This window comes from Cinclus cinclus, chromosome 1 (genome assembly GCF_963662255.1).
Source record: "Cinclus cinclus chromosome 1, bCinCin1.1, whole genome shotgun sequence".
Taxonomy (NCBI): domain Eukaryota; kingdom Metazoa; phylum Chordata; class Aves; order Passeriformes; family Cinclidae; genus Cinclus; species Cinclus cinclus.
In genome coordinates this window covers 41,949,382-42,071,277 of record NC_085046.1, presented here as the reverse complement: position 1 = coordinate 42,071,277, position 121,896 = coordinate 41,949,382, and the positions used below count along the sequence as shown (strand labels likewise).

The 121,896-nt window shown below is 41.3% G+C and overlaps 3 protein-coding genes across 3 annotated transcripts; 1 reads left to right on the top strand and 2 right to left on the bottom strand.

Annotated features, from left to right (window-relative positions):
* The first annotated feature begins 2,652 nt into the window (after positions 1 to 2,652).
* Positions 2,653 to 53,236, top strand: ZNRF2 (zinc and ring finger 2). Its single transcript, XM_062496699.1, has 4 exons — positions 2,653 to 3,121; positions 32,602 to 32,697; positions 52,341 to 52,446; positions 53,179 to 53,236. Exons 1-4 carry the CDS (start codon positions 2,653 to 2,655, stop codon positions 53,234 to 53,236), a joined length of 729 nt encoding a protein of 242 aa, XP_062352683.1.
* Positions 53,237 to 68,044: 14,808 nt separating this feature from the next.
* On the bottom strand, positions 68,045 to 85,939 carry NOD1 (nucleotide binding oligomerization domain containing 1). The gene is made up of 11 exons (XM_062496686.1): positions 85,724 to 85,939; positions 83,715 to 83,889; positions 80,931 to 82,734; positions 78,826 to 78,909; positions 77,749 to 77,832; positions 76,129 to 76,212; positions 74,469 to 74,552; positions 72,367 to 72,450; positions 71,675 to 71,758; positions 69,519 to 69,602; positions 68,045 to 68,117 (listed from the first exon to the last, which is right to left on the bottom strand). The coding sequence occupies exons 1-11, from the start codon at positions 85,937 to 85,939 to the stop codon at positions 68,045 to 68,047; spliced, it is 2,856 nt and encodes a 951-aa protein (XP_062352670.1).
* An 8,366-nt stretch (positions 85,940 to 94,305) lies between these two features.
* Positions 94,306 to 103,175, bottom strand: GGCT (gamma-glutamylcyclotransferase). Its single transcript, XM_062496673.1, has 4 exons — positions 103,053 to 103,175; positions 99,809 to 99,954; positions 96,619 to 96,754; positions 94,306 to 94,722 (listed from the first exon to the last, which is right to left on the bottom strand). The coding sequence occupies exons 1-4, from the start codon at positions 103,173 to 103,175 to the stop codon at positions 94,573 to 94,575; spliced, it is 555 nt and encodes a 184-aa protein (XP_062352657.1). The 3' UTR covers positions 94,306 to 94,572.
* Between the last annotated feature and the right edge of the window lie 18,721 nt (positions 103,176 to 121,896).

Sequence of the window (121,896 nt, the reverse complement as noted above, 5' to 3'; positions counted from 1 at the left end):
TTCACAGTCAAATATGATCTGTATTTAATACCTGCTGAATTCTAAAATCCACTGTAAAAAAATACAGGAACTGCTGTTACACTGTGTAGCAATGTACTATTTTCAAAATGCTGTTTATTCTAGCAGCTGAACGGCTCTACTCACACTCACTAGTGGAAATTTTAAAAACTCCATAAAACTCTGAGCATGCTCCCTCTAACCCTGCTCCAATAGGGCTCAACATGCCACAGGCAGTCTGTGAGCAGCAGAAATTATGAGTCATGTTTGCAACATCCTTTGCCCAAGCAGATTCCTGGAGTCTAGCAGGATAGGAATTCTTACGGTAGCTTTCCTTTCTGTGGGAACATTAGAATCTTTATCCTCTACATAACCACTTATTTTCTATACTGTTAATGTCTCTGAGAGATTTGGATGAAGCTGGACAAGGATTTAAAAAGTAACCAGTGGCAGAGCAGACAGCACATCCACACTGATTTTCTTTCTGCAGGGAATTGAACTAGAAAGTGCTCATGATTGATCTACTTTGGAGTATCTACCACTGCTAACAGAGACTGCAGCTTATAATTCACAAGTGGGGATGACATAGGTTGGGACGGCAGATTATCGACCCCAGCTGTCTGCCCAACACCCAGCACACAAAAGACTCTTCATGACACAGCTGTGGAATCACTGCCTCTTGCTGAAACGGGCAAACAGTTTACACCAGCATTCTCTGAATGGCATTCAGAGTATTCACAGAGCGTCTCAGCTATCCAGAAAAGTGATGTTGGAATGAAGAGTTAGGGCTAGTAACCTTCTGTGCCACCCCCAACGAGGGCACCTCTTCTTGCAGACCCAGCTGTGAGCTGCAGTGATGCCAGAACGTGATGCCATACACAGTTGTAAGAGACATGGCAAAAGGAGGGGGAAACAGGAGGCCTTTCACATCTGAGAAGGAGCATCAAAGATGCCACAAGTGTAAATTTAACACTCCATAATACTTCATATTTTAATTAAAGTTTTGATCAGTTTTATTGTATTAAATATAAAATAGCTTGGACACTGTGCCACTGTGACATAGGCAGGAGCATAGTTGGAATCCCTACTGAGGCAGTATGATGGAGAGTCCTTGAAGTACTGCTTCATGGTGACATCCCCTATTTTACAGCAGACAATAATCTGCAAAAACAAGCATTTTCCTCAGATGACCAACTGTAGGAATCATATTTATATAAATTCAATGTACATGACAGTACCAAACAAGGCACAAAACAGTTTTATGTCTCTGAATGTTTTGTCGTGAACAAATTGAGCCTGATATCCACATGGGTATTAAATTCACTGGGATAAAATTTTTAGTTAATCTTCGTGTAAAAAGCGCGACTTTGAGTGACAGACTGAGGTATACAGGGCTTTCCTGTATCACCAGTGAACCAACGAGATTTTCGTCCTCATTGTCCTACTTCCCCATATGTCCACACGTCTCCTGGTACGTCCACGTACCCGGAGAACAGAGGCTCGCAGCAAACAGTCCGGGCTGGAAGTCGCCGACACGGGAGAGCTCCAGAGGGGGCAAGCGGCCCTTACCCCCACTGCCCGCCGAGCCGCGGCCCGGGCGGGCAGCCGGGGGCCGCCCCAGGCGCCGAGCTCGGGCATCCGGGCGTTCGCTGGAGCCGCAGCGGCGAAAAACCGAGCGGCGGTGCGGCAGGAGGGCACAGGAGGGCACCGCCGCTCCGCCACCCCGGCCCTGCCCGCCGCAGCCGCTCCTCTCCTTCACCTCCCGGGACTCGAAGGGAGCGCGAACACAGGGGCGCTCGCCTTCTGCCAGCGGCGGTCTGGCTCCTCGCTGCTGCCCCGGCGGGAGGCGACTGCGGGCGAGGAGACAGCGAGCTCCCCGTGTGTGTGTGTGTGCGTGTCCCGGCGGCGGCCCCGTCGCGGGAACTCTCCCTCCCGCCGAGGCGAGCCGGCCGGAGCCCACGCGGGCCTCACCTGGCGCTGTCCCGCACCTTGCGGGAGGCGGGGCGAGCCGGCGGGCCCGGCCCGTGGCGCTGCCGCTGCCGCCGCCGGGGGCCGGTCTCCCTCTGGGCGCGTGGGGGAAGGCGAGGCGGCGGCCCCCGCCCGCCGTAACCGCTCCCCATCCCGCCCGCTGGTGCCGCCCCCAGCATGGCGACACGGTAGAGGAGCGGCTGCGCCGGGGCGACCGCCCCCTCCCGCCTCCTCGGCACGGGCACGGCGCGCCGCGGGCGAGCGAGCGGCCTCGGCGGCGCTGCTGCCGCCGGTGCCCGGCACGGGGCTCAGCGGCGGCGGACGAGGAGGAAGAGGATGGCGGTGACGGTCGCGGCGGCGGCAGGCACGGCAGCAGCAGCAGCGGCGGCGGCGGCGGGGCCGAGCGGCCGCGCGGCGGGAGCCAGCACCGTCCCGAGCAGCTCATGGTGGCGCCCCAGACCCGCCAGCAGCGGCCGCGCCGGGGCCGCCAGCTGAGCCGGATCCCGGCGGGCGGCTCTCCCCTCTCCACACCGACCCACCGAGCGACCCGTCCCCCTCTCCCCCCTCCCCGGCGCGACTCGCGCCTCGGATCGCCCCCGCCGGGGCCGGACTGCCACCACCCCCGGGCGCCGCGGGGAAGGCGGCGGCGGCGAAGGGCACCGGGCAGCGCCAGGCGGCGGCGGGACCATGGGCGCGAAGCAGAGCAGCCCCACCGCCGCCAATGGCCGCACCCGGGCGTACTCGGGCGGGGACCTGCCTTCCTCGAGCAGCAGCAGCAGCGGCGGCGCTAACGGGACCGGCGGGCGCTCGGCCGGCGGCGGCGGCGGGCGCTACGCGCACCTGGCGGCCGCGCCTCACGCTGCTCCCGGCGGCGCGGCGGCCGGAGGAGCGGCGGCGGCATCGGCGGGGAGTGCTGCGGGGTCGGCACCCCGGAGCAGATCCCTGGGGGGCGCCACGGCCTCCGGGGCCCGGGCGGCGCAGTCCGCCTTCAACATCCCCCACAGCAGCGGCCCCTACGGCTCGCAGGACTCGGTCAGCAGCACCCCGGAGGAGGGCGGCCGGGAGCGGCCCGCGGGGGGCGGCGGCGGCTCCTCCGGCGGGCCCCGGCTAGTGATCGGCTCGCTGCCCGCGCACCTCTCGCCGCACCTGTTCGGAGGTAAGGGGCACTGTCGGGGCGGGAGGGTTTCGCTGCCTCTCCCGGTGCTGGGGGGCCGGGGTTGCGGGCGGTGGGATGGGGTGTGGGGGTGTCTTTTCCCGGCTCCGAGGTGGGACGGGTAATGAATCATCACTCCGGGGGGAGCTGCGGCTCCTCCAGGCTGGCGGCCGGGTTTGGAGACGGGGCTCTCGGGCCGGCGTCTCCTATTGTCTGTAAGGAGAGCTGCGCAAGGGGAGGTTAAAAAATGAAACGAGCCCGGCGGCGGGGAGGAAGCGGAGCCTCTCCGGCCGGCGACTTTAGACTCTAATAGCTGTAATCAGTGCCTGTGTAAATACTCTTGCCTGCTACTTACATAATTAGAATTTAATTGGATCATGTGTCTCCGCCGTTTATTCTAAAATCGGGCCAAACCCCTCTATAGGCACTGATTAATGTGTGGCTGATGCTTGTTCCTCTTTCTCAGTTCTCGGGTTCTCTGTTCAGAAAGTCGGTACAGAAGAACAGAAGTTAAATTGAGTTTCTTAATGCACCCTCTAAAAGGTGAGCAGAGCCGGATAAGCAGTCCCTGCCGCTGGAGTACGGGCTTGCAGCTCCGGTACCCCGTAGCCTTGAGGATGGGCACATGTGCTCTTGAGGCAGGAGGAGCACTCGGCTCAACTCTAAAATAACAAGAAAGCTGAGGCCCTTTGAGAAGCACATTAAACGTGGAGCGCGTTGTAGGTTTTTTTTGTTGTTTTTTTTTTTTTTTTTGGTTTTTTTTTTTTGTCTGTGTTGCGCTAGCGAGATTAATTGGGCTGGATAGGACGAGCATTTTACTGCCTGTGTTTTTTACCTTGAAGCTGAAAATCATCTTGTCTGTTGGCAGCTGCGTTCAAAGTTGCTGACTCCTTTAAGTACTGCTGAAGACTGTTCATATAGGTCAAACAATGTGCAAGTTTTATTTTTAATGGATGTATTCTTCCACTCATATTTTAAATACATACATATACATTTATATAAATAAAGATAAGTATATACGTCTATATGAACTTAATACCTAAAAGCTTCTTTTTTTTAGGGGGAAAGAAGAGTCTAAATGTAAAATTTCTATGTTTCTGCATTCTTATTAATCCATTTGTGAATACTATTTCTAGCAGGTTGGCTTTCTTATTTTCTGTAATTCACCCAGATTTTAGTCAAAGCAGAGCTGTGTGCAGCCTGACCCTCGCAGGGTACACGAGGTTTCTGTCACATGGTCTGCCGCCTCTGGCATGGTGACCTCAAGACAGCATAGCTGTTACTTCCTGTATCTGAAAATGCCTCGTCCCAGTGGTTGAACATTAACAGAAAGCTGTCAAACCTTATTATGATAAAATAATATTTTCCTCTGAGAAAGAAAACGTAAGTATTTTCGTAGTACCAAGCTGCTGGACAGGAGCAGTTTGTTGCAAGGATTCTCATTACACCATCAGAGTACCTTGAGGGGGAAGAAGGTGAATATGTTTCTTCTAGTGATGAGAGGATGGGCTATCATGGAGTGTCGTTCAGCTCGTGCTAAGCACAAGGGAATCATGGAATGTGTAGCCAATTGCTGCTCAAAGGTGAAACTTGTTTTTCCCCCTCCTTGCTTAACTTGCCTCCCGTAACTTGCCTTGGTGCCAGGAGGGAGTGGATTGAATGTAAACGAAGTGATGAGGATTAATAACCTAGGAAGCTGTATTCAGGGGCAGGAAAGTCTCTTCAAAATAGCTCTGAATTTGATCTTACTTTTCTATGGCATGTAATAAGTTTTTAAATGCTGTACTGCACTGTAATTTGTTCTTGGTGTGATGCAAAGCTTGTTGCTTTTACTGGTGCAGAAGTGGCAGGAGGGGTACACTGTCTTCATCTACTCACTAGTGAAAAATAAGGGCCGCCACGTGTTAGGAGTATAACTGGCAAGTTTCAAGATACAGCATGATTTTTAGTGAAGAAGCAAATAGATTAATAACTATCTTATGACCACATAAAGACAGTGTATCTTAGTGGGATGAATAATTGCTTCATCGTAATACTGCAACACCTGTGAAGAAGGCCTCACTTGAAGCATTATTCTTTCTTTCAATTTAAATATTCTGTGATGTGAATAATACATTACTCCGCATCCCACTCAGCGTTGCCATCCTTTTTTAGTTGCGTGTTTTGTGTTTTCTTGATTCCTTATAGTAACGACATGCTTGGGAAAAGTAGCCCAACTGGATATCATACATTAATAGCATCAGCATTCTGAAAAATAACTTGAAGCATTGTTTTTGTCCTGATGGTAACTAGCTCAAGCTTGTCTAGGTGTGGTATCTGGCATTTATCTTGTATGTCTTGAGCATGCCTGAAGTCCCCTCCCTTGTTTTGTAACTTGCAAATTAGCTGAATTATTTTTTATCTTGAAAACTGCCAAAATTAATTGTGAGGATTAGCATAGCAATTCTGCGAAAATTAAAATAAAAAGGAGCAAGAATACCTTCTATAAGTTGAACTGAATCTCCAGCTATTTGTGTTTTTAGGCATACTGCTTGGCTTCGTCAGTCAGTGACACGTGGGTGTTGCATTTGTTAAATTACTGTAATTAATTTGCCATTAGTGAATTACGCTCTATTGTCACTTTTACTGAGCTGTTCTGCATGCTGAGGTAATGTATAAATATTAACCCTCTGATGTAAGATGCTGAAATCTGTACTAAGCTTATTAGTGCACCATTTGAATGGGAATATAAGAATTACATTAATGTATTGGTAAGTATGTTCAGTTATTGCCTGTGTTCCTTTAGTAGTAACTGTAGTACTAACAGCCTTTCCTGACTCTGAAGGTCTCGTGTTCCCATCTGACCTCAGGCTAAGGCACTTTTATGAACAACACATAGTAAAGTAAATACTGCTGTGTAGCTTTGTCTCATCTCAGGGGGAGTTCAGTTCACTCAATAATCAGGTCCTTGGTCTCACAAAAAAAAAAAAGTGTGTGTTTAACTTTGTGCTGTGAGCATGCCTGATGTAGGCTTAGAGCGTTAAGCAGAGTGAGACCCAAATTCCATAAGAACTTATGGCACTCCCAGAGAGGCCAAACCTGTGCGTGACATTCAAGAGCTTTCTTGCAACACAGTGCCAAGTTCCAGCTTCCTTTAAGGTGATAACACTTATCAGGAATTTTGACCAGTAGTTTCCCTACTCTATTCCTCACTGAATGGGACTTCCCCTCTCCTCCAGCCCCAAAGTAAATATTCTTACCTTCTGTTATGTGTAGGAGAGTTGGCCCTGAGGACCATGGGGCCATATTCACATTAGTTTTTCACTGTGTTTTTAGAGATTATATACTTGTCAGCACTGCAGCAAAGCTACCACTGTAGTTATACTATAGCTTGTTTTTGTCAGTGATGCAGTTGGTTCAGCTAAAAATGGACTTTTGGGATGGTCTATGTTTTGGGTAATTCCTGATGTGTTACTTCCATCACTTAAAGTGTTGAGAGGTCCTCAGAACCCTCTTCGTGTTTATGTTCCTGTTTCTGGGTGGTCATAATTGGGAGAATTCTTGGCAAAATTTGTAGTATAGGTATCCTTCTGGTGTTCTAATTTGGGAATGTTGTTGTAAGACAATAACACCATTAAACTCTTTTTTGTTTTGTTTTGTAATTAAGACTCTCTTAGGGAGTAATATATAAAAATTCATCTTAAGATAGCTGAAACTCAAACATACTGAGTTTTTAAAATTTTCAAAATTTAATCAGTTCTTCTTTCAAGATGATTGAGCAGAGACTGTACAGGTATTATACAAAATCTCAGTTTGTGTTGTATATGGTAATATACAATTTTATAGGATGTTTTTGCAGATAGATTTTTAAATATATAGTGTTGTTAGATACAGCTGTTAACAGCTTTCATGCTTATGTCAAGATTGGGAGAAATGATTTGGAGATGAAGTTGCATCTGTTCAACTTTATTAGGAAAAGGAAGTTTGTTACGTTCTTCTTAAGCCAAATAATGATCAGACTTCTTTCATGAAATACTTTACAGTGCAGGATTTATCACCAGCTACTGAATGTACATAGCACAGGATGGGTAGAACCTTGTAGGTATATTATAATAGCATCTGTTTGTAATAACAGTAGAAGTAATGAGTGAATTCTTCATTCTATAAAAGAAATTTTATGAAAGCCTCAGGTTATAACCTGAATTCCTAGTTGGATTGTGGGAAGCAGGTAACCATAGAAGAATGATGTGAATTTTCAGAAGAGTTTTTTTGTCTCTCAAACTGCCTAGAAGGCCACATCATGTTTTGTTTCCCATCAGATCTGTGTGGTTATATGATACATTTGGATGTATTTTTGAGTTTTGAATGTCCTTTGGGCACTTTCTTGCCCTTCTCTTCCAGTATGACACACGTACTATTGCTTTGAGAAATTATGAAACTCTGAAATACTTCAGACTTAATGCTGTTCTCATTCTGCCAGCCAAAGGGGCACTCTGAAGTATTTGCCCCCTGAATTGGGAGAAAGGTTGGGAAGTATGCCTTGCAACAGGACTGTTGGGCTGGTGGGGACAGGGGATAGATACGTTCAGTTATATGAATGAGTTGACTCCGAAGTGAGAGAAGTCACTTTTGCAGTCTCTGAAGATATGGGGGGTTTTTTAAATACAATAGTATCCCCTTCACCAAAACACAGATTGAGAAATCCCTTGTGCTAGGAGAGCAGCCCAAGGAGAAGTCTATTGATAATGAGCTTTAGGAGGTCTGTTCTGTCTGATGAGTTTGAGGTATCTAGTCCCTTTGCAGAGTCTCACTGTTACAGTGTTTAGTTGAGCTTCTCTGTTCCTGCATATATTTAATGGGCAATTCAGTTCCTGGTTTGGTAGCAAAGGTGTAAAACCTCCTGAGGAGGGAACAAGAAAAAGTAGCAAAAAGTCTAACCCCACCAGCCACCTGCTCCAGCTCAGTCAGGAGAGTGCTTATAGTCTCAAATGTTAAGCATTTGGACAAAGTGAGCTAAAAGAAGAATTGTTTTGAGTCTTCTAGTGGTGCTCATGAAATCCCTGGGAGTCATCTTTCATTTCCTTCAGCTGGAGACCCGTCTCTGTGATGATGAGTAGCTTGGGGCAGTGAAGTAAAGACTGAGGTGAGTGATAGGGGATCTTTGAAAGGCTTCTTTTTGAAGTTTTGTTTTTTGTTTTTTGTTCCCCTCTTCCTGCTTGGTAAACAAAAGGGTTTAGGAGAAGCCAAATAATAAAAAATGACAGCACTGCCATTTGCGGGAGAAATGTAAATAGTTAACCGTCTGAAGAAAAGGAAACAGCCAAATTGTAATGGCTTATATAAATATTTCTTTTGGCTATCAAGGTAGTGATAATACCTGACTGAACCTTTGCAGTGCCAGTTTAAACAAAGGCCTTCCTCTTATTTAATGTCTTTTGAATACCTATGTAACCCTGACAGAGTGTCTCTCCTCGTGTTCTGTCATACAATTGCAGACTAGTCTTCAGCAATCTCCCAAGTAATTTCTTTGTCTCATAAAGAAAGCCTTTTGTCACTGCTAGAAATTCAAAACTATTTTTAAAACATGTTGCCTATTCATCTGTTTGGGTAAGTTCTCCTCCCCTGTTCTTTCCAGCTGCTCATGGAAAACATAATGCAAATGTTCTTGAATTGCTCTCTTAGCCTTGCAGGAATCTTTTAAGTTTTGAATAATGTAAAAATTTTAGGGTAGGTTTTACTTGCTATTTGTGTACAAGCAATTTTACATTATTTTCAAGATTTTTCTGCAGTGTGCCTACTGCCTATTAATGGCTTAATTAGTTTCAGGAGAGGTGTATGGTCATTTTGACAGATTGTGTTCATTTACTGTGGTAATGGAGCATGTTGTTCTAGCAGATGTTTAACCTGTGAAAAGAAAGTGAGAAATCCTTGAGTGCTCCAGGTTTCTATTTTGGAGCATCTTGAAAGACATGCATCTTTCCAATCAAAGAAAACAAAAACCACAACTACCTGAATAAAACCAGAACTGCATATCTTAAGCATCTGGGGAGTGGTTTTTTTTGTTTTTTTTTTTTTTTTTACTACTATCTGGATAGATATTCCCTAGACAAGTGCTTATGTTCCCATCTTTGTAAATGATCATTGTGACTTTCATGAGGATATCCCAGTGTGCATTCAGAGGTATTAGACCTCTGTTGTTTGGTAGGGTTCAAATTCCTGGTGCTTACAAAAATGGGAGGGTAAGCCATAGAACGAATGGGCCTGGTTCTCCCTTTCACTCAGGACATGCTTCTATTTTCTGCTTGGAAATTGAATAGTATTGACCTGGAGAGATCAGGAAGCATGTAGGAAAATCTCACAGGGCTTGAGGTGTCTGACTGCCTGCCAAGCAGAATACCAAGTGTTGTGTGGGATTTGACTCTATCGCTCCTGGTTGTCATCTTCAGGACCTGTCCTAGCTGGGTTTTTTCTTGCTAGTCTGCTCTGTCTCAAAATCAGACCACCACAGCCTGTGCACAGTCCCCAAAGGGTGGGTGTGCTGCATACCATTGGGGATATTTTTAGTAGATTCTATTTGCTGACTGACTTAGTGTGCTATAAATACAGAGTTCTCATCTGGCATGCACTTTGTGTGTCTTCTAGTAACTTATAATAAATTCACCTAAGAATAATGGCAAGGAGAAGCAAGCTGTTACAATTTGTTTGGCTTTCCATACAAAGTGTCATTTATATAATGCAATTATTTAGTAACATTTTAACTGTAAATGGCTTTTAAAACTAGTGGTATTCCAAAACACTTCCTAGCTGGACTCCCATAATTAGTCCTTATGTCAAATTGATTTATACTTCATTTTCATTATGGTTTTAAAAGTTGAAGGTGGAGTTTGTAGATATGGGAGGTTACTTGAGCATCTGGAATACTGTCAGTACTAGTAAATTACAGTATTTTTTATGCCAACACTAGCATATTTCATAAAGGTTATTCTCTGGTAAAAAAATGAAGCTTAATTATGACTCTTCTGGAATTTTTTTCCCTGAAGTGTAGGTGTCTATGCAATTTCTTGAGTTGAAATATAGTTAAGGCATTTGTAGGACTCAATGCAGGAAGGGGAAGATCCCATGTCTTACTAAAATACAGATGCATTTGTCTTTGATTGTTGAATTTGACAGAGAATTGAAGGATGTGTTCTTGCTGAATTGTACTGAGTGTAACCTAAATGCAGTTGTTCTGTACTGCTAAAATAAAAAATATCATAACATACACTAACAGATGTGAAGTTTTCCATGTGCAGCAAAAGAAAAGACTGCTCAGAGGTGCTTTCTGCAGATTGCCTGAACACATAAGCAGTATTTTGAGAACCTTAATTTTTCTAATAACAAAATCTGGACCGATCTGGTGATAGTCTTTCAGAAAACTTACAAACTAGGCAGTCATCCTGTCAAGAATCTTAGTTCCCTGGAAATTGTGTTACTTTGAATCCTGATTTCCTGCAGCTATCAGAAGTTTCACCTATTGTAGAATGAAGATCATCACTCCTTTATTCTTCAGTATGAATGTGGATGCAAGTACCAGTTTGGGGATAAAGAATCTTGCTTTTCTCAGGAAAATGCTGTGGCCCTACAAAGCAAATGTCAGAGACATAATGGTGGACAATCTCCAGAAAGCAAAGAACAGTGACAATAGTAAAATGTGGTTCTCTGTGGTCATTTAACTGCTTCGCTTTCAATATGAGGCAGTTCTTTTTCTTCTCAGTGTCTTTGTTGCATCAGCAAGGATGACTGAAGTAGCCTAAGATGCCAGACTTGAGAATTTGCTGTCCATTTTCTTCTGTGTGTTGTTGTCCTTTGGAAAGAATGAGTTTAAAAATCACCCACCTGTTCTGAGTATTGGAAGGCATAGTTTGCATGTGTATGAGTGTCTCAGGGCTCCTATAATGTCTTACATTGGATAATCATGATTTAGCTTCAGAGCTGATGGTGATGAAGTTTTCTAAAAGGTGGTATGGCTGTGTTCAGGTGTGAAGTGTCCAAATATAGGGTTAGCTATGCAACTTTCCTTCTGATTTTTCAATGCTGTGGTTTTTGTTTTTTTTTTTTTCAAACTCAGTTGTAAATTATAGCTGGTTTGAGTGTCTGAGTTTTTAGGGTCTTTTTTCACTCTCTTAGCCACGTGGATATAATTGTTAGAGGCAGTCAGATCAGTTTGGAGATATACTTGTTTTATTTTTATATTGGGAGTATTGCTCAATGAATGTCAAGTAGATTGGCTGCCTGAGTACAAAGTAGAGCAAAGATGACCTGATTTTTTTGTTAAAGCTTTAGATTTAGATTGTATCTATTAACAAATTACAATTCCAAAATAACGATACGTTATTGTGAAACTATTTCTATGTTTTTAGAGTGCTGTGTAAAGAAATAGGATACCTGGTCCACCCATGCAATAGTGCCATAAAGCTGTTGCTGGCTGAAGAGAAATAATCTACTAAGACAGTATATGAATGAAAACAGCATGAAATTCCATATGGAGAAGAGCTGCATGCTCTCAAAGAAACACTCTTTGAATATCTGATTCAGATGTCCTAACATTTGCATACTAGAGGTCTAATATTAAGATACCAGATGACAAGTGTACAGGCATTGGCTCACTTCTTAAGGACTGAAATACAATTAAGATGAAGAGTAATGCATGTTTGCTACAGCTTGGCTGTTGGATAAGTTTGTACCAGTGTGCTGTGTCTGTGAATTTGTGTGTTACGTAAGTGATAACATTATCAAAGACACATGATACTGAACTTCTTCATAACCCTGGATGTGGAAAAAATGAAGTGTTGAAAATACTATTGGAATAAAATACAGCACTGAAATAGCTTCTGGTTTGGAGGAAATACAGATGCCATTGCTAGAATAATAAACTGTGTACCAAAATAAACTGGTTTTCATGCACTCGGTAAGATCGAGGTCCAGTGACAGCTTAAAACTAGGGAGTGGAGGAAATGTTCCTTGGAAATGTGGGACTAGTTTTCCTGCAAACAAAGGGATAAGGAAACTAATGCAAATAATGTGTTTTGTGTTGTGCAAGGTGGGGAATGGATGACGTGTTCAGCCCAGGCTATTCTCTTTGTGTCTCCACTTGGCCTCTCCAGTCATAGAGTACACAGTTGTGTTCAGCTGATGAAGTCAGAGGAAATGATGAACACATTTGGAGCTGGATGGCAAAAGTTCCTCCTAGTGGGCTGGGCTGGTATTATGTGACTTCTCTAGAGGTGTGCAGGCAACCAGCCTTTTACGTGTAATGGTTGTACATTTTGCTTTAAAGCTTTGTTTAGAATAAGTGTTTAAAAGCATTGTAAGCTTGGATGATTATAGCTGTTTAATATGTTGGGGAAATCCATTAGTTTGTGAAAAGTGATCTGGAATTAAGCTCTCTGAAGTGAGCTTAGACTGACAGCAGTGTTGAGATTGTTCCTATCCACACAGATTTATATGGTCATGGAATCTGAGGTCATGGAGTGATTGTCAAAAGCATTAATTTTTGAATTCTGGCCATTTTAGATTTGCTTTTAGGGACTGACTAGCCAGTAAGCAAGTTACAGAGAAAGGCTGCCATGTTACAATAAATATAAGGCAGGGAATACTTAGCAATGATAAAACTATTCAGAGTATAAATTTTTGCCAGGAGTTTTTTATCATTGTTCTGTCATGGATTTGCACTATCTCTGGGCTGTTAAATAGCTGTGTCCCATGGCAGCCTAAAACTTTGTTAGCTGTAGTGTGCAAGTGTTTTTTGAAATATGTTTAAAAACAAATATTTGTATTCAACATACTGCTGGCCCAGCACTATTCACAAAGATGCAGAATTGAAATGAGTTGAAAATGTGAGCACCCCAGGAAATGTTAGCCTCAAAAAAAATCATCTGGCAAGGATCCCAAATTTGTAAGTAAGAGAGAAGGAAAGGTCTGTATGGAATGGTGGTGTTTGTTGCATTCTTACTTAGAGGGAATCAGGATGCAAGGATATGAGTACTGATACTATTGTTTTCTAATCTTTTAAATTATGGTCCTGAGACACTAAAGCTCTGTGTCGCTTATTGAGAGCCTCTCCTTTTTTCTTCCTTTTCCCTGCCCTTTTGCAGTTTTCTGTATGGATGAGTCATCTTACTTGCAATAGCTTTATTAGTAATTGTAGTGCTATTGAAAACAAAGATAAATATGCAGAAATACTGCCTTAGCTGGATTTTAAAAATATTTGCATTTAAAAAGATGATGTTTGAGTTTAGGACTTGTTTCTTTGTTTTCCTTAAAGGACATAATTTAGGGTATTATATATATTTTGAATTTTAACTTTAATATCCTAGTTTTATCTAGCAGTTGTAATATCAGTAGTATTAATGGAGGAATAACACTGAAGGGAAACCTACTGAAATAAATAAATAGTTCTGTATGAAAGAGAAGAAGCCATTTTGATTATTTATTTTAGGGTATCTACTCATAGGTATTTTCTTGGATACAGAATTTTCTAACTTGCATTTTCATGAACTTCAAAATTGTGATGTAAATTTTGCTTTTTGCTAGCAGTGTTTTGAAGCACATATGAGTTAAAACTGATTAAACTTGCTCCTCAAAGAGCTAACCATGTAAATGGTCTGTACATTTAACACAAAGGCACTATAGCCTGGAATTTAAATGTCAACATATTAGATTATAATCCTATTGGTTTTCTGTTTATGCCTTAAGGATTTGTAAATCTACGAAATTACACACTTGTAATTTGATTGCAGACATTTGAAATTTCAGATAAAAGTAGAAAAGGAAGAAAAGCCTCAAGATAGGACCTTATTTTTCTTTTATTTTCCCTCCTGTAGTTTCTGTCTAATACACTAAGCCTTATGCTCCTTCAGGCAATGATGATAAATGTACTAGGTACAATGTTTTTAAGCTATTGGTACAGCTAAAACACTATGAAGACATCGTTACTCCAGTCAGTGAGTCTTGCTCGTGCAGAACTTTTTGTTTGCTTGCAAATCTACCTTGAAGGGCATAATCCCATTTGTCAGGAATTGTCATCTGTAACTGACAAGGATTTCTTCCTCTGCTGAAGGGGAAGGAGCTCTTTCTGCAGTCTCAGTATTCATGCTGTTATATTGTTAGATTTGTAGCCCTCTGCAGAATCTCATAAATTGTAAGCAAATTTTAATGGTGCTTTCCTAACCCTGGAAGTCAGTGAATATTATGGCAATTGAACCCTCTGAGGATTGCATATATCACCACAAGTACTTGTACACAGAGAGGTAAATATAGAGGAAAGATACTTTCCCAGCTATTTCAGTCAGATGTTGTAAGCAATACTTAAACATTGCTTTTTCCTTTCTCAGAGAGTGTTTTGGAAAATAATTAATAGTTTAAAAATTCATTTAAAAATCATTATCATATTTAGGTTATTATGCATACAATTACTTTTCTCCAAAAACTTTATGCAAAAGAGCTTGTAAGGACAGATTTAATTCTAATGAGTGATGTATGGGCAAAAGTCTCTGTGATGCTCTTAGAGCATGAGGAGACCTTGGGGATCCTACCAGCACTGGAATATTGGATCAGCTGGGTTTAGCCCATTCTGTGCAGATGATGTTTATTCTTTCTTAATTTCTTAGTGGAAAACCATCTAATTTCTCTGGTGTTTTATTTTGACAACTAATTTTACCATTGGAAAAATTCCTAATAAGCAAATTACTCTTACTGTTTTGCAACTGATTTCCAATTTTGAATGCAGAAATTTGCAATTAATGTGTTTTTAGCAGTTAGTTCTTTTCTAATTACAATCATGAAGGCTCTTTTTTTCTTTTCTAATTGTACTTGACTCTTGCTAGCTATTAGCTACAATTTCAATTATGCATATATAGCCTTGAAATGTAACTGAAAAGGCATTTATAGCACTTAGTACCTCTCAGTTTTTATAGCCTCTTACTTTGAATTAGATTTGTAGAAAGCTCTGGTTTGCTCGATGTGTCTGACAAAAAAAAAAAAAAAGGGACCAGGGTGGTAATGAAGAAGACAACATTAACCAATAAAGTACCTGTCTTTGAAAATGTAGGTTGTTTGTTTCTGTCAATGGCTGCGTGCCTAGTGAGATTCAGGAGGATAGACTGATAAGAGAATTCATTGAAAAGGCTTGTGTATAGAGTTATCTAGTGTTACTGTTTGTATGAGGTAGTAAACTTGAAGCTGCTGCTTCTTGTATAAACAAGAAACCCAGCAGCAATTATTCTTTAAAACCAAAAGCAGCTGTTTGGGCTGTAAAAAACCGTCTCCATAACACAGATGAAAGTACCACTGCGACTGTTTATACAAATTGGCACTTGTGCTGTATAAATAGAGGAGAATTTCAGGGCTTTTCTTACACTTGCATATACCTCATCATCCTGGTATACAAGCTGAAGTTTTTCTCTTTATTCCTTTTAAGCCATGAATCTCAGCCTAAGCCGACGGTAAAAACTTAAAGGGCTCGATCCTGGCATGGCTGCAGAAGGCAGACCTCATGTATTAATATGTTGGTGTCATTCTTGTGGTATTTGGCTAACTGCACTTAATAGCGGGATTAACGAAAGGCTGGTAATCAAGGATGAATTGTTTGGGGTAAAGACCCGCTCTGTGGAAGCCGAGGAGAGGAGAAGCCGGCGCCCCAGGCGAGTCCCTGGCCGGCAGAACCTGTTCAGCACCCGCGCCCTGGACAGCTCAGGCGGAGCCGGGTCCCGGCGGCCGCTCCCCGCCAGGTGCTCCGGGGCGCGGGGCTCCTACAGGGAGCTGTCCGTGCCGCCCGGGACTGAGCTCCTGGCTCGGCTGTTCCGGCCTATTTAAAACACCCAGAGTTCGTGACACTCTCATTTGCCCCAGTGCAGCGGAAAGCAGCTTTGCTGCCTTGAGGGTAGACCAGCTATGCTTCCCTGGAAGGCTCTTTGTCGTTCTTTCCAAGTTGGACTCACAGACCTGCACTTATTTTCTTTCTTTCTTTCTTTTTTTTTTTTGAATCAGAAGTTTATCTACTTGTTCACTTTTCTCTTAGAAAATAGGTTTCTTGTCACAGCTTTCCAAAACATTGCTAAATCATCAGCTTCCTTATTCTCAGTTTCATCTCTGTTGTTTGTTTTTCACGTGGTTTAAGGACTTTCCGGAGCTAGTTCTCATTTTCTGCTGAAAGTTTTGTTAGGCTTGTGGTTTCAACTGGACTTCTCTGCTTGGTTCCTCACAGTATGTGGAAGTAGAAAACTAAATGCGAATTATGCAGATCCTTGCTGTTCTCACAGTTTGGTGCTCTGTGACACCACCAGTGTTTTAAAAAGAGAGAATTAAAGTATTTGACCTTAAATGTTTGAAAACCTGGAGAAACCTCTGGTATGTTTTGAGTTAGTATTAAAAAGTTGCCTTGAGCAGTAGGAGGCTCACTGAAAGCTTTAGGAATAATAGTAATTTCTCTTGACAAGAGTATAAAGTCTACAAGGTGGTATCCTGGAATATTTGTTTTTGAAAAGAGATGGCTTTGCATCCAGTAATGCTGAGGTAACAAGACAAGATCTATCTTGTGTTTGGAAGAAAAAGAACAAAATGTGAATAATTAATTTCACTTAATGGCTTTCAAAGCCAAGATGGAAAACACGGTAATACTTTGATTCCTGTGTGAAAACAAGTTTTGTAAATACTTTAGCAAGCTTTTTCCTTTTCTTTCTATGACCCTGCTGCAGAGAGCTATGTGGTTTGAATATTTTTTATATTGTTAAGCACAGTTTATTTAAGACAGTATGTGCTTTTTTCCCTACTTGCTGTCATCTTTTTAGCAATGTCTTGCAGGACTTGTCTTAGGGGTGGAAATCTTAAGTAAATATGAATTCATTTTTATGCTGAAGACCTTTTTGTATACTACTATGTCATTGCACCAGGTTCTATATGAACATTGGCAGCTTTATTTGTTTTGCTGCTAAACAAATTAAAAAGGAACTCACGTGCATTTCTTGTACTCCCTGCTGGAAGAGATAAGGTGAATTTCAGGAAGAAAAGAAAATAAACTGGCTTTGCTATTTCAGTTGTTGGAATGTATGTTCTAAATGAAGAATGGAAATCCATCACTAAACAAAGTTAATATTGGAGTTTCCTTAGTGTCTTGGAAAAGATATGTTTCCAGATCACTTGTCCCTAAGTTATGGGTTACTTTGCTTTGTTTAGGTTGGACCCCTGCCATATATCTGGGAACTGTGGCAAGTTGTTGGGTGATTTCCAGGGCTGCATTCTACCTTTCAGTTATTATTTATTGCTATTTTTTTTCCCCTCCTCTTAATCCTGCTTCATTTTCGAGATGATTTACAACATTATTTTATTCTTAAGTCCTTGGTTTTTATTGAAGTCGTATTCTGGAAGTTATTTCCCTGGTATTTGGATTTCTTAAGTTTGGTATACAAACAGTTCTTTCTCCGCATAGTTACAGAAACATACAGTGACTGGGCAGTAAATTCATGAAATGCTATTTGTATTTGCTTGGTTGGGGATGGAACCCACCATGTACATTTACATCACATAAATTTAAGACCTACTTTAAGAGCTTAGCCTGTGCAAGACAAAAGTTAGTAGTTTTATAAGGGTTTTCCTTTCCTTGATTAATTTTGTTTCTATCTGTAAAATTGACCCTGAGGGAATAGGAATTGATAATACAAGTTGTCATAACTGGCACATTAGATGTTCCTGTATCTTTTGTGAATTACTTGTGTGCAGGCCATTTGTATATTAAAAATAAGGCAGCTTTGTAGCTGTCCATATTGATACATTTGAGATCAGAATTTTTGTCTAAATTGGTTTTAAAGACTCCGACTTGTGTATGCGTGTTCTTGCCAGAATACTAATAGCTTAGAATACTGTACTATTCTTTCAATATTTGGAATTGATTTCCGTAGGCTTGCTGTTTTATTTTGTGGATAGCCCTGCCCTCAGCTTTGTGACAAATCAGGCCAGGCCAGGCCAAGAACAAAAATAAGGTACTGCAGGAGTTACAATCCCACCTGTGTTGTAGGTCAGTAACACAGTGAATTGACACACGTTGGATTTTGTTTTTCTGAGCCTAGATCACCTGTTTCCCCTCAAAGCTGTCACTGTATGGCTCTAGAGTAACTAGGTGACTGTGTAACAAGATCAGTCCATGTCAAGTTTTAGTGCAACCCATATGAATTTTCTTGCAGGTAGACACCTGGTTAATGAGTTTTTACTTTTCTTCTGGAAGTTCTTGTGTATATTTTAAGTATTGTGGGCATCCTTCCTTAATTAAGAGTTTAATTTGCAATGTTTTGAATATCTCTGATGTCAGTAAGAATTGTCCTACTTACACAATAGTGAAGAAGGACAATTTTCTTGTTTTCGACTTCTACCCAAAGATGTATTCTCATGTATGAAAAAGAATTCTATTCCCATATTTTCGACATAACCCTTCCAACTGCATCTATTTTTTTCCTCTTAGGGCAGCTTCTGGACGAGTCTGATACAGTCTTAGCTAAGCACCAGTTTTAAACATGGAACAGAATTTCTGTCTGTCCAACCATGTTCTGGGCAAAGTACCTGACAGAGAGTGTACAAGGCTGAAGTCTTCTGTTCACAGAAGTTCAGCAATCATTCATGTTGCAGCCTGGAGCTGGAGGAACCCCGTGAAGAATTAGAGAGATGTTAGTTTTCTGTAGCTTGCCCACTGCCCTGCAGAGATGTCTTCCAGACCAGAAACTGCTGTTGTAGGTTACAGGATTAATAGAACAACTGGTACAATGTCTGCACAGTTCTGGGAAGAAGAGACATAAGTGGTTTAAATGGCATTTGCACTGTTCAGAGCCAGGAATTGTATTGAATATTGCTTCATTTCAGGGGAAAAAAACAATAAAAATAGGTTTCTCTTTCTCTTAGCACATCTCTTGGTTTACTGGTCTCTGATTTGATACAAATACTTTAAAGGACAGGTATGGCAAGACCTCCTTTAGAGAGAAAAGTATGCTTTAGGGGAAACTTGCAGGAATACCAGGCTTCCCTTAGGAGCTTTTATTAAGTGTCCCCAAAAATGGTAGTTAAAGACAAGTTTTAAAAAAAAGTTACTTGATAAACCTGCAAAGCTGGGAGGCAGAGGCTGTCTTTTCTGTGCCTATGACTTATTTCTCAGAAGTCTTCAATACAGATAGAATTTGCTATGGAAGAGCTGGAACAAGGCAGTCTTTTCACCAGAGCTCGTGACTTACACCTGGCTTAATCTCACTGTTGTATGTGTGGCTGTACTGTGAAATTTATCACAGCTGCTCTTACACTCACCTATGTGCAGTGGACGTACCTGCCTTCTGAGGGCTTCTTCCACAAGGAAAGGAGAGGATTTAAACCTGTGTCCATGTGGGAAACGGCTCCTTTGCTGTCTCCTAAAAAACAGAATAAGAAAGCCTTTTAGAAAACTGATAATCATTTAAGTGTGAGAGATTTATTCTTCAAGACCATAATGGGGATTTTTATTTCATAAGACACTGAAAGTATATCTACTTTGTCAACTACTACTACATAGTATATCTACTATGTCTACTGAAACAGAAGTATTTTTGAGGTACTAATGTCCCTCTTAGATAAAGAAGATTTAATTTGAAAAAGTAAAATGCCTTTAAATTGTTAAGTGTTAGAATTAACAATGTGTTCAGTGCCTGATCACTTAGCAGTGTGAAATTTCTATTGCTTGGGCAATGGTTTGCTTAAGTAGAAGTGTCTTTTGAGAGCTATTGTTCCCTTCACAGACTCTTTTTGGAAAGTTACGAATTTCAGCCTGGAATGAAAGGCTACCATGGGAAAATAGATAAAAATCTGTCTCTAATTATTTTGATATTGGGGTAGTAATAGTAGTAGTAGTTGTCCTGAGTAGTTTACCTCAGGGTTTTTGATGTCTAATGTGTGAGAGGCATTAAAAAATAATTTATGAGTGCCTCTCTGAAGAGAATTAAATCCCAGGTGTTGGGTTATTTAATGTGTATTGTGGAAGTTTTTTTCCAAGAAGTACGTTGTTTGCTGGTAAAGTGTGTCTACAATACATATTTGTGACACATTTTCATGAGCTTGTCTCTTGTTCTGCAAGTCCATGGTTTTTTGGCATTTTTTTTTTTAACTGATTGGAGTTTATATCATGGAAGGGTTTATTTGGATGCACCTTATTGGTCTTTGCCCTCTAGCTGCTGTTTTGATCTTGTCAGTCTCCAAACTGGCTAATACAACAGAGAAGGAAGGTGAAGGGATGAACGTATAAATAAGTTGGGAGGAGTGCAGGCTCAAGCTCCAGCATTTTTTATGCTGCCATCCAGAACTGTTCTAAAGAGCTTTTTAATTCTTTCAAAACACAGGGTTTTTTTTTTTTCCCCAATGAGATTTGTATTATTTATGCTTAAACTACAGAGTCATTGGATTTAGGGCCCTGTGGTGGGGCCTTGCTAACTCAGTAGGTAAGGTGTTGGTTAAGAAGGCAGTGCTACATAGAAAGGCAGAGCAAATGTATGTCACTGATTTACTTTTTCTATGACCCTTGTCTCACTGTCATTGTGGGCAAATAGGCATTTTTATATAAGGTAACAGCCGGAGACTTAAAAGACTTGTTTGACTTTCTGTGGAAGGTAGGACCAATTTCTTACTGCCTTTCTCAAGTATATAATGGAGACACTGCTCCCATTGTAACTACTGCTTGTTCTTGTCTCTTTTGGAGTGTAAGCTCTTTGGAGGAGGAACTAATACATATTTGTGAGCAAACATATTTTTACCACTTGGCATGCTGTGATTCTGATCTAATAAGGACACTCCTGAAACAGGAATACTAATTATAATTGTTCCTTAATCCCTTGTGAAAAAAAAAAAAAAAAAGAAAAAACCACAAACCTCAACAACCTTTCTTATTAAAGTATAATTCATTAGCATGTTGCAATTTCACGCTGTCTCAGTTTTCAAATTCAAGACAGTGTCTCCCTTTTTTTATTTTTTTTTACATGTTTTGCTTTAGTATATCAAAGGACAGGTCTCTGATATTCTTTGAACAGTGAAGAAAAAAGCCATACGTCTTAAGCAGGTGTAGGTTCTCTTCCCTTCAGTAGCCTTATGGATGAGTAAAGCAATGAAGGCATGTAACACCCTACGTGAAAGGTGAAATTAGATAAGTAAAAACATTTGAGTTACCATGTCGTTTTTTCAAACGGCTTGAAAGTCAAACTATCATTCAGTCTGGTTTTTTTCCAGGTGCAAATCCCTGTTAAAATTTGTTTAGAGTCTGTGCTCTGTGTGTATGCATACATATGTGCATCTTATTAGCATGATCTGGTTAATGTAAACAAGATGTTTCTCTTCTACACATGTTTAAAATGGGTAACTAATCAAATTTCTCAACAGTTTGACTGATAGACTAATGCACCAGTTATAAACAGCAAAAAAAAATAGGAGATGCTTTCTTTTTTGTAGCATTCTTTACAAGGGACATTTAAAATATGAGTGATACAGAAAATCAGAACAGTTTGTTCAAATGGTGATGTCTTAGCCATGAAAAGGCAAGAATTACATTTCTGCCTTAGTTGTTGTGGTAGCAGTGGTGTAACATAATTTGAAAGTCTGGTTGGTTTGGGATTTATGGATGTTCTTAAAGATTTTGCAGAATATGTTATGGGTGCTGTGTACTCTCTTAATAGAGGTGATAGACTAGATATAGACAAATCTCTCATTGATATGTTTAAAGCATGTAACTCAATAGTTTTTTCTTCACTTTTTACAGAAAATAAATAGTTGGGGGGTTATATCTTTTTGACTTCAGTGCTGTCTTTTTCTGAACTAATTATGCATCTCCTTTACTGTTCCTCTTATTAGACATTTTGGAGGCTTTCTTCACAATGGCATATTCCCAAATGCTCTTAAGAGGTTCTGTCTTAGACGTAGGAACTTTAGCAAAACTAGGGGTTGCATTACATGGATGTGTGGTTTTGAAACTTAAGCAACACATTTTCTCAAAACACATTTTCCCAAAATTTGTATGTTATTCATGTTAAACACGTAAATTATGTTAATACTGAGGAATTTGATGTGGAATTTAATGAGGAATTTAATTACATTCCAGTGTATACTTTTGAAATTTACATGTTTTGTACCCAACCCTTGGATGTCTATATTTTGTAATGCTCTCTTTAATTGTCTTAAATGTCTGGCTTCTTATGAGCCAACACCCTAGTTTGGCCAATAGCCCATACATTAAGGTAAATATTCTCCCAAGTTGGAGGAGTAGGTGAGTCAATGTAGAGTGAACTTTTCTTAGCTGAATTTTCTATTTAAAAACAAAAGGCTGCTTTATGATAAGCAGAGAATGTCAGTATTTCTAAATAAAAAGTTAATCCTTAAAGAAAATTCCTTTGTTCTGACAGTGGATGGTATTTTTAAGCCAGACTTATTAGAAAAGTTCTGTTCTTATTCATAAGCCATACTCCAACTGGAAAAAAAAAATCAAGCTAAATGAACCAAAACCACAAAAAAAACATCCCCAAAACACCCAAACAACCTCCCCCCAACAAATTAAAATAACCAACCAACCAGCCCTATTTATTCAACTCTCAGGCAGTTTTAAGTGAATGAAAGTAAATGAGTGCATTGGTTAGATATTTCCCTGATGAGCTGATAAATGATGTTATCTATGGAGGACTGCTCTTTTGGAGAGATAAAGAGGGAAAATACAGAGCATAATAATAGAAGAAATTCTGCTGCTGTGCTTAAGTAATAAAAATGATTGTATGCGTTATGAGAAAATAGATGAAAAGCACAAGAAAACAAGTATGCTTTGAGACCTTTGTTCTTGACTTTCTTGAAACTGTAATAGGTAGAATTTTCCTGTTATACTGAGTAATAAATGTAATAATAAGTACTTTTGGTATATAATTTAATTTTGCTGTAAAAAATGAATCATTATTCTGTTTAGAATTAATATATAAACTCCTGGGAACATCACACATAATAATTAAACATTTTACTTAGATATATTCTTCCCAGATGTAATCTTTTAATTTTGTACTCTGAATTTTTTTGTCATTGATTGGTTTTCCCCTTTTTTTTTTGTCACTGCTACCTCTATTTCTGCAGGAACAAGTAGGTTATTGGTAAGTATTTTGACTAAATCAGAATTTACAAAGTTTTACCTTGGTGAGGACTTCTCTTTATTTTTTTTTACCCTCACTTACTTTGGTAAAAACTTTGTAGACAGCAGACAAATTGTCTGTAAATGCTGTGCTTTCTCAGGTCTCCATTTTCGCCTTGTTTGTGTAGTAGAGTAATAGTTCTCAGATTCTCCAAGAGACTTTGTCTTCTGCATGCTTTCAAGCAGCATCATTATCTGTGCTGTCTTCTAAGATGCTGCCTTCTCCTGGGGCTTGCTCCTTTGTTCCTGTCTGCTGCGTTTCAAGTGCAGTGTTTACTTTGTCTCTCCCATTTCTTTTTTCATAAGACCTTGTATGCATTTTGGCCAGTTTGCTCAGAAGACTTCTCTGCATCCAACAAGATGCTCTGTTTCACCATGTTCAGTTTAGTCATCCTTGTCAACCATTATTCAGCCATTTTCACATCATACCTCTTCCCTTTTAGCTATCATTAAATATATTCTCAGCATGGTATAGCCACCCTCTCTTGTTATCATGTTTCATGTAATTTTGATCAGATTTGTTGCGCTACAGTACAAGTTTGTGCAGTACAAGTTTTCAAGACATTTACACCTGTGCATTTTGAAAAAGTAGGACTTGATTCTTCTGATCTTGGAGCAGCTCTTCTACACTCTCTTTTCAAGGATGCGATTTCTAATGGAAAATTTTCTTTAACTCTGGTATGTTTTTGAAAGTAGTGACTTTATTGACAGTGTGGAGTAGGGCAGGGGAGTGTAGACAAACTGGTTCCTCACACTTAAAAATTTGTAGTTGTCTTGCCAAATTACTCAGTTGCTCAAGAACTGCCTTCTTCTGACGACAGAACAGTTTTCCTGTCTGTCTTCTTCCACTTGTATTGCGAAATGATGAGTGGAGAGACCTTTTTCAGGTGTTTGAGAAAAATGTTGCTCCAGGCAACAAGAGAAAATTGAGGGAGTAGCAAAATTCAAGAAGAAAGAAAAAACAAATGTATAGGTTCAGGAGAGACTGGGAATGAGAGAGAATTCTTCCTCTTTGAACTGTGGTAGGCGAGTTAAGAAGAAAAAAGTGATGGGAGTGTGGGGTATCTCTGAAGTAAGAGTGTTCAGGTACTTCATTTGCTCAAAAGCTTTCACACATCCAAGCTGGCCTGCAGTGAGTTATTTGTCATCATAACTGAGCTAGTTAGACAGGTTGATCTTGCCTGCCAAGTGTAAATAAAATACATTTGTGTTCTGAACCACTGACTGTGCTTTCTGGCTAGTTGCTTTCTGAAGAAGGTAGTCAGTTGGGCTCAAAAATGTATCCACCCTGGCTGAACTTCATATTCAGACAACAGCTCAGCTCCACAAGGCTTCACCCAAGTGGCCCCACTTGTGTACCAGAAGCATCTGAAATGGTGATAGGGTTAGTTTCTGCCCATATTCCTTATGTGACCCTGCTGGTGAGGCTAGAGGGGGACCTTACTCTTGCCTCTGCTTGCCAAAGATCTGATGATGGAGAGACATTAGAGAGAAGAAAAGTGTCTTTCCTTTCTTGTCCTTGAGTCAGATTTTGGAAGGGAGTCTTCACACCTACATGAAAAAGAAAAGTGTGTTTCATTGGGTTCTCTCCCCTGTCCCTCTCCCTTTGGAAAATACAATGGAAGTGAAAGATAGTCTTCTGGGCAAAGTTTCACTGTTAAGTGGAGTTTTTGGTTGCTAGTTGAAAATGTGCTTCTTAAGCATTATACGCCAAAAGCTAAAAATCTTCTGTGTTTAGGGTGTTGGTGGTACCTTTTTTATATGGAAACCAAGGCTTGCTCCCAACTAGAGTTTATATTCATGCTTGTCAGGCTTCAGCTACTTCAAATCCGTTGAGAAACTTGTATGGAGCTGTGATGGGAAGGGTATGATGTGTCTAAAATGCAGGTGGTGAAGTAGTAAGTTAAAGAGTGAATTAATGGCTTACAAGTCACTTGAAAAACTGTTCTTGTTTATGCACTTGTCATTTTGAAAGTGCAGGTACTCTAGGACTTTGGATGACAGAAACTTGAGCAATGTCTCATTTAGCTTAGGTCTGACTACAGATCCCTATGGATGAAAGGATGGATGGGGGAGTACCACTGACCTGCAAAACCGGTGGAGCTAAAAAGTTCTTTCCTTCTCCCTTTGTTGGGTGCTTGCATTGATCTGAAATGCCACTCTTGAAAGGCTGTTCTCTAATAACACCTGTTCTCATTTTTCTATTTAAAGTTAATACCAATCTTTCCACAGGTCTTTCCTGCCTGTAATTTCATCTTCTGGTTTGCAAGAGCTTTTTGGGCTTTTTTTCTCTCTTAATGGTTTTGTTCATTCAGTTTCTAAAACTGTGCAGCTGTCAATTCTAATCATCATCACATGACACTTTTACATTGATATTAGACACCTGAAGTTGTGAAATTGATAAAGAATTTGTTTATGAGTCAGAAAATGTCTTGTTCAATTTCTCATCTTCATTCTGTACTGCATTATTTTTCAGTGATTGGTACAGAAGATCTAACTTTCCCACTTACCAAGATGAAGGGAGCTGAAGAAGTTATGTAATAAGATTCTGTCTTTCATAACTTTTTGCTTAGGAGATGAAATATTATCCAAACATATATTTTCTAATTATTCTGTGGACTCCTTAGCTAAAATAGTTCAGGGGTTTTGTTTTATGTCCCCCACTTTATGTATCCCCCTTTCCCACTGAGTTCTGTGGGACATTTAAATCAGAAAATACAAGAGAAAATCCATTGTTTCCCTCAAGGAATTTACAGGTTTGCTTACTTCAGTGTTATTGCACAAAAGTGGGGAAGAAAATACTACTAGATTATGAACCTGAAATCAGTAAGTGCTTATTTGTTCTTACTGTGGCTCAGTTTTCTAGAAAAGACAGACCTTAGAATGTTTGTATTGTGTTCCTTATTTCTGTTTGATTACATATTCTCTCCTAAAGTGAGGGGAGTATTTCTTTATTTCTTTTCTTCTCCAGAAGTCTTTCCAGGTGGTGCTGTGTTCTCCTGGCTTAGACAATTGAGAATATAAGGAAGGATGAGAGGTAGAGAAGTAGATGTGATTTTTCACTGAGACATTTTCTTAACAAAAAACTAATGTCCATAAAATGGCAAATTTTCTCTGGGTAGCCATTTCTATTGCCAGCTGCAACACCTAGAAATTTTCCTCTAGAAGGTTCCCTGGGAATTGGTAATGCTCTTTTTATTTATCTTCTTTATTTCTTTTGAACTTAAAGACTTTAAAAAATGTTCTTTGTTCTTGCATTTAGTTTGAAATAATTGTAATATTACCTTTGATGGTTAGGTTAAATTTGCCAGGCAAGATATTAGCTGTGTTAAAGCAATATGCTTTCATGATTTTGAGCTTACAGAATTACTCATTCTTTTTTTCTATTTCAGCTGTCTGAGGAGAAGAGAGAATTGTGTCACCATGTAATTCTGATAGACCATGTGGTCTTTACTGGACAGCTTTTTTTTTTTTTTTTTAACTTCAAGTTTTACAAATTAGTTTACAGTGGAAGGGAATAATAGAATTTTATCTTGACCTGGACTGTTACTTCCCTGAGAAGCTGAATTATTTCTGTTTATTTTTCTGCTGTTCTTAAAATTTTGCTTCATGGTTTCTACACAGTTGAACAGAAAAGGAAGAAGTGGAAGAAACAGAGGCATTATGCTTCAACTTTAAAATATTTCTGTTATTTTGATGTATATTCTCATAAGCCAACTTAGAGAATTTGGTCTAGGTGGAAAAGGTAGATGGATGCTGAAGTAGTTGGGGAAAAAAATCCTACAGCTGCTTTAGGAAAGCAGTTCAAATCAAATATCAGTGATCTGCTTTGGGTCTGTTTTCAGTCAACTTTTTTTGAAGGCTGGGCACTTGAAAAAACTAAATAAAATGTTAAACTTATAAGCACTATGGAAGGCAAAATTTGTCTTCATAATTTTTGTTAAGTTACAGGATTCAAAAAAGACAAATGAGAGTTAATAAACGTGAGCAGAAATATAACACTAAAAATGGACTTGGCTAGCAACAGTTCTGCTGAAGTTTTAGGGGTTGTTGTGAGACATGAGAGGAATGAGCCAATCATTCATTGGTTTGTTCAAAATGTGCCTACCTATATATACACCCATAAGAGAGATATTGCTGTGTATAGATAGGTCTTTATATACTAATACCTTGTGTAATGGAACACTGTAATAGGTAAGTATTAATTTCTGCTTAGGACTTGTGAAGTCTTAGCCTGAAAGCTCTGCCTGGTTTTTGGCAATGCACCACGGTAAGGTTGGAGAGAGGCCCAAGGACAAGAAGAGCAATAAAAGGTTTAGGCATCAGGGGATGTGAGGAAAGATTAGAGTAACCTGGAGTTTTTTTCAGGCTAGGGGAAAAAGATAAAGAGTGCACACTTGCTAGTGTCTACAAGTGTTTATACAGAGTAGAGTTACTGGCTGTTTCCCATGTGTACTGGACACATAAGAAATAACCAAATTTTTTTTGGTCTTGTATTTTTTCCTTTTTTAGCATCATTATGCAGGCTTTCTTTGTGTGATAGTCATTTTTACATACCACCCTTACACCATCAAATTTACTGGATGCTGTGTTTCCAGATTGTCTGTATATCTTTTTCTAAATACCACAAACATGTGTGCATGTGTAAGTAACATAGGCTTTTGTCAGGCTTCTTATTTTCAAATACACTTTAGAAAAAGTGCATGGATGCAAGGATTTCTCTTATGACTTCTTTAAATGCAAAACAAGGTGAATTTATCCATATTATTTGAAAACACAAGGATACAGGCTTAAAACAGTAATTTGCTGCATGCTCTAAAAGAGCAGCTGCTCCCATTCTACTTTTAGTTTAGCTTTGGCAGTGCTCCAGTTGATGTTTTTTGCTAAAAATTACTCTGATCAGGCTGATTCAATCTTTTGTGTTGATGCAGGTTTTATTTGCGCTTACTTCTTACTACAACTTAATATTTACAGAAAGGATCCTCCAGGCTGTGCAAGTCTAACATGTTTCTTTACGTGCAATTTTGTGACACTCTGCACTATGCTGTCTGGAAGCTCTTAGCAGTTCTCTTTTTTTGCACTGCAAAGTAGTTATTCCAGAATAAGTGCAGGCATGATTTTGTAAAAATCTTAGCAATCCAGGAGTTTGTTTTTCATTGGATGTTTTATGTTTGCTCTACTGAAGTGCAAATGAAGCGGTCTGATGTTTGCAAAGCAAGGCCAACACAGTAAGGTATCACTGAAAGATTGAAATTGGTGCCGATAGAATGAGTGGCCACCCATCAACCTTGTCCTGTGGGTAGTTCCCAAGTCTGCCAAAGATGAAAATTATGAGTTTGGTAGATAAATGTGAGAGAAGATGGGATTTCTTGGCTAGCTAGAGATTCATTTGCAAAGGATGGAAGAGCTTGAGGAAAGTGATACATTCAAGAGAGAAGGAGACAGAATTCACCTCTGATACAAGTCCTGATACTTAAGCAGGTTATTTCAGATTTTCTCTGTCACCTTGGGATTTTCTAGTAGCTGTATTGAACTTTCTGTTCTGTTTCTGTTTCTTGTAATTGTATTTTTTCCCCCAGAATTTTGGTTTTGTTTTAAGTAATGTGTTACTTCCAGTATTGTAGTTAGGTTTGTGAAACTAGATGGTAGGAGTTTGTAAGAATTGGGATCCCTGCCCTCCTAAGGTTGCAGTAGTAAAAGTCAGCTAGAGGTGTGTGCTTGCTCAGTTTTGGTGCTCAGTTCTTTAGTGCTGTACTTCTTTATGTTGGGAATGGGGTGAGGAGTAGTCCTTCAGCTGATTTAAGGGTGTCACAGGCTGAATTCTCTATTATGGGAGAAGGAAGGACAACTTTGCAGAGATGTGGCAACAGTGGCAACACTAATACAAAGGTGATAGTTGTCATCTGGGGAAAAAAAAAAAAAGGGATGGTGTGAAATCGACACCTTCCTAAGAGCTGGATTTTTACCTAGAACTGTATGTTACCTGTTGTGCTCTCCTTGTAAAGAGAGTGAGAAAGTAGTTGATTGAGTTTCATAGCATCGCTTCATGTGATGCTACCTCATCTGATAACTGCTTCCATGATTTTTTCCAAATGTGAATTATCTACAAAACTCAGTAAAAGAAGTCATGTAGAGAGCAAGTTATTTCTGACCCGTTACTGATTGTTAAAGTCATGTGAAACTTTCTTAAGGTACTGGACTTGTTCCTTGAGAAGATGGTAAAAACAAACATAGGCTATAAATGTTGTTAGCCTGCTGGGCAGGGGTACAATAGAGTCTTTGTTCTTACCGAGTACTTAATTGTAAACTGGGTCATGAAGCTATTGCCTTCTGATTTGAGGAAAGGTAGGAAAAGACGAGCTTTTTAAAGGACCTTCAACTGGCTTGTAGACAGTCTAGATTGTTTACTTATTTATATTTTCCAGATACAGTTAGGATAGAGTAAATATTTTGTCTACAGTTAAAATAATAGTTCTTTGGGGTTACTAAAAGTAGTTGGAAATGGTAATTTCCTTCACACAAAACTTAACTATGTGTCTCTTGGGGAAGATGGCTAAAACCAGGAGCTGGATTGCAGTGGAACATTGTGAAGGAATGAGAAATTTCACTGTATTTAAAAAATGTTTCAGCAAGTGTTGTGAGCCCGAGGGTCTTTTTCGGCTATTATGCTAATCTCTGGCATACAGCTGATTGTGGTCACTGGAAAAACATATTTTCCACAAATGCACCTTTTACTTCTGTCAACTCAGTTGTTCCTTAAAGCTTAGTTAAGTGATCTCCTCTGTTCTTTAGGTTCTTCAGTTCTGCACACTGAGTAGAGCTACAGCAGTCAGGTATCCCAGACTTGCTGTGTCAGGAGGATGTTTGTAGTTGTTTAACCATTACCTGCACATCCCCCAAACATAGGACAAGCCATAACACAAATGTTTTGTTAAAATACTTAACTGTATTGCTAGCATACAGATTATTTACTCTGTTTAAGGGCAAGTGCATGTTAGTAAAAACATATTCATCTGAATGCCCTAGGTGGATAACATGAATGATTTTTCACAGCTGTCTATCTTCAAACGTGGTTTTAAGTAAAAGCAGTATTATTATTAAATTATCATTGTTATGCACCCAAACTCTCCCCAGTATTTAATTTGGATTAAAATATTTCCTCCAATAATTCCTGGGATATGTATTTTCTTAACACTGTTAACTTTTCCAGTGTTTTTAAGGACCTGTTGGTAGTTGTCCCTGCCCTCTGTCACTCCCAATTACACATGCTCATGACTCTAGGAAATAAGCTAAAAGAGTTCTGCCCTGAAAGCAGAGGGAACTTGTTAATGACTGTCTCAGTGCTTAACTAGCCATGAACATAAAAGTTAACTTGCTGTAGTGCAAACACCCCCTTCTGTCACAGCAGGACTGGGTCTGAAGCGTATAAGGAAGCTAGAGCCTTTTTCACGTCAAACTTTGTTGTCAATTATGCCTTACAGAAGCAAACAAATGAGAATAATGCATGGGTCTTAAGTCTAGTCAAAACCTAGTAATCAGCAGCAGTAGGGTGATAAAGATTGAGAGAAAGTTTAACCTGGGTCAGTTTTTGAAGAAACTGGAAACAAAACACTAATGGGTGGGTTTGGGTGTTTGGAGGACTGAGAGACTAATTTTGATTTTAGTCATGTTGAGGTGTAGCCTGCGTGAAGGAGGCTACACAGTGGGTGAAAAGTCACTGGATGAAGCTTTCAACAAGTAAATTAATGCTTTCAACTAGTTTTTTCCAAAAGAGATGTTTGGCTGTTCTGTGCTTATTGATGTGTTGTTAGTAAAAATGTGGCTTGGGGGAAGAGGAATAAAATTAAGGAAAGAGCAATATTTAAACTGAAGTGTAAGATTGAAGCAAAGAAGAAATAGCTATGACTAAAATTGAAAGAAGCAGAACCGTACTTTATCTCAGGAAGTGGTTTCCAGCACATGTTCGGCTGCAGCCCTGAGTTCCTCATGGTTGTTACTAGCTATCCTCTTTGACTTGCTTCCTATGAGCTGCCTGTAAGAAATAAATAATTTTCTTGATAAAGGAAGTGCAGTACTTGTATCAAGTGCTAATGCTTTGAGTTAGTTGCTTGATCTACATCTGGATAATAATTAACAGTAAAGATGAAAATTCTCAGGCATCAGTTACTTGAAAGTGCAGCATCAAGTTGCTTGTCATCCTTGACTGACTTGGTTTATTGTGGACTCCTAAGGTTAGAAGTACAACACCAAGAGGCAACAAACTAAAACGTGTGGGAGCAGGCCCAGATGCATGCTGGTGGAAGGTGCAGTGACCTTTTATACAGTCCTGCATCATTATTCTTCACAGCTTCCAAGTTGTGCCCTTGTGCTGAGAATGGATGTAGATTAGGTATTTTTGCCAAATGTTGTCTTGTTGGACAATCTGCCTGCAGGTGTACTCCTTAACAGCTACTGTTCATTGAAATCCCTGTTAGTGTTTTTTTGTCTTTCACTTGTGTGTTAATTATTCAGCAGATCAAAATCAATCAGGCCCTTCTATGGACTGTAAAAGTTGTGTCCAGCTGATCTTGTCCTTTAATTGGAAGACTGCTGTCTTTGGCAATGACATAAATAAAGGTATTAAGCACTTTTGTCATAGACTGTTATGCAGTTGCATCACAATGCAGACTGTCTTAATTATTCTTTACCCCATGTTGCCTGAGGCGGTGACCTCAAAAGCTAAACAAGGTCATGCTTGGCTGGGATGAGAGCAGTCAAACAAATTCAGTGCTACAGGAAGTATTAGTGATTCAGCAGGTGAGGCAACACCCCTGAGTTAATATTTTCCCAGTGCCCCAGACTGGTAAAAGATGCTGCAGCTTGTATGATGGCATGTAAAACCAGGATCCTTGGTTAAAGTTTCAGTGCAACTCTTGGTAAAAATGAACATGTTAATTCAGGATTCCTGCCCAAGTTCCAATGTTAATGTCTATGTCCTCTACGCAGCTGCAATTTCTATTTTAGTAGTCATATGATCCTCTTGTTCCTGCCCTAAACTAACTGTTCTTAAGTTGTTGAGAAAGTTTGTGTACCAGAGGGGCTGACAATGTTTACAATTGTCAACAGAATGATTTCCAGAAACAATGGTTCATTTTGAAATCTTTTGAAACCAAGGGAATCGTATTCATATAAGAAATGTGAGGTCAAAACTGAAAACCCTGCAGGATTTCTTTTTTCTTTCTTTTTGTGTGTGCAGAATAGCTTTTTGGCTTGAATATATATATTTGCTACATGGTTGAGTATGCTCACACTTATATATTTTTATTTTCCATAGGATTCAAGTGCCCTGTATGTTCAAAATTCGTATCTTCTGATGAAATGGATTTACATCTTGTGATGTGTTTGACAAAACCAAGGATAACCTACAATGGTAAGAAAGAAGTAAGCTGATAATTATTTATTAATTTTAAACATTGGTGTGATGATAATCCTTTACTTAATAAGACATTCTGGTGCCTAGTTTGGTGGACTCAGGAATTATGTATTTTTTTTGCTTGTAGTTTATTTTTTCAAATTAATTCCTAAGAAGTTGGTCTTTATGTACTGCATGCCAATATAATTTGCCCTGTGTCCTGCAAGTATAAAATTAGTCTTACTTGAATGTGTTTATTCCATTTTTTGACCACTGGTCAGTGTGTGCTTATTGTCAAGTTGAGGTATGTGTGGCTTACACATCCTTTCATCTAATGACATCAAGTAGTGAGGTGGGTCGATCAAGTCTCCTGAGGACTTTATTGTTACTTGACATGCTGTGCATTTGAACATTATTCAGGAAAATTACACTTTCTGGAAGGAGCTAAAGAACTATTTCTCTAGTTGATTCCATATGTGATACTTTGTAAAGACTGGTTATATGTTTTTGCTATTTTAATCAAGCTAGCCAATATCAAATGAGTCACCTGTAGTAGTGCTGTTTTTTCCCCTACTACTAAGCTCTCCTTCTAGGCAAGCTTTAATGCAAGGCAAACAGGACTTTTGCCACTGAGATCAAACCTTTCTGTCACTGTGGCTTAACCTGACACTCAGTTCTATGGCAAGCACACCAAAAGGCTTGAGGAAACCAGGAATTAGAAAATCTTACTGAAATTTTAGTGCCTGCTTTGGCAAAAAATATTACTGTGCATCTTCAATGAGATTATTGCTCACCAGTCATAAAATGTCAGAACAGAATGCAGTTAGAAAGAAATTGTAGAAAGGAGAGAGAGCTAGACTTTGTTTGGAGGGGAACAGCAAGAAAATGAAAGTTGATGCTCACAAGTTAGGTTAGGGAAAAATCTGATTCAGTGTTGAGTAGCAATGTCACATAATGAGGGGGGTCAAGACACTTGAAGAGGTTGTGCAACCTCCATCCTTGAGCAATTCAGTCTAACTTGGCCATGATTTGAGTAAGGGGCTAGACCAGAAGACCACCAGATGTCCCTTCCAACATAAGCTATTTACTACATAAATAACCTGCAGTGTCATGGGCTCTTTGACCCTCCTGGCACCTTGCTATTAGGGTATTCTACATTGGACCATTTTATTGAAAGAAGTCTTAAAGAATGGTTTGGCCCATCTTGTTCTTTGGATAGCATAATGCTATCCAATACTACTGGTCCTTAATTGCAAAAATAATTTGAAATCATATGCTTAGAGTTGTGAAATCCATTTGAAAGCACAGTACTTAGGAAAAGCAAATATTTCTTTTTTCTTCCTGGTTTTACCATACATATGTTTGAGAAGGTTGACTTGGTCTAACAGAGAGGGCTTTTTCTCTCTTTGTTTTTTCTTTTTAAATTCAGCTCTGAGCATTTTCCAAGATAAGTTGTGTGCTGAGGGATGTCAGACGTTGGAGAGAAGAGAAGCAGACTAGTTGCCCCAGTCAAGGCAAGGAAGTGCACATGGGATCAGTTAGGGTGGAGCAGGAGGAGGCAGACTGGCAGAGAACAAGCTCTGGCACTAATCCATCTCATGGGCTGTGTGCAAATTTGGCTGACTGAAATCCTTTTCCCCTGCTGCTTCCTACATGTACCTATGAGTGCACTCAGCTAACTAACTTTTGTTCAAAGATATGGCAATTACATGATGTAACCTCTCAGTATCATTTATTATGTTTGAATCACAGCAGTGCCATATTCAGACTTCTTTTTCCTTCTTGGATTGTTTCAGTTTACACACTGCTGGTTGGAGCTCCTTTGGGCCATCTTGTTACCTTTGCACAGTTTTTTCAAGTCAACAAATTTGCGGAAGTAAAACCTGTGAGTGGCAGCTGAAGCCACTCTGGATAATCTGCAGCATGACAAAGGTGGTTGTGGGCAATGCAATATGAATTAACAGCAGCATGTCCTCTCTCAGTTTAGGAGTCTGCTGTACAGTGAGCCTCAGAAACTGATTCTAGGAAATGATTATGTAAGTGTGAAATAAGGAAACTATCAAATTAGGTAGGCTGGCTTGAGAGAGATACTTAAATGTATGGTCTCATTTTCATAAGTACTTCAGAGAAGTGTGCATTGATCCTTGTGGCTCCAGTTGGTTAGCTCCTGGAGTGACAGACTTAATCTTAAATTATAGCCTGTAGCTGGCTGTTTAAATTACTGCAGCATGAAAAAATTGAGGATATGGCTTCTGAGTTGTGCAGTGCTCAGTTGGTATTTTGTGTTATAGTTGTGCTCCTTTTAATGAGGCTAATGAAAATTAACTAGCAGATTGGTAACTTAATGCAGCCATGATTTCAGGCCCAGACCTGCATATGAATGTCTTTATGCATGCATTTTTTTTCTTGCCTGTTTTGCTGTTTGTCATCATGAGATCAGTGATGACTCTGCCTTTTTGCCGTAGGCCAGGGCATCTCAAGTTTTGTTTGAGAGAAGAAAAGGTGCTGCTGTCAACTTTTGATACCTACTTCTAAAATGGAAGGCATTTCTTTATGCTTTACTTTGTCATTGTTATCTTGGCTCTGTGCCATATATACTAGACAAGAGTCAACCAGGCATCATTTACTTGTGTTGGTCACTGATATTTCTCAATCCTATTACCACTAGAAGGAAAAATATATTTTCTTCCGTTTTTTCTCCTCATCTTCTTTTATATCTGAGTTTTCTATTGCAAGTAGTTGAAGTGAGCCTTAGACTTTGCAGGTGCAGAAATACTTAGAGACTGAGCAGTTGGATTGAACTGTGCTTATGTCTAGTTCTGTTCTAGATGTGTTTCCTCATGTAAACGTATTAGCTATTCTTTCTAAGAAACACCAGGGAGAAAATTGTATGTCTTTTGTCATTCTGAGAAGACAAACCTTTCTTTTTAAATATGAATCTGAGGCATACAGTCTCCCCCAGAAAAATGTTACAAGACTACTTAGCTGCGATTCAAAGTTTAAGTAAATTAATGAGTCCTCCCAGCCAATCTCTAATTGCTTTCTGAGCTACCTTTGTGCATTGCATTTGGCAGTTGAAAGGGTCAGTGAACTGCAAACTTGGGCAGCTGTCTGATTTACATGGGTTTTCTGAAAGAGTGGTCACAAAAATGCAGTTCTATGCTGCAAGTTGTGCTGATTTTCATATAAATATATCAGTACATTTTATTAGCCTTATTCTTTCAAAATCATGTGACTTGCCTGCAACAGAGATCTGATTGCTGACTCAATTAGGCGTTTAAAAAGAGCTCTTTCTTTTTTTTCTGTGGAACTTTGTTCCACATTTCTTAAACTACTTGTTCACACATGAACCAATATCTAGTCATTTTTATACAAAAGCTGGTTAAATAAATGGTATTGTGCAAAAAACATTGTGGTGTTTGGTGACATTGTCTTTAAAAAGCTTTCCTAGCAATTAGCAAATACTGTTACTTGCTGAGTTGCTGAGGAGCCATAGTAGGTTCTATGCACTGGTTAACCACAGGTTGCCAAAAGCCAGTTTTTGAAGAAAGTGGGTTACTCGTTAGTTGACCGGGTGCTTTTTTAAAAAAGACTTCTAAAATACTGTGTAGCCATGCCTATTCCTTTGAGCTTCTCCAGAGTGTTAAATGAGGCCCCTTGCACCATCTTGTTCAAATTTGTCATGGTGACAAGCTGGGAGCCCACTTAGGGACTGCTCTGTGAAAGGTGTTGCTTACACTGTAGCCCTGTGTTTTGGTCAGATACCGGCATTTATGTGAATTTCCTTGGTGCTTTGGAAGCCACTTACTTTAAACTCTTTGCTGATGATTACAGGTGCCTGGTGAAGTTTGGATTTTGAATATAATTATTGGTTATTTTGTGTTGTTGCAATATTGATACAGCCTTTTTCACAAGAAGATGTTTCATGAAAAATTGAGGGGATGCAGGAGAGACTTGTGACTTTAGATGCTTTTCAACAAAAGTACCCAATTCCTTCTGATGAAACCCTGCAGTTGGTTCTGAAATAATTCTGGTTTGCATTTTTAAGTTCTTTTGTTTGTTTCTCGGCACACTTTGTAAGACTCCATTATTTTTATTATTATTACAGGGCCCCTCAGAGGGCAGGGAGAGCAGCCTGGCCCCTGGCCAGATGGGGAAGCCAGTGACCCTGGAGAGGGGGGAGAGCCAGTCAGCTCACTAGACTGGTTGGCTGGCTTGGCGAGCTGGCCTGTCCTCTTTCAAAAGTTTTGATTGAATTAGCACATTCCTGTGGAATATTTTGGGTTTCATCAAGTCAGCACTTTCTGTTGGAATGGTGTTCTACTGGAAACTTTCAAAGCCCATCTCCTCAAAGCTGCTCGCTCAGGGGTGGTTCTGCTTTGATATCAGAGCTGCTCTCGCTCAGACCGCTCTGCATTTAATTCACGTGGCAGTGGGTCTGACTGTTGGCCAACATAGTCACTCAGGTTCATTTTAAGGGGAAAAGCTTTCACTAGTGTAATTCAGAGAGGAGGAATGTTGAGACATCCAGTGCATGAACTGCTGAAGGTTTTTTCCTTACTTAAAGCAAGGACTTTGTAATTTTTCTGTTTAAATTACAATAAGTGAATTTTTTAGACTTGCAATATTAAAAAACACCAGGAGATCAGGCATCACAGATAGCAGGGATTACAGATATGGTTTTATATTAAGAGTTTATCCAATTTCTTTGAAATGGAGAATTACTATGTGGACAACCATTATAGACAGAATATTAAAAATTAAGGTATGCGTATCAGAAGAAAAAAACAGGAGTGGAACTCAATGTGCTCTTCCTGTCTGGCAATGTACTTTGTTCTCTGGGGTGTTTGGTCCATCACCAGGCACAAATTGAGGAATGTTCCCATGCCATCTAACCAAATTCACAGAATCACAGGATATTCTGAGTTGGCAAGGACACACATTGATCATCAAGTCCAACTCCTCTCATGTGGTGCATGAACCACACAGGGATTGAGCCCATAACTTCAGTGTTATTAGCACCATGCTCTGACCACCCGAGCCAATCTCAAACTGACTTGGGCCAGAACACTGCAATTGATTCAGATGAGCAAGGATGCAAAGCAGGGTTTTGTTGTGATTTAAACACGCTGATTTTTGTTCTAAATCAGTTTAAGGTGTCAAGTTCTGTCTTGTGAGGAAAGCATTTCTTGCTGGGACTGCCATATGCTGAGGCCTGCATGTGAGCAAGTGTCAGAATCTTGAGCTGGAATCTGTGTGGAGGAGTTGTCAGCATTGAAATGATGGTCCTAACATGCATTTTGATCAAGAGCAGAGACTTAAATACTAGCATGAGTCACCTAAAGGACTAAATAAAAATACTTTGGAAACATGCTTTGTGAATGGGGCTGACCTAATTTTTAATAACAAAAGCTGCAGCCTTTGTTGATTGCTGCCTGTTTCAATGGTTTTGGGGCAAGATACTTATGCCAGAACTTGTTGAGTTCGTACTGCTAAGTAGAAGGAAAGAAAAACAGTGCACCTTAACCTAATACATGAAGCACCAAAATGCATGATTCTGGTAGTCCTGCCCACTGCAGTGACTTGATTTGCTTGGTCACTTCTGTGTACCAGGGGAGAGTATTTTATTCAGCAGGACTCATGCTCTCAACTGTTTTGACTGATGCACTCAAAACTTCAGGAATGAAAAGAATTATTAACTTCAAGTTAATTTCTCTGCCAGGGTTCCTGGGATCATACCCTGAAAGACCTTGCAAAAGGGCATCTTGCCAGTCTGCCTGGAAAAGCTTAAGCCTTCCTCCTTGTCCTCATCCTTTAATAGGACTAGACTTCTAGCAGAGCAGTACAAAATAATGCTAAGGCAGATCAGTTGTTTCATTCCTCTTTATCTAAGGTGTAAAATTCTCCAAGAATTTCTTTATTCTTTCGTTTTAAAAGTTCAACAAGATTCTTGGCTAAAAGTTTCTAGCTTCTTGCTCTGTCCTCAGGGATGCTGGGGAGGCAGAAGAGCATACTTAAAAAGGTAGTTTAACAGAACGTGTGAAAAGACACTTATCCCCTGCTTGCAGTTAAACTAGTGGTATTTACTCTTTCTTTTGATCTTATGTACTGGTGAACATCCTCCAAAGTATGTAGGAGGTTCATTCAATTTCCCTAATGCTTTAAAACGGTTTTCTTCAGTAGTTCTTGAAAATATAAAGAACTGTTGAACTTTGAGATTTTGTTTGATGTGGTGACAGTAGAGCATTATTATAGTAAATAAAATTTTAATCTCAGACATTTACACAAATGTTCTTCTGTGAATTAATATAATATTGGCCTAGACTTTTCATAACCTGTCTTGCAAATAATCGTTAAATTTGAGGAGAGGATTGTCATTTTAAGAAGAGAAATTGTGTTTGAAGTAATGTTTGATTAAAATATGATTGGTTTGTACTTTCTCCCTTTCAGAATTGTTGATAATGTTAGAACAAGAGCAAACTTACCGATGTCTACCAGTCTAGACCAAAGATTTGTACTTGTCCAAACCAGATTGCCAAAAGGAACAGTGGCAAACTTAAATTTCTTCCTCCTTTTGTTCAATAAAGCTGTATTTCCTTCTCACCATTCCAAATCTCTCTCTCAACAGTTTTTGATACCTCACAGAAGAGCATCACTGCAAAAGCAGCCTGTTACATTTCAAGTTTGTTGGGAAGAGAGGTTGTTAATCTTGAAGAGTAATGCTGATAAATGTCACTAAATAAAACCACATTCTAGTTCAACTTGTGCAACCTGTGCCTTCCTCCAAGAGGGACGAGGTAGGACCTGCTTCAGTGACCCCATTCCAGCCTCAGTCACTGGATGAACTGGGTCAGTCTCTTACAGTGTGGAGTTGCAGCACTTTTAGAAGCTGCAGTCTCTTATCTCTCCTCCACACCCACAAACTGTCAGCCCTTTGCTGTGGAACCAGCAAAGTATGCTGTGTGTTTGTAATGGTGTGGTTGTGAAGAAAGCTCATCAAATGGGAACACAGTGTAGCTGACAGGGAAGTACTTTGAATGTCTGGAGCAACAATTCCCAGAACTGCAGACTGCCCCATTTATGTCTGCAAGATATACTCATGGAGATGTAGTGGTGATGACTGAAGTATCAACATTGCTTATTATTTTACTTTTTGTGCAAGAGAAAGGTGGAATATAGATTCGTAAAGAAGCTATGACAGCTCACTTTGATGGTTCAGGTTGGAAATGCTCAACAGATGATGCTGGATTTTCTTTCTACTGTAACGAAGTAAAGTCAACATGCTTGGATCCTGCCAAGAAGGACACACTACAGAGATCACACCTATTAGTATCTTAAACTTTTCTCTGCTTTGTTGTGCATATGACTTACTGTTTTAACAAACCTTTGGGGGAGAAGTATTTCCTGCATACTTTCACTTCAGCCAGGCCTTAATCTGCTGGACTGAAACTTCCTGTGACAAAGCCAGGGCAAAACAGCTTCAGTGTCACCTCATACTTGATTAATTTCTTGAGAACAGGACATTTTTTTTTTTTTTCTCAGTACACTGGAATTGCCTTTATTTCAATTCATACCTGTGCCATGTGAATATTTTATATGTGGCACTGGATAAATACAGTAAAGCTTTTGACAGCTATAGAACAAGCCTGCTTGTTTCTGAAAAATAGAGTAAATGGGATCATTCATGTGCTGAATAGCTCAAGTTATTTCTCTTCCTTATATGCTACTCCTTAACCTCAGATACCGCTGTTGTCTTGCTGTTGCACTGGCAGTGCTGCAGAAGTCAAGTGACAATTTTTGTCCTAGAAAATGACAGCTGCACCTGTGAAGCAGTGCCGCAAGGAGCACCTGCGGGTGACACGAGGAGAGGGTGCAGCTGGGGCGAGGAGGGGACCCGACAGCTGCGCTGCCGTGTGCGGCTGTGCCTCTGTTCCATAATGTCGGTAAGCAGAAAGCGGCAGAAAGGCCGGGGACAGCTCGGGGCGCTGGCCGTGCGGTGACTGACTGACTGCGGTGCATCATGTGATGCGGGCAGACAGGAGCTACCCTTCCCTGCCTTGCGCTTTAATCAGTCTTTAGCTCGGAGAGGTCATTCAGAGGATGTCATAAATCGCGTCTGCAGCTGCTGCAGTCTTGTGACTGCTGGGAACTCGGCTCCAGGGGAAATAGCGTTCCTACTTTTTGCTACTTTTGTATGGTAATTCTGCGGTCTTTAGAGCTGGTACCTCCAAAACCTTAACATTTTACTCATTTGCTAGCAGCGGTCTGCCCTTTTGTTTTGGTGTTCTTAGTTGCCCTGTGGAGAGAAAACCTTGGAAATACCCCTTTTCTAATCATAGAAAATGGGTTTCATTTGCTGGATTTTAAAATAAAACTACTTGAAGTCATTAGGTTTAAAAAAAAATGAATGCCAGAATACGTCTCAGAGATTGAGTGATCTATGTAGGAAATTAATGGAATTTCCTTTCCTAAATTTCTTACTGTTTTGCAGGAACTAATACAGATTATTTGCAGATCAGGACTTTATCTTTTCTTTTTTTTTCCCTAAAAAAGTATAAAAGAGTAAGAGGCACTCCTTGTGGCTTAGAAACTGCCCCAAGGGCAGATCAATTTGAAAGTACTGCCTGAAATGTCATTTGTAATTTATTTGTTTTTCTTCAGATTAAAATCTTGCTTTAAAACCTGCTACCCTTTGATTACTTAAATAGTCCTGTGCTTCTGGGCTGCAGACTCAGCCCTTCAGTGTACAAAAGAAGTCAGTCCAGCTTTTTATAGGGGATTTTAGTGGTAAAACAAGCCAAATTCTTCAGAAACAAGCTGGGCAAGAACACTGATAGTGTGATAGAGAACTCTCACTTCTAAACTGGGGATTATTATCATTATGTTTACGTAGGGGAAAATACTGTTTTATGGTATTTTTAACAAAATCTAGTGATTCTAGAACAGGATGTAAAATACCTACTGACATAGGTAAAAAATCTAGAACTTAGTCTAGACTAGCCTAGTCTATCCTCCCTGGGGGACCCGCCTTGCTCCCCAAAGTTTGCTAACTTTGTCACATGTGGCTACGGATTTGTTCAGCTTCAGAAATAACCCCGAGTTCTAACACACATCTGAAAGATGAGAAACTTCACTGGTGTTCAGTGCTGAATTATATTCACACTCAGGAAACCTTGTTAAAATATCCTCAGAAAAACCTCAACTTCCATTTTAATCCTGCACTAACAGCTATCTGTAATTTGAAGCCATATCAGATTTTAATCATTTTGACCATGTTCCTCATGCCCTCCTTCCTTGTGTGAAGTTTCATTAGCTACTATTCATGTGTGATGTTACGTATGTGATAGCCTGTATGTAGCTAATCAAGAATGTAGTATTCACTGTTAATTTTAGCCCGTAAATAATGTTTATTTGTTTGGAATAAAGAGGTTGAGGAAGGAATAGTTTGGTTAGCACTTACCTTTTTTTTTCTTCTTCTTCCAGTTCCAAGGAAATCTATTTTAACCTGTGGCTTTATTAGCTGAAATGATGTCGTAATGGTGTTCAATAGTTTTGGTAGCCTCTAAACTGAAAAAAAAAAAAAGAGGAGAAAAAAACAATTTTAATATGGCTGTATAAATATACTGCCAGATTATGAGCATGTAACTTGGAACAAATACTGGAGAAGTGTCTTTGGGGACTTTTGGTTTTTTTTAAACACATCTTCCATGTTAATCTTTTTGTGTTATTGTTCGTGAATGATCATGATTGCTGAGTACTGTTGGAATTGTGCTTGTTTTTTTTTTATTCCACTTAGTCGCTTTAAAGTTAATAGGAAGGTTTATTGATGGTTTCTCTTTTTTTGGTTGCATTTTTTTATCCTCTTGCAATTCAATACTTACATACTCAGTATCTCACTGATCTTACTGTAGGTAGCTGTTAGCACCAGAAATACTGTATCTCTGTGCTTGCTGCAATAAATTATAATACTGGATAATGGGTTAGAGTAGAGTAGAAAAATGGAGATAACTTTGAGAACTCGGACTGAATAGCTGATGTTATCAGAACCTTTTGCATTCAGGCATGTTTTGCATTCCATCTATATCACAAGGATAATTGCATTTCAAATAGGAATAACTTGTAAAAAGCAGTCTGTCTGCTGCAAACAGAAAAGACAGACAAGTAAAAATTATGTAGTGATTTATATCCTTGTCCCGTGTATGCATGTTAACACTAGACACTGTGTTAATCTGGAGAAGGCTGATCTGGAGCCTGCTGGGAAAATTACCTTCTAGGCCTAGCACCTGGCACTGGGGTTAATAAGCCAGACTTCATGAACACTGAGTTTTGGCACCAGTGTTTTCATTGTGTGTTGCCTGGTAATGCATCCTGTCTTCCCTAAGAATAGTGTCTTAGTCACACACACCTGCTTTTTCTCCCCACCCCCCCCCCCCTCCTGTTTTACCTTAGGCTCTTAGTTTCATCTTTCATGCCATCTCCCTGTGCACTCATTTTGCATCAGATCAAACCAAACTCCTCTGCTTGCAATGAGTCAGTTACTTGGCCATTGTTAAAAGACTGGAAAAAAGATTGGGCAAAACTCATTGTGCTCAGGGCACCTGTAGGAAGCCTGGAATAGGAACCCGAAAAAGGACAAAGTGAACAGAACATGAAATCAAATCCTTCCTCCAACTTTAAAACAAGTCACCATTAAGGTAACCCATACTGCTCAAACTAATATAATAGATAATTTCATCTGAGATGCTTCCCTTCATTCCCTCTCTCTGCCTCTGTTGTTCAGGGACACTTACTGCCCTATCCTTTCCTTCTGTAAAGTTATCTAATGTGGTTGTTTTATCTGCCTTCTGTCAGGTGAGAGTTCTCCCACGTTTCATTAGGCCAGCGTGTCCTCATCACACTCCTAGTTCATTACAGACCATGAAGAATGACACATCTCACTTGAAAATCTTTGCAAAGCAAACTCTTTGGCTTCTGGCTGTAGTTTCAGTGATGGTGAATGGTTGAAGACTTGCCATTTGGAAAAATATTCTCTGCAATCTTTTAGGTCTTCTTTTGTACTGGAGATAAAAAAATTTAGTCACTTAAAAAAGCTGACAAAGCAAAAGGGACTTCCTAAACTCAGTGGGGATCTTTATGAGCAGCCACATCAACATCCTGCACTTGCGAGATCTTGCCCAACTCAGATCTTTCCTTCAGCTTGATCAGACAGTCATCTTCTGTTGTTTCCTCTGCCACATCCGTGCTCCGCCTTACCTGCCAAGTTTTTAAGAATGTTGTTGGTGATAGCATCCAGTCTTGATTTGGAAAAGTTCCTCATTTTAACAGACTTACAGCATCTGAGCAAAATCTTCTTTCTGACTTTAAAGTTATAGGAAGAGACCCGTCTTTGCACTGTATTTGGAAGGAATTCTTCACCCAAGTGATTTATTACTGGAAGAAGCTTTTATACATAGATATTTTCCAGGTTATATGCTTTGATTGAGTTGGGTTTTTATTTGTTGTTTTGGTTAGTTGGTTGAGTGGTTGGTTTTTTGGTGGGTTTAGGTTTTGTTTTTTTAATATTTGATAAGTTACCTGTTATGCAAGACAAGCTGGTGTTCAGGTCTCTCATTTTTCATGTGTTACCCTGCTTGGTAACCCTGCATATTGCTTATGTGGAAACTGTATGGTTCACCTGCCTTTTAACTGGATTTCTGGATTGCAAGTTTTTCAGTTGCAAGTTTTCAATAGAACCTAAGTTGATTTTTCATCTATCATAGAAGTTTCTTAGTACTGGTGTGGATTGGTGGGTACACATAAGCAGCACTTAAATATTTTGCTTTGTTTTACTCCTGAAGAAACAAAAATGATAAAAAATCTGCATGTGTGGATGCCTCTCGTCTTTCTTGCCTGCTTCCATAAGTTTCCTTCATCCCAGCTGTATCTCCAGCTCCCAGTAGAAACGATCCTCTCTAAATGCAACAGACTCTGTGAGCAATACATGCTGGCTGCCTCTGGCCATTTAATCAACCACTCCTCCTTTTGTAGCATACTTGTGGTGTAGGATCCTTTTTTATGGTAAACTCAGCCTTGAGAAGTGTAAATCATTCTTACTGATGGAGCCAAGGAGGATGAATTCCCCATGTGATCCTTTCTTTACCCTGTTTCCTAAGGTATCTTGTTTTGCTGCTGTTTTGTTTCTTGTGGGTTTGCCCCTTTACATGCTACTTTTAACTCCTGACACTGAAGATTAACACAGGATAACCTGAGAGGTCATGTAACGCTTATGAAACACCAAGAAACCAGCCCAAAGGCAGCTTCTTTATTCCATGTGCTGCAGTGAGCAACTTTGTTTCAGGCAGCATGTCCTAGGGTACACCATTCATGGTGGGATTTCACCCTGGGGCAGAAGTCCACTGTGGCTTCTGTTCAAGACATTTTCACCCAATCACCTCCTGAGAAGACAATATTTAGAAGTATTGTCTCCCAGAAGCAATGTTTTTCTGACAGGAGCAGGGTAAGCCTTGGGACAAAATACAGAATGCCAAGGAAGACTCTTCAAGAACAAGGTACCCCTTGGGTCATTCAAAAAACAAACACGTCAGTTCAGTTGGAGTGGGTACTTAGAAGAAGATGGGTAAGGCTGGCAAAAAGTCTTTTTACATCATGTTCTGGAGGACAAGAGTCTTTATTCGTGGTTCATTTATGAACAGGTGCAGCTCTTTGGCCCATACTTAGACTAAAATTTGACAATTAAAAGATGTGGTACTTACAAGTGTGGTAAATGGAACTTATCTTTAGAAGTCAGTGCAACAGGAGAAAGTTATTTAGCTACCTTGAGATTATTTAATGTCCAAAGGCATCTTAAACTGCAAACTGACTGATTTAACAGACATTGGAAAGACTTAAGCAATAGTTTTAGAGTCAAGATATGCTCTCAATACAGTTATCTGATTGAATTATTGTGGGAAGGCAAGTCACTGGCAATAAATCTCAAGATGGGAGGACAAGACATTTCATGGCCAGTTGGGCTAATAGAATTTATCTAGTATGAATTTCACCCCAGCACTTCTGCCAGAAGTGTAAATATGGACTGAGAAGGCTGGTACACAGATAACAATACCAAAGGAATGACTGTGGCTGTTGATGCTTGGAAGTGAGGAGCTTTATTTCACTGACTACTTGGCCTTTTTTGGAAAGCCTAGCTTTTCACTGGGGGACCTGAGGTGCAAACTTTACTTTGTCTGCCAGCAAAATACCTTACTTGGACATTGTATCAAACCGGTGTTATTTATACTTGGGAATTAGTTGTTTTGGGTTTTTTTTCAGAACCATAACTTGTATTGGCATCCTGTATCATATAGCTCCAGCTGGGTTTCCCATGTGGTTGCTGAAGCTAAATCTCTCTACAAAAGAACTCACTTAAGTGTTTCTCAGTGGGCAAATGCTTCTGCCTTCTATATTGATTAGCTACCTGGATACAATTCTATTTAGGTGAACTATGACTACACAACACAGCCTTTTTTACTCCTGCTCTCTAAAATATATTTCTATCACTACTATTTCAGTTCTATCTATTTCTATCACTACTATTTTTTTTCTTTATCTAACCAGAAGTTTTTTTTTTCTACCATAGACCCGATTGTTATCTGTCTGAACAGGAAGTACCTAGCAATTTCTCAGAATTTACTAAGCTCAGAACATCCCACAAAAATTTAAATCCATTTCTTCAAATGTGGGTTAGCTATGAAACAGTGAAACTTCTACAGCCATCTCCTTGCCTCTCAACCTGATGTTGCTACACAAGTATTGCCACTTAAGCCTAATTCTGCAAATATTTTTCTTGTGTGACTTTCCCTTTGTTTTGTGTGCTCCCTTCCCTTTACTTTTGTGTTTTAAGAAGAGGGAGCACCAAAGACTGTAGACAATGTGTGTGCAGGAAGTCTTTCATGATGGATATCTGTTTGTACCTAGCTGTCTCAGTCCTGGACCAACACTGAGCAACGTGAGAAGGGTGGGGAAACAAGGATAACGCTTGGACTTTGAGTTGAAATCGTAATGGGCTGCCGTGTTGCAAGGGGTGAAGAGTGAGATGCTGAACAACATGACCACACACCCCAACCCAGCAATTCATCAAGTACTTTGTCAGTATTTGATCAAGTGATGCATTTGTTGTAACTTGTTAGCTTGCTTTGGAGAGGTTTAGCTTTTGTATATTGTGGCTGGGAAGGTATTTGTGGATCACTTAAGTTGCATGTGTGCAGTGGGTTTGGGGTTACTGCATGCACAAAAAGTTACCACCTGTGCTTGTTTGATTAGCACAAGGATGTTGGGTTTTTTTCAGCAGCAAAAAAGGGAATTTGGATATAAGTAATTCAGGGGAATTTGGATTTAAGTTATTCACCTGCTCAACTTTGTGGTGTTGTAAATCCTGAAAATTCCTTAGCTGTGGTACAAGTTAAAACAATGGATGCTAAATATCTTCCCTTTTGCATCTGATCCAGAGCAGGTGGCCTATATTAGAGCAAAAAATGTTTCTAGTTAGGAACCTACTGCTTCTTCAGAAGGTGTGTTCCCTGATGAGGGTAGTGAAGTTCCACTTCTGTCTGTGAAGGCACAATCTTCATAGGTGAACTAAGCTAATGGCTTCAGCTCTGCCTTGCTCAGTCTGCTGACTGACCCTGTAGTTGTGAAAGCTGGGTGGTAAAATAAGCATCTGCAGTGACAACTGAATGATGTTCTTCCTTCTTTTGAGAGCTCTGAGCACTTAACAATCATCTCTCCTTCAGAGCATCTTTCTGCCTCAACTTTTGAGCAGCAGTGGGTGGCTGACCTGGTCATCCAAGAATGATCCCTAGACGATCAAGAGTATTCCTCTTGTGGCAGCCAGAATACTGAAAAACAGCTGTATTGTCAAAGAAACTGTTGGCTCTCCTAGTGCTTAGGATGGACTGGGAAAGACAGGTTTTGCTTGCACTCAATGCCAGTTTGCAAAGATAATCACCGAGCTATGTGGAAGAAGCACATCCTGTGCCTAATGGTTTTCCTTCCATTCTAGTGTCTACTTCTCTCAAGGACATTAACCCCATATAAGAAGGCTGTCCATATTATTTGTATCAGATAGTTAAAATACTTCCCTCTTCCTCCTTCCTCCAGTGTCTGCTTTGCAACAGAAAATTAAATGAAATAATGGAGGGTAGGAGGAGTGGTAGAAAATACAGGTCTAGAGAGAACACATTTTAGGGAAAATGAATGTGAAGAGGAGGAAAGCACAGTAAGAAACAGCCAGGGAGAAAAACAGATGTGACAGAACCTATAAAGATCTAGTAAATCAAGTCAGTAACATTTAGTAGGTGTGCAATCACATACATACGTGCTTCCTGGCTGCCAAATAGTAAGGTACCTGTGGAAACGTGTAGGTCCTCCTTGACTCCTTGTCAGCAGAGGTGATAGCAATAAAAACGTAAAATAAATTCTGCAGTATGGATGAATGAATGAATGTTCTACATGTGAACAAATATATTGGTTTCTAGATGTCTAGACCTCTACCTACTCCATTTAAAAACAAGCAGAGACAGTCTCTAGTACTTTACTAAGACAGTTTTTAGTCATCAGCTTCAAAGTTGAATGAATGTGTAACAGATACTATTTAATAAAGTTTCATCAATGTTTTTAATGTCTGTTGTTTTACCAGTTTTAGTGCCAATACTGTTCAAAAGGCTATGTTTCAATTAAGTTCCAGTGTGTTCCTGAAGGAGTTGACCTTTGTGGTGTCCTTCACTAGTAAGCTAGTTGTGATGGCAGCTTCCATGGACATTTAAGGTTTTAAATTTTAGAAAAAATACAGACATTTTGAAAAGCTGTCATACAGAATTGGGTCAAGGTGTTTCTAACCTGGTATTCTGTTTCCAGTGAATGCCCAGAGAGAAGTAACATACTGCAGCTATGAAGTGATAGCTCCCAAAATGTATTGACTTCTCCATGATTTGTGACTTCAGGTTTCTTGAGCCTAGGGCTATATCTGCTTGTGTTTTAAAAGGAAAAACAAAAAGCACCAGCACAGATTTTAATTACCTTATCTAGAAGATACACAGTGCATATGCTTTTGCAGTTCTCAGTTTAAAGACACTTTAATCACAGATATTGCCTATAATCCTCATCATGGCTTCTGTAATTATTGGATGTATTTTCAAAGGTTCTAGGAAAAATTTTTGATTGGTAAAGTATGTGCAAAATTGTCAGAATGCCCGCTTTTTAATCCTCTACTACCTACTTTGCTATAAATGCAGACATTTATTTTCCAATGAAGATAAAAGCAGAGGCTTAGGAGGAAAAATTACCGACAACCTGAAGTTAAAACATTAGTAACCAGGGATAGAGGAGAAGAGGAAGAAGTACTTGAACAGACTCGGGAGCTCTTGCAAGCTCCTTGCTCTTTTGCAAGATTTCATCTTTGACACCAGTCTTTGGGTAGTGAATATTTGTTCAAGTAGCTGGGAAGGTGGAGGAGTGTGTCTACCTCCTATTAGGTGCAGTGCATGTGGATGTGGGGGTGTGGTATTTGTGTATGTACCCACATGTGGGTGAAATGGAAAAATGTGGTTTGTTTCCTCGTCCCAGTTCAATTTAGGTAATACACTGATATGAATGTTTTAATCATAACATTGGTGAAGTTTTAAGCTGCTTTACTCTTTCTTTTGGTTTGTGTGTTTTGTTGTTTGTTTGGTTTTTTCAAAGGGAAAATTATAAAATAAAATGCATCTGCTGAATCACTCTGCTGCAAGAAAAAATGTAAACAAAAAACCTTTTGAGACTGCAGTAGTTCTGTGCAAAATTATATACAGATTTTTCTGTAACAGATATGTTTAAAAGTAATTGTTAAATGGCCCTTAAACTGACTTCCATCTGATACAAGCCAGTGTAAGAGAGTGCTGTATAAAACAAATACAGAACAAATTCTGACCGGATCCAGGTCTAGCAGGATTATTCAGTCCTTTTTCTTTGTCTGAGATTGATGATCCAAATCACCTAAAATGGTCAGAAGGTGGTCAGATCCAGGGTGTCATAAGTCTGTGAAGGATTGGTTTTGTTGTCGGTCACTTTACGTGTGTAATTAATTATGAGCTTAGTTATATGGGTTTAGAGTATGTTAATGTGCAAGTTACACATGGGCATTTACAGCAGTTGTTTTTTTGTACTCATACCTTCAGTATTGATGCACAAGAGCCTTAGGCAGGATTCATGATTCCTTACTTTACACAAGTAAGGAATGTTAATTCCTCATTATTCCAAAGGAAGAGGAGCATTGAGACCTGTTAACATAACCTCTTCTGCAGGGGTGGCAAAACTGCACTGTGTTTCTGAGGTCCAGTCTGTGCCAGCTGTCATTTGCACCAGCTCCCTCTGCCATGATGGGGCAAAGCCCAGTGTGTGCCTGGTGGCTCATCCCAGTTGGAAAGCCTGGGGTGAAGCCAGGGAGGGGGCCAAGCTGTTTGCCAGGGACTTGTGCAGTAGGGCCAGTACTGGCAGGAGGGAGTGTACAGTACTGGAGTGAGAATAAAAGGAGTGTCAGACACAGACCAGGACTGGTGGGAGATACCAATGTTTAAATTGGCATCATGCCTTAATGTTAGCCAAAAGGTGCAGAACCTTGTTAAATTGCTCGGTGGGAGTTCGGACCCAAGCATTATGCAGTCTGGGGAGTGCCGGATAAGCCAGACATGTACAACAGAGAACAATGGGAAAGCTGTCCACAGGAATGCTTTCTTTTATAAACTGTATTTTTATCGAACATCTTTTTAATTTCTGTTACCAAAGCTTGACTAAATGCTTCCCTCTCGAGAGTGCTTGAGGGAGTCAGACTGGTATTTAATTCACTAGGGATATCTTAGTCCCATTTTGGTTTGGGTAGCAGCTGCTGCAGGGATCTGATAAAGGGACTGGAAAAAGTTACTTTTATTAAGTATGCTCTGTATGTATGATACATGCTTGAATTATTACTGGTGCTGCTTCCTACAACCTAAATGTGAGAACTGCTCACAGGAATTCTTGTAAAGCAAAGAGGTGATCTAGGAGGATGAAGTCTGACAGCATCAGACAAGTATTGATATCTCTGTAGCTGGACAATATCTGGAGAGTATTTGCCTCCTGGCATCACATATTAGAATACCTTTGTATTAAAAAAAAACCAACCCAAACAGCCAAATACCAAAATCCGACCTCAAGGAAGTATTTATCCTTAGCACCCTCTTCTGGGCAAGTTGACAGGTAAGAGCTCTTAAAATCTTTTTGTGTTGTTTTAAATTACCTTGTCTCCTCAGTATCTCTGATGTTCTGAGAAGCTTACAGGTTCTGATTGAACAGCAGTTTACTGTGCGTAAAATATGTTTTAAAATTTTCCTTGTTGTGGTGGATGTATTTTGTTTTGAATATTTTTCTTTATAATAGTTCACACTAGATATTTTTCACATCTCCATGAGGGTTCTACACACATGGCATTATACAGTATTTTTAGCATAACCAATGAATATAGTGGAGTCTGAAATAAGCACCTGCAAGACAGCTGGCTGTCATTTAATGGAAACAATGTAGACCTAATTTCTTTTTACTTTCTTGCTGCCAAGATAGCTTTCTAGTTGTCTGTCATTCTCTGTTTTTGGAATGCCAGTGTTGGGAGTCACAGGAGAGAACAGCACAGAGGTGCTGGTTTCTCAGTCATAGCTGCAAAAGATATGCTCCATAAGCACTTGAGGTGCCTTTTGGCAAAGAAGGGGAAGCTTTTCCCATGAAACCATGGAAACTTGAACATGTGGACTTAGCCCAGGGTGCAGCCTTCTCATCTGCCAGTTTGGTTGCTGCGTGGTCTCTTGTTGGGAGTGCCCTGTGGACTGTGTGAGGTTGTGTCTGACAGGAACTTCTAATCTGCATCTGGCAAACAGGGCCTTTTGTGATCTTCTGTTCTGCTTCGTGCTAAGGCTGAATTCTGCATCCCACATTCTGGCTGAGAGCAGTGTCCAAGAGAGAAGGTTTTTATTAAAAATAATATGCTTTCCCAGAAACTTCTTAGTGAAAGCCAACTCTTCTGCATTCCTAGTAATTTACTTTTTCTTCTTTTGTTCTGGGGCTTGGTAATGCTGTAAAAAATTCAGCATCTTCAGGAGTCAGTGGAGCCATACAGCAATGATCTTTCCTTCATGGTAATCTCACATTCCTTCATGGTAATCTCACATTCCTTCAGTTAACAGTTTCACACTTTACACTGAGAAAAAGGTGGATGGGATGAAGAACATACTAATGTGGTGACAAGAGGTTGAAGGTGTGAATTACGAATTACCAGCAAGGCTGGTCAAAGAAAGCCAGATGTATAGAAGAGAGATGAGTAGGAGAGTAGAAAAATCAAATGACAGGGTAAGTGTTTAGAAGCTAGGAAGAACTTTACCTAGTTACTTACCTATAGTGCCCTGCCAGAGAAATGTTACATGCAGGCTTGAACTTAACCTCCGTGTTGAAGACTAACATGGGCTCTCATCATGAATGTTCAGTCATCTGGTGTGTCACTGATCCTTACCTTTCTGCAGGACAAAAAATACCTTCTTCTGTAGCTGTCCTTGATGTTCTGAATAAAGAACATTTTGCTTGTAGTAGTCTGATTCTTAACCATTTTACTTTGTTCTCCTTCCTAGAGGATGTGCTGAGTAAAGATGCTGGGGAGTGTGCAATATGCCTGGAAGAGCTGCAGCAAGGAGATACTATAGCACGGCTGCCTTGCCTCTGCATATATCATAAAGGGCAAGTATTCCTTAGGATGGATATAAAATTATAAAAGGTTCTATTTGTGGGATAACCCTTCTTAAGGGGTGCCTAAAGAAGTGCTTAAACTTAGTTGCTCTTTGTACTTAGAAACAACAAAGAAGCAGGAGTAGCAACCATAAAGATATTTTTTAAAAGACATCTTTCTGCATCTCTACCAAATGTATTTGAAGTTTAATTTTCCCTGCTACAGGCTTCTCATTCTTGGAAAATCACCTGGATAGGGAAGGAATGTGTACCATTGCTGAGAAGCTTAGGTCACAAGGGCTTAAGATTTGTGAAATGCTAATAGAGTTGGGCAAGGAGAGGGGGGGATGGTTTTTTTTTATAAGTGTCTGTACTTTACAGAAGGTAAAATGTCAATGAATGAGATATGCAAGATGATCATGTTAGTAGTTAGTTAACCTGTGTATAAAATCTGTAATATGTAAAATTACAAAAATCTGTAAATCTGTAAATTTGTAAAATGCTTCATTAGAAAATTTTAACACTTAAGAAATTTAGGTTTCAACAGTGTTTAATACCCAAATATTACTGTGGTTTGGGATTATTAATTTTTCCAGTGATGTGTGTATATGCATATGCTTCTTTGTATAATATAAAATTCTTCTTGTCATTGAAATTGAGAAATCAATTTATATTTATAACCTACTGCTAAATGTTACTGGTATTCATGTCAGTTGTTTTCATTTTTTGTCTTGTATCCAACAGCTGCATAGATGAATGGTTTGAAGTAAATAGATCTTGCCCTGAGCATCCATCAGATTAAGACAAGATTCATATTTTTAGGTAATATTTATTTATGTTCCAACAATAAATATCTTGATTATCTGAAGTAACTGTACTGTTAGATTGTGAATTTACTACTGTGTCTTAGAATTTTAATCAGTAAGGATTGATGCATATTGCAATATAGGCAAAAGGTTTCTACATCCTTACATGGCATGGGTTTTCCATTTGTAGTACTGGAAAGTGGCAAGTCAGTGTCAAGAAACCTTTAGCATTAACTCTCCAAGAGTACTTTTCCATAGAAATGAAACAAAATTAAAATAATACAATTATGTAATTTTGGATTGTTCCATTACTACTGGCATGTATTTCTGACAAAAGGCTTTTGGAATCATATGAAAAGGTTGAAGCTAGTTATTTTCAAAACTACTTTAATGTTAATGCTTTCCAGAATGTTTAAAGCATATAAATAAATAAATAAATAAATAATGTTGACATGTTTGTTTCCATCCCATCTCACAGAAGTTCACATTTTCCAGCTCATGTTTTGTGTTAATTATTGCAGATCTGCAATCTGTGTTAAAAGTTTAAAGGATAGTATTATTCTTTAGTTGACTAACTCGGAAACTTTATCTTACATTAAACAATTGTCCCATAGCATTGCAAAGCACACCAACAATCATATTTCTTAGAGAAATAGACGTATCTGAAATTCTCTCTGGTAGCTGAGAGTTGATTTTCTTGTTCTGAGGGAAATTTAAAAAAAATTCCGAAGTATTCATGACTAGCATTTATTTGTGCGCTTGTCTCATGTTGCTTCATGTGTCTGCATTGTAGGGGTAGCAAAGAAAACTTCAAGGAAGCTATCCTGCTACGGAGATAATTGTTTTAACCTCAGGGCAGTGTTAGCCAAATTAATAAACAAACACATTTTCTATATTGCCCCAATCTCTTGGTTGTGGCAGAGGGCTGCATGCTGTTTGTGAATACCTCTGTCTCTGTACATGCTCATGGCTGTCCATCCTCATGTTAAATTCTATTTGCTTTTTCCACAGCAGGGATGGTGATAACGTAGGAAAAAAGGGAAAGGAAAACTCAGTGGCTGTGCTCCTGCTGTTAGAGTGGTTTCTGTACTGAAATAATGGTATTTTGTCTTCTGCTCTTCCAACAGCTGCTTCCACTGATCAGAAAACATAGGAGATGTGAGGTTCCCTTGCTGAACACAGCGTGCCTGGCTTGAGACTTAGTTCTTTGTGGCTGAAAAAGGCAAAGATGGACAGTGACACAGACGAAGCATTGCAGACACTGTTACTTGCCGGTAGTGCTCGGTATACCAAACAGTCATGCAAAGGACACACAGGGATTTTGAAAATGCTGCACATCCTGTAACAATCTACTCCCCAGAGACATTACTGACACTATTTTGTATCGAAGGCCAAAGTTCCTAATTTCAGCCTAACTTCTGGTTCTGTGAAGAAGCGAGTTATTGGACATGTTTCCTACCACCTCCAGTGGAAGCGGAGACGTTCGATACGTGCTATCTGAGACCCTTGCAGGGGGACGGCCCCAGATTCGAGTGGGAACATTTTCACCTTCTCCTTGGCTGAAGAACAGTAAATGGCAAAATAAATAAAATCTTAACAGTGTGACCTTAATTTACTGAATTCACACCCTGTTTTACGTTCTTCACTTTTTTCAAGAACAGAAAACATAAACCGCTCTGCGTAGGAATACTGTACGTCAAAGTTTTATAACTAAACCTTTGTCACAATGCAGTCCAAAGAGTAAAACCAAGACAGGTAACTAATTTATATTGATCAAGCTATAGAGATTGTTGTAATCTGCACATTGTATTGCTATTTAAGTAACTAAAACGTCTCTTTTACTGCTTATGAGTCAAAACAACAGAAAGAAATGCAGCAAAGCAAAATCTTACAGCTATGCAACTTTTTTTTAAAATAGGAAAAAGAAAATAATTACCAATTTTAAGTGCTGCCAGTTAAGGTAATTTGTTTAACGGGTATTTTTTTAAAGATGTTTCAGGTAATTATTTTATTGTACTATTCTCATCTCCAGGCTGCCTCCTGAAGTGTAAATGAATAACTGCAAATGTGGGCACAGTGTGAGGTTTTTATAGGCATGGGTGAGATAACATCGAGGTGGGATTTGTGTTTATTTCTCACACATGCGCAAGTTCATGTTTCCTTATTTGAATGTTTTGGTGGCAGGATCTTGCAGTACTTTGTGTCTAAACCCTTGGTGTGGAGACCACCATTTGACAGTATGGGTTTTTGTTTAATTTGTTTTGGGGTTTTTTTGGTTTTTTTTTTTTTTTTTTTTTTTTTTTTTTTTTATTTTATTTTTTTTTGTTTTTTTTAATGCATCTGCATTTGTTTAATTTATTGTTACTTTACTGTATTATATTGGTATACCAGAGCTCCAAAGAACGCAGGATGTATCTGGGTGGGTACACCAAGTAAAACTGTGGATGTGTATTAGTTCCCACAAAATATCACAGTTAAAGTATTTTTTTTTTTAAAGTTAACAAACTGGAACTTATATCAGGGTTTAGAAGCATACTTTTTATATCAAAAATTAATCGTAGTAGTTTCTGAACATCACAACACAGGGAAGAGTTTATGAATATTTATTAGCTACAGTATTCTTAGTGTGTTTCAATAGTTAAGTTGCACAACACTTCAGACTTTTTTTCTGTACATAAATAATTCTGGTTGATGGTTTTCTGTGGGTTTTTTTGTTTTGTTTTTCAGGTTTTTTTGGTTGGCTATTTTTTTTTTTGTTGTTCAAGTATACATTTCTCTCTGTTGCTGCTGTGATTTATATCAAAAAGGGCAAAGAACACGAGCAACTGCTGCTATTTGGAGAACAAGTGCAGTTTGTGTTCCTAAACTCTCCCATCTTGTTTAAAGAGCAGTTCTTCCCTGGAAAACATTTTCTCCTGAATGTTGCTCTGTAAAATGCGTTTGTTACGCTGCAAATCTAAAGGAGTCCAGACTCGATAATTGTCGTAATTGCCAGTGCAGTTTCTACACTTTTGGGCTTGCGTCTCTGGTTTCAGCTGAACCTGTAAGCTATGGGGCCCTGTTGAGTTCTCTTTTTCAGTGGGAGCAGAATCATTCTGTCACATGTTCAATTCTGTAGTCACATCAAATGTACAGTCATTCCCTGTACAGAGTCCTTTTTTCAATTAGAATATTTGTGTTGCCTTGTATTATCTTAGGGGAGGGAGGGAGGGAGGGGATGAAGAATTACAGCACCTGTAATACTCAAGTAGTGGTGTTGCCTGCAGGCCCATTTTCCCAATGTTTTAAACTCCTGATATCTTCTGAAAATAAAACTTTTCCATTTGCATTGATTTAATGTTTACTGTTGGCTTCATGCCTACAGAAACTCACGTGTAGTCATGTAAAGGGGGTAGGTCAGTGTTTTGAGTCATAGATAGTCTTTGGCTTGCGGGTTAAGTAGGTAGATACAACCAACATAAATCTGTTTACAATCTGAGCTTGGTTTTGGTAGTTCGTACTTCTAGTTCACTTACTGTTTCCTCAAAAACCTTCATGTCCTGTATTTGGATGGAAGTAGCTGATTTAAAGACCCAGCAGTTAGGACCATTGTCCCATGTCTAGGAACAGTGTTGGAAAAGCAGGTTGCTAGGCATTGCACTGGTGATGCTTTTGCAAGCAAGAGTCTGTTGCTGCTTCCATCAGCACAGTAGAGCAGCAATTCCTTGGATTATTTGAGGAATGATACAAGGTCAGCCTTAGTTTGATGCTCTCAGTATCCATAAATCTCTTCTGAAAGACTATGGGAGGTTTTCTTGTATCGAAACCTGTAACATAGACCAAGCCTGGAATGACCCTGGAAGCATGAGATGATGCTTGGGTTTGAAAGCACTTGTGGAAGCTCATCTAGGTAAGCTTTCTGTCACCATCAGCTGGTGATGTGCTGTAGGCACAGCTCTAGTCACAGACAACACCTTCATTCTGAAAACGTCCTCACAGGGGTGTCAACTCATTGTGCTTCAGAAGGGAAAACAAACACCAAACAAGTCCTGTGTCTCAAACAAGGAGCACCACACTTGTCCACAAGAAGCAATAACTTCAATTTCGGTGCGATATGCTTCTTTGCCTGTAAATATCTCGAGATTGCCAATTCTGTGCTGTTTCACAGTATTTTCTGTCATCTGGCCTATATCTTCCCTAAGTATGTAAAGGTGTGAAATAAGTCCCATACTCAGGTCTGCCATAAACATGCTGCTTGCCAGCAGGGGAAGAGTAGATTTGACACTGTCTTGAAATGTGTGATTTTTCTGAACTTGTAACATACCCATGTCTCTTCAGTAGCAACTCGTGTTTTGAAGTTCATAGTGGAGGTGGCTGTGAGTTGGATTGTATATAACCATACCCTGTAAAATAACAAGGGAGTCAAGACTGCTTTAAGCACAGGGCACCCTTTGTCCTGGCTCTTATAAGTCAGTATATCTATAATAATGCTTCCCTTTGGAAAGAGGTAGCTCGTTTTCTTTCAGTGTGTACATTCAGCAGTGAGTTGAGTGGGATGTAAAAGTAAAAATACAAAGCACACCACAAATTATTGGTATTTTATTTTTGGGAGGGATAAATCCAAAAACAGATGGTCTTATTTGTAGTCAAGTTAGCTGTCATAATCAAGGGTAAGTGTACTGGGGTATTTTGGAATGGAAAACATGTAGGCGATGTACAAAAATGTGGGTGGATACTTGTGACCTTGTTTTTTTTCCCTGTTTCCCCCCCTTATCATGTAAAGGGGGTTTATGACTGAATCTCAAGATTCGTTCATTTATCCTACTTCTTAATTTTAGGAGCACTGGGTTTTTAATTAAGCATTGCTGAAAGGCTGGAGAGTTGGTAAAACAGACTCACAGGAAACTAAAATCTCGGCAAATATGGGAAAGATACTTTTTATTCAGAAACGTGGATCTTTGGTGTTTCTGGAGGGATATGTCTAATGTGCAAGACGTGCTTAAAAATGCTTTTAGCGCACTGCCTTTTGTGTGTGAGTGCTTTAGAAAATTGTTCAATTTTCTTCAGTGTTCCTCCAAAAGCAAGGATCTTGGCACTTGAATGTTACTGTTATCTCTTTGTAAATGGTGGCAAAACATGTTGGTTTTGATACAGGCAGTTGTCTCTCTGAGTTTCTGTGGCTTTTAGCTGCTTTCCTGTATTGAAAGCGTATTTGTGTGCAAATTTGGTACTAATTCTGCTGTGCACTTGGGAGTTTCCTGCTGAGAGACTACCACACACCTGGGAGTGCAGAAGTGCTACAATGAGATCTTCCAGCTCACCTTTGCCAGTAGAGGAATATCTTTTCTGATGAGTGCTATAATTGATGATTCACTTTCCACCCTTCCAAGCTTAAAAGTCATTTAAAGTATCAACTTCTTCTCTGCCTAGCTGAAGACAAGATATATGTTAGGCCATATTCCCATATGAATAGGCTTTCCACTGGCATCAGCAAAAGTGATGTAAGAGGTTGTAACTGTTAAGAGAAGGCTTGTTGTGGATTTCCTACAATCCAGCCAAATGTGGGTTTTTTTTCGTGCAGCTCCTACCACTTAACTTTTTGTCATTCAAAACACTCTGCATGAGAAATTCACAACAGAACTATGTCCAGGATTTGCTTCCTGAATGGAAAATGTGATGTTTCTGTTTCTCCACATAAATTAACCTGCTTCTAAAATCCAGCTGGAGATGTTTTAGCCTATTCGGGGTTAAAAAAAAACAGCCCCATCCATACTCTCAAATTATATTTGGTTATCTTACTCTGCAATGGTAGGCTGGCTTCCCAAGCTGCTTGTGTTCTGTAAAGTCATGTCTCAATTAGTACATCAGAGTTGATGATGAGATAAGCTGTAAAATGACCTCACTGTGGGGCATTATTAGTTGTTGAAGACTTGGTGAGGTAAACCACCATAGGAACATCCTGCACCTGAAAAAGGCTGGACTTGGTTCTGTCTTGGATCTAGGAAGTTGCCAGTGTACAAGAAGGCAACCAGCCCATTCACTGATCCTTCTGGCAGCTTTTAATCTATGTGTGTTTGTTTGAGAGACTTTTGCCCTTGGGTGTGCTTTGGCAAAGATTTTACAACGATAAGTAGGATTTGCTCAATTTTGGCAGAGTTTCAAGTGCAAGTAACCCGACATTGCAAGAACATAATCTGTTGCTGAATCCTGTTCCTCTTGTTTTCCCTCAAATCTGTCCCTTTTAATGCTGGTATATTTCATAGTAAACACTTCTTAACATAACTGGTCACAGGCTCTCAAGGTGTGAAATTCTAAGAGGAAGAGACATCAAAGCTTGATTCTGTGTTCTTGTATATATTAAGATGAAGCTGTAATATTTCTTACCATCCAGTGAAGAATTTCCCCCTAGCTAATATTGCCAAAGCACTGTAACTTTCAAGGAAGAAGGGAGGTGGCTTAGCTGTAGAGGGGATGCTTTAATGAACTACGGAAAAACTAGTAACAAATTTTAAGAGCTGCAGTGTTGGCACTGAGTGAGTGGTGATCCAGCGTTAACCTTTATCCGTTGATTACAAATCTCATTATGGCTCTTCCTACCCTTTGGCAGATACCTGCTGGTAGGGAGCAGAGTGTGTACTCCCTTTTTTTATATGCCTCTTCCTTACAGAACTAACCTTCCCCCACAGTGAGTTAGAGGGAAGCCCATGCTAGCCTCTGAAATGCCACCTGTACATGCAGTGGTAATGGACAAGATACCTTCCTTCATTACCCGGAGCAGAAATTGGAATGTAATTTGCAATGTATAATGTAAATGTAAAACATACTTGTTTGTTTTGTTGTTTTGTTTTGTTTTTTTAATTGAGCAGTATGATTGCAAGTTGAGTTAAGTTGTTCTAAGGTACTCTTTTCAGTGGTTTGTCAGTACATAATCACGAATGAAAATATTTTTTTATTGATTTTTAGGCTGTATGTTTAACATTCCATTCATGTAAAATATGTACAAATATATGTAATAAATCTTTTGAAGCACAGTTTTCCTCATACTTTCGAATGATTTATTATTTTTTTATAAGTATTGGTGAAAGAGGCATTGCTGTGGAACAGAGCTTCTGTGTGTCTGTGCTGCAGTCTGAGCTGGAGCAGAGGAAATAAAAGCAGTACATGGTTTAGAATCACAGCCAGAAAAGCATCTTGGTATCTCACCTGTCTCCAGTCTTGCAGGTGGGAGTGCTACCCTCTGGGCTAGCCTCTGGCCCTTCTGAGTCCCTCTCTCTTCCCACAGGCAGTGATGTGACAGGCTTGTATCTGTCTGGCCAGGGAAGGTCTTAGCAGATGAGAGATGATGCAACTGCTGTTTTGTGGGGGAGGCTGGAGGTGAGAAGTCTCTGGTTAGTGTGTCCTGTGTAGATCTTCAGCAAACATGATGGCTTTCAAGGTCAGCCTAAGTTAGAGTTGCCAGGTCAGGAGGCAAGAAAACTCATGGATGGTTTCAAAAGAAAGAAAAGAGGAATATGAGGTGAAGATGGTAGCAGACAGTCCTTTCTCATCACCTGGAGTCTGGGAACCTCCATCAGGGGATCAAGGTAACTTAAAGCTGCTCTTCCCTTCAGTTTCCTCAAACCCAAATACCACTTTAGCTTCCTCCCAAAACACTTCCTGGTTGCCTCTTTAAAACTGACTCCCTGACAGCATACCTGTGGCTGGGCAGTGCATTGGTTTCTTTGCCCCTGATAGTTACTAGCACTCTCATCTGTCCCTAAACCGCTGGAAGGAGGCTACTACAGCAGGCTCCTGCAGCAATGTGTTGCTGGAGGAGGGAGTTTCTGCCCAGAGCCACTGAGGGTGTTAAATTGTTCTCCAGTGGAGCATCCTGGCAAGGGCAGAGCACTGATGCTGGCTGCCTGGAAACTTCCTCCTGGGGCAGCTCTGCAAGTCGGGTCACCTGCAGCAGGTAGCTGTGCATTGTGAGACCTGGCTGACTGCGTTACCTCTCCAAACCTTCCTGCCTGGCCTGGCAGCAGCTGGGGAGCTGTAGCCCTTGTGCCGAACATAAAGTGAGATGAGGACAGGAGCACAGATGAGCCGTGTGGTTTTGGATTGTGTACGGGTAAGTCTGCTGTGGGGAAGGTGTGATTTTTACACCTCTCCCCCTACACCAGCTGGGAGAGGAGCTGTGGGTGCTCTGAGTAAAATCAAGTGCATTTCGCCAAGGTTATGTGGAGGATGTGGGGGAAAACAAAAGGAGTTCACTCTCCAGGCAGGAGATGCTTCTTGAGTGCTGCTTCCAGCCAGGGAGACTTCTGCAGGCTGGTAATAGCTGCTGATGGAATGTGATGCATGGATTTATGGCACAGGTACCCCCAATGCTGTGCATCTGTCCTTGCTTGCTCCACTTTTGAGATAAGCCTTTTTGGTGTGGCTGGGGGTAGCTGAAGCCATTGCTAAAGCACAGTGACAATTGGACCAGTGGACAATTCTCTGTGTGGGAGGTGAATAGTTCTAAAGCATGAATTACTTAAGTCTGCAGTTGGATGTAATAACTGAGGAACGTGTTCCTATAACTTGTTAGAGTAACATTTTTTCCACAACCCCTCCCCACTTCCCCAGTCACTGCTCCCAGTCGCCTTTTGGAAGGCCTGAATTCCATAACTGCTGGCTATTTTTGTGTTTTCCTCCTTAGTCTTGAGCTATGTTATAGAAGGAATCAATAACTAGCTAGAGCCAAGTTTGGCTTTGCATCAGAAAAATCTGCTGGAAATCATTCCAGTTCAATAGGTACAGGATTTAATGTGTGAAATTTAAATTAGTGGCATCTGTTGGTACCACATCCTACCTCCCTCCCTATGGCTGGGACATGGGACATGACACCTCTGCCCAAGTGGCTTGTCCTGTAGGGTGAACTGGGATGCTGTGCTGGCCCCAGGATGTTCCTGGGAACTGTCAGCAACAGATGGTGATGCTGTACACGTATGTGTGCATGTGTATTTGGTACAGCCACTGGTCCATGACTTCTGGATGCTGTGTTGTTTTTACCAGAAAGAGGGAAACAACACAGCCTGCAGCAAAGAGAGCAGGAAGGTGGGAAGAGTCCCCTGCATCAACACAAGCCAAAGAGGAAAGTTCCTCCCCTGGCTTTTGAGCACCCTGTTCTGTAAGGTCTCGTTCTCTTCCTGAGGCTAGGACACCTGAGCAATGTCTATGCCTGGGGCGTGCAGGCTGGAGCCTGCTGGTGTCTGCAAACATCCCCCAAAACATTTGTTCAGTAGAGGAGGCTCCCAGCTCCCTCCCATCCTGCAGGGAGAGGAGTGCTGGTGTCCAAGAAAGCAAAACAAGAGCACACTGCCTGTGAGGGGCTGTGCAGCTCACTCCTGCTGTCTCCTTGCCTGCCAGCCAGCCACTGGGAAACAAGGAGCCTCAGCAAGCCAAGTGAGACGGAGTTTTCCAGCCCTCATGTAATAAAGCATCTGTTTTCTGAGGGGGATGAGATCAGGGATGCGTGGTGGCAGGGAGGAGGGTTTGACATAAATAAATAATTGCATAAAGCCCATCCTCAGTTGACGCAAGATGACTCACTCCTCGTGAAGGCAAGAGCGCAGGGGAGGCAGGTCTGAGGCGCGGGGACAGGGCCCCAGCGGAGCCCCCTGCAAACGGCAGGTGCTTCGTGCGGCCCCGCACTCGGCCCCTTATCTTCCGAGTCATGTTCTGTGTCCAGCTTCTGCCCTGCTTTCGTTTCTTCCTATTTACAGATTGCTGATTGTTTGAACACGCGTTTCCATTTTAACAAAACCTCCCCCCTCCCTTCCCTCGCTTCTTCAAACAGAGGGAAAAGGAAGCTACCAGGCCTCTCCCGAGCCCCATCGGGCTGTGTCACTGAGGGAATGACCCCGAACCCGGCTCTTCTCACCCGCTCCCTCCTCAGAAGTCACCCGGGCTGGGATTAACACCTTCTAGACTCAGCATTGTAGTGTCTGGCAGGTAATGGGAGCATGAAAGCGTGACAGCTTCATTTGCTCCAGTCTGTGAGGTCCAAGTCTCCCGCTTGAGAGGCTTTAGCAGCTAATTAAGTTGCTGCCCGCAGTGTGTCAGGGGAATCCCCAGGCAGGAGAGGCTGGGCATGATTTAGTTGTTTGCAAGGGGTTTGCTGGAGCTCTGGCTCCCTGCCCCACGGGAGCAAGGGGGACAGCTCTGCCCCGAGGCTTCTTTGCTGTGGGGCACAGTCGGAGATGGAAGCGGCCCTTGAGCCGTGCCACCTCCTGAGCCAGCTGTCCGTCCTGGGGCTGGGATGGGCAAGCATGGCACCTTCCTCAGACCAGCCCTCCCCAGTGGGGAGTTGGGAGCCCCCCTGCCAGCAGCCCTGGTGGCAGCAGTAGCTGCAGGCTCTGTATGCGTGGCAGGAATTTATGTATCGCCACCCTAAAGGGTTGCTTGAGCCCTGCAGGTGCTGACCTCGAGTGGGTGAGGTGGCATCGGCACTGCCCAAAAACTGCTGTTTTCCAGTGCATCACCCAGGGCCTCCCTGTCCGCAAAAGGCACAGGACATTTCCTGCTTTCCCAGTATAAAGCAATGACTTTAGTTTTTGCCCCTGGCTGAGTAAGACCAATTTTCATTCCTTAACCCACCTGCTGTGACCTCTTATGCCTTGATGCTCCTGAAGCTGAAGCTGCTGTTTTCTCTGAAACATCATCCCTTTTCACGTCTCCCGATTGTACCTGAGGGCAGCTATTTCAAGCGTCTGCAGCTGGTGCCATCAGCTCTCATTTACCTCTGGGAGTGGAGAATGAATAGCGGCTGACCTCAGTCCTGTCGAGATTCACAGGGGGATTCGATCAGCAATTTCCCAGGATGAAAAAGGGGCTCCTCTAGCACCTGTGGCACTCCCTGCATCTCACCTTTTGTTCGCACTCTGGCAAGTGAGGAAGGACTCAGTTCCCAGTTGCTCTGCTGTGTTTTCAGAAGGCTGACCTATCCCACAGAGCAACTGAGAGCCTCCAGCAAGCAAGGAGTCTCTGAGTGCAGCTGGCAGCTCCCAGCCTGGCCTCCATTTTCATCTAACATAATCCTGCTGTTTTGTTTCTACCTACTAAAGCAGCAGTTGAGCCTGTATACAGGCCTCTGTATACAGCTGCAGCTTTTTCGTGCTGAGATTACTCGTTCCATCAGTTGAAAACCGAGCAGTTTCTGCAGTGACCTCTCCTTCCTCATGGCAAACCCATCCCTCACTGCTATTCACCTGGCTCTGATGCAGCCTGACTGCAGCCATTTGTACAGCTTTGCAGCAGGCTCCCATTTTTGTCTGCTGAAACAAGGTAAGGGAGCAGAATGAAGCTACAGAAAAGCAGATGTGGGTGTCTTGCTGTATTTCAGCATCAGTACTGCTCCCTCAGCATGGGATGATGGGATTGGGATCCCCTGCTGGCTGTGGTTGAAGAGCAAAGGCTGCATGACCTTGCACCACCCTGCTAGTCATAAACTGTGGTCTGGCACCTGGACACACATATGACACCAAGTGAGACACCAGGCTCAGACAAACACCCTTTCCTGAGGACATGGCAGTGTGTCACTGGAGTGGGTCTGTACTGTGTCATGACAGGGCTTCCTTGAGGGTTGCAGTGTCATCTGGCACCAGTAAACACACACAGCTTGCACTAGCCAAATACAAGTAGTAACATCTCAAGCCAGCAAGTCTTTGCCCCCAGCACAGTAGATGGAAATGCAAAGAGCTCCTGCAGTCAGTGTGGCAGGAAGACTATAGGGGCACAGCGCAGCTGCAGCACATCCCTGAGGTACCACTGTTCTTTCCCTTGCTGCCCCTAACTGGACTGGCACCTTCTTCTGGAAAGGCCCCTCATGGGCAGTGGCACCTATGAAAGGCCTTCTCCAGCTGTGCCATCTCCTCTCTCTTGTCTGTAGCCCGAATTAATTGGGGTGTCACTATTCCGTCTTGATCCAGCCATGCATCTCTTTAACAGGGCTTCAGCAAAGCCCGAGCACTTGCAGGTAGCTTGTTCTTTAAAAGCTGTTTATTATCACAGTGGATGAGTGGAAAAACATGACACAGTGTACAGAGGAGGCTTCAGCAAATTACAAACAAGGCTTTAAAAAGTTACAGTTGTCTCTGAGTAAACAAGGCTCTCCCTGCAAGCTGCAGAAGTGTTGCTCCAATGCCCCTTACAAACAGGCCGGCAAGACTAGGAGGAGCTTCAGACTGAAATGCAATACAGATAAACAAGGGACATTTGGCTGCTCTCAGAGCAGCAACCAGTTTGCCCAGCATGACTCCCAGAGTTGTGATGTGCTCTGTGAAGTAGACCCCCTTCTCTGGGTGAGCTGGGAGCAGGATGCTATGAAACCCCTTGGTTCTGTCAAATCCAGAGTGAGCTATGCTCAGACCTTCAGTCCAGTCCAAACAAGTGTTTTCTGCCCAAAATCACCTCTGGAAGGATTGACTGTGACTGGCTCTGTCTCTGGAACTGTCATCTATGGGAAACTTGTTCTACATGGAGCTTAGCAAACTCTGTCCTATGTGGAGCTGGGCTTGATCCTGCTACCACTTACCCTGAGGCTGCATTTAGCTGCTGCAGCAGCCCTGTAAATGCTGCTGTCCCTGAAAAAAAACAAAAACCCCTGGATGCCCAGCTTGTAACAGCCAGGTATGGAACAAAATTTGCAACAGGGCTGATCTTGTCACTACAAACAATGCCAAAGGCTGCTCTAGCCCAAAAAAGGGGCAGATGTGACTGCACTAGAAAGCTTGGGGGGAGCTATTTTAGTCAATTAGTGAAATGAGGACAGGAACTGTAGTTTTAAACATATTTTCCACCTGGTAAATGAACAAATAATTCTGTGATTAGAGCAAAATAGGAGCACACTTCCTCAAACACAGGCGAATTACTTCTCTGGTGAAGGCCCTTCCTTACACCAGTATCTTCTCCCTTCCATCAGAGTAGGCTGGCAAAACACAGTTTGACAAGGTGCATGAGTCTCTGATTTGTTAAAGTCACTGAGAAGTCTTTAAAGGCTTTGCTTTGGCAGATGTTTTGGCAATTGAAATCCAGCTCATCTGTAACTGTGTGCCCTTTTGCTTCGGTAAACAAATGGCTCAGGTGCAGAAATCATTCAAGTTAGCCGAGTTCCCTTTGGCATGGTTGAAAAACCTCATCTGTCTCCCTGTGAAAAATCAGGCACAGAGGAAGAACCACTGAAAAATAAGTAAGCTGGTTTTCTTCCCCTTTTTTCCTTCATAACTGCAGGTTTTGTGAGAAGCCCTGTGAGTATTTTAAAATGTCTTAGGGAGCTGAAGGAAGTAGACAGAATTGAGGGCTGGGAAAGGTTTGCTACCACATAGGAAATGGAGAAACTCTGGCCTGCAAAGCAGGCATTTTCTTTACTTCATGGGGCAGATTTGGGAGATGGGGAGATGAGGGTTCACTGGCTTGGCATTTTAGCTGGAGGTTCTTCTTCCAACCTACCAAGGTTTTGTGGGTTAGTCATCAACTGGATAATTGTTTCTCAAAGTTTGGGGGGATGGTAACATGGAAGAAGGAAGGAAAATGGCTCACACTTCTCCCTTTTAGGTTTATAAATTCAAACTCTGCCCCCTACACTATGCGGTAGAGTTTGAGTTTATAAAGCTCCCACAAAAAATAATCAAATAGCCCACTCCTTTGCAAACTGGTTTCTTTTAAAGCCTCTCAAGTTACACTCCCTAAACAATAATCATTGCAGGGAGGATAGTGTTTTCTTGCTGGTCCTTATTATTTCTACTGCCCCTTGCCTTTCTCTGTCCACTGATTCAAGCACAGACTAAAAGCTTTCCAAGCCAATCTCAATCCTCCCGTGTGCTTGCCTGTTGCTGGGAGAAGGGATTTCTACTTGACGCAGTTGATTTTCAATCGTCCTTTCTCCCCACTTATGCTGGGCAACGTGATATTGGTATAGTGCCACCAGCACGGTACCTAGGCCAGGAGCCAAGGCAATGAACAGCCTGCTAATTAATTGTTCACATTTCTCTCCAGACCCACTCCCCAGAACAAACACTGTGGAAACAGGAGGCAGCCGTTTCTATGCGGCCCTCTGGAAATCTGAGGCAGACATGGTTTCCTGCCTGTGTTATGGTTTTACAGAGATGGCAGTAAGGACTTCTGGTTGCATGGGAAAAAAAGATTACTGAAAATAAGCTGAGTCTGATGCATCCATTTCTACCCATCCAAAAAAAAATTCACCACCAACAAAAAAAAAGCAGTGTCTACGATGCTGCCTGTAGTCAGTGGAGAAATAGGGACTTAATTTCTAGGCAGGAAGAAGGAATACATGGTCAAAACACTGGCACCAAGCAACTACTGTAGATATAATTTCTGGTAAAGCTGTGTATATATTAATTTTCAGTTCTGAGGCAGGTAATACTCAGAGCTGGTGGAGTTTGTGCATCTTGCACCCTTTCTTGTATAGGTATACTTGTGTGTCTTTATTTATGTATATAAATAAGAGATTATTTACATCACTGTACATAATAGATCTAAACTCAGTTATCAAAATGCATACACCTGCCAGCGGATTTAGTCTGTTAACACTTTGCAGTTCATCTTCAAAGCACCAAACAAACATTAATTATTTAACCAGGCAACTTCCCACTCACCAAAAGGACTAAGAATAACAGGCAGGGTAAGGGATGGAGCTGAGGGAGTGCAGTGTGTTCATAAAAAGGCAACTTATTGTGTATCTCTCTCCTGCCATGAGCACTGTAGATTTATGCCTTTATAAAGTCTGCAATCCAAGTGTAGGAGCAACCTTTACCACCAACTTGGCAAAATGGGAAAGTCCTCATTCAAAAGCAAATGATCCGCTCTTCATTTTCAAAAGCTTTGGCCTCTTCTTGGCTTATTGGGTTCCCATTCAAGCTGGAGGAGTAAAACAAAAGGGATGTGAGTGAAAGTAAGGTAGTGACTGTTGGCCATCTTGTGTTTTTCCAAGGCTTTGGTGAAGAGGTTTGCAATGCCACATGGGCTGCACACTTCTCAGCTGGGGATGGGTGTTAGGGCTGGATACACCACTTGATGTTCCCACTGCACATCTGAGGAACAAGGCTTCTCCCTCAGAAACAAAACTTGAACACACATACCTAAGCATAGTAACTGACCTCGGCACTGGAAACACAGCTGCTTGCATTTCAGCAAGTAGCACATAGCTGACAAAGGTTCTTGCTATGTGGTGGGCTCGTTTAAAGACATTTAAAGTCTCCAGAGCATTTTAATGTCTTCCTTGACAACATGGAAAGAAATTTCTGTGAAGTACTCAGGCATTATTAACATGAAATGTCCAATAGCAAAATTTTCAATTCTGGCTACAAAAAGATAATCTGCATTGATACTTATACCCCTGAAAATGAGCAGCCTGGTTAAGAGCTGCTCTTAGAAATGTTGACATCCATTAAACCATTCAGATTTATGAAATTACTTGGGTTAATTAATGCCTCTGAACATTCAGGCCAGAATCAAAAGACAGATTTCAGTCTGAAGATTCAGAATGATCTGAGGGGGAATTGATGCCTCTTCTATAGATGAAAGCTGACAGTGGCTTTTCAAAAAAGTACCTCTTCCACATCTCCAGGGAACACACTAGCCAGACAGTGAGTCATTGTCTTTCTAAGCAAGAATTCAGTGTCCTTTCACTAAAACAAATACATATATTTAAAAATAAATTTCATGTTCAATAATAAAGCAGCAGTGCTAAGGCCAGCTCAGTTCTATTGACTCCTGAGCTCCCTGAGGTAAGGGAAGGAATGTGGTATTTGGTTTTCTACCTTAAATGTACACGTGTGACTATGTGATGCCCACCTAATCTAGAACAAACAAATCCTACAAAAAGTGACTCTCCTTGTATCTTAGCACTTTCAGTATGTTTGGAGCACCACCCAAAAAAATCCAAGCACAATTTGCAAACCAGACTAGTAATGCTGAGTAAAGGTAACCACCACTTGCTTGTTTGCCATCTAGGTCCTGAAAAGCATGAACGTGTTCAGAAGTTTAAAAATAAAAACAACAAGCAATACTAGGTCTATAAATTCTGGCTCTGATTCTGCAAATACACACATTCTGCAAATCAGTGGTACAGACATAGTAAACCAAGAAAATGTTTCAATGGCAGTGGCTTTTTACCTGTTCGAAATCCACAGCTGGAACTACAACTCCTGGCTCACATAAACTTGCTCAGAATTTTTTATGCTGTGAAGTAGCAAGGCCAGTAGGGTTTTAAAGGGAAAGAAAGTTTACAAAGCGAGCCTTTGAGAAAGGGACCTTTACCAGATTTCTTGAATAGTCGTGTTCTCCTTGAGAGCTTCACTGAGGCACTTCACCCCTTTGGCTGTAATTTGATTCTGGATAAGCCTAAAAAAAAAAGGGATTTCAAGTCAACCTAACAAGCAAACTAATTTGCAGCATATGTACAACCTACACTCAGCTTGACATCAAGGAGCAAAGCTGTCTGCCACAAGAAAATTACTGTGATTTTATCTGTGAGAATGGTACACAGTATTGGTCAAATGCCCCACATACACTTTCAGAAACAGAGCTTAGAGTATTAATCTTTTCCTTTTAATCTTGCATGTGTTTGCATTCTGGAGATACTGATTCAATTTTAATTACACAGCTGACAAATTTCTGCTATGAACTGTTCACTAGTGGTATGGGATTGTGCTATTTGGACTGAGACAAACAAATCTCTCAGCTTTGCTTTCTTACTAAGAGGACTGTGAGACATTTTGAAGTGATGTACAGAAAATTCTGAGTACAGACCCTGTGTAGGCCTAGTGTTTTAGCAGTTATGATCTAGAAGCTGCCAATTCCTCCAGTGTTGTTTATCAGACCAACAAGATCTTTGAAAAATAAAGCACTGATTTTGACTCTGGTATGTGCAGATGCAAGTCCCAGTGAAGCGAACTTACCAGCTATAAATTATGTCTCATCTGATCTTAGGGAAGACAAAAAAACATACATAAGACCCTCAAGCAGTGAAACTGATGAAGCAGTAGGTAACTCTTACTAACTGCTGTAGACCATCCCACTAGCTGAAGATGAACACAGGCCACTCATCTGCATAAGTATAAAAATACTTATCAGCCTAGCTTAATTCAATACTCACCTTTCAGTCTACCATGGTGAGCCCCATAGCTGAACCATTCCATGTGACTGGTTGCATGAATCCCTCAGGATTCAGGATGAGGCTGAAAATTGGAGTGTATTGAACAATCTCTTAGGGGGAAGGGAAGGAGGCATTCCCATTAAAGGAGTTTCTGCACTTGGTATATGAATCAAAATGCGAAGGGATCCAGTAGAATCTTTCAGCTACTGGAAAAAGACTAACTCAGCCTGAAGTTTAACTATCTATATAGGTCACTACCTTTTGGAGGCATCCACTGGTGTAATCGACAAAGCAGAATATAAATTTGTCCACTGGCAGATACCTATGGACAATAGTGAGCCATGACAAAGACATTTATCTCGATTACTATGCCTGCTTTGGCTGGGTAAGTTTTATTATGAATTCAACCCAGACTGCTCAGTGAATTATATCTGCATCTGTGCACAAATAAATCAAGCACTTCCCCCCACTGCCTTTTCATTTTCAGGGTGATGGGCACCACAGGTTCTGCTGCTTTCAAAAGAGGCTATGAGTACTTGGCACCCATGACATCCAGCATGCTTCCTAAGGGGCTAGAACTAGGATTAACACAGGGAGTGTGCTAGTGTGGTCAGCCAAGTCTTTGTAAAGCATGTAAAGGGATTCCATGGCTGATATTCCCTTGATCACTTGAAATTATTGGCTATTTTTTTTACAGCTCACATCTGCCCAACCCCATCCATTGGCAACCTCTGGATTAGAAAAACCAACACTGCTTTTCCTTAGAAGTGTAAAAAGTCTCACTGTGATTGCTAGAAATAATCCCTGGTTTCCTGGGGATTGATGCCTTGGAGATGAGTGTCTTGCATCTGTGTATTGCTAGCCCAAAAAGAAAGCATTGGGCAAACGTGACATGTATTTAAGTGTCTGTCATGTAGCTTCTTAGCTGAAGAGTTATTTCCATAGCATGATGATAAACAGAAAGAATTGTAATAACCTTATTCTATTCTAGCTGTCTGCTTGGTGTGTTTTTTGGTTTTGTTTTTTGGGGTTTTTTTGAGACTTTTGATTTTGAGGCTGGTACTGTTCCCCTAATGAGAGATGAAATCAATCATTAGTTTGAAATTTACCAGAAACAGCTTGAACTTTTCCATGTATGAAAGCAGGTTCCAAGTGCTAGACAGCAGCTTTATTAACTTCCCGTTAGAACTGTCTACAAGCAGTCAGCTGCATCCAGACCATGCACAGAAGCTGTTACTGTGACCTACATAGACTTGGAAGGTGAAGTTTTAATGTAGTGACTGCCAAAGAGCCTGTGCCACTGTGGAATGTAACTCACCATAAATGCACCAGTTTCTTGTTGACCTTCAGCATCTCTGCAAAACTCATTGCTGCCTCATCATCCAGCTCATTTTTAGTCAACCTAAGTGGGAGAGAAAATGTTCACTTAGGATGCTGACATTATTTTTCAGCCCCCTGTATTTGCAGCTTGTCTGTGACTTAGCTTTAGACAGCCAAAGGGGGATGTGCTGTTCCTGCCTTGAGCAATTTGTAAAGGCTGGACACAAAGAGATACTGAAGAGAAGCCCTGGAGGTAAAAGAGACAAGAGTATCAGATCTTTATTTCTCTGAGCAGTGTTCCAATGATACTTTCTCATGAAGCTTTAGTGTCTAAAAGGTGGATGAGGTGTGGTGGGAAAACATACCAAGAACACTGAAGACGTGCAAAAACTGAGGACAAAGAACTTGACTTCAGATGATGAAAAGGAGAGAAGATGGGGAAAGCAAGATGGAGGGAGCAGAGTGAGGCATGACACTGGGTCACTGGAATGTATCCCAAAGGACATGTGCTGCTGATCTATTACTCATGTCCACATTCTTCCTAAGGGATATCTTATAGCTTGCTGATAGTGAAAGCATAGGGGATGAGGGTAGGGAAAGAAGAATGAGGGGAGAGTAGGAAGGGTGATGGCATTGGTATTTTGCTCTGGAAAAGGAAGCAGAGGAGAAAGAGACCACACTGTCAATTACCAGAATATCCTCACGGAATTGTTGTGTTGCATGGCTTCAGCAATACTTTTGCCTCCCTCTGTCGTGATGCCATTGAATGCGAGACTGTGAAGTAAAGATACAAATGTCTAAGAAGCAGCACCACTTGGCTCTCCCACTGCCAAATGCAAGGGAATATCCTGGATGATCTGCCTCACAGTTGTACACCTCAGCATTTGTGTGTTTCAAAGGCTCATATACTTCACAAACGACTGAGCCCTTACAACTTTTACAAGTGGGAGCAGTTCACAGGCTGCAACCTGACTGCAGATCTGTCATACAGTCCACAAGGTCTGCTGTCAGTGAGTTGTGCTCTTGGGGCTGACAGCAGAGTTGCACCCAGTACTTTGGAGAGTTGAGGCTTTTAACAAGGACAAGGACAAAAGTGTTGTGTGTCATCCCTGTACAAACTGGGCACTTTGTCCTTTAAGTCCTCCAGTCATCCAAATTCTTAATTCTTCTTCCAAGTACAACACCTTCTGTTGTGTATGGAGTGATGAGCTTGTAAATGCTTTCCATTACAAACCACAAACACTTCTTAGTCTGCCCTTCATTCTTTGAACATACATTGGCAAAACCATCCAGTTAAAGTTATGGTCTGGGCTTCTGGAGTTCAAAAAGCATCTCTCCCCTCAAAATAATGCAAGGCCTCAAAAAAGGTAGAAAGGGGAACCAAGTAGAGCAATGGCACAAATATGTATTGGCATGAGTCCCTCCTAGCTTCATCTTAAACTAGATATTCTCTGCCCATCATGACTGGGCCTAAAAATGGCAAATAATGTAAACTGATGTAGTAGGGATTATCTTCCCTTGTGGTCTTCACATAAAGCTACCACAGGTGCTTACTATGGATTCAAATCATGGTGCAAGATTAGCCAGTGGGAGATAACAAATGAAGCCAAGAGTAAGTACACTGCAGAGCAGAGGATTCCCCTTGCACAAATGCCAGCAAATCTGAGCTCAAGACAGCACAGTTACCCCTCTTTATTTTTGAAAACACATTCATCAGCATATTTGCTCTCATCTGAGAATCCCTGAGCTCTGATTCAAGCTCAAAATGTTTTCTTTCAAGACTGACGTGTCTGGATGGATTGTGCAATTATGGCAAGATGGCTATTTCAGATGTTTTTTTAAGTTTAAATATATCTAGGTCACTGCACCTGTTCAGCTTTTAATTTTTAAGCTTGACTACCCGCCTGCAGAAGAGAGGACAAGGCACCAGCCCTGAAATCCCTGGATCTGAAGTGGCAGCAATAAACTCTCCAGAGATCCCCAAACTCCCAGAGTATTTCTGAAGAAACTAGTGGCATGTGCCACCTTGTGGAGAAACTAAGAAGCCTTGCCTGTTCCCTCACTGTGGAGGCCAGTGAACTGGGAAATGGAAAGGGTCACCATGAACCCAGTGCTCCAGCTGTGTGGAGAGACTCCAAAACATCTTTACATCTTTAAATCCCTAGCCAGCATTTGAAAGTCTATCAGGGAATGGACTGTTTAACACTGCTGACTTCTGCCCCTGCTGGGCTTCGAACTTCACCTGTGTTATGGCTTCCAGAAGGCTGGTCTGAGATCCATCCCTGAACTCCAGTGAGGACAACATCTCACTAGCACTGAATGTGTGGTGGTGTGGCTCCGCTGGAGCACAGGAGGAGCCCAACTGTAATTATGTCCCAGTCCCTTCCCAAACATGTTACCTCCTAAAAAGTACTTCGGTAAGAGCTGCTTCACTTTCTCAATAGAAACTGTTAATAATGAACTCACTGGGAACCCAATCCTGTGACAACTAGTGCCTCCTTCTCCTAATGCTCCCAGATCAAAATGGCACCCACTGACCATGTGCCTTCACAAATGCCAGAAATCTGTGCAGCATGAGGGAAGGAGGTGCACATAGAGGAAAAGATGCCAGTCCTGTGGTATTTCTAAGTGGCCTAAAGCCCCCTAAAGGGCTTTTTGACTTGCTCTCACCAGTAAAGGCTGCAATACCAGATGGCATTCCAAGACAACACTTGGTGGGAAAAGTCATTGCTTCACAGCAGGATGGAAAAGCGAGCACTACACCGAGCTGCTTGGCTCTGCTGGTGTTTTACCTCACATTTGTTAACCTGGGGTGGTTCCTCAGGGCCTCTGCAAATGCCTTTGCTCCTTCGTCTCCAACTTGATTACCCCACATCCTAGTGAAGAGAGAACAGGAGATATCAGTTGTGCTCCCTGCTGACTCTTGGCAATGCATTCTTCCTGTTTCTCTCCCCTCCTTCCTGAGTACTTCACAGTCTTTCAGGCTTGTGAGAAAACTGGCAGGTACCCTCCCCGCTGAGGCAGGTATGTTCCACTCCCTGCACATGCACCAGTAACCTCAGCTGACTCACCAGCACCCTCAGGCCACAGCACAGAGGCAGCTCTAGGAGACAGCCTGCTGCAGCAGAAGTGCTTTTGGGATCACCTTGCTGCACACTCATAAGGAACAGTATTTCCAGTTGCAAAACTACCCTTGTTTACACAAAGGGGTATTTTATGAGAGAAGATAACATGGTACAAGCTGGAGACATTTGATCAACATTTACTAGGAGTATCTGGTCAAATCCTTTCTATGCAGACTAACCACTTCGAAAATTCACCCTGTATTATGAGGGTTGAAAACACCTCTGCTGAGGTCTAAGATGTTGGGTTTTTTACAGAGATCATGGTTTGATGACTCAGAGCTACACTCAGCTTATGGATAATTGGTTGGCAGCTCTTTTAAAATCTATTGAGCTCTGTGGTATCTGAACACATGGACTTCCAGTAAGTTCCTTGTCCATCAGAGCTTGCTATTTAAACATTCCTGTCCAAGCTATCCTAAGTCCATTTGGAGTGATCATTTCCTCCACAGGAGAAAACAGGAGTCCTTCACTGAAACTACAATAAGTACAGCACAGCAACATGGAATTGTGCAGGTTGCTCACTGTATTTGTGAAATGTTGTAAAGCAACAAAATAAAAGGCCAAAAATCTGATTATACAAATCCGATTTTCATGTTTCCCACCTACTGTGATTTTCACAATGGCCAAGCAGAGCTTTTAATTCCAGGTATTCAAGTACTAAATTTTAAGAAATGTGTTCTCCTGTAGAGTGAAAAGTAAAACTGGGATTTGCCAGAAAGGGGGAAAAAAAAATCAAACCTAGCACCTTTCCTGAGAAACAGGGCAGGAACTAAAGGTTTGGAGTACATTCAGACCTCTCTCCAATAATAGCACTTTGCAGTTGAGGACAGCCTAAGAGAAGAGGATGATGTAAATTCTCTTTTATTCTCCCAACTCACAACTTTATCAGGAAGTAATGCAGAAGGTTTGACAGTTGTAACAATGTCACTCAGTAACTAGATGCAGTGTCAATTGTCATAAAACCACACAGACTTAAAAATAACCAAGTATCTCTAGAAGAGTGTGCTACCATAAAGAAAGTGGCTAACTCTACATACTGTCTTCTTGTTTGTTTGTTTCTCCTTTAAGGTTCTCCTTTAAGAACAGTGAAAAAGAAAAAAAGAAGATGCCAAAACGAAACATTGTGTGAACTGAAGAACAACAAAGCAGCCTTCCTTTTCCATGCAAAATGTGGCTATGCCCCTATACTTGTTTGTTCGAATGCTGCTGCTGAGGAGGGAAGGAATAGCAGGAGAGAAGGTAAGCATGAAAAAGAGGAATCCTAAGGGATTTATAAGTGCCTGGCCAAGATCAAGCCCTAAGTTGTGCTCCTCAGCACTGAACTTACCCAATTTCAAACATTGTCTTGCTCTTCTGGATGGCCTGGGCAAGGCACTTCCCTCCTTCACTTGTTATTTTGTTTGCTCCTATTCTGCACAAAATACATAAATTGATGAGGTGTGTCACAGTTGTGCAGCTATCAGAACACCAGTTCAGAAAGCCACACAAGTATTTAGGGCGTATTAACTCTGGAGGCTACATGCAGTTAGCAAAGATTAACCTAGAGTGAAAAAATACTGCAGACACTTGACCTTTGACCAAAAGACATAATTTTATGTTATCTTTACATAGTTTGCATGTCAACCCTCCAAATCAGAAGTAATGCAGTAGAGTCTTGGGTTTGGCGCTCAGTATGTTAGAATTGAGCTTTAGGAACTGATCCTCAGGGCAAGGACCCCTGGCTTTGTTTTTAATATAATCCATGGTATCAGCAATTGCTACAGAGCTCAAGAATTGCATGCAGCATGTTTTATGATGCCACAGGGAACAGAATATTTCTTGACTCTGTGTTTCCAGAAGAGACTGCAGGTGATAAGCACAGACTGCAGTAATTTCAAGTCTTTGTGTTGTAAGCACAGGCTCTGGGCAGTTGCATAGGTCAGTGCAGCAGTCAGTCTCTGGCTGGCATTTTACACAAGGCCTCTTCTATTTTTGGCCTATGTGGATATCAAATGGCTGGAGTTCAGGGGAGAGATAATTGCATATATATTGATTTAAAGAACAGACCAAACCCCCAAGCCCCCCCAAGCCACTACATTTACATAAAAATGTATTGTTTGGCTGACTTTAGGCATATGAATGTGCACTCTATCTCAAAATAATCTCTAGAGTTACTATGCAGCCTGAAAGCAACCATCTCTCAACAGGCTTTTTTTTTTTTTCTGAAAGCTGCATTAAATAAGCAAAGCACTGTCAAAGCAGTGAAAGAACTAAGTGGTCCTGGGTTTCAAAATTCTGCAAAAATTTCAAGTAGGTAGGATGTGGCTAGAGTGGGGTCTCAGACCAAGACAGTGGTAGAACAAGGACTAGAACCCAAGAGTCCCTGGCTGCCTGTTCTCACCAAAAGCTGACATTGCTGCAGTTACCTCTTGTTTCTGCTATGGTCACAGTTAAATCATTGGTTAATGATCTACCTTTATGTCCAACCAATGTGCATAGCCAGACACTCTTATCTGAGGAAGTTCCAGGAATTAAGGGAACAACTCACCAAGAGAATTTGGGGAATTCCAGAGTTGAGGTATGACACCAGCACAGCCTGACCCCAGTGACCCATAAAAGATCAGACACTAAAAAGCTTGGTTCTAAATCCAAGGGAATTTGCCTGCTGGAAGCAGCAGCATGGTCCATGCACAACTTAAGCCTTGTTCAGGTGCTCAGACTGGATTTAGATAAAGAACAGGTCTCATGCACTCCTTTAACTCACTGCTATATTCCAGAAAAGATTATGGATTCAAGAGTTTGACCTCCTGCCATCCACTGCTAGACTACTGCAAAACACATACACAACTGCAACCTAAATTATATTTTATTTCAAATACAATTTTTGTCTTTTTTCTACTCTTTCTCCCTTTTCAAGTCACTTTACCTTAATTAGGATACTGTAGAAAGGAAAATAAATCCAACATACTTAACATATTCCAGGCTTGAACACTCTTCAATTAGTTTTGCAACATATTTGGCTCCAACATCAGTGATTTGGTTGTTGTATAAGCTTCAAGAAAAATCACATTGGTAAAAATAGGTTATTACTGCTGTTAAATATTTACAACTTGAATGCTTTATGATGCACACATAGCATCCATCTTTTCTGCACGGCTTTGTACATATTCACAGTTGCTTGTACTTCTGTTTTGATATATAATTCATATTGTGATGAGCTAGATATAAAATACAAGGAGACCAGACTGCAAATAATGAATATTTATAGAATTTTTAAGATAAATGGTCTCCACAAGCAAACAAAGCTTCCTTTTATTCATGTGCTAGTACAGAAATAATATTTCCATAAGATAAGTCAAAAGACAAAACACCATAATGTACTTTTGCCCTTTTAAAAGTCATAAAATCCCCTTGCAAATATTACTGAAGAGCAGATACCTGAGCAGTTATACTTACGTTAGGGCACTGGAAGAAAAAAACTATTCTTGGTATTCATGTTCACCTTTCAAAAAGTCATTTTTATGTAGCTACTTAGCCAAGAGAGGAAGTCAGAGCTAACGTGCCTTCCAGCTTCAGCTTCATTAAGAACTAATTAAGCTCTTGAGAGAAACTGGTATCATGAACATGACACTTGAAACTGCATGTTCGTGACACCAGTCTCTACCAAGCTGTATCTGCTTTGCATAGTTGAAATAAATCAGTTTACAGTAGAGGAAACAGCAGGGTATAACTACACAAATGCAGAAGGCTTTTGGTATAAAAATGAGCATGCTCACACAGTTCAGTAACCTGACAGTAGTCCATACTGTGTCACAGAAGGGTTTGATGCATGCAGGAGGCTGTGAGGGAGTGTGATGGGAGAGGAAGCTGTGGTCCTTGTCCCATTGAACTATTACAGAATCATTTCTGACACAAAAAACTGCTTTGCTTAAATGAGGAGGTAACTGTAGCTTCCACATCACCTCTGCTGTGTCAGTACTGACAGCATTAGAGTTTTATTTTCTAGTGTCACTGCTGAGTGTTTAGCTCCCAGCTGGGTACATACCCCAAGAAGGACACAATTTGGTACTTGGAGAGTTCTTCATACAAGATCCTTACGCCATGATCTGTGATCTGATTTACGCTGAGCCTGGAAAGAAGGGAATGAGAAGTCTGAATCAATACATCTTACAGATGTTCATAATCAGTGAGTTAACAAATGACTGGAGGCCTATGCATTTTTCCCTGATATTTTAACAGGTCCTTATGCCACATATTAAAAGCTGTTAAGGGAAGTGTGAGCCCAGCTTCATGTGGCTCATTCCAAAACCGATAAAAATCAGAAAGCCCCAGATCTCCTAGGTAATGCTCTGGAAGCTGTCCATAGAACTGAGAACAATAAAATGTAGGAAGTCAGACTCTAGATAAACATCTCACCCTTCTCCTGTGCTTACTGTGATTTCAGGAAAAAGTCTGCTTAATACCCTAGCAAAAGCAAGCTGTCGAAACTACTAGTCTTGCAATCTTCTGAGTACACAGTGAAAGCCAGGCATCTTGAAAGTCACAACACACTCAGCCTTCACCAAATAAAGGTTGTGAAAAGCCCTGGCCAGAAAATAAAACTGCACTCCCATGGGTGTGCTATATGTTTCTAATTTTATTGTCCCAGCCAGACATGAAATAAATCAATGTCAGTCATCACAGAATAAAAATGCTTCTCACAGTTGTTTTGGAGTCAGTTTTTTGTTGTTGTTGTTGTTTTCGGGTTTTTTTGTAACTTCTCAAGCTTTTTCCTTCACTAAATTCACAGGTTCAAGTGAAGCTTTCCAATTGCCACGAATCATATTTTCTGGGTAAAGCTGTCCCAATGAAAACATTCTGACCACAGTTAGTTTGCACACAAACTCAGTAGCTGAAGATGCTGAGAGTCCCTTATCACCAACAGCCTCCCTAGCCTTTGCTAGTTAGCAACCTGGTCCCTTTGGAATGCACCAGCACACAGGAGACATCAGCCAGTTTCTACAGGTCAGAACAGTCTGCTTCTTTAAAAGGGATAGTTAAGCTGTTGGAAACAACATTTCCTGGCCTGCAGAAATTGCTCACTAGAAATAAAGACAGAAGGGCAACCTAAAAAACAGTTTTGGTGCTGGGGATGGTGCTAGGATCACATTGTGTATGGTATGATCACATGATAGGCACAAAGAATGAAAGAAAGAAAGGCTGGCCTTGTCTTCGCTGTCTTGTCTTAAGTACTTATACATTTCTCCCAGGAGTTTCCTTATTGCTTTCTGCTGGGAGGTCAGTCAGTTTGCAAATAACTGGGAAAAATCCAAGAGTCACTGGCTTTGATTTATTCCTAGAGGAAAACAAGGCAAGGCACAGCCAAACACGAGGAATAAATCCAGTTGTTAAAAAAAAAATTCTCATGCAGCTGAAGGAGCTTTAAAAAAAGATTTATATGAGGTTCCTGATTTTCTGCACCTGAATGTTTGGACAAGTAAGATATAGCTACATGGTACAACCTTGAAGGGCTGGAGGTGAAACAATCTGGCCTGTGATGTTTGAGGTGGAGCTAGTTCTCCCTGTTCACACCAAGCCATGTCCTCCCTTCACATCACCTCAGGGAAACACTGCAACTGAAGCTGTCAACTACATCCTTTCATGGATGTACATGATAGCTTTTGTCCTATGAAAGTCAGTCAGTCATCATTTTGACAGGATGCAAAAGCAAGAAATTCAGATCTTCTCATCAAAGGTTATTGTGAATAGGAGATCCTCCCTTATCTCTTATGACCAAAGGTAGAGACGGCCTCAGGCAACCTTCAGATAATGGAGGATGCCCTTATGTTTCCTTTTTCCCTTAAGCACCTTCTCTCATAGAAATCCTCTTCTGAGACAATACAATTTGAGATGGAGCTAACTAAACCTACAGGTTTAAACAGTCTGTACGTCTAAAGCCTTCTTACCACCCTTTACATTTTGGTTTCCAAATTCACAGCTTATCTCTGCTCCTGTGGCTAAATGAACAAAGATTTCAGAAGATCTGAAACATTAATTTCCAGCAGACTAATCCTTGTCTTTCTTCACTTGCGAGATCAGATCCTTCAGCCCACCAGTTTGTGGAATAAACAAAGAATACACAAGGACCTGTTTACATACAGAGACTCCTACCTGATCACTGCAAGCTTGCTGAAACAAGGTTGCAGCTGCTTTATTCCATAGTCATTGATGTTGTTATTGTCCAGATCCAGAGCCAGGTGCTTTTGGAAGTGGTGCACCACAAAGGAAATGGCGCTGCAGTCGGCAGAGTAGGCATTGCAGTAGGCCAGTTTGATGTAGTTGGCGTGCATACGGCGGGCTGCCATCCTCCCCACCTTCTCACTCTGTGTCTCGTACAGGCACCTCAGCATCCACACAAAGTTGGGCTGCACCTGCACCTGGTTGTAGCTTTTAAGCCTGGACCGAGTGTAGCCTTTCAGGCGGGATTTCATGCTCTTCCCAAGGTATGTAATGAGAGTTTTTCTCTTCCTCTTAATGACCGCAGGTGAAACTAAATGTCTGAAGAGCTTCTGCCTGGATCCAGAAAGTAGGCCACAAAGAAACATGTTGGTAAAATTAAAGTGTTCTTTATTTTGGAAAGGATCCTCCCCTGCTAGTTGTTTCTTCAACCAGGGGATACGAAGGCAAGTAGGCTGGGTGGTCTCCATGGAAGAACATTCATTGAAAAACTCAAGTAACTCCTTGGTACCCACCTTCTCCTCCATAACCAAGAACAAAGCTGTGAAAAAAGACTGAAGGGTTAAGTGCAAGAACTCATAAGTAGCCTGACTGTCACAGCCACTGTAACCTTTAACTGTCCTGAGAAAGCCCAATTGCAAATCTTCTTCAGAGATGTTTGCCAATGAGACTTCCTCCTGCTCAAAGATAAAGGAAGAGTTCTCCATCCCTTTGTATGCCATTTTACCCAAAGCTAGAAGACTTTCCTTTCTTGATTTGAACATCTCAGCTTGGCTTCTGATATTGTTCTTCAGCAAACTTGTTTTCACAGATCGGTTCAGGTGGACTTCAATCATGAGCAAAAACACATCTGTTAATGTAACAGAACTATCTGGAAGCTCATGGCTGTCAAACATGGAGTGGAAGTGCTCAAAGCATTTAAAGATAATCCAGCAAAATAAAGGCACTGAACACAAACTGCAGAGATTTGGGTTAGCTTCCAACTGGTTTGATACCAGTGCTCGTCGTCGCTCATCTTTGAAAAACATAGCTGTGTATTCCTTCAGGTTGTTACTGGAGAAACCACGAAGCAACACTTTCTTCCTAATGATGTTTTTTTGGATCTCAGTTCCTGTCCTGGCAGTAAGAATTTTCTTGGATCCCTTAAGAAGCTTTCCTCTGAGAAGGCTTATGAGCAGTGCCAGGGGGTGGATGGGTTCATTGGGTGAGCATATCTCAGGTACGCTGCTGAGATCAAAGTTGGAATAGATCTCATCAAAGCCATCAAAAGTGAAAAGAACTGTATGGGGGAACTGCAAGATGTGATGGAACACTTCTGTGGGGTCCTGGTCTGGGTAGCAATTATATTTGAAGAGGAGGTCTTTCAAACATATGGCTTCATCTTCCTTGAAGCAGCTAAACATCCTACACCGAAAACAGAAGAAAAACTTGGCCCCTATGTCCAATTCTTTTCGGGCCCAAAGGCTTTGTATCTTTTGCAGCAAGATGGATTTTCCAATTCCTGCATCTCCATAGACATAAACAGTCTCTCCATCTTCATTAATTAGCCCAACTGCATCATCAAAAAGGGCTTCTAATTGACCCACCTGGCCAAGACTCTCATTGGTAAAACTGACCAGCTCCATAATACTGTTGGAGTAGATTTCTTCAAGCAGCATCTCCTCCTTCTGAGCGTACAACATAACAAACTTGGAGTCCCGTCCCAGCTCATGTCTAAGTTTCTGGCAATATCTGCTAACTAAAGAGACAGTGAACTACTATTAAAGAGACCATTATTTAAAAACCTATGCAGACAATGACCCACCTCTTCGAGAACTCAGAGGGGGTAATAAACAAAAGTAATTCTAATGTGAAAAGGGTTCTTTGGCAGATTAATTCTATTTGTGATGCCATCATCACTCACTTTGGAAATTCAGGTACTAAAAAAAGGTCACATCTGAGCCACCACTTCCTGAAAGCCAGTACTGAAGCTGCATTGGTTTAAGGGACTGCTGTCCTTCAGCTGAGACTCAAAGACAAGCCCCTGGCCCTTTGTTAAAGGCTGTTTAACTCTCTGCAAAGACTTGTTGGAGTTGTTGGTCGCTAATTTCACTGTACTTATATTCCACCTGCAGTTCTCTCAGGTGGGTGGTTATTCTTTCCTAACTTCTTTAGTAATTTATATTATTGCAAATAGAAGCCATGCATTTTAGAAACCAAGTGCCAGGCACCTCAAAAGATTTATTCTGGTTGGAAGTGACTTCAGAAGGTCTAATCCTACCTCCTGCTGAGTACAGGATCATTTCTGACATGAGGTTCCTCAGGGCTTTGTCCCCGAGCATGGAGACTGCACAGCCTCCCTGGGCAACCTGCCTCATTGCTTGACTCTTCTTATCATGAAATACTGGCCAGCCCATAGCCAAAACATCACAGTGCTGCTAATAAATTGTAGTAGAGGCCTAGAAAATACTACAGCTGGCACAAGGTGGTTCTGCCATTGTGTTACATACCCACAAACAAATGAAAGAAAGTGCCTGAGTCTAACAAAACAGGGCGTAATTTATCAACATCACCCTTGTGTTATACAGTGTGCCTTTTAATTTGGCTACCACTGCTAGCAAGCACACATTTATTTTTCCTGGCTGTGCCTGCCTAAACACTTACTCTCCTGTCACCTGGTTGGAGCTTCCTACATAGCAGGACAGTTCTGTGGGAAGGGATAGAGATGCATGACCTTACCTGGATCTGTATTTACCACAGGCTTACTACAAATATTCTCTGAAGGCTCGTAACCTATTTCATCCAGCCAAGGCTGAAGTTCATAGTAAGCATCAGTGACTTTGTGCAGGACATAGATGAAATATTCCGAAACTTCTTCTCCCTTGCTTTGAACCAAGTCTAGAATTTTGCGAACCTGGAGAAACACCATGGGAAAGATCATTGACACACAGCATTTTATCACAGTAATACTTGTCAACTGCTTTAGGACCCTTTCTGGACTGGAGCAAGGGGCCAAAATCAAAACTGGTGCTTCAAAAAGGTGAAATCAAAACCTAGCTCTGAATTGGAACCATCACAAAACTCAACTGCCATTTGTGTTTGAATGCTGTGAGAGAGTTGGTTCTGCAAGTTAAGGTCTGAACTTGTAGCTCAATCAAAATAACCAGAAACAAAATGGATAAATAGCACCCCTCAAGAGGGAACATAAAGGATTTCCTCAGCTTGGCTAGATAGTGTATTTTAAGTCTTGTGCTGTTTAAAATGAAAATAGAGGTGGTTTCTCTGTGCTGCAAATTCACCCTCTGTTCTGTAAATACTCCAGTCACATCTGGATTTACCTCAGGATCCAGCCAGGTCTAGAGCAGGGTAGGCTGAATCCCTCCCTGTATCTTAGCACTGAACCGAAACCCTACAACTTCTCCTTCCAACACAGCAGCTCAATTCTCCCTGTATACAGTGGCCCCACTGCCAGCAGTTATTACCAAAACTAATGGCTACCAGGCAGTGGCTGGAGCTGTTCACCACAAAATGTCACCTCCACAGGCAAGGCAGAGGGTGATCTCTGTGCACCAGTACAAGGCAGTCCTAGCACAAAACCCTCTGAAAGACAGAGGCACATTTTGAATGTCGTGATCCCCTTGCTAGAAATGAAGAATGCAGTTCTAAACTAGACAAAGGGTTTCCAGAGACTGTGGTCTCTTGTGAGCTTAAATCAGGGTGATGTACATGCAGCACAGCAAATACATGGAGCTTTTTCTGACAATTTGTATGCTCTAAAAAGCAATTTTATGCCTTCCAGAGAAGCTCCCACAGAGTCCACTTCACTTACACTACTGTGGCCTGCTCTCTGTCTCTGCTTAGACTCCTGATGCATGGCCTCCTCCTCAGCTTTGGTACAACAACCATGCATATTATGCTGAACAATAAGAAATTGAGATAATCACACAGTGTGCATTTATTCAGCTTTGACCCTACAAACAGTGTGAGCACTGTGTTACCATTTCAACATGCCAGTTAAGAATGATTATTTTATGAAAATCTGCACTGTTGGCAAAGTCCAAGGTTGTTGAATTTTTTATGGTTTTCCTGCCCCTAACTGTGACAGGGTTCTGAAGCTGCCTGATTGGTTGGTCTGGGAAACAATCTCCTCAGCTGTTTCAAGTTATGATGCAAAGACCAGCTATGTACACAGTAATTTTCTCCTAACAAAAGGAAATAATTTTTGCTACTGATGTCCAAATATTAATTAAAACCCTATATATGCCTGGATACATGAATCTTCCATAGAAACATTCACAACGTACATAGGTCTTTAAAGAGAAAATAAAGTGTTTATACAGACAACAAACAGTCATTAACTTCTAAAACAACATTTAATTTCTGTCTCTCCTAAAGGATGATCTGTCCCATAGCATCCTAAAGCAGATTTTCCTTGCTATACTCTAACAACCATGAGGCCATCTCTTTATCAGAGGACAAAGCTGCAGCTGGGAGGGACAGAACAGCAATTATCACCCTACTAAGTTCTTACAGCTGCCAACGGGCATAACCATCAGTGCCAGCTGTGTTGGAAAGGGATGTGCTGGAGACCCTTATCCAGGAAGACTGGGGTGGGAAAACTCCAAAATAACAAAGATTAGAAAACATACTAGATGTAAAATTGTCAGATAAACCCTCAAAATCTGGTGATAAACTGAAAGTAACCAAAAGCTTCACTGGCTAGAGAAAAAAAAAATCAAAAGTTATACCTTATCTGCTTGAGTAGGAAACTGGACAACGATTTCTGCATCTTCAGTGGAGAAGTAGTCATTCTTAATCAAGTTATCAATCAAACACTGTGTGTTTCGGATCCTACCGACCAGAAGCTCGCGGTGAACCTTCAGCAAAGCAATGAAGGATCGAGGGCTTGCTCCCGGAGGCTTTTTCACAGTCATGTCCACATTAGCACAAAGTTGGCCTTCCATAATTGAAACACCAAGAAGCTGCTCCACCAAGCCTCATCTTTGAAAAACCTTCCATTTGTAGTAACAGGTCAACTTGGATTTATCTTCAGGCAAGCAAGAAAACTGTCCTTCAAATCACTGAGCCTGCAAAAAGTAATTGCATAGAACCTCAGTTTAAACCTTATTCTATGCACATACATCCTTCAACTAGACATCACAGAATACTCCCAAACTCTGTGTAGTATCATGGCCAACTTTTTAATAATGTTTCTTCCGTAGGTACTTCTATTCATTTGTTCAGGTTTTGAAAAATAAAATATCTACAACAGACAGTCTCCCTCCTGTACCAGTATTTTACTGTAGCTTGCCCCAAACACCACCACTGGCATCTGCTTTATTAAGTGCCTGTTCCTAGTGCATAATTTAATATTTTTTATTAGCTTTTCATGTTTCGGTAGACAAAGCAGGGCATCTGTCCAAACATAATCTGGACAAGGAAATAAATGGAATAAAATCATACTTCATAGCAATTAATTTTGTAGGAGGAATTAATTTATAGAAGCAATTCACTCTGCTTTTTCGTTGTTAAAACAAGAGACTGTATAAAGTGCTGCAAATATAATACCTGTTCCTGAAAGCAACACCTTGTGAATTCCGAGGCAGTTTTAGCTAAACTAGAGGAAAGAGTTTAGCTTCAGGACACAAGGTTCACCAACACCAAGAATGATGTTATTTTGAGACCGCACTCTTTAGCATGAATGCTCTCTCCTTGTCTGCAAATACATAGACATTGTATGCCCTCATTCTCTAACGCACCTCTTGGGAGCTCTGTTTAGATGTCCACTTATTCCCACTTTACAGGGCATAAAGCAAGAGTAATCAGGATCAGACTGCTCTCTATTATATTACTAAAGCAGGGCTTTGTGTAAATGTAGTTAATTTGTCCACCACATAGTAGGCATGAAGTTATACTGTAATTATAATTCAATAGTAAGTTTGTTTAGGTACTATTTAAGTACAAACTTGCACATACAATTTTCCATGCAGGAATCTATTTTTTTGCCAAGAACACAACTGAATCACCTCCACATAGACAGTGAGAATCTGCATGATCAACACAAATGACTGACAACCCCCAGTAAGAGGTAAATTATACTGTTGTTTCAGCAGGTCAAGGGATATCTGGGAGAATGTCATTAGATTCTGGTTACAGTCATATTAACAAAATCAAAACACAAAACCCTTCAACAATTCTGTAAATGTGCCAACTCTGCTGCTACAAAATTCTCACAATTTCCCAAGATATTTACAGTGATGGCAAACTTCTTCAAATGCTCCCCAGCACTCCCCTGTCAAGCTATAACTGAGCCCTGCCAGTTCACAGATTATTCTAAGTGACCTGCTATTGGAACAATCTTGCTTCTATGGGTTTTCTATATCCGAAGCCTGCTGTCGGCATCAGTGAAGCTTCTCCTGCTTGATGCTGGAGAAAGACACAGTTTGTGTTACTGCATTTTAATGGTATTAACTATCTACACTCAAACCAGCAGGGCAAACCAGCTTAGCTACTTGGATTTCCCAGCAGGTCCCAATTTACGGTTGCTGACCTGCATGGATGCAGATAACGGCATTAAGATTTGGGATCTCCAAGGGCTGAGACCTGGCAAATCCCCAGCACAATTGTGCCACGTCACAGCCAACTCCAAAAATGGCAAAACTATTTCAAACAAACACAATGTAACCAAGTGATTTGAACTTCTTACCACACTACTGGAACAGATCAACCTTTCATCACCCCATTCAGTTGACCCACCCGAGGAAGTGGCTGATTTCTGAGTCACTCAGCTTCCTAGAAGCCACATTGGCACATCTCTTTCTTTAAAAAAGTTCATTCCGTAAATGAAGACCAAATATGATGAAAACATCATTTAGTCTTGAACTTCTGTAGGCTTTAGTTAAAGAGCATAATCTTAAAACATGCAATAAAAACATTAACTCTATTCTTTCAAGATACTGCATCCACCCAACATTCCCTGCTTGCTTTGGCTATTCTAGGACCACATTATTCTAATGCATTTTCTTTCTTCCTAATTTGTAAGAAGAACTGAGACAAATATTCAGAAAACCGTAAGAATGAACCAACATGCTGTCAAGCATACAAACCAAATAGGAGTATTTTCTTCACTATTTCAGTTGAAACTACAAAGAACATAAGAAAGAAGAAATACAGCAGCAGGACACAACATGAAAAATACGGAATGACCAGAAGGTCTCAAAGATGTCTGCTCTGCATCTAGCTACGTCCAAGTCAGTACAAATCATGGTTGCTACTGAAGGGGTGTGCATACAAGTGCTGCAGGACAGAGCATGTTCTGTTTCACACAGGATGATCTGCAGGAGAATGGAGAAATAAGAAACCAAGCAAAAAAAAAAATAAAGTGAGGCTAAACATCAGGGAGAAAATGAGAAAGAACAAAAATGCCAAGCATGGAAGTCAGGATTGACAATACAAATTCTGTGCATGATGACGTACTCAGTGATATTTTCAATGAAAATATTAAATTTAATGCAGAAGCACACACCATCCAGTACTGGAGTACTTAGTACTTTTCATCAGTCCTTTTTAGTAAGAAAAAATTGAAATTTCCATCATTCACAGACTAAGAAAATCCATGCCAGATGAAGAGCTGAACACTTTAAATGCTTCCTGCTACATGTATTCATAGCAAAGTGTATCAGCTGTATGAAGAAACATGACATATATGATTCTGTTTCATTAGGGCTTTCTTTGTGTTGTTGGGGTTTTTTTGCTGTTGGGGTTTCTTTGGTGGTGTTTTTAAAAACATGAGGCCTGTGTGTGACAACATGAAGTCTCCAGTTTATCTGCAAGCCCATCACCTCTCTTTCAGGAAGAGTCCCAGCTTCCATAGTGCTTCAATATGAGTTTTTCAGTGAAGGAACACAAGGTTACTAAGTCTCTTGTGGAAGGATCTGTCAGTTTTATAATGCAATCTGGTGTATTTAAAGGCAAATGCTTATGCAGCTTATAAATAGGTATTAAAAGCACTTCCTTACTAGAGTGCATACAGTGTTCTTTGCCTTATCTTGGACACTCCAGATGCTGGATTCAATTTCAGTGCAATTCGTGTGACTGATGTTCCATCAGTCATGGAGATGCTGTTAGAAAAGACTGAGACATTCATTAATGTGAGACACCTCAGTGTACTGCCTTCCATTTCTGAAAGGGCTAAAGTGAAAAATAATTTTTCTCTGAAAGACACCTTAAGGCTCTTACAAGTTACGGTCAAAACAGACCACCTATTCTAAGAGCAACAGCTTGTGAACACATCTATTTGGAGAAATGAGCAAATAAGGGAAAGATTTGCAAGCTTGACAGAGTAGCTGAAACACCAGAATACCTAAGGAGGAATGGAGACAGAAAAGACAGATGATACCTGAGTGAACCAGGAGTCTGGTATGGGGAGACAACAGGAGAAACACTCACAGGGAAAAGCTTCCTATCTGGGAACAGAACGGACTTCTTGTTCCTAAGAGGAAAAAGAAAATAACCAAACAATTACTTACTGAAGAGGCTCCCAGTGATGTTGGAGAGGAAATGCAGTTAGCCATTTTGAGGACAGCAAAGTCCATCAGGTGAAGAAGGCAGTAAACAGACTAGAAGGAATTAAAAAGAACCCAAGAGCAGAATTCTTACCCACCAGCTGTAAAAGCCAGTAAGAAAGGGAAGACAGGGTCTTGGACAAATGAAATGTTGATGGGGATTGAAGTGATATGAGAAGCAACAGCAAGTGTGGCAATTGATGCTATCATAAACCTGTGCAACTGAGAATAAAAAGAGGAAGCAAGATCAGGCCAGGAATAAGGAGGGAAATGAAAAAGGGAAATGAAATTTGTCATAGTAAGAGGTACAGTAAAAGCATCAGTACTTCCAGCAAGATTTTGTACAATCCATGTCAATAAGCAGCAGTTGGTGCCGATTCCTTCTGCATGAAGGCACTGGCACTTCTATCTAGTGTTTGCTCTGAGTTCCTTCTACTCTTTAGCATTGTGCAAGCATATACACATTTGCACTTTTCCTGGCCCTGCCCTCCTCACATCCTCTTTTTATTAAGATCTCCTAGCTCTTTCTTCTAACAAAACTGCGATGCCTGTTCCACTTCCAGTGCTGCAAGACCCCTGGCAACAAAGAACGTGCTGGTTTATTGCAACAAGGTCTTGTCAAAGGTAAATGCTGTAGATAAAGGGGCTGAAGGATCTTACAGAACAGCTAAAAAACACTTCAACTTTTGGGTCAGCTAGGGATTTGAGTCCTTATTGAGCTGGCTGCTCCCAAGGAGACTGTGTAGGATGATGCTGTAAAGGCAATACAAAGAGCAACCTAATTAACAACTATCCCCTAAAGCAAATGATTCGAGACCAGTCTAGAATATTTCTGAATTGCTGAAAATTCAGTCAATACTACTTCTCTTGCAGTCTTGCTGTTCTGACAATAATTGTTTCTCAAAATTGCCTGTGAAATAAAATCCTGTGCTACTTACCTAGTTACGTGCAGCCAGTAGCTGGAATATCTTCAGGATTTACACAGCACTTAGTAGCCAGCTCTGGCAGGACAACAGTGAAGCACACAAACCTGAGTGCCAGCCCAGGGTTAGTGGACTCCCCACTAGCACAGCCTTCTATCTGTAGCATTCAAAACACAATCACTTTTCCAGAGGTGGCTGCATGAACACAGTGCTCCATTTCACATAAAATGGAGTCCTGTGCCCTTTGTGTCTCCAAGTCAGATTTCTTTCCTGAGAAAAGCTATTTTATAGTGCCAGTTACTCACTACCAGAGTTATTACAGCAAGAGGAGAACTGGAAACTTTGTTATGCTTGGTAATCTGGACTCTGTCAGGCCAGCATAAATTCAACTTTTTGTTATCACTGAGAGAGACAGAAAAGGGACTGATTTTCCACATCTTATGTTGTGCGTGCAAGAGCAGTCAGTCTTTGACTATGACAGATGAATAAAACACCTATTTCCACACAGCAGCTCTCACATTTAAAAGAACTTCAGCTATTTTACTTAGTTCAAGAACAGCAAAAAAAATGCAGAGATCAGAACCAATGGGCACATATGCTACACAAAAAGTCTGCATATTTGATGAGAAGCGATGCAATGTGTTCCCAAAAGAACTAAAAAGCAGCCTTTTGTTATTAGAGCAAAAATGGTGCATTGGTAGAGCTCGTAGAGAGTTCCTGTGCAGATCTTAAATTATTCTGTTTGTATGAATTAAAGCATACTCATCACACCCCTTTTCACAATCTCTAACTATCATCACTGATGCTACATATGTCAATAAATGCCCAGGGAGCCGTATGTTAGCATCATGTTCCTGTAAATCCATTACAACTCATGTGCTCTTGCATCGCTCTGGGGTCACTGAGATCAGCATCCTGCAGTGGTTTTTCTTCCCTCTTCTCTGTCTCTCTTCTGATTGTATCATAAGCTTTTGTAAGCATCCCTAGTTATCTGAAGAGCAACAGATGTAAAAGAACACAGGAGAAATTATTTCTGCCTCCATCTGGTAAAATGACAAGCTTTTCTTTAAAAGGCACAGTCTTTGACAGAAATATTCACATCCCTCTCAGGTTTTGTTCCTACACATCTTAACAGATTCCTTTTTATAGAAAGAGAACTTCATATATATTGTTTGGATGCATTAAGAAGGCCCTGTCAGGAAGACTTTATGCAGCTTCCTTGTAACTTCTTCTCGGTGGGAAAAGATCAATAAATAATAAGGAGTCACTATTAGAAAGCAAAGAAACTTTCCCCAACTAGAAAAATCTTGGGGATTTTTTTTTCTTGTTGAGAGACAGAGGATGAGGGGGGCAATTTACTGCTGTCTATAAACATGGGACTGCTTTTCTACTGTCAGTTACCATTTTCACATGCAACCAGCAGTGAATCCTACAGGGAAAGAGGCAGCTGATGGAATCACGGAACTGATGGAATCATAGCCAGCCCACGGGACTCCATCCTTCCCTGAGAGCTGCTCCCGCCTCCTTCTCTTCCAGCTCCTTTCGCGTTAGGTCAGCAAAGCACCGGGGCCTAGGCAAGCGCCGCGTGAAGTCCGCACATGGATTGGGATCTCGGCTCCGGCTTTCAGGGAAGCGAATGGCTCATTGTGCCCCGCTCACGGGGCAGCGAGGCGGGCGCCAGGGCAGCAGGGAGGCGATGCATTCCTCCCACCTCCTCCGTCGCCGGGAACTCGCCACCCTTCTCCACCAGCCCCCAGGAACACCAGATCCTCGCCAGCAGCCGGAGCACCATTTTCGCCGGGCAGCGCTGCTGTATTTCGTATGGAGGCTGTCCCCACGCCGAGGCGCTGCGGGCGCTGCTGCCCGTCCCCGCTCCCAGTCACACAGCGCCAGCCGCCCCCTGCCCCGGGCGGGACGGACCCTCCTCAGAAACACGAAGGAGCCCCCAAGTTTCCAGCTCAGGAGCGGCGCAGCCCTTCCCCTCCCACATTGCAAAGCCTTTCACGCGGTACCACGCAAACTTCGCTTTACAGAAAGCAGACATTCGAGCTCACGCCCGCTGGCCCTCTCCTCCGGCTGCCCGCCCGCGCCCCGGCCCGTCCCCGGCACTCACCGCGGCGCCGAAGGGACGGAGCCCAGGGGAGGAGCCCACGGGCGCTTCCCTCATCCCATCCGCCCCACACACGGCCTCTCCTCCCCGGCGGGAAGCGGCTCCTCCCCTCGCAGGAATGGCCCAAGGCTTCCCCGTCACCAGCATCACCTTCCTCTCCGGACCCCCCTCCTCCCCCGAGAGGTGCCAGGGGTCCCTCGGCGGCGACCCTATCCCTCAGTCAAGTTCCCCCCTCGCAAGGATACTACCAGGGTATCATTTCTGTTTTCTTCACCCATTTAGAGGTTGAAAAGCCCAAAGGTGCAAGGTAAAGGGAAGGCAAAAGTGGTGCGAATGCACAGGAGTGTTTCATGCATAGTTTTGTACTCCCTACTGACATTACATCCATTAAGAAACCACAAACAGCTAATGGAGGCTTCAGCTGCATTCCCACATCACCAGTTTTCATTTACATAGCAACAAAGTCTGCACAGGGAGGTCGTGGACTCTCCCTCTCCAGAGACATTCCAAACCCACCTGGATGTGTTCCTGTGTCACCTGCTCGAGGTCACCTTGCCTTGACAGGGTGTTGGACTGGATGACCTCCAGAGGTCCCTTCCAACCTTAACAATCTGTGATTCTATGATATTCTTGAGGGGCGCACACTGAACAGGCATGGCAAATGTTTGGTAATCACAATTTTATTTACTCGAACTAGACAGTTCTAATACAGAAAGTACCATGTTTTATAGCAGTCACTGTGCCCAACTCTGGAACAGGCATATTACATCAGAACAGCAGCTACACACACCTGGCAGAAGTTTATAGAAAACATTTTATATAGAGAAGACATAGTCAGTCTGTTATTTTATCCTTTGTTTATCTAAGTAGTCACACAGTGACATCAATTATATCTTACACCTCTTTGTACATCAAGAGAAAAAAATACACTGTAGAGAAAACAAATCTGTGTGATTTGAAGTCTTCCAGGTTGTCAATTTTTCCTCATCCCCATAGACTAACTGCAGGGGTTGCAAAGTATCATAAAAACAAATACTCTGTATGTTACAAAAGCTTCCAGTTTTGCATTGGATTGTCAAACCTGTGGGGAGAAAACCAAAAAAAATACAGGAGGCCAAGTCTGTTCACTTAGGGTTTAACGGATTAAAAAATCCCCCACAGAATAAATGTGCTAGGGCTCAAAGGAGACTTTCTGATTTCACTGAACCAAGGCCTAGATAGGCAAACAAGCCAGTCAAAAAGTTCATTAAAAAAAAAACAAAACACCTTGGAAATATCAAACTGAGTTCTTTAAAAATCTCTTGGTTATAGCTAAACAGTTCACCTATGATGATCACTAGACATTGAAACAAGGAAGCTGTGATGGTTTGAATGAGATGCTTGGCTGTATGTTGTCTTCATGTCTAGGCTGCCTTTCAGACTTATGCTTTAAAACATGTAAGGAGTTAAAAAATGCTACTTTTCTTTTTCTGTTAACTATAAAATAGGAACAGGAACTCCATGGCATCAGATAGGTTGGGCTTTAAACCATTAAGAGAAGTAGCAGAGAAAAAGGTTTAGCCTTAGAGTTTTGAGTTTACTTTGCATCTAACAAATGCAGTCATGTATAAATATAACTTCTACAAACAGATGACTTGATCCTGCAGCCCTTATTCCTCAAAGGCAACAGGTGCCAAAATTCATTAAGATGGTCTTTTTCTCTTAAAAAGTAAACTGGACATGAAGCACAAATTTGCATGCAGCACTGCATGACAGCTACAGAAAGATAATTTTTAAATCTGCAATGTACTTCCAGCATGTACTTCAGCATGTATTCAAGCTATACATACAAAAAGAAGTTACCAGTGTCAGTGTGTCTTCAGACTGCAAGTTATGTCTAATGGTTTACTGTAGATGCATAGCAAACTCATCTTTTCTTGATAAATAAAGAAACTGCTGATCAGCACAGTGAGGAGAGGTGTCTAAATCAAGGTGAATGGCCAAGCAAATGCAGAGGTATTCTATGCAGAATTTATTTTCTCTGCTTTAATAGCAGCTTCAATCTCTTCCATGATCGGCACCGGTCCTGCATAGTTATTAGTTTCAATAGCTTCCAATTTCTCCTGATAATCAGTTGGCAAGCCATTCTGTTTTGCACCCATGCAGATAACCTATAATTAAAAGGGAAAAAAAAAAAAAGCCTTCAGTAATAGAAAGGTCAGACCCCTCCAAACAATCACTTGAGTAGGAAGAACCATTTATGTTACCCAGAGAATTTATCTCCATTTGTACCTAATGTTAGCCAAAGGCTTCTGGGAGACCACTGAAGACCAGAGCACCATGAACAAAATTACTCTGAAAAGGCTTTAAGAGAATCTAATGTGTTACTGAGGTGCACAAGATTCTGTAATTAAGCTGCTATTCAGTTATCCCATTCTTTCTTCCAGACAGGATGATAACTTCATTAATACATGCTGCTTCTCACTCAGGTGTGACATTGAAGTTGGCCAAAGGTTTAAAAAGTAGTTATTTTTAAAACTAAGCTGTCCAAAGGACAACAGTGAGTACCTAGACAGGGTACAGGAGTAACAGAAACAGACATTTAACTCAGTGAAAAAGCACATATTCCTTAGTTTGCTACTGCAGCTTTCCTTCCATACATAAAATAAAGTGAAGTATTGCTGCAGAAAAGATGCTACAGTAAGAAGAAAAGAGGAAGTTGTAGGAACACAGCTTGAAGGAGACACCAGCAAGCTTGCATATAGAAATGAACATTCTAAATATGCTTTCATGCATTTAACAGCATGCATTTCAAGGATGAGGTGTCTGGAAAGAATGAATTTTGCCACAAAAAGAACATAACAGTAGATGAATGTAGTTCAACCACTGTGTGCTAATGCAGTCATCTTCTAAGTTTTAGCTCTCCTGCCTGGTTAACTTAAACAACAACAACAAAAAACTGGGGCAAAGGAGAAGAACAGAACTAACAACTGCTCCTGACAGAACCAGGAGGGAATGATAAAGTTGATAAAGTTGCCAGTAGTGGAGGTCTGCATTTACAGCATACCAATGAGAGCTGACACACAGCAGCAGACATTGTATTAACTCCCTGAAAAGCCCTAAAGATCTGCCTTGCTACCAGGTGGGTTGGCAGGGAAGAGGTTTGTGCAAAAGCAGAGCCTACTTTCTAAGCAAGCCCTCTCTTCAGCAGTCCCACAGTAGCTGGCCTTAGCTGTGCTCCTGGAAGTCGATTCATAGGAGTGAGTTCCTCAGTTTGGAGTAGGCGGCACACTTGGGATTTAACAGGCTCACTCCTGGTTTCTTTACTTCAGGTAGGAAAAGTCAGCTGCAGTGATGTCTGTGTAGGAGCACTAAAGCTGCACCACTCAGACACACAGCCACACCACCCCAGCCTGGGCCTGCATGGATCTCACAGGCTAAGCAGGTCAGGCCTGCTGCGTGACTGGATCATGTGTCTCCACAGAGTCAGTGTTGCAGAACAGTGTTGAAACACTTCTGCCTCACCAGCCATCAAGGGGGAACCCTGCAGTGCTCTGCGATTGCTGCTGGAGTCCTGTGATGTACTGGGGATGTCTCTGGTAAAAGGCAACAGGTGCACTCCTGTATAAAACCATAGCAAGTACTTCCCAAGACACTAAGGATAACCCACATCCTGGAAACTACAAGCCAGGTGCTGTATTTTCCTCCACAGAAGCTTCCCTCTGTTCTTTCATTGGAGTACATTAATTTTTCAAGCAGAGAATTGCCACATACATGTGAACAACATCCTCCAGAAATCCTTGTGCCAATCATAGCTCATTCACAAGTATGGGGGCTTCCTGTCAGGTGTAACTAAACCAAAAACCCCAAACTGATTTAATAGGCCTGTAAGAGCTAGCAATCTCCCATGAGCATCATTACAGCAGTACATTGCACAAGGACTGTTATACCTTTACACTAGTCATGCCTTCCATCCACTGTAATTAAAGTACTTACTAAATAGCAGAGAAGTACTACATTATAAACTGCTGTACACTCTTCCAAAATTAAAGTGACGAAACACCTACCTTTTTATACTGTGGAGAAGGGGGAGCAGAGACATAGTCCTTCATCTGGTAGCTTCGACAGGTCAGTGCCTTTCCTGCTTGAGTGTGGACATTAACTTCTATTGGGACATAAATGCCATCCTCAACTCCCTCTTGCCTGTAAAAGACATATATTCCTTTCATGTCAATTAACCAATCCATCTTTGAAACCAACTATGCAATTAAACATAGATTTATTATAAGATAATTCAAAGCAGGACTTTAATATACTTAAAAACAAAAAAACATAAAACATTTTGCAATGCTTTTTGTGCAAATTTGTTTCATATTAAAAAACAAGTGTTTCCAGAGAAGCAGTAGCATTCACTTTTATCATTTTGGCTCTGTAAGAAATGACAACTTGTGGTTAACCTGCAAAGTGAGAAAGAGAATACTCCTAAAGTAATTACTGTGGAAGACAGGTAGTCTGAAAGAGAAACAGAAACAAGATTATCAGAATTAATGAGGCAGACATGTTCCTTAACTGCCACTCAGATAAAGAAACAATTGCAAAGTTTTACCTTGCCCACTGTGTTACATTTTAATAAGGGGAAACTTGCACAACTTGCACAATGCACTTTCCAATGAATAATCCAAGACACCTTTTAACTTGCACAAGACATACACGGCAGTAACGAGCTAAGTCAGGGCATTTTTTTTTTAATTAGTAAAATCATGCTTCAAAAAACAAAAACTCTAAACCAAGGCTACTTATTATAAGTCCTCAACCACTGGCATTCAGCCACCAATAAAAACCTGAGGAAACAGTAAGAAGTAAATTAGAAGCTTAAGCAATACAAGAGACTTTATAACACAATTAACTTTAGATGTACTATAGGTAAGAGTCACAACATGGTTTTAACCCTGCTTGTCCAATATAAATTTGACAACTCATCTTTTTACCAAAGACTTGCTACCACTTCAAGTTATTTCACATACATAATGTGGGCCATGTTAGGTGAGTAACTCGGTTAAGTGCAAGTACAGACTGGAAGCTAACTGCAGATTCAAGGCCAACAGACTACAAAGTAAGTCACATGATTGTGTGAGAGCAAGAAAACTGTTTAGTAACATCCACTGCTAGAAACTCTGAAGGAAAGTCACTATTTAGTCTGTAACTTATTGATTTGTGAAGTACAGAGGACAAAAAACCCTATAGAAGTGACTGTGAGACAGCAAAAAAAAAGAAAAAAAGAATTTGAAGCCAAAGAGTTCTGCCATCTAAGCAAAAAGTTCCCCTCACATTTTTTTTTCTATATATTACATTGTTTTGTTAGTATTTCAACTAATTTCATGCAGCCTCAATTACACACTCCCTCCTCTGCCTCTGGATAACAAAGTTCAGACAAATTTATCCAGATTAGCAGGGGTAAAAAAAGGTGGGCATTTTTTTTTTTGATACATGTAATTTTGGTGGACAACCTACAAATATATCAGTGTGCACACAGCCAAATGATCCCAAGACCTTCAGCAGGAGTACCTGCAAGCTCTTTTGAATGGGTTAGGAGCAATTCTCAGTTGACTATGATTATAAAAGCCAAGAACTCATCCCATTTCCAGTGCACCTCCATGGCATCAATGAGGCAATGGAAAAAGTAATATGTAGTGCTAGTGTCCATGCTGCAGATTTTGGTGGTGCTATAGTATTCAAGTCTCTAGTACCTTAGCAAGTATTTAAATTTATCCCTTGTCAAACAAATACCAGGGATGTGCAATCCTACACTATGTCAACTATAAACAATGTATAAACACTTACAGAAGTCTAAGTACAAAATACTGTTCCCATGGAGGGGAAACACAAAAGCAGATGGTGTCAGTCAGGATCATCATACTTAGGAAGTTTATGCTTCAGGAAAGCAAGGTAAATCAGGAATTTTAAGTAACGGTCAGCAGAATGGGGTCAGGATGTTTAAGTGCTACTGTAAGCAAGAGCAGAGGAACTTGGAAGATCATAAAGCAGGGACATGTGAAGCTGTCCCCAAGCACAGGCATGACAACTAGATGCCCTCTTGCTTGAGCCTAACACTCCCAGCCAGGACAAGAGTACTCAGAGTAGCCATTACCATAACCTGCTAACAGAACTTGGGCAACAGTTTCTGTTGTACTTCAGGTTCACCACAGGCAACAAAAAGCACATTGGAACCAAGTTTCACAGACAGGGTTTTAAGGACATGTTTACACAGTGAAATTGCAACAGTACCAGTGGCAGGAGAATAGTACTGAGGTATTGCTTTCACTGGATTTACTATGCCCTGCTCCCTTGTTTTCACTAGCCCAGATTTCTGCTGGAATTGTCAGTGAACTGCTCTGAACAATCCTTGTGTACCAGAAGCAGCATGCTGTGTAGGTGCTGTTGCACCTCAAAAGGTGCAACAAGCACATGGCAATAGGCAAAGTTTTTGAGATTACATTCTAAATCCTGTCTTAGACCCTGCAAGAAGTCATGCTATTCCTTGGTTTGTTTAACCAGGTGGTCTTTCAGACTTCAGCCTGGGAGCAACTTGCTCAGGGCTCCTTGAATGTCTCTTAATTACCAAGCACAGGTAAAACATTCTCCACCACACATTGTAAAGATGTAGTCAGGCTCTCCCATTCAAAGGGGGAAATACTAACACCCCAGCTCCCTGCTTGGATGTTCCTCAAGCTCACAAAAGTTTACATCCTTAGAAGAGAAGACATATTAAATAACTTCCTTAAAAGGTCCCTTTGCCTGTATTAAAGATCTCTCTTCTGCAGTCTTGTCCTTATCCCTTCCTTTTCTGCTACGACTGGACTCTACAGATGTACACAGACAGACATTGATGTCAGTCTCAAAGGAAATTCTCCCTAGAGTAATGGGAAGAACACCATAGGACAAATACAGATTTTAGAATCTTGTAAGAGACAGGAAATGGTTAAAAAAAAAAAAAGAGTATGACCTATTGACTTCAAATCAAGGTCCATGGATTGTTAAAATATCCCTAAAAGTAGCTTTAGCTTGAAAACAAAGCTATTTTAATCACAGATGTGTCCAAAGTCAATACACATACTGTGAAATAGAATTAACACATTAAAATCAAAAGCATCTTCTTGATTCCAACACCATAGCTTCCACACAGCTCTTTACCAAAAATTAACTAAGTTTCAATTGTTCTCTAAGGTAGTAGAAGACAGCAAAACTTAAGTCACCTACTTATCCAGCGAACTTAAATTGCAAGCGCTCATTTTCCACACTATTCCCCACACTTCATCTCCAGGGCTTTGAGCAATGGTAGCTGTACCTCCATGCCACACAGAACTTGTCCTGCCTTGATGATGGCCAAACTCGAGCTTAAAATCCTGCAAATGAAAGCAACACAGAGAATCAATTTCCATTTAAAAGAAGAGTTGTTGGCTATTCTTGATATGAAAGGGGGCAGCCAAAGGACAGTGGTACATGTAGCCAGTTGGAGACACAGAAGGAAGAACAGACAGGTGCCACCTGGTGCCAAATCCTTTGTAGGTTTTTGTGATAAGACTTAAATGCTACTATGCAGGATCCAGGAAAATAGTAAAGATAAAGATATCTACAAGATGATGAGCTCTGGGTCTTGTTCTCATGCACTAATAAGACTACACACTTATAGAATGCCATCCCTTGTATTTTACAATGTTTTTTGCCATGTCACCACTCATCTGGAACATTCTTGGGTATTTTTAAGTCAAGGTGTATGTCTCCTTCAGTGAGCTTATTCAGATTTTTGCAAGTAGAAACAATCTTTTAGAAAACAACTATCCCTTTTTCTTACAAGCAATATCAAATTTAAGTATATATGAAAAAGAATAATGGTTTATTCAATGGTATCAACGTCATTTCTCACCTGATTCAATACACTCAGTATCCTCTCTTATATTAGCCAATTTGTGGATCCTTCCCTAGCAGTGTAGAAGGGAACCCCCCACCCCCAATGCAAACCACCAGGCTTTAAGGAAGACTACCTGCTTAACAACAACAAAAATAAAACCCAAACCTATGCAGCCCCACAGCTTTGTGCATTTCTTACAACCACCCTCTTGAAGCTATGAATTTGATTTGAAACATACATATGTACACATTAACATTCTCTCCAAGACACATCATTCTCTTGTAATATGTCCTAATAGACACAGGAAAAAGGTTGCAAAAAATAAAGCAGTTAGAGGCATATGCACAGAAAAACAGTGCTTTATCAGAACACCTATCATTTTTTGTGTGTGTGCAGAAGTGACAGCAGCCTGGCAAAGCCACACTGTTTACTCCATCAACAGTTACCTTCCTGCCCCATAAAATGTCCCCTATGTAACCAGTTTCACTAGAAAAAGGTTTACTTGGACGCACCAAGTTATTTGCACAAAAGTCCAGTCAAGTCACAGACTGAAGTTAAAGATGAGGACAAGTGATTGCAGGGCAGCCCCAAAGAAGGAAATACCTCAATAGAATCAAGTACTCTCACTGCAGTCTCATTAAAAAAAAAAAAAATTACTTTATTCCTCCAGTTATATTTTCTTGGACCTGACCTGCACTGAAGAGCTACAAGGAGCTGTATAAAATCATCAGGCACCACCCAAAAAAACAGCAAGAGAGATCGCACAGAAACAGCACAGCTGACTCTGGTTCTGGAAGCAGGAAATTATTACACCATGTGTGCAACTGCGTCAGGTGCTGCTGGGAAAATGGGAAAAAACACAGTAAGTACTTTCTTGGGTCAAGAGATTGGTCTTTGGTCCTTCTCAGTACCAGTGTAATAACCTTTCTGTGTTTGTTACACATCCCATTTCTTAACAGCTTTTGGCTGATTAACAAAGCTTCAAAAAGCAAAATTAGAGGGAAGCTTAGCTAAACTTTAGTTAAAGTTACTTTAGTTTAGGATGCAAAGCTCTCTGTTTACAGGCTGTTTCTCATTTTTTAAGCCCAAGTGGCACTATCACAGAGCAATAAATAGGAATCAGCTCCAACCTTCCTGCAGTCCCTCACTCCCTAGCATCAGTGATTTTCCAGCTGGAAGCAAGGGAATGAAGCCACCCGCTGTCAGCAGGGAACATAGCAATCAGTCAAAGGCCAGCTACAGAAGGCAGCCAAACTGCAGTGGGGCAAGATGTGCTTACTGGCTAACCTGGAAATCGACCTGAGGGTGAGGAGAGCTGAAAAAGCTTGCTTTTATTCAAAGATAAATAAGCACACATTACTGGTGCCTTTCTCCCTGCCTTCAAGGTCTGATCCTGCAAGGTGCTGGGCTCTCAGCACATTCAGTGGAGGGGTAGCTGCAAGTTCCTCACACTTTACAGGAGCAGGCCTCAGCTGCCAGGTTAGTAGTCCCTAGAGTGTAACCTACCAGTTACTCCAGGAGAACCTTCAAGTTATCTTTAAGTGGTATCAGGTGATGCTCTGCTCCTCCAAGCATCCTTCCAGTTGCACAGATCTGTACATTAACAGCTTTATTGATCACAAGCTCATGTTTCCAAGCCTACACTAAAGTCAAGCTGATACCACAGTATCTAATAACCCTGGCAGGGAGAGAACTGTCCTGTAGCGTGTATGAAGGTGTCAGCTGCAGATGTGCAGAGCTGGGTGAAAGCTTCCATCTGCCCATCACACAGTGCGGGGAGAACTCTTGCCTGTACCAGGGACACATCCCACTCGGCTGGTTTGCTCAAAGCCCCATCCAACCTGTTCTTGGACATTACCAGGGATGGGGCTTCCATAAATTCTCTGGGCAACCTGTTCCAGTGCCTCACCACCCTCTCCATGAAGAATTTCTTCCTGTTACTTTATGTTTCAAACTCCGCAGTGCTTTAGACACCGGGCCATGGGTCATGGCTGGCAGCTGGGAAGGTTAAGCCCTGCCAGATAACTGCAGCAGTGGGACTACCACCAACATTCCTTCTGCTGTGGGCAGCCCCGGCTGCGGGTCCTGGATCAGGAAGCACAGGATAGCCAGGGTTGGAAGGGGCCTCCCAAGATCATCTGTCCAAGCCCCACTGCCAAGGCACGGTCACCTGGAGCAGGTGACAAAGGAACGCGTCCGGGAGTGTTTAGAATGTCTCCAGAGAGGGAAACTCCACAACCTCCCTGGGCAGCCTGTTCAGTGCTCTGCCTCCCTCAACATAAAGAAGTTACTCCTCATGCTGAGGTAGAACTTCTTCCGTTTTAGTTTACGTGCATCTCTCCTTGTCCTGTCACTGGACACCACTGTACAGAACCCGGCACCATCGCCTCGACCAGGACCCCCCGCCTGATCCGTGCTGGGGCCTCCACCGTGGGAGGGACGGACGGGCCGCAGCACCGGACCGCAGGCAGCCGCGGGAACACGCGGCTCCTCGGGGGCACCCGGGCTTCCTGCAGGAATGCGGGGCTCCCCGCAGGAATGCGGGGCTCCCTCAGTCCCCCCCGCGGCCCCGCCAGCCGCCCCCTCACGCACCTGCAGGCGCGCCAGGGCGCAGAGCGCGGCCGAGGGGTTGCGCAGCAGCAGCCGCTCCCGCAGCAGGTTACTGCCGTACGCGTAGTACAGGAACCAGCAGCCGCTCTCACCGCCCTGCTCCATCAGCACGGCCCGACCCGGCTCGACTCGGCTCGGCACGGCACGGTCCCGCCGCCGCTTTAACACCGCCCTCCCGCCCCGCCTTCCCCGCTGTTTCCGCCGCCGCGCGGGCCGTGACGCAGAGCGAGCGGCAGCGCCGGGGGAAGGCGCCAGGAGGGATCCCGGCGGGACAGGGCCAGGGAGAGGTCCCGGTCCCGGTCCCGGTCCCGGTCCCGGTCCCGGTCCCGGCGGGGAAGGAAAGGCGCTGGGCCGGATTCCCCGCGGCGGGCAGGGTTGCAGGGCTGAGGCGCACTAACCCAGCCATGAGCTCGGGGGCTCGGTCTCCCCGTTCATGCGGCTTAGACGTTGAAGTATCGGTTTGGATAGCATGGAAAAGTGCCCAGGTTTCAGGAGAAAACTCTCACCTTGTTCAAAATCTACATGCTCTTTGAAAAATCGTCACAATTGTTAAAAATCTTTGAGTGTTGAGGAAAAAAAAACGGGGTTGGTTGTTCTTTTGGTTGGTTGGGTTTTTGTTTGTTTGGGGTCTTTTGTGTGTAGAATATCGAAAGTTCCAATAATTTAAAAAAGTGTTACGAAAGGCTAGTTGGCTTTCTTTTAGATGAATGTAATTTTGATACAGAAGAATAGCAATTGTTACATGCTTCATTATAATCCCTACTTAAGATTTTTTTTTGTTTAGAAAGAAACATCCACCTCAGCTGGCAAGGAGCAGCTCAGAGAAAGCCCAAACACAAAGGTAACACAGCACGCACTCATTCCTGGAAAACCCTGCCTGTTCCAGCATCTCAGGTGCTTCCTGAGGGGCATTCTCTGTGGGGAGGAACAGGCTGTCAGCGAGCAGGGCCTGTAGCCCCTGGTACAGAAAACAGCATCCTGGCCACCTCTGAGATAAACAGTGAGGATTTGTAAATACATTACGTGAGAAGCAAGGCATAGCAGCTTTTCCCAGCTGGGAGTGCTCACAGCAGAGTAAGATGGGAATGTGCAAAGGTAAAAGGTGAGAAGATGCTGGTGTGTGAGCAGGCAGAGCTGGACACCCATGCACAGAGGCGCTTCCACTCCTTCCCTGACATAAACAATGCTGGAAAGGGGCAGGAGAAACCCTTATTGCTGGCTGCTGAAGCAATATATAATATATAACGCAGGCATGGAAGGCTGTAATTAACAATAGCGTAACCATTAATGATGAGATACCACTCATTAATGTTGTTGGAGTAGCCCTCAGCACAAGTTGGCTTCCTGAGCACAGGCAGCTGCTGCAGGATTTAGCACAGGATCCCTGGCAGGACAGTGCCTGGCCTCTCTTTGCCTCAGATGTCTCTGGGCACATCCTCATCCTGCATTATAGAGGGGAAAGCAGCTCCTTCCTTCAATGATGTGCTCAGTACTCCATTCCAGTCCCTGCTTTAGTTTTCCCAACACAGGCATTGGGAAAGACAGATTCATTGTGAAGCACATAAAGTGATAAAAGTGATTCTGATCCTTCCTGACTAGTACCTTTCTATTTTAAGGGATTACTTTTCTTATGTGGGAAGCAAGTATTGTTAAGTGAGAGGGATTACACAGGTCATAGGAATATACAGCAAAACTCCCCCACTCTCATTCCTTACAACAGCCAGTAGCTGAGCCTCTCTTTTGAAAACCTGCTTTTGGTATATGCTTTTAGTCCTTTTTCCCTAAGGACATGCAAACTCCATGAGAGGTGTCTTTCTCTCTCTCATCTTCCATCAGCTTCTGGCCTGTTGCCTAATTTCAACCAGAATGCAAGGGGCTTCAAAGATATCTAAGTTTCTGCTGATCTCAGGGAAAGAGTCAAGAGGACAGCTGTGAGACAGCAGGGATCCAACGAGGGAAGCTTCCAGAGGGGCCTGTAAAGCCCAAGGGACTAAGCCTGCTGATGAACAGGTTTTCAAGCCTAGCTGCTTGCTGTACCGCATGTTTGGGCTTTATATGTGCTGTCCCTTGTGAACTAAGATGGATATTTCTTTCTAAACAGAAAAAGCTTACATACAAATTGTAGTAAAGTTTATAACAATTGTTGCTCTTTAATCTCAAGATTACTTTAAAAAAAAATCCCAACCAGCTTTTCATAACGCTTTTTAAGTTAATGAAACTTTTGAAATTCTGCTTATAAAAAGCCATTCTTTTTATCAACACTCAGAGTTTCAACAATTGTGATTTTTCATTCAAAAAAGCACGTAGATTTTGAACAAGGTGAAGCTTTTCTCCTAAAGCTTTTATTCTTTGCCACGCTTTTCAAACCAAGACTTCAATGTTATGAACTAAGTCAGATGGTTGACAAATAAGGAGATGAAGCCCTGATCTCATGGCTGAGTTTATACACCAGAAAATCTCTGTTAGAAGAGACAGCTGGAAAAATTACCATCAGATTTATGGAAAGAGAATCAGTTTAAAACACTGCCACTTGCAATTCCAAGTATTTAATCCTTCAAAAAGGCTTTTTCAAATTAAAATCTTTTGAGGTTTTCATTTTCTGCAGTCTGTACTGAATACCAAGCCTATTCTCTTATCAAGAAACATGAGCCAATATTTCCAGGAGTGTGGTTTTTATATGCATGTTAGACGTAACATGATGCTAACTCAGTTGCTATTTGAACTACCTAGGTCAACCTCTCATCTATGGTGATTGTTTTTCTGAAACTGATTCAATTCATTTGCACTTCCGAAATCCATTTCTTCCCAGCTGCCCAGTCTGATGGGAAGGCAGCATGGGAGGGAAGTGATTTTGCTCTGGAGTGAAAGCTTTTCAAGTCTTTCTGCTGACATATGCCCAAATCATGACCAAATGGCTGTATGTGCACTTGGGCACTGCAGGCAGGCCTTGCCTGGAAACCAAGTTTACAACAGCAAGAACAGGGAGGAGGACCTTTCCTGTAGGAATTTGAGTAGAAACCTGCCAGGCTTTGGTGGTACTACCAGATTTCAGTCTTCTGCTGCTTTGGGGCCTTTTCAGTTGAAAATTAACTCTCTGAGAGAAGCGTGCATTAAATGAAGTACTATGTGGTTTTTTGGTTTTTGTTTTGTTTTTTTTTTTTGAGGTAAGTCAGTTCTAGGTGGTCTCCAGAGCAGCTGACATGAGACCTGTGTTAACCTGTTTGAAGCCCCAAACAATTTGGAAGCATTGTTTCCCTACAAAACCTGCGCAGAGTAAGCAGTCAGGAGTACGCCTCCTGTTCGGGACCTTCCCAAACATGGGCGAAAGCTCTGGATATCCACAGCTATTTGTACATTGTCTGTGGAGGAGATCAACAGGGTTATATACTCAAAGAAAGCAGGAATTTGTTTCTATCAGGTTTTTTCCTAGATGTGATATATTCCTAAGCAGATCCGACATAGGTTTTATAGGGAGGAGTAAAAGGAAATTAGGGGAAAATAAGGAATTAGGGAATAAATTAGATGCAGTAGGATAAGTTAAACCTTCTGAAATGTCTGCCAGTCGCTCAACATGCCTCCCTATCACTCCCTTTGCATCCCATGGTTGTCACTGCATGAGCCATAATTGATATTGCAGAAAGAAAAGAGAACCTGGAGGAATAATAAGGACAACTGATGCAAATGAACTGTGTGTGCAGTCCTCCCCACAGCTTTTCACTCCTCCCTGAGGAGTCCCAGTAGGATGTGCTCTGCAATTAGTATTTCATCAAAATGATACCCTTTTGCTGTGAGATGGTTACAGCTGGTGGTAACTTCTTAATACAGTGTGCAAGGTCTGGGGGTCTGCAGAGATTTCATGTTCATGCAAATGAATGCAAATTATTTTACAAGGTATCATGATGTTGCTGTGCTTATTCCTTCTCTACAATACAGGGACCATGCTGTCCTGCAGAAACTCGGCCTCTTTCCCTGCCCTGCTTGACAGAATAGCCACTAATCCATATGTCCTGTGGCTTGGCTCCATTGACAACCAGGAGAAATATCCATTTTGCAATTCTGTTCTCACATGTTTCCACAAATAGTGCAGTCATTTAGGTGAGGAACTATTAAAATGACTTTGTGCATGTATTCACCTGCCTTTTTTTTGGTTCTGCCCAATGCCAGTGTGAGTTTTGGGCCCATCCTGGGGCAGCCCTGAGCTCTCCCTGGCTGCTGCACACTCGGTGTGGTTCTGAGATGTCACTGTGTGGTGGATGCCATCTGAGGTCTACAGGTACTTGCATGTGTGACTTCAGCAACTGTTTAATAAATCTTGCCAAATACATCTTGTTTAAAAGGAAAAGTGCTGCACCGTACTACAGACTGTACCTGGCACCCAGTGTTTTTATCTTGTGTATGAATGTACAGTGGGAACAACTTAATAGTGGGAACAATAAGAAAAATCCCTGTGTTGCAGAAAAAGAGGTTGACCCTGATCATCTTCATGGAAGTACATTCCAAATCATTTTTTTCCTAGGATCTAGTGTTTAACTTCCCTCATTGCAGAGCTATGCTGAATGATAGCAGTTCTCTACTGATACAACACAAATGGTTGCAGGAGATTTTCTCAGTCCCTTGATAATGAAATCTCTTTGTTTGCTGTGTCAAGAGGATTTATCAGCATGATATTGCTGTGTCCTGTTGTCTCAGGGTGCATTATCTTCTCCCACCACAGAAGTGATTGCTCCTTCCAGAGGAGTAGTTCACATTGCCATTTGCCTCTGTCTCATCAAATACCAAACAGGTTTTCTTTCAAGTCTATCAAGTACTTGTGCCTTTTTTTCCACATGAAACTTATGACTATCAAAGGCAGACCAGCAGATGAAAAGGCTGTATCCTGCTGTCTTTGGGCAGCTTTGCTATTTAGTGTTATTTTTACCATGTGCTTCTGGGTTTTTTTATTTGTTTGTTTGTTTTTAAATTATCTTTAATACTTAGTATTATTTACAGGTTAATGTTAATTTGCTTAATTTCCATCCTATTACCTTCTGTAGGTTGAGGGCACTCTTATTTATTTCTCCTTTTATTCTCTTCCAACACAAAAAAAATATCAAAGTCAGTTCCAGATGATGTTTCCCAGTCCTGTATTAACCCTACATCTTTACTGCAGTGTATTTCACATGAAGTTGATACTTCTTCTTCTGTACTGCCATGTCTGTAACCATTCTGTGCTGCAAACCTTCAGCCTGCAGAAGACATCACATGGCTCCAGCCACGATGCAGGAACATGTCTCACAGTCACATCCTTTCCCAGAAGCAACATCACTGAACTTCTTGAACTCTGAGGGCAGCTGTGAGATGTTGGGATGGAGAAAGGCAGTAGTATTTTCGTTTGTAAGAGCAGTGCTAGAACAGTTGCAGGAGCATGTGACACAGATGTCAAAACAAGCCCTGGTTGTACTGTTTCTCCTAGTTCTGCACAGATCTCACAAAACATGGTACAGATCCCCACCGAGTGATTGTGGGCAGAAATGTAACAATTACTGGTAAATCCAATTCAGTCCTTCCACTGGACTGGTGGCCTGTGTGGATGCTTTTGTTGCGGAATAAAGGTGGCACTGTTTTTTTTTTTTCATTTGTTTTAAACTCATTTTAGCATGACATAAGCTAAACCAGAAAAATCCCTGTGTGTCAGAAATAGAGGGTGACCCTGAACATTGCATTGGTGGGACAACAGCAGTTTGAGCTCACACTGTGGCTTGCCATTGCTCTGCTCCTCTGTGTAAGCAGATCACTGAACCAGTGACAAGACCTGGTCCAGCTCTGCTGCACAGAACTTGACTGGGGTTAGGGGGTCGGCAGTATTTTCCTCCCTTCTTCACTTGTTGGAGCAAGTCCAAAGAAGGACCATTAAGATGATGAGAGGAACAGAGCGCCTCTTGTATGAGAAAATGCTAAAAGAATTGGGATAGTTCAGCCAGAAGATGAGAATAGTCTGAGGTCACCTTATTGTAGTCTTCCAGTACCTGAAGAAAGTTGACAAGATGGAGAGAAACATTATACCAAGAGCGTGTAGTGACAGGACAAGGGGGATTTGGGTTAGAGTTAGGTTTAGATTAGAAATTAGTAAGAAATTCTTTACTGTTAGGGTGGTGAAACACTGGAACAGGATACTCAAAGAAGTTGGTTCTCCATCCCTGGGATTGTTCAATGCTAGCTTGGATGGGGTTTGGAGCAACCTAATGTAGAAGAAAGTGTCCCTGCTCATGGCAGAGGATTGGAACTAGAGGATCTTTTAGGTCTTGTCCAACCCAAACCATTCTATGATTCGCTGATGATAATGATACAATGCAAAACCAAGAGGGGAAGAGAGCAGCAAGCTCTGTATCTCTGGAGACATTGGGGCAAGAATATTAACGCTCCTCTGCCATCTACGGGCACATATCAAAGAGAAACAAGAAAGAGTAAATCCTTTGTCTCTCAAAGCTGTTTTTCTTTTCATCTTGCACTTCTACATTGCTTCCTTCTAATGACTGTATTCTTAGCACTTGTTCCCAGTGACAGAGCACTTTGCCTGCCACCTCTCTCCCCTCATTTTGCTCTTTCTTCCACAGCCTCTGCCCTTGCATCAGGGATGCAACCCCTGGAGTAGAACAGGAGGAGAAACTTGGTGGTGGGAAAGTTGCTGGCACTTTGTTGTTTTCTTCATCAGAAGAACCTTCTGGGATGCATCCGAGATACATCATGTACCGTTTCTATTACCTTGAGAGTCTTTCATGTTAAAAAAGCCATCTTCAGGCTGTACCTGCAGATCCCACTCGTCATTAAAATGGATAGCAGTGTTCACATAAAGTAACCTTTTCTCCAGTTGCTGCCTGTGCTGGAGCAGTGCCAGATCGGTGGACATCCATCTCTGAATGCAGTTATGGTGCTTGGGAAGGTGACTCTGGCCACCTTCCCATAGGAAAGCCAGCCCTGATGGCCTCTGCACTGTGGCAGTTGCTATATAATTGGCTCATCTTTGCTGTTATAATTTCTTTGCAGAACAACAGCTATAGAGAGATGGATTTTGTTTCATTCAGTCCCAGGCCTTGTAGTCTGTTTTCCTAAGGAAGTGCAGCTCATGCTGTCACAGCATGTGCCCACACCACCGTGTGCATCCTTCGCTGCCCATCCTGGTGATTGCTGAACATGTTGGGCAGCTCCTACCTGCAGACAGGTACCAATCTTTGAGACTATGTGTTCCTGTGAATTCTAGGAAAGGTGTAGCTGGGAAAAAAATTAGTCTCAAGCATGGAAAGGCAGCAGTTTGAGTAAGCTGACAAAGACACTGCCCAGGATAGAGAGAGGGGACCACCTACATAAAAACTTCCATAAAAACTTGGTTTGTTAGAAGTAAAGAGACAGACAATCCATCAGAATCTGATTTCTGGTGAAGCACTCACCCTTCATTCATACAAAAATCACTTAGCCACAAGATCTGAATTCAATGGAAACAGGTTGTCTTAGGTTCAGTGCTTTGTATGGACTTATTTTTCTGTTCATCTCTCAGAAAGAGCCCTTCTGCACCAAAAATTCAGCTTGCTAGACAAGTTAACAATGTAAGGAGCAGCCTTGGCAGAAGTTCTGACTCTGAGCACATCTGTTATTCACAGGGTTTGCAGAGTGCAGAGATATACAGCAGTCATGTCCTGCCGAGGCACAGAATGTCTCAATGACAGACAGAAGGAGAATAACAATATTTTCTTTCAAGGCACATGTGGCCCCGAGCATCTCTAGGGATGTACATTTGGAAGCTGATTGGAAACAGACTTATTTTATTTCTGCCTGCATATAAAGCCCTGATTATTTTTTAAGAAGCCAGAAAAAGAAAAGAAAAGAAAAGAAAAGAAAAGAAAAGAAAAGAAAAGAAAAGAAAAGAAAAGAAAAGAAAAGAAAAGAAAAGAAAAGAAAAGAAAAGAAAACATGTTTTCAGCAAGCTAGGACAGGTCCTCATTCCTTCCTTTCCACTCACAGGAGCATAATGAGTGAGCAGGGAGGCTCGGACAGTGGGTATATTGTAAAAACAGTTGTGAATTGGCTCTACTTGAATGACAAGGGGCGATGGAAAATAATGAGTTACAGGACTAATTGCAGCCAGCGGTTGTTACTGATCTAATTAATCACGACTGCTTTATACCAAGTGCTCCTCTGTCATTTTCACTCTACCAAGCATTCAAAAAAACAGTAATAAAAAAACTCGTCTGGCTAGTGAGAGGGCGATGTGACCACCAGGTGCCACTCTCGCTCCACAGGGAATACGAGGAGCCTGTAAGGCTGGACACCGTTGGCAGGAAAAGCCAAACCGGGCACCTATCACTCATTGTGTCCATCTCTGGATTTTCATACCGGCTGTACATAGCTGGGAGAGCAGCTTCTCTCCATCCTCCAGTAAGGAGGATGCTGGAAAACCGTGAGTACCACTCACCCTGGTCTATATTTGTTTACCAGCAGTGTTTCTGCACAGGGAGGCAGGGATGTAGATGGAAAGCTGAAAAGCTGCTTCTTGAGAAGGCTGCAGCCTCTTTGACCGTCTCCTTATTTTGAAGTTGGTGCTTCCTCCAGCCCCCGTTCTGATGAGCACCCTGTGGTCTTGTTTAGCACTGAACAAAGATTTTGTAGTTGCTTTAAATGCAAGGGCTGCCCCTTCAGTTTTGGCCATGGAATTCAAGCCTGAGGTTTCCACCATGTAGCCTTCCTGTTTTTGCTCATCTTGAGGGTACAGTTTTTGAGTGTTAAGGAACAGGGTCCTGGCATTTCCTGGTCCTCTTATTCACTCCTGAATGAAATCAATGAATTCAATGAATTCAATTAATGAATCCCTTCTGGAATGACAGCCACTGCCAGTCTCTTGGGCCCCAATTACACTAGTTTTCATGGGGAGAAGCAGATTTTCCTACCTGCTTGCCACCATGAGAGCTGTCCCAAAGGTGTTACCAGTGGCTACAGGGGACAGCCTGTGGTGGTGTGCCATAAGCAACAACATTTTTTAAGATGAAGGGGGTGGGAAAGAACAGTTTGCATTTCCACTCTTGATTTTTTGCTTTATTGATCTGGTGATGTTTGAGTGCAGCAGTTTTTTAGAAGCAAAGGGCTTCGAGAGCTCTTAGGGTCAGATGGGCACCAAGTGTACTTCTGATATAGCCCCAGTCCACTTCAGTAAGTCCTATTTTGCCTTGTCTTGCTTCTGTCTTTCTGCAGATCTCCATTGTGTCCTGCGCTCAAATGACTCATTAGACTTGTTTTCTGAGGTAGCCTGTAACATGCCAATTCACTTCTCTAATCAGATCTCTTTCCATTTGAGTTCCCCATGGACTAAACAAGCCTGACATTGCCCTTCTGGTCTACTGGTTTATCCTTTATGTGTTTACCTTTTCTCTTCCTAGTTCATGAATAAAGATGTTAAATACAAGGTCACTGGGGGCTGCTGATTTCCAAACCCAGGAGCTAGTGATATTTCAAGATCAATTCCATTATGTGATTATGTTTCCCTTACTGAGTTTTCTCAGGCAAATCATTTGTCACAGAACAGCAGGCTCCAACTTCCTGCAACCCTCTTAAATCAATCCTACAATAATGCAGAAACCTTATTTTGATATAATCCATTGCAATTTTTAAATTATTTACTTGAAGGAGCCTTCCTGATGTGTTTAGTAGCAATCAGTTTTTTAAATAGATTACTGTTTTTAAACAAAAGAGCTAAAAATGCCACCCCCCATCAGCAAAAACACACAAACTAATCCAGGTTTTCTGGAAAAATGATGAACTGAAAAATCTGTTGAGAACTGTCAGTCTCATGTTGATGCTGGCCAGCTCTTTGGGGTCCTTCATGTAGTGAGTGGGGTATCTAATTTAGGGCTAATAGGAGTTTACAATATTTTACAGGGTGAAAAGTGGGGAATGCAATGCCTTTATTTGAATCTGGGGTGATTATCCCCATGGAGGCTTTTACAAGCATATTTTCATGTTCTTGTTCTGATATGCTCCCTGGAGAAAACTGAATAAGCTGAACTGCAGAAAACTTAAAAAATATTTTAATCTGCTGTCTTATATTTTACATGTATGTCCTGCAGAACCTATGCTTCTGTTAGGACAGTATTTGTTGCGCTCAAAGTGGTATTTCTTAGGGAAAAAAAATAGTCTCAAGAAATCCAAGTCATTGGCTTGGGGTCCTGCTTCATATCTGGTATGAAAGATTCATGTCAGGGTGGGAAAAAAACAAGTATGCTGTGGCTTTTTCAGCAATATTCAACTGCAGCTGTTTGTACAAGAAGGAGAAGTTGCTGCTATTTCTAAAATAATGGTATTTTGTTGGGCTTGGAGGCCGCTGTTATCTGCACATCTGTGCCAGTGATAAGGACTTTATCCTGACTGTGGCAGTTTTTGGTTAGCTAGAACATTTCACTGTAGAGTAAACACTTTGATTTTAGTATCTAGCATCAAAATCCTTCTACGGGCCAGCCTAATGGTGTGTTTCAGTGTAGAGAGCATTCTTTGGTTTGTCTGCACCTGCAGACAGACCTACCTGTTCTGCAGAACAAGTTCTTCCTGCAGTGATAAACACACCAGAGAGTGTAAAATGCAAAACTATTGCTCAAATAATCACAACGGCTGATCAAATTTTGCACTTTGTTTTCCACTCTCATCTCTGTTCCCAAAAGAAGTGTGCTTGTGCAAATGAGAAAGCAAATACCTCTGGTTGTTTTCTGCATCTAGTTCAGCTTGCCTCTTTGGAAAGGCTCTTTGCCCATTCTGAATCAGGAATGATCTGTGGAATTAGCCCTGGATCTCCTGTTCCTTCAGAGGCTACTGATCTCATTTTCCACCCTTGTTCCCTGCTTTAACAAGCTGGGTGAGCCCGGTATGCGCCATCAGTGTTGGTTTTTCACACGTGGTGGCTCACTGTGGTGAAAGAAAGGAAGTAATGGAAAGAACTGCTCATGCCTCAGGGCTGGGGGAAATGCAGTGTGCCAGCACTGAAAGGCCACAGCCCAGGTTCTTTCTAGTTTTTGTGTCGTATGAAGACAATACAGGGTTGTCAAAAGTATCTTTTTTGTCCAGGCAAAAACCTATCTCTGATCACATCATGGGGAAAAAAACCCCCAGTGACTGTAACTCCTGAAAGGACAAACAAGCACTGCCCATAAAACAAAACAAAGCAAAACAAAACAAAACAAAACAAAACAAAACAAAACAAAACAAAACAAAACAAAACCTGGTGCATTTAAGTGACCAGCTGTGCATCCATGATTCCTCAGTGGTAGGGTTGAATACCTTTCCTAAAACAGAGCTTTCCCTCATCTATTCTGAATTAACTGCAGCCATTGTTCTTTGCTCTCTTGAGGGCTATACCTATTCCTAGATCTAATTCAAATTATCTGTCCCGATTAATTAAAGCATCTTAATTAATGGAAAAATACAGAGTCTTTCTCAGACACTCCTTGGCTGGAACACAGCCTAAGATACCATAGCTGAGCAGAGGAGAGACATTTTCTTTTATGCTTTAAATAGCTTACCAATATGAAAATGTGGTTATAACCAAACTCTTATGAGAATGAAGTTGTTTTCCCACAGCTATAACCCAAATGTGGACTGTTATTCCACTTCCACTCAAACTCCCACTGAAGGCAGGGTAGTGTTGCCCAAGGAAGAGCTGTTTTTGTGTGGGAAGACTTGCAGAGGAAATGCAAGCAAAGATATAAGCAGGGGAGAGTGTGAAAACACTCTTACTTCCCTGTGAGAGGAGAGAGGGGGTGATACACTGGAAGTGGTTGGTATTCTCCCCCTCTGCCCTCCCGGCCCTGTGGTCATCGTTGGGATCAAAGATGGCAAGGAGGAGGGCAGGGAAGAGCCATGGTCCTCCTTGCTCAGACACCTTGCTCCAGGCACAGGGTGTGACAGCCAGTGGAGCCATCCAAACAATCCCACATGAGTCCTGCTGCTGCATGGGCCAGGCAGCCGAAGCTGACCTTCCAGCAGGACACGCACAGTTGCCTCCTCATGGAGACAATATTCTTCTCTTGCTGTTTCCAGATTCACCAACTGAACAGGAGAATTTTATTTGCTCGCTAACTTCCTTCTCTTCAGGTTTCCTGGGAGTTTCTCTGTTCCTGACTGGTGCTTGCAGCTTCTCTGCTCCCCAGGGTCATCTGGCTCCCAGCAGAAATGGGTCTGAGCAGCAAAGGATGGAGGTGTTGGAACCCCTAGGAGCTCCCTCTGAACAGCAGCAGCAGCAAAAAAAGCGAAGCATTTTATAAGCACTCACCAGTATGACAAATACAGTGGTTCAATTTTTAGAGGACACATTAAAACAAGCAAGGTGATTACTATGCCATTTAATTAGCTCAGAATTTAATCGCCCTTGCAATTGAGAAAAAAAGACCAGAGTCTGTCTGTTTCTAAATCAGGCAGTACAAAATTTCTCAGTGCCTGTCCTGGAACACCAAGTAGGTAAATCTATGTACCTTTTATCTCTCAAGCATGTGATACAATCATCCCTTTTATTCCCCATTCCATCAGTGATCCCAGTGATCCACTGGATCATTTAAAACAATTGGTAATAGACAAGAGTGACTGTGTAACCCTCTAAGTTGCAGTTTGTGCAATACTTCTCCCAGCACTTATTTTCTTCTGTTGCCACAGATAAAAACGTACTTGGCTGATCAGGACAAAAGAATCACATTTTTATTCCTGCAATGTTTGCAGGAGAATGCCCCATCCATTTTGGTTTAGAGAGGGAGAGGGATGAGAAGCATTCCCCTTGTGAACACTTTGCTGTGCAAAGGCCATGCAAGATGAATAGTTTTTGGTATGTTTTATCCACAAAACACATAATTTCTTCCATTCTTCTTCAAGCTGTTGTGAGCGTCTTTATGCTTGTCTCAGACCAGATCTCTCTCTTCCAGTTTGCCTTCATTTTTCTTTCCTATATTGGTTTTGCTGAGACTGGGAAAGTATCTGATAGTCAGCTGGTGCCCCACTCAGATGCATTAGGAAAAGAGAGAGAGAGGATTTTTCCAAATAGCTGAATTGTTTTGCTGTATTGTATACAATGTCCTGGAAGGTAGGAACAAAACTGCACTAAGGTGTTATAGGCCCAGCTACTCTTATGGACAGCTAGGCAAGATGAGTGCATTGAATGAACCCCAGGGATGTGAGAATAGAGCTAAGTTCAAATTCAGATCTGAAGAGTGTAGCAGAGTTAGCTGGAGCTTCTCTGAATTTAAAAAAATAAAGCACGAGTTGATGAGGGTCATTAATGTAAGGATCAGAAAGTTGTAAGTAGAAGTAAAGTGGACTTCAGCAAAATGTTAAGAAGAATGAGTATAATGAAGGATGAAATAATCAAGTCAGAGATGATTCAACCCAAGAGAGATGTGTGCAATACTCAGCTTGTCAGTGTCTGCTTCTCAGTATTGGCCATCATTTAAAGTGTCTGTAGCCATACTGTTAATATGCTAATATGTCCAGCTATTACAATGAAGATTTATGTGTCATGCATGGAATCAAGCACACTACTTCAAAAACACAGGTGAAGATACCCAATGGACACAGGAATATATATATATCTATCTGTCTGTAAAGAATAGATATATATATGTATAAATGTATATGTATAAATTTTAACATATATAAATGTGTGTGTGCATGTGTTCATATATGTATGAGATTTATATGAACTATTCTCTTATATTTCCAAGAGGTGTTGAGAGTTGCCTTGTCTCGAGACCAAGTCAAACAAGCACAGCCACCCAGAACTAGTCAGCCTGTGTGAATGAAGGAGGAACAGGCAATCTCCTTTTCCCAAACTCTTCCCAGGAAGAGGTAATCTAATTTTCTCTCAAATAATTGTTAGAAGCTCCTTTTACCATGCTGGATTATTTAAAACTTGCTCAATTTTGCAGTGGGTTCCCTGGGATTAATATTTAAAGTGCTCTCATAGCAAGTGTTAACAAAATTTGGGAGAGGTTGTTGCTGCCTTGTTGGATATTGATTTCTGTCCAATAACAAAGCATTTTAACTGGGTTGCAAAGTGTTCTTCTCTAAGATGCTCAAAATAGGACCAAGGAACCATTATGATATAAACTTATCTGCTGGACATCAAATTCAGAGATGATCCTGAAATTGTTTAGACATCGATCCTTTGTTATCTTTTCCTGTGGAGCATATTGCTCAATTCTGTTACTATTGAATTGCTGTCAGAAGGAAATTTCAGTGAGCAGCAGCAGTACAAAAAATTTAAAATTTATCTGCTTTTCTTTTTTTCTACAGAAGACTTTGGTCTTTTTGCTATTTTAACAGTAGGGGTGTGTAATCAGAGAAATTGCAGTTTTTGTGTATTTTTACTGCACCTCAATGGAACAAGGTTATTGCTTATGGTTACTAAGCCAGTTGGGCATGACAGAATGGATGTTTCAAATGTGTCACAGTGCTATTCTCACAACCATAAAAAAGATATCAAATTAAAGGACATCAGGAAGTAACCTAGTCCCATAGAATTGGTCCATGCAAAAACAGGGAAAAACTGGGACCCTTCTTCCCCTTCTAAGTTAATTCCAATTTGTTTACTACTTTTGAGAGCCTAGAATGAGAGGAACAATCCACAGCATGGGCAGTGTAGGCCTTAGCCAAAACCCGTAGAAATCAATTGGAAAATATCTTTCCTGGGAGGTGAACTAAGCTTGGTATTAATCACAAGCTGCCAAACCTTAAGTAGTTGTCTCTGCTAATGCAATGTTGTATTGCATAACAGGCCCTGTTCTGATTTAAATCTTCTCTTTCTTCCTGGAAGGGGTAGGTTTTATATTTTAAAGTGCCACTGGCATGAAGTTAACAGAAGCTTCCAGGAGCTGTGGGAAAATGTTTTGGGATCCTTTTTGTATCTGAATATGGTCTCATGAGTTTCTCAGTATTTGTTCATCTGAGAGCAGGTTTCATCAGGTGAATTAGAGCCCAATTGGAACCAGTGGTTCAATGCAAGATGTGGCAGATCTTTCACCTGTTGGGAACATACGAAGGAATTTTTTTTTCAAACTGACCCAAACATCTCTAAAAGTCTAAAACCAGCAAGGAAACTACCTGGAAAGAAGCAAAATCTTTGTGTTTCTTAGCTTGGCTCACCATCTCACCTGTGTTTGTTCTTCTCCCTTGAATGCGTTAACCTTTTTTCTCCCCCCATTTCCATCCCCAGCCTGGCAGGTCACAATGCAGGCAGTGTTGTGGATAGCTTGGCTGTATTCTAAGCAAGCTGGAGTTACCATTTTAAAACTCTTCTTCTGATTCACAAAGACTATGAAATAACTGGTCCCCTAGGTGTTCACAGAGGCACAGCTCTGTCCTGGCTGCATGTAGTCTCATACTGGAGGTCTAGATATAAAGCTAATGCATTCATAAAGAGACCCTGGGAAGAAATGCTTGTATTTTTTAGGGGACAAAATCTTGTTCACTTTTTAAAAAATGGATATTTTTTCCTCTTTGCTCAGACCACGTTATATTGTCTTTCAGGGTGGGATTAGCTGGCTAAACCAGACTAACCCAAGAGTCTTGACCACAAACCCTGGGAAGGAAATGAGGTTTTGCCATAGCTATTTCCTTGTTACCTGTATCCATAGACAAGACACTGTGATGAAACTTTTAGTGTCCTTACTCAGTCGGTGGTTAAGGGTAGAAGTTCAGACCTAGCAGAGAAAATAGGTATCTCCCACACATTTATCTCCTGATGAAGAGCACAGCCATCAGCTAGTCCCTGTGGCTCTCTAGATTGTGCATGGTAAACAGGTAACTCCATGCCATCCTCCTCAGAAATGACAGCCACAAAAAACACAGAGGAAAATACAGAGGAGGAAATCTTAGTTCCTGTTTGCCTCCAGGAGGGAAGAGCCTAACCTCGTGTCACATAGAACCGCCTTGTTCCATTTAGGATGTCCTCCTTCCCTCCAAATGGGTATCAAGGTATTTTTGGAAACTGGTAAAGGAAAATCACCCTTTGAAGCTAAGCAGATGGCAGGTGTTTTATTTTTTTTTGCCAAAAAATAATGCCTGTTAAAAGCTCTCTTCCATAGCATGAGAGACTCAGATCCAGTTACTGTCTCCTTCAGTGAGGATTGACATAGACACTTTCCATTTCCCACAGCAATGCTGGGACCAACGGGCAATTAACTATTGTGAAGGGAGGGCTGGGGAAGCACTTTCAGTCTTTCCTGTTGAACTCAGCCCATTCTTGCATTTTCACTGTTGTGTCTGTGGACTGATTTAATGTCATTTTTGCTGAAAAGGATATTTTCGATTTTGAATGAAAATTTTGATGGAAAAATACCAACCCTATTGACAAATTTTCACCTCCTAGCAGCAGACTGTTTTTTAAAAACACGTTTAGGTGAAGAGGTTTTTAAAAGTCTCTGCAGAAAGCAGAGTCAGTAATGAAATTTTCATTTTATGAAGATACCACAACATTTTTATTCAGAGTGAAAAGAAGAATACATGAGACTCTTTTGAGTGGAATGAGTGTCTCTTTTCCAGCCTTAGGGAGAGAATGTATCCAGAAGCAGCTTTTGACTATTACTACAGAAAAAAAGAGTTACATGAATTTGTTGCATAAACTAATTAGTTCACCCAGTTACCTTCTGTGTATGAAAAAAAAAATCTGCAGAGAATGGGAGACTTTTGTCTGTGAAGTTTAGCTTTGTAAAATTTCTGACTACAGAATTGAATAAAGTCAGTAGAGTTGAATCAATAGAGAACCTGACTTCAAAAGAATGAATACCCCATGGTCTCAGCAGACCAGTTTGTCAGTGGGCTGTCAGTTCCTAGAAATCAACTGCATTTGCTCTGGAAAACAGGGATAACTGTAAACAATTCTAACAGAAGCTTTAGAAAATATTACATTCTTTAATGTTTGGGTTTTCTGTTTCATGTACCCACATCTAAATAAGGCAAAATTGCTACTTATTTGGAAAGTGTGTTGGGATGTCTCCAGGTAAATGGGATGAGATGGGTATTGTTGGGAAGTGGAGTAAAAACAGCTGAAATAACTGAGAGCAACAAATTTTGCTATGCATTTTCTGTCATTTTTGTCTCATAGAAATATGAGGTGCTTAATGAGAACTACTTCTCATAATACCATATTTCCATGTCCTTGGCAGCGGTACAGAGGTCATATCTTCACAGGACAATTATTTGGTGATCTGTCTGATGTGCTGGGCACAAACATGCTTTTCTTTGCCCTGGGCATGCTGTACTACTTCTATTCCCACTTTCTTCTTCAATAAACATACGTATTGTGTCAGCAATGGAGAGCTGCCACTGGCCTCATTTCTGCAAGCTGCCTCTGAGTATGACTCAGTGTATTTCACTGGGAGCCTGTCGATTCAGGAGAGCACTTCTCATTTGAGCAGTCCCTTAGTTTCCAGTCTGTCACCTTTGGTGAATAGTGGCATAAATGTGGATGATCACTGCAGGCATACATGACAGTAGGTGTCATGTTTCTTAATACTCGACCTTTCTCAGGTGACAGCAGCAAGATGCTTTTCTGAAGGAGACCAGGCTGGAAACACTGTGGGTTTGCTTGAATGTTTGCACTTTCTTTCTCTTTTTTTGGTTGGTTGATTGGGTTTTTTTGGTTTGTTACTAGGATGAAGTAGCACTAACAGTCTAATTCTCCTGCTAGATTTTTCTTATCACTGTATTCAGGAATGGATCCAGTTTCCTCATAAGATCAGGTTGTTCTAAAAGTCTGTGAAGGGTCAGGCAAATGTATATAATTTAATGCAAAAGTGAATCTTATGTCTCTCAGAGTGTATAGGCTGAGACTTTAACTCTTGCTGGTTGTTAAATTCTGACTCTGGGAGCCCCTAATTCACATGGTTTTCTCATGTGTTTTATTGTCTGAAAGTCTCACAAAATTATACCTTGTGTGAATTAAAGTCTGCTGGAAACATGAAGTCAGAGGGACCTGAAGGAGGTGGCATGTGGGTCACAGATCAGGCTCAGGACAAGTGCTGACAGACTCCTGGAAATGTAAGAAGTTTGAAATTCACGTTTGGGTCAGAAAGCTCTGCTCAAGTATGACTGTAAAAATGATCTATGTAATTAAGCTGGTTATGAGATAATTTAGCACTGATGAAATCCAGCTTATGCAAGGAGCCAGCAAAAAGCCTCTGTACCCCATCACACTCTAGCTGAACTCTCTTTGCTGCTGTATACACCCCATGAAAAGACATTTCACACACAGCAAAGGTCACATACAAACATTCAGATTTTGTCTGTGATGCTGTTGGAGTCCAGTGTTCTCTGTTATCCTTCAGATAATCCATGAGGGGGGTTTGGAGTTCAATATCCAATTATTAGTGCACAGACTTCTCTAGTCTGACTTGGGCTTTCACAAACAGATTCAAGAATTTAAAACAGTGACATTAGAGCAATTAATGTTTTCATTTTTCATCTGTACACTGAAACTAATAACCCTACCATAAGCTGTAGGCAAACATTAATATACCCTAAAAAAACCCAACAGTTATAAAACTGGATAAGCATCTAAGAGTATGAAAGAATTAAGCATGTCTCAGATAATTTAAAAAAAAAGAAAATTTTGGACATGTTCCTCTGTATAAGTCTGGAGCTTGCTGAGACAGCCAAGCTGATTAAACCAGATGCCTTCTGACATTCAAGCTCCATTTGAACCTTTAAAAAACAGACAGGCACCTTGTGGATTTGCCTGCTGCACAAGCATTTGCTCAAAAAGCCATCAAATACTTTCAGGGGCAGAGAGGTCCGTGAGGTGCTATTAGACCAGATATAACATCTGGCTCAA

Coding starts and splice junctions, on each gene's coding strand:
- GGCT (XM_062496673.1), bottom strand. CDS start 103,175: ATGGAGCAGGGCGGTGAGAGCGGCTGCTGGTTCCTGTACTACGCGTAC. Junction 96,755..99,808: donor AATTTAAGTTCGCTGGATAA/GTAGGTGACTTA, acceptor TGTCTTTTACAG/GCAAGAGGGAGTTGAGGATG. Junction 94,723..96,618: donor CTTCTCCACAGTATAAAAAG/GTAGGTGTTTCG, acceptor TTTTAATTATAG/GTTATCTGCATGGGTGCAAA.
- NOD1 (XM_062496686.1), bottom strand. CDS start 85,939: ATGGAAGGCCAACTTTGTGCTAATGTGGACATGACTGTGAAAAAGCCT. Junction 72,451..74,468: donor CCCAGGTTAACAAATGTGAG/GTAAAACACCAG, acceptor TTTACTTCACAG/TCTCGCATTCAATGGCATCA. Junction 69,603..71,674: donor AAGAAACTGGTGCATTTATG/GTGAGTTACATT, acceptor TTTTTTTTTTAG/GCTTATCCAGAATCAAATTA.
- ZNRF2 (XM_062496699.1), top strand. CDS start 2,653: ATGGGCGCGAAGCAGAGCAGCCCCACCGCCGCCAATGGCCGCACCCGG. Junction 32,698..52,340: donor ACCAAGGATAACCTACAATG/GTAAGAAAGAAG, acceptor TCTCCTTCCTAG/AGGATGTGCTGAGTAAAGAT. Junction 52,447..53,178: donor CTCTGCATATATCATAAAGG/GCAAGTATTCCT, acceptor TGTATCCAACAG/CTGCATAGATGAATGGTTTG.